General features: G+C 42.6%; 4 protein-coding genes and 1 long non-coding RNA gene across 12 annotated transcripts in view; 3 read left to right on the plus strand and 2 right to left on the minus strand.

Moving 5' to 3' along the window:
* The window catches only part of LOC134759878 (group 10 secretory phospholipase A2-like), an 18253-nt gene extending 13260 nt beyond the window's left edge, over positions 1 to 4993 (plus strand). Inside the window, exon 4 of the mRNA XM_063714841.1 lies at positions 4800 to 4993. Coding sequence (XP_063570911.1) covers positions 4800 to 4810 — 11 coding nt within the window. The 3' untranslated portion in view covers positions 4811 to 4993. The remainder of the gene's footprint in view (positions 1 to 4799) is intronic.
* A 6720-nt stretch (positions 4994 to 11713) lies between these two features.
* LOC129049441 (steroid hormone receptor ERR1-like) lies at positions 11714 to 12978 on the plus strand. The gene has a single exon (XM_054528804.2). It carries the CDS (start codon positions 11893 to 11895, stop codon positions 12574 to 12576), a length of 684 nt encoding a protein of 227 aa, XP_054384779.1. The 5' UTR covers positions 11714 to 11892; the 3' UTR covers positions 12577 to 12978.
* Positions 12979 to 50510: 37532 nt separating this feature from the next.
* On the minus strand, positions 50511 to 58214 carry LOC129049443 (uncharacterized). Its single transcript, XR_008512526.2, has 3 exons — positions 58081 to 58214; positions 53818 to 54027; positions 50511 to 53705 (listed from the first exon to the last, which is right to left on the minus strand). It is a non-coding gene; the product is annotated as an uncharacterized LOC129049443 (long non-coding RNA).
* LOC129054402 (uncharacterized) lies at positions 58115 to 120983 on the plus strand. 3 transcript variants are annotated; one of them, XM_063714839.1, is made up of 9 exons: positions 58115 to 58264; positions 58845 to 58964; positions 59501 to 59631; positions 67526 to 67807; positions 68503 to 68706; positions 69518 to 70018; positions 70386 to 70432; positions 72953 to 73126; positions 118745 to 120983. In XM_063714839.1, exons 6-9 carry the CDS (start codon positions 69532 to 69534, stop codon positions 118937 to 118939), a joined length of 903 nt encoding a protein of 300 aa, XP_063570909.1. In that variant the 5' UTR covers positions 58115 to 58264; positions 58845 to 58964; positions 59501 to 59631; positions 67526 to 67807; positions 68503 to 68706; positions 69518 to 69531; the 3' UTR covers positions 118940 to 120983. The 3 variants fall into 3 exon arrangements, with proteins under 3 accessions (XP_063570909.1, XP_063570908.1, XP_063570910.1); XM_063714838.1 differs by having other exon boundaries at positions 68503 to 70018; XM_063714840.1 differs by lacking the exon at positions 118745 to 120983 and adding an exon at positions 77727 to 79862 and having other exon boundaries at positions 68503 to 70018.
* On the minus strand, positions 89311 to 103275 carry LOC129054401 (nuclear pore complex-interacting protein family member B12-like). Of its 6 annotated transcripts, XM_054546087.2 has the most exons (9): positions 102988 to 103275; positions 99506 to 99605; positions 99204 to 99342; positions 95073 to 95133; positions 94928 to 94963; positions 94791 to 94852; positions 94579 to 94673; positions 93346 to 93419; positions 89311 to 91588 (listed from the first exon to the last, which is right to left on the minus strand). In XM_054546087.2, exons 3-9 carry the CDS (start codon positions 99296 to 99298, stop codon positions 89360 to 89362), a joined length of 2652 nt encoding a protein of 883 aa, XP_054402062.1. In that variant the 5' UTR covers positions 99299 to 99342; positions 99506 to 99605; positions 102988 to 103275; the 3' UTR covers positions 89311 to 89359. The 6 variants fall into 6 exon arrangements, with proteins under 6 accessions (XP_054402062.1, XP_054402060.1, XP_054402059.1 ...); XM_054546085.2 differs by having other exon boundaries at positions 94791 to 94963; XM_054546084.1 differs by lacking the exons at positions 99506 to 99605; positions 102988 to 103275 and having other exon boundaries at positions 93346 to 93416; positions 99204 to 99499.
* Positions 120984 to 122703: the final 1720 nt, after the last annotated feature.

The following is a 122703-nucleotide window of genomic DNA, read 5'->3' on the forward strand; positions in this document are numbered from 1 at the left end:
TGCTGACTTGGTCTGCTCTGGTGGCAAAGAGGCTATTGTAAGCGTTATTAGAAGTATGTTTTTATTTTTATTTATTTTTTGAGACAGAGTCTTACTCTGTAGCCCAGGCAGGAGTACAGTGGAATGATCTCAACTCACTGCAACCTCTGCCTCCCGGGTTCAAGTGATTCTCATGCCTCAGTCTCCTGAGTAGCTGGGACTAGAGGTGCGCGCCACCATGCCGGGCTAATTTTTTTGTATTTTTAGTAGAGACAGGGTTTCAGCATGTTAGCCAGGCTGGTCTTGAACTCCTGATCCATCCTCCTCGGCCTCCCAAAGTTTTGGGATTACAGGCATGAGCCACCATGCCCGGCCTACTTGAAGTATGTTTTTTAAGATCTTCAGCTATATCTTCTTACTACGGATTAGAACTTGGCATAAGATCAAATCTGAATTAATATGATGATATAATCAGTTTTTAGGCCTGAACATGCCCCAGGTATCATCTCATCCAACCCTCTCATTTAGAGTTGGGGAAAACTTGTAATTATGGGTTGAGCAATGTGGATTTTCTAAGCCAAATCAATTATTTGCAAACCTTATATTTTTGGAAATGGTACTTCAGGTATAGAAAATTATTAGCTTATGATCCCACCTTTTCCTCACTAACCTAAAATCTCAATTAAAATAAATCCTGTTGTTATGATTCTATTAATCTGAAATTCTATTAACTGTCACTCTAAAACTTTAACCATAGCAAGATAACAAAAAATAACCCCATATATGTATAGGATATTTTGACATTTACTGTTTTACATATTCCTTAATATAACCTTTATGAACTAGAAATGATTTTGTTTCCATTTTATAGATGAAGAAAATTAGGCCCAAAGAGGTTAAATGAATTGACAAAGGTCAAAGAGCAACTCAGTAAGTGACAGTACATCTTTAAGTGTTGCCAGATATTAATGTACTGACTAAATACTAATACAGTTTTTAATAATAAAAGCATTTAGTTGTCTTATCAGGAGATGATTCATATTATTAAGTCATATAGCTTCCATTAGCCACACATTTTGATAATTCCATTCCTCAACCTTGGTAGTTTATAGAGAATATATTATAAGTCTTCTAAGTAATGTGGCTTAGCATATCAGGATTACAAGGACTTTAACACATGAAAAAGCCAATCCTAAGTGCCAATACTCTTTAAAACAGAAACATGGCTACCAAGAATTTAAGGAAGAATCAACAACAACCCTTCCCAAACTATCCCAAACATTTAAAGAGGAAGGAGCACTTCCAAACTCATTTTATGAGACAAGCATTATCTCATTCCTAAGTTAGATAAGGGTACTACAAAAAAAGAAAGAAAATTACAAACCAGTATTTTTTTTTCCCATCTTACAATATATTCTGATCATCTTTCCAGGTAATCAAATATCCTGCAACATCATTTTAATGGTTGTTTGGCATCATTAGGGCATGAATTAATTGCCAGGCATATACACAGTGCCATTCAATTCATTAGAAAGAGAAGTGTCTCTATTTTTTTAAAAATTTTATTATTATTATACTTTAAGTTTTAGGGTACATGTGCACAATGTGCAGGCTAGTTACATATGTATACATGAGACATGTTGGTGTGCTGCACCCATTAACTCCTCATTTAACATTAGGTAAATCTCCTAATGCTATCCCTCCCCCCTCCCCCCACCCCACAACAGTCCCCAGAGTGTGATGTTCCCCTTCCTGTGTCCATGTGTTCTCATTGTTCAATTCCCATCTGTGAGTGAGAACATGCGGTGTTTGGTTTTTTGTCCTTGCGATAGTTTGCTGAGAATGATGGTTTCCAGTTTCATCCATGTCCCTACAAAGGACATGAACTCATCATTTTTTATGGCTGCATAGTATTCCATGGTGTCTATGTGCCACATTTTCTTAATCCAGTCTATCATTGTTGGACATTTGGGTTGGTTCCAAGTCTTTGCTATTGTGAATAGTGCCGCAATAAACATACGTGTTCATGTGTCTTTATAGCAGCATGATTTATAGTCCTTTGGGTATATACCCAGTAATGGGATGGCTGGGTCAAATGGTATTTCTAGTTCTAGATCCCTGAGGAATCGCCACACTGACTTTCACAATGGTTGAACTAGTTTACAGTCCCACCAACAGTGTAGAAGTGTTCCTATTTCTCTACATCCTCTCCAGCACCTGTTTCCTGACTTTTTAATGATTGCTATTCTAACTGGTGTGAGACGGTATCTCATTGTGGTTTTGATTTGCATTTCTCTGATGGCCAGTGATGATGAGCATTTTTTTCATGTGTTTTTTGGCTGCATAAATGTCTTCTTTTGAGAAGTGTCTGTTCATATCCTTCACCCACTTTTTGATGGGGTTGTTTGTTTTTTTCTTGTAAATTTGTTTGTGTTCATTGTAGATTCTGGATATTAGCCATTTGCCCTTTATCAGATGAGTAGGTTGCAAAAATTTTCCCCCATTTTGTAGGTTGCCTGTTCACTCTGATGGTAGTTTCTTTTGCTGTGCAGAAGCTCTTTAGTTTAATTAGATCCCATTTGTCAATTTTGGCTTTTGTTGCCATTGCTTTTGGTGTTTTAGACATGAAGTCCTTGCCCATGCCTATGTCCTGAATGGTAATGCCTAGGTTTTCTTCTAGGGTTTTTATGGTTTTAGGTCTAATGTTTAAGTCTTTAATCCATCTTGAATTAATTTTTGTATAAGGTGTAAGGAAGGGATCCAGTTCCAGCTGTCTACATATGGCTAGCCAGTTTTCCCAGCACCATTGATTAAATAGGGAATCCTTTCCCCATTTCTTGTTTTTGTCAGGTTTGTCAAAGATCAGATGGTTGTAGATATGTGGCATTACTTCTGAGGGCTCTGTTCTGTTCCATTGATCTATATCTCTGTTTTGGTAAGAGTACCATGCTGTTTTGTAAAGTATAAGGCTTTAGCCTTGTAGTATAGTTTGAAGTCAGGTAGTGTGATGCCTCCAGCTTTGTTCTTTTGGCTTACGATTGACTTGGTGATGTGGGCTCTTTTTTGGGTCCATATGAACTTTAAAGTAGTTTTTTCCAATACAGGCCAGTATTTCTAATGAACATGATGCCAAAATTCTCAGCAAAATACTAGTAAACTGAATTCAGTTGCACATTAAAAAGATCATACACCACGATGACGTGGAATTTCTCCCTGGGATGCAAGAATTGTTTAACATGCACAAATAATAAATAAATGTGATTCACCACATTAACAGAATGAAGAATAAAAATCATACGATCATCTCAAAAGATGTAGAAAAAGGATTTGACAAAATGCAACTCTTTCATGATAAAAACGCTGAATAAATTAAACACAATAAAAGCCATGTATGACAAGCCCATGGTAAACATCACACTCAAAGTTGAAAGGCTGAAAGCTTTTCTTCTAAGATTAAGGAAAAGATAAATTTGCCTACTCTTGCCACTTCTATCTGACGTAGTACTAGAGGGGCTAGCCAGAACAATTAAGCAGGAAAAAAGAAAAGAAGTAAAATGCATCGAAATATGGCAGGAAGATAAATTGTCTGTTTGAAGATAATATGATCTTACTTATAGAAAACTCTAAAGATCCCACCAAATATCTGTTAGAACTAATAGACTAATTCAGTATAGTTGCAGGAAACAAAAATCAACAAGCATCAGTTGTGTTTCTATACACTAATAGTAAACTACCTAAAAAAAATCACTATGGAAAATAGTATGGCGGTTCCTTTGTAAATTGAAAACAGAACTGCCATATGATCTAGCAATATCGCTTCTAGGTATGTATTCAAAGGAAATGAAATCAGTATTTAGAAGAGAGATCTCTACCCCATGTTCATTGCAGCATTAGTTATACTAGCTAATATATTGAAACAGCCTAAGTGTCATTGATGAACGAATAAAGAAATTGACATATATGTATGTGTATATAAGTGTGTGTATGTAAATATAAGTAAATATGGGTGTATATATTCTATATATAATGGATTATGATATTGAAATATTATATGTATAATGGAATATTATACATATAATATATTGGAATATTATTCAGCCACAAAAAGGAAGGAAATCCTTCCATTTGTGAAAACATAGATGAACTTGGAAGACATTATGCTAAGTGAAATAAGCCAGACATATAAAGACAAATACTACATGATCTCATTTATATGTGAAATCTTTAAAAAGTTGAACCAATTGAAGCAAAGAGTAGAAAGGTGGTTGCCAGGGGCTAGGGTTGGGGGAATGGGGAGGTGTTGGTCAAAGGGCACAAACTTCTAGTTATAGGATTAATAAGTTCTGGGGATCTAATATACAGTATGGTGACTATAGTTAATAATACCGTATTGTTTACTTGAAATTTGATGAGAGTACACTTTAATTGTCCTTACTATTACACACTCACACACACACAAAAATGATAACTGAGTGGTGATGGATATGTTAATTAATTTGATTGTAGTAATCATTACACAAGGTATGCAGACATTGCATCATCCCATTGTATACCTTGAATATATAAATGTTTGTCAATTAAATCTTTTAAAATAAAAACCCAGTAAAACAGAAATATGAAGATTTTTACTTTTAGTCTACAGAAAAGTAAATATTTACTTTCCCCACATAATTCTGCTTTCTTTTCATATATAGCTTACATATATGAATCTTAAAGACCTTTAGCACCATGTTTTGGTATGAAAAAGAATATGGGAAGAAGAATATTACAATAAGAAAAATAATGCATTTTTCTTCTCTATGCTACCTCTTGTCATTCAGTTTCAGTGTAACCTAATTCTTATTCTGATCAGAGAAGAAGGAACTGAAAATCAGGATTTTACTAACACCATCGATATCTCCCCACTCTCCGGCAAATGCACAAACACAGTCCTCTGGTTCCTAATGATGCATTTCACAGATGAGTTTCCCTGGCTGCTCTCCATGCAGATGATGAATAAAGTAGCTTTTGTTTTGAGAGATTTATTTGGAAGACCTCTTAATTAAACGCTATTTGGAGGCGGATACGTATCTTTGGAAGGTGAAGAAAAACATGCTGATAAAATAGCCATCAAGGAAATGTGCCACTGACAAAATCTAACATGGTCTGTCTTCAAAGAACACATTTAAAATACAGAAACACACACACATGCACAGGCACACACGGGAAGGAGAGAGGGAAGGGGGAGAGAAAAAGACAGAGGAAGGCTGGAAAGAGGAATTAATTTTAAAAAGACCTTTGAAACCACATTTAAAATATATGAAATTCCTAACCAGAGTAATCATCACTTCAAATATGGCTGAGTGTTGAAAAGTCAAACCAAGAGGTCTGCCTGTTTGTTCTGATGGTGGGATGCTGGGGTGGGGAAGAGATGATGATGTTGCAAAAATTACCCAATTCTTTAAGGGGGTCTAGTAATTTTGCTTTTTTTAATCTTACAGCTTGGATGAATGGGTTTATAAAATGAAAAGGAAGAAAGTAGAATTCTGACAGGCAGTGGGAAGGGGCTGACTCTACTCCAACTTCTTATGTTGTCAGGCAGGAACTCACAGCCCACAGGGTCCTCATCGGAACACTCAAGGGGTGTGTGTGTGTGCGTGAGAGAGAGAGAGAATGTCGGGGGGAGCTAGCTAATGGGAGAAACTAGAACTAATGGCTATTCCATTACAGAAACAGAGATACCTCCTGGAAAAATCCTTCCTTCTGTTTTTGAATCCATCACAAATTGGATAAAAAAGGCTATTGAACCTTTAAGAAACAGCAATAGTCTCCTCAGGAAATAAGTGAAAAATGCATCATATTTAGGGACACAAAGAAGGAGTCTTCCAAAACAGACTTCCACAGTGAGAATAGCCACTTGCCTGTGCCCGGGATGGAACAGACTGCAGGGTTATCACATTCAGGAAGGGTATGAACCAGACTGCCTGGGTTTAACCTGGCTTCCTCACTTACTTTCAGAGTCCTGTGGCCTTAGGACTGTTATCTAACCTTTCTAGGTCTCAGCTTCCTCACCTGTAAAATGTGAACAGTAACAATATCTATGTAACAGGATTTTTAAAAATACGTAAAATGCTTAAAACAGTACCTGGAAGTAAGGCTTAAGGATCTGTTAAACAAACAAACCACTCTAATTGTAAACATAGACAGGTTGACTGAGCTGGTTTCTGTTACGGAACAATTTGATTTATTAATAATGTAAATGGCAGCCATGTTTCTCTGGAAGATTTTAAGCTGCCATACAAATGAAATCTCTTGGAAGTAGAGCTGTCTTTATTCATTTTATAAATAGGGAGACTGGGACACAGTAGGGAACACTTATGTACGAATCTTCCACAAATTCTGCAGAATGCTTCTCACCTGGCTGCAGGTGCTCAATAAACACTGGTGGACTGAGCTGAATTTCCAGAGGTCCAAGACCTAGCTGCCCGTGCAACCAAGATAGAAATGTTCTTCTTTATTCTAATTTCACTCATTTTACAGATTCTAATTGCTAAGGAAGAACAGTGATGTATTAGGCATACTGACCATTTTGTTTTTACAATTACTTTTTAAGGATGAGAATTATGTATTGGACACAGAGAGCACTCGTCCATCGACTGGTAAGATGTTTGTTTAGAGAATGTCACTGGTCTAACAATGAATGAATGAGGGCTGGAAATCACCAGACACACCGCCACAGCACATTTATTTCTTACAGCCCATTAGGCCTTGGCTCCATTTTAATACAACTCAGATGTCTCTATGTGAGCGTCACAGCTCACCCTGCGGGCAGGGCAACACACTCAAGCAGTCAAAAATCAACCGTCATGGAATCTGCAAGTTCAACACTGTTGCAACCACAATGATATCATAAACTTTAGTATTCCATGTCTCAGAGTTTAACATAAAGAGCTATTTTGCTGAAAGTGCGAACAAAATTTTTTTAACTTTGTAGAAGGTCAGTTTTTTAATTTGGTGAAATCTGACTAAAAGTTACTCCAGCCATGGAGAGTTTTACATTGATATTTACACACAAACTTAGAGTTATCTGGTAGCAATGGCTCTGCCAGAAATTGTCAGCATAAAGTACATGAAATTTTTAATAAGTGACTGGTTTTTGATACCTAAAAAAGCAATTTCATATGGGCCACCTGATAGTTGTGTAACATAGGACAGATTTCAAAATTCTCTAAACATCAGTTTCCTCACCCGCAAAATGGGACACTCTTAGTACTTTCTTTATGGTGTTATTGTAAAGATTCTAAGAAATACGTGAAAAGTTTAGCATAGTCACTTTGGGTCCATAAGTACTAAGTCATTATTTTTAGTCATAATATTAGCATCTGGTTCTGATGCTAAAGTGAAAGTATGTTAATGTGACCATTTTTAAAAGTGCATCAGGAATTAAGGGCCTGGCTCCTAAGAAAGAACCACTCCATGCCCCAACCTGCAGAGGCAGGACACCTCACGATGCCCTTCTTTCTTTTCACTCCCTCTTCAGCATTTACAGTAGTTTCAACAAAGCAGCTGCCAGCTGGAGGGGTGTGCCAGGGCTCAGAGCAAACAAGCATATGCAGCAACTGGCACACACCTGGCTGGAAACTGCCTGTGTGAGATGCTGAGGGTTCTGCTGCCCTCTGGGATGATGTTCAGCTTCTTCAGCAGCAGCACTAGCTGACATATGACAGATTTTGTTTTTTTAAGAAAAAGCAAAATATAACTCATCTAAAGGCTTTCTGAAATCCCCTTTCTGCCCAGTATGGCCGACCCTCATTTCTCTATGTGTGTGCGTGGGTTTTGTTTTTAACTTCTTTTTGTATTCCTAGTCAAGAGAGCACTAAATGTTCTGAAACTTTCTTAGGCGTTGCTTTTCTCTCCTCAGCTGCACTTGGTGCTAAGGCAGGAGCCATCCCCAGTGCTGGGCACATACCAGGCTCTCAGTAAACAGATGCTGCAAATCCAGTTGTGAAAATGGCTTCCTGCCCTCTGTAATTTTGCATGCCTTTAAGGCTGCAAGCCTTCAAAACAACAATCATGGGCCTTTTCAGCTTCCTGTAAACTCTGTCATGCTGCTGTGAATTCCAAATTCTTAATTTTATGCACACAGAGGGAAAACTTTCCAAAACCAATGAATAGACAACTTTCCCAAAGGTTCTGTTTATCTTTCATACTGAACAAATATGGTTTTTGGCAACCTATGTCTTCCACTAATTGTACATATTGACAGATAGATATTCATATCCACAGATAGTAACAGAGGACAGGAATCAGTATCCAATATGGATGTGAAGAGGGCTGCCTGGACTGGGAAGGGTGAGGCCTCTGCCTGAGAATGGTTTCCCAACTTTCATCTCATGAATGGCGGTGTCCAGAGCATGATGATCAATCACATCTTCCTAGCACTGTCTAGCACTACCCCTTCACACAAAGCCATCTCTCAGGCAAGGTCTCAGTCACCCTTGTGATATGAGGGAGGCATTATACCCACTTTACAGAGAGAAACTGAGGCAAATGTGGCTGCAGAGACATATGGGGGCTACTGCTGCTGGCCATGTGGGTATCTGGGTTTTAGGTGGGTGCAGCTGTTAGGACAGGGGCACCTTGTTTCTGTGTGGTTGTTTTTCTGGTTGACCAGACTACAGTATAATAAATATGCCCCAGAGTGCCTCCATTTCTTCAAATGAAAAATGAGAGTAACACAATCTAGAGAATCAAACCATCTTAAACTCTACCCTTTCTTTCTTTCCTTTTTTTTTTTTCTTGAGATGGAGTCTTGCTCTGTTGCCCAGGCTGGAGTGCAGTGGCATGCTCTCGGCTCACTGCAACCTCCACCTCCCGGGTTCAAATGATTCTCCTGCCTCAGTCTCCTGAGTAGCTGGTATTACAGGCACATGCCACCATGCCTGGCTAATTTTCGTATTTTTAGTAGAGACGGGGTTTCACCATGTTGATCAGGCTGCTCTCGAACTCTTGACCTTGTGATCCACCTGCCTAGGCCTCCCAAAGTGCTGGGATTACAGGCCCAAGCCACCGCACCTGGCCTACGCTTTCTTTCTATAGGCCCTATGTTCTGACAAAGCAAAAGCAGGCAAAACTAAAGGCAGAAAACAACAACAACAAACAAACAAACAAAACACAAGATAGGATGAGTAATTGATACAAATGTGAGGGCATTATTTTTTTTAAAGCTATTTTATTTTTAAGTAGATTTGCAGAGATGCATAAAGTCTTAATTGCATCATTAATAAGTGACAGCATTGCCATGGTGATTACTTATTTTCAGAAAAGAAATAACCATAGAGAAATCATTAATAACTCAACAAGATACAAGGCACTGGTCAGGGACTGTCAGGCTCACACATCCCTCCACATGCAGTATAAAGCATGTTCTAATGGACAAAGAAAAATACTGGTTTTGGGGGAAAATAACTTGGTCCTTCTGCTAAACCCAGAGAATAGGCATTACAACCTCGTAACAGTCTGGGCACGGTGGCTCATGCCTATAATCCCAGCGCTTTGGGAGGCTGAGGCAGGCAGATCACCTGAGGTCAAGAGGTCAAGACCAGCCTGGCCAACACGGTGAACTCCCATCTCTACTAAAAATACAAAAATTAGCTGGGCGTGGTGGTGTGCACCTGTAATCCCAGCTAGCTGGTGTGGTGGTGGGTGCCTGTAATCCCAGCTACTTGGGAGGCTGAGGCAGGAGAATTGCTTAAACCCAGGAGGCAGAGGTTGCAGTGAGCCGAGATCGCACCACTGCACTCCAGCCTGGGTGACAGAGCAAGACTCCAACTAAAAAAAAAAAAAAGAAAAAGAAAAAGATAGGCAAAGTCATTGGTAAAATGTAAGAGCAGTGAAAAACATGTTTTGAACATTTATTTACACCTTTAAGTACATACAGCAACTCCTAGCAAGGCAAGAAGAAGTTTATACACAAGCCCTAATATACTCATTTAAATACAAGTAAAGCATTTATTTAATACACTAACATGGACATTTATAGCTATAATAGTTAAGGCAATGTTTTGTTTCTTTTTTTTTTTTTTAACGGAGTTTCGCTTTTGTTGCCCAGGCTGGAGTGCAATGGCACAATCTCGGCTCACCACAACCTTCGCCTCCCAGGTTCAAGCGATTCTCCTGCCTCAGCCTCGGGCATGTGCCACCATGCCCGGCTAATTTTTGTATTTTTCAGTAGAGACAGGGTTTCTCCATGTTGGCCAGGCTGATCTTGAACTCTTGACCTCAGGTGATCCGCCCACCTTAGCCTCTCAAAGTGCTGGGATTACAGGCGTGAGCCACCGCGCCCGGCTTAAGGCAATGTTTTCTATATGTCAGGTACTGTGCTAAGAATTTTGTGTGTACTGAAACTCACTAATCTTCACAAAACCTTATCCTCCACATAAGCATTAATATTATTCCATTTTACAAATGAGAAAACAGGCCAGAGAAATATCATAAGGCAGTGGAGTTGGGACGTGAATTCAGGCAGTCTGGCTCTAGAGCTCATGTCTTGCCACTATTTTCTTTTTGCTTAGTTGTCTTTTTATTGGAAAATAACTTTCTAATACAAATTGAAAAGGTACTAATTCCACCTTCCAGCCCCCACCCCATGAATCCAGGCTTTTTAATGGCCAGTCACACATGGAGCGAGACACAAGCTGGGTACCGTGAAGAGGAGTTTGGTTGAGCATAACCTCAGCGCAGCCCAGAGTTCACTCCCTGCCCAGTGAGAAGGAGCCACTGTCTGAGCTGCTATGGGGGGTGGTTAGGGAGCAGTGGCTGGGGGCCCTGGCTGATAACTCCCTTTTGGACACCAGCACCAAACAGGTGCTGAGGAAGAAGGTATTGGGGCAGACCCAAGAGGACTTAACTATTATTCATTATTATCCAAATGAAATGGAAGTATTATCATATTTCAGGAAACATTAAGATTAATATTTGCAAGAGAACACAATAAAAGATACAACGGCAATCTAATTACTTTTTGCTCCAAAGCTACTGTTAGATATTGGTATATCCTGCTTTCCGCCACCGCGCCCGGCCACTTAGTTCTTGAAATTGCCGAATGCGGTGGCAGGGAGGCGGGCGGGGCGGGCTGCAGGCGGGGTCCGGCCCTGGGGCCAGTCTGGGCCACGGTCCGGACCCAGTCGAGGGCCGGACTGGTCAGGGTTCAGGCGGGATCCGGCGTCCGAGTCCTGGTGGGCCGGCCTGGGGCAGGATCTGGCTCTGGCTGCGGGTCCTGGCCCGGGTCAGGGTTGGGCCTCCGATCCAGCCCGCCCCCGGGCAGGGTTCAATCCCACCCTTGCCGAAGTCCCTGGGGCTGGCCTTGGTGGAAGACGCCGAGGGCTCTATGTCGGGGAAGGGGCTCTGAAGACCACGTGGGGGCGCTCGAAGGGGCCTGGGGCCACCCTCCTCTCTGGGTCAAAGGTCATCGCAACGGCGGGGAGAACTTCCTCTTCCTTGCCTCCCCACTCACTTCCTGATAACCTGGTAGCGTCTCCCGCTGGCGTCGGGGTGGGGGGAGGCGCAGCAACTTTAGGCAACTTCCCAAAGATGTGCGCCGGTTCGGCGCGGGGTGCGGCGCCCCGGAGGTGGCGGTCTCTGCGACAGCGGAAGTGTAAGAGTGGACCTGCAGGCCGGTCGCGAGGAGGTGGAGCGGGCGGCCCCCGCCGTGTGCCTGGGATCGGCGTGCTGTGGCAGGAGGGCAGCCGCGTGTCAGGTGACCAGCGCCATGTCCAGCCAGGTTTTGGGCATTGAGCCTCTGTACGTCATGGCAGAGCCGGCCAGGCCTGACAGTCCAGAGGGTTCCTCGGAGACGGAGACCCGAGCCTCCTGTGGCCCTGGCCCCTGGTCCAGCTCCCACCCACTGCCTCCCAGGCCACAAGGAAGAGGAGGATGGGGAGGGGGCTGGGCCTGGCGAGCAGGGCGGTGGGAAGCTGGTGCTCAGCTCCCTGCCCAAGCGCCTCTGCCTGGTCTGTGGGGATGTGGCCTCCGGCTACCACTACGGTGTGTCATCCTGTGAGGACTGCAAAGCCTTCTTCAAGAGGACCATCCAGGGGAGCATCAAGTACAGCTGTCCGGCCTCCAACGAGTGTGAGATCACCAAGCGGAGACGCAAGGCCTGTCAGGCCTGCCGCTTCACCAAGTGCCTGCGGGGATGCGCCTGGACTGCGCCCAGGGTGCGCGGCAGAAGTACAAGCGGCGCCAGAGGTGGACCCGCTGCCCTTCCCGTGCCCCTTCCCTGCTGGGCCCCTGGCAGTCGCTGGAGGCCCCCGGAAGACAGGCCCAGTGAATGCACTGGTGTCTCGTCTGCTGGTGGTTGAGCCTGAGAAGCTCTATGCCATGCCCGACCTCGTGGGCCCTGATGGGCACCTTCCATCCGTGGCTACCCTCTGTGACCTCTTTGACCGAGAGATCGTGGTCACCATCAGCTGGGCCAAGAGCATCCCAGGCTTCTCATCGCTGTCGCTGTCTGACCAGATGTCAGTACTGCAGAGCGTGTGGATGGAGGTGCTGGTGCCGGGCGTGGCCCAGCGCTCACTGCCACTGCAGGATGAGCTGGCCTTCGCTGAGGACTGAGTCCTGGATGAAGAGGGGGCACGGGCAGCTGGCCTAGGGGAACGGGGGTTTGCCCTGCTGCAACTGGTGCGGCGGCTGCAGGCCCTGCGGCTGGAGCGAGGGGAGTACGTTCTACTGAAGGCCCTGGTCCTTGCCGATTCAGACTCTGTGCACATCGAAGATGCCGAGGCTGTGGAGCAGCTGCCAGAAGCTCCGCACGAGGCCCTGCTGGAGTACGAAGCCGGCTGGGCTGGCACCGGAGGGGGTACTGAGCGGCGGCGACCAGGAGGCTGCTGCTCACGCTACCGCTCCTCCGCCAGACAGCGGGCAAAGTGCTGGCCCATTTCTATGGGGTGAAGCTGGAGGGCAAGGTGCCCATGCACAAGCTGTTCTTGGAGATGCTCGAGGCCATGATGGACTGAGGCAAGGGGTGGGACTGGTGGGGGTTCTGGCAGGACCTGCCTAGCATGGGGTCAGCCCCAAGGGCTGGGGCGGATTTGGGGTCTGGGCAGTGCCACAGCCTGCTGGCAGGGCCAGGGCAATGCCATCAGCCCCTGGGAGCAGGCCTCATACCCTCCCCTCCCCCCTCCTAGGGGGTGTCAGAAGCTGGGAACGTGTGTCCAGGCTCTGGGCACAGTGCTGCCCCTTGCAAGCCATAGCATGCCCCCAGAGTGTAGGGGGCCTTGCGGAAGCCATAGGGGGCTGCAGGGGATGTGTGGGAGGCAGAAACCTATCTCAGGGAGGGAAGGAGATGCAGGCCACAGTCTCCCAGTGGGTGATGCTTTTGCTGCTGCTTAATCCTACCCCCTCTTCAGAGCAGAGTGGGACTTGGAGAGCAAAGGCCCATGCCCCCTTTGCTCCTCCTCTCATCATTTGCATTGGGCATTAGTGCCCCCCTTTGAAGCAATAACTCCAAGCAGGCTCCAGCTCCTGGACCCCTGGGGTGGCCAGGGCTTCCCCATCAGCTCCCACCCAGCCTCCTCGGGGGTAGGAGAGCACTGCCTCTATGCCCTGCAGAGCAGTAACACTATATTTTTGGGTTTGGCCAGGGAGGTGCAGGGACATGGGGCAAGCCAGAGCCCAGAGCCCTTGGCTGTACAGAGACTCTATTTTAATGTATATTTGCTGCAAAGAGAAACCGCTTTTGGTTTTGAACCTTTAATGAGAAAAAATATATATACTATCAAGCTCAAAAAAAAAATAACTGTGGAATGCATAATTGACAATATATTTTTTATTTTTATTTTTTCAAGTAATACCAGTATTGTTTAACTATAGCCAGCACTGACTAAAATTTTTATATTTTCAGAGTTGAAGTCGGTGAAGACATTCATGATTTAAACACCAGATCCTGAAAGGCATTAAATCTACTTTGAAATGAATCTGCAATCAGTATTTCAAAGCTTTTCTGGTAATTTTAGTGATCTTATTTGACTAGACTTTTTCAGAAGTACGAAATAAGGAATTTTAACAGGTTTTTATTAATGCACAGATAAATAGAAGTATAGTGAGGTCTTTAGCCATTTTATTAAAATAGCTTAAAAGTTTGTAAAAAAAATGAATCTTTGTAATTACTTAATATGTTAGTTAAGAACCCATCAAGCTTATATTTGTTGGACTGACAACTTATTTTAAATGCGTTTATCTTTTTTGACACTATTCAGTGGGAATGTGTAAGCTAGCTAATTCTTGTTTTCTGATTTAAAGCACTTTTAAATCTTATCCTGCTCCCTAAAAACAAAAGGTTTTGATCACAAGGGGAAATGTAAGAATGTTAACCCTGTTTTTCAGAAGGGCTACTGTTAATTGCACATAAACACGAAACGTGTTTTCCCACTGTCTCACAGAATGCAATATTTCATGGGAGAAACCTGACCAAAATTAGCACTATCGACAACTCTAACAGATTCCAGACAAAATTCAAACTTAATAGTGGTAAAGAAACAGGTTGTTCACTTGTCGTGGTGCAACAATTCTTAAGACTTCTGTTTGAAATTGCTCAATGACTAGAAAAAGACGTAGTAGTTTACCAAAATTGTTCTCCCACCATATGAAAGTAAACAATTCATGCCTTTATAGGGTCAGGCCCACAGTGAATAGGTATGGCGGCTCACAGAATTTTAAAATAGAGTGAAAGGGAAGTGGTGTACATTCTGGGGGCATTAGGGTAGGGAGATGAATCAAAAAATGCCCTTAGTAATACTTTATATTTAATACTGCAGAAGCTTTACAAATAGAAACCATGTAGTTACCTACCCTAGTTCTTTTGTCATAAAAACAGTCACTTGGTTGGTTGGATTGTAGCTATTACTTATACAGCAACACTTCTTCAATTAGCAGTCTAGACATTTTATAAACAGAAATCTTGGACCAACTGAAAATATTTCTGACTGTATTAATATTTTAGTGCTATAAAATACTATGTGAATCTCTTAAAAATCTGACATTTTACAGTCTGTATTAGACACACTGTTTTTATAGTGTTTTACTTCTGCCTTAAGATTTAGGTTTTTTAAGTGTATTTTTGCCCTGAATTAAGTGTTAATTTGGTAGAAACTCTGCTTTTAAAAATCATCATTTACTGGGTTCTAATAAATTAAAAATTAAACTTGAAAAAAGAAAGAATAACACTATTTCTCAGGTGGAGAAACATTCCATCTTTCCAAGATGTCCTTCCTTAGTGTTCTGACGGTATAATAGTTGAATATTTTAATATTCCAGCCTGTCATTGGCCTGGATCCTGCTTACGAATGTGGTGGTTGGGACTGTAACATCCCCCCAAACTGGGAAGGCGTCGAGAGACCAAAGAATAATTTGGGCAAGTCCAGCTTGATGAATGTATGAGTTTACTAGGACTTACATACTGGACATTCCTGAGCAGCTCTAGAGTCACCCTGCCTCCCATCTCTAAGCTGCCTTTCAGCTAATGTTCTGACTGTTTGCCTACTCTGTGTGCATGATGACAGTGTTTTCTTTGACATGTTCTCAGGTATGCCCTGGGATGTTTGGGTTCTCAGGGATCCCTGCTCCTCAGCTGGGCACCAGGGCCTTGGCTCCCTGCCCAGCCTTCAGGATCCAAGCAACACACATACACTCTTAAGTAACCTGGTGGGGGACACATCACACTACAGTTGTCGATATTGCTAGTTTTGGTCAGGTTTCCCCCATGAAATGTTGCATTCTGTGAGACAGTGGGAGGTAAGTACTACCAATTACCGAATCCAGAGGTTCAGATTAGCTACTAATTTGGGTTAGAACATTAATAATCAACTACCATTTACAGTGTATCTCTATGCTATTACATAAAGATATACTGGTTCCTGCCCTTAGGCAGCTTACTGCCTAGAAGAGGAGATAGCATTTATTAAAAAACTTACTGAAGTGACTTAGTGATTGTTCAGAAGATGGGAAGAACATTCAAGGAATATATTTAACAGACTTGTAGTGCTTTCTTTGGGTAAGTAATTTGCCATTTTAAGTCTAAAAGAGAAATAAGAGTGTCCTCTTGCTTGACATTAAATTTGGTTTACTAGTAAAATCAATGAAGAAACTCAATACAAATGGTCTCCAGCATATAAGTGATGAGCATTTCTAAAGAATAGAAGTAAGTTTTTTGGATCTTGGTAGAATAATGTTGTATATGGACTTGGGAGGCTGAGATAACAGGATGGCTTGCGACTAGGAGTTCAAGACTAGCCTGGGCAACATAGTGAGCCCCTTTCTCTAAAAAATAGAAAAAAATTATCCAGGCATGGTGGTACATGCCTGTAATCCTAGCGACTTGGGAGGTTGAGGTGGCAGGATCACTGGAGCCCAGAATTTGAGGCTGCAGTGAGCCACGATTATGCCATAACACTCCATCCTAAGCAACAGAGTGAGATTCCAACTCAAAGTGGGGGGGAAAAGAATGTTGTACATGATAGATAAGTTCTAGGCTGGCGTCTAAGGGCTCATTTAATCTTTCTACCAGTTACTTATACAAACTTTTGATTTTCCCCCTATTTAATATACTATTAGGGGCTATATCTCACTCATGTAGCACCTACTCATGTGGCTTACAGATCATAGAAACTAGTTATCTTAAATCGTAAATTCTTTTTTTGAACAAATTGTACTATAAAATATACACCTATAGAGGAAAGAAGTTAATTCAGTGTTTGTTCATTTGAACTGAAAGTAAAGCTAAAAAAACAACCCCCTTCTTGTATTGCGAAAACTGCATTCTCTTGTGTATGATAAAAAGGAAGTGCAAAATGCATAGGGACAATGACTCGCCTCTCCCCAGCTCAAATGGTTAAGTGTGCTTCGGAAAGGAATTTGTTAGCCGGGCGCATGGCTCATGCCTATAATCTCAGCACTTTGGGAGGCCGAGGTGGGTGGATCACCTGAGGTCAGGAGTTCAAGACCAGCCTGGCCAACATGGTGAAACCCCATCTCTATTAAAAATACAAAAATTGGCTGGGCATGGTGGCGGCCACCTGTAATCCCAGCTACTCTGGAGGCTGAGGCAGGAGAATCACTTGAACCCAGGAGGTGGAAGTTGCAATGAGCCAAAGTTGCACCATTACACTCCAGCCTGGGCAATGAGCAAAACTCCATCTCAAAAAAGACAGAAAGAAAGAAAGAAATTTGTTGTTGTCAGGGCAGGGCGGCTGCTATTGTCCAGCCAATAGAGACACTTGAAGATTCTTGAGATTCTTGAAGGAGCCAGCTTACTTTTTAAAATAAAAAAATCTTATTTCTAAAACTGAAGTTAGTTGGCAAGGAAGCATTGAAGTTTTATGTATTCTGTCAAACAGTATCAGATGATTATACTCTAGTGAGGAAAATAGCACACAAATTTATGTAATAATTTACTCTAATGAAGGTACTGTTTGAATATGCTACCTTTGCATAAGTCTAAAGAATGATTTTTGTTCCCAGTTAAGTACAAGAATAGCAAAATGTGGAAACGTAAATTTAGCAATTGTTCACTGTTGTTTTCCCACCACCTCACATAATGCTGGAAATATAGTTGGCATTCAGTAATTTTTTTTTTATTGACCAATTGAATGAGTTATTCTGTTCCATGATTCCCACGTCTTTTTCCACACTAAGTTCTTACCACTGCTACAGAGGATATAGTCATAGGGCCTACTGGTTATCCTAGAGTTGACAGGCAATATAGCTTAACAGAAAGAGTGTTGGTGTTGTGTAGAACTGGATTCAAATTCAGATTCTGCCACACTAACCTTTCCCCACCTATAAAATGAGGGCTAGTACATACATCTCAAGGATTAAATGAGGTAATGTGAGAAAGCGTCAGGCATGGTGCCTGGAACATAGTACATATTTAATAAATGCTTGAGGTGCCTGGAACATAGTACATATTTAATAAACGCTTGCAACTATTAGCAAGTGTAAAAATATAGTGATGATCCTAATGATGGTGGAAAAGACATAGGTCAATCAGTGACCACCAAGTAAAAGATAACTGAGACAATTAAGTTTTTTTAGTGGTGTGATTGCTCTGTAAATGTGGCTAGCTAAGGCTAACAACTGATTGTTTCCCAGTATCAGATGATCTAGGCCAAAATACTTAATATCTAGCAGTGTGGTTAGACACATTTCTGCACATAAAGGCTCAGAAACAGATTCAGAAAAAGCAAAACAGAAAAAATAAGGCTTACACAGAAGAGTAAATGAGCTACTTGTTGATATGCTTTAGTGGGCTTGGCAAGAGTGAGTAAAGAGGTAAGCTGGAGGATAGATCATATGCAATCTATGCCTCTAACCCAGAAATCGTGTTTCTAGGAATTTGTTCTAAGGAAATATAGATATGCACAAAAGTGTAACTACAAGAGTATTTGTCATTATAGTATTTAAAAGAGAAAATATATAAATGATGAAAATATTCAACTGTAGGGGATTGTGATACATCCCCTACATTTTATATATATATAAAATGAGATATAAAATGAGATATATATATATATATAAAATGAGATACTGATGCAAGCATTCAGTGAAAAAAAGTAGATTACCAAACCATACGATCCTCATTTATTTTATTTTATTTTTTCTTTTTTTTTTTTAAATTTTTTTACTTTTTGAGATGGAGTCTCGCTCTGTCGCCCAGGCTGGAGTGCAGTGGCACGATGTCGGCTCACTGAAAGCTCTGCCTCCCAGGTTCACGCCATTCTCCTGCCTCAGCCTCCTGAGTAGCTGGGACTACAGGCACCCGCCACCACACCCGGCTAATTTTTCGTATTTTTAGTAGAGACGAGGTTTCACTGCATTAGCCAGGATGGTCTCGATCTTCTGACCTCATGATCCACCCGCCTCGGCCTCCCAAAGTGCTCGGATTACAGGCATGAGCCACTGCACCTGGCCGATCCTCATTTATTTTAAAAAGCAAGATCACACATAAAAAAATAAGAAAGATAAAAAATGTTGGTAAAAATAACTAAAGAGTAAAAATGTAGGGAAAAAGGTAGCCAAGGGATAGATATTGTTGTTCATTTTCTTTTCACAACTTTATTAAGGTATAATTTGTGTGCAATAAACTGCACATATTTAAAGTATATAACTTGACTAGTTTTGACAAATATATACACCTATGAAACTGCCAGTTGTAATTTTGAACATTTTCATGACCCTCCAAAGTTTCCTTGTGTCCATTTGCAATACACACACACACACACACACACACACACACACAGTATGCAGGCAACCATTGATCTACTGTTACAGTAGATTAGTTTGTATCTTTTAGAATTGCATGTAACTGAAATCACACAGTATGTACTACTCCTTTGCATCTGGCTTCTTTCACTCAGCATAATGATTTGAGATTCATCCATGCTGTTACATGTACTAGTAACACATTTTATTACTGAGTAGTATACAATTGTATGAATGTATCACATTTTTGTACCTATTCACCTGTTAGTGGACATTTGGGTTGTTTGCCAAATTACAACCCACATTTGGCTATTACAAAGAAAGCTGCCATTAACGTTTGTGTACAAATCTTTGTGTGGACATGTATTATCTCTTGGGTGAATATCCAGGAATGAAATGGCTATGTTGAGTAATAGATATATTTTTAACTTTTTAAGAAGCCATCAAACTGTCTTCCAAGGTGGTTGTACCATTTTATGTTCCCAGCAGCAGTAACTGGTGGGAATATGGCTCATTCTCCACAGATGATCTGAAGTTTCAAAAGTAAATAAGTTATTGAAGCATGTAATATGATGGTGGTAATTAGCCAACATGTTAATACGTTACTCATAGTGTTGGTTGTGAGGATGACATGCACTAATGCATAAAAAGCATTTAAGCACAGAGGAAGTACGCAATATTCATTGGCAGTTTTATCATCATTCTGTTAATTTAACTTCTTTGGTTGTTAACAGTAGTACATTAGTGACTAATTTTGATAGACTAAAAATAAACAGGCTAGACTTTAAAAACCAGAGTCACATATTGTACAGAAAACATTCACATTCATAAAAATACCCTGAAACAAAATTTATTTTTTTCTTTCCAGTAGAGGGGGCAGTGATTATCTGGCATTGTTGTAAAACAAAAGTTAAGCTTGCCATTATTGTAGTTATAATTTTTAATATAATTTTTGCAGTTATCTCTCAGTAAGTTTTTACTATATACTGTCAAGGTCTGAAAAATACATGATCAATTCAGGATTGATTATAACTTTTTTAAGAAAGATATTTACATTGACTTGTTCTTACTTAAAATGTCTTTGTTATACAGACACATCACCTTCACTTTGGGATGTGGAATTTGCTAAGCAGTTAGCCACAGTCAATGAACAACCCCTTCAGAATGGGTTTGAAGAGCTGATCCCGTGGACAAAAGAGGGGAAACTGTGGGAGTCCCCAGTTAACAATGAAGCAGGTAAGTGTTAATTTCAGTGGGTTATAAAATTTATTGACTGAAATTATTTCTGCCAGATATTCACTTTCAGAGTGTAGATACTTACATGAATTTCAAAACACTTTGTAGATATCTTCATTGTGTCCTAAAAGAAATCTGACAAGGTTTTTTAAAAAGATGTTAGAATTTCACTTATTTTTAGATGCTTGATAAGGAAAATGAAGAAGTAAAACTATATGGCAAAAATGCGTCATGAATTTCTATGACATAAAAGGACTGAGAACTGCAAATGATTGCAGTTTTCTAATTGCTCAACAGGATATTACTTGGTGAATCTTCTATATATTAAATAAGGGGTATGAGATTATACTTCAATTTTGGAGAACATTACAACTCCTAAAGTCTCATGCTGGTGTCCTTTAGTCATAAAACCATTGCAATAATGAGGTGCAGGGAACTTGTATGAGCCACTCAAAGCAAAAACATTAGTAGGCTTTGGAAATCTTTGCCAGCATAATATAGATGCTTTGAACTGGCAACAGAATAGCATCTACTTCACTGGGTAGTTTTTGGAGATATTGCCTCTTCCTAAATCAAAAGGAAAACAGTATTACTATGCTATTTATTTTTTATGATACCCATGTTGTCATCAATTAAACATTTTAATTGAATTTATAGAAGTATTTTGAATTAGAAAAGATTGATTTACTTTTAGGGTAAGATTAGCTAGAAGTTGGAAAAGACTGAATAAATCTTAGGAAAATGTAGTCCATATTTTAACCTTTATAATGTTGTGGTTTCATTGTAACATCTTAATTTTTGATAATCTTTTATTTGTTGGATTAATAGGTGGAACAGAAGCTTAAATATCAGAAATATTTAGTCTTATATGTAAATAATATAATTAATATAAAGTGTTGCTTTTTATAGGAAAACTTTAGAGACTTACAGATTCTTTTAGCAAATTCTTAATATTTTGTATATTCATATTTTTGTTTTTGTTTTTTGAGACGGATTCTCTCTCTGTCTCCCAGGCTGGAGTGCAGTGGTGCGATCTCAGCTCACTGCAACCTCCGCCTCCCGGGTTCAAGGAATTCTCATCCCCCAGCCGAGTAGCTGGGATCACAGGTGTGCATCACCACACCCAGCTAATTTTTGTATTTTTAGTAGAGACGGGGTTTCGCAGTGTCGGCCAGGCTGGTCTCAAACTCCTGACCTCAGGTAATCCGCCTGCCTTGGCCTCCCAAAGTGCTGGGATTACAGGCCTGAACCACCATACCCGGCCTGTATATTCACATTGTACCTGCAATAATACAGCATACTGTGTTTCATGTATTACATAACGTATGTATTGCTTAAAGTATGGTTCTGTGTTCTGGAAGGTACCAGGGTAAGGTAAAAAGACCAACGCCTTTTTAAGTTGTACCAACCTGAGTACCAGCTCTGTCCATTATTGGCCGTTTGCCTTTGAGGAAATTATTTAAGCACCTGGGCCTTAGTTTCCTCTTCTGTAAAATAATATCTGATATTAAGGAAAGATTTGGTCTACTCTTACAACATGTTTGGATTTCATTATTTGAAGAAACTTGGATGTTCCAAGTCCTCATGGTTAAAAACCTGATTTGAAAACCCAGTATTAGGCCGGGCACGGTGGCTCATGCCTGTAATCGTAGTTACTTGGGAGGCTGAGGCAGGAGAATCACTTGAACCCAGGAGGCAGAGGTTGCAGCCAAGATTGCGCCATTGCACTCCAGCCAGGGCAACAGAGTGACACTCCGTCTCAAGAAAAAAATAAATAAATAAATAAAAAAGGAAGAAAGAAAAAAAAACAGTATTGAGGTATAATAATGTGACTTTACTCAGGAGAGTCAGTGAAGCATAGTGGTTAGAAGTTCAAGATCCTGAGTGAGTTACAGAATTGATCTCTCCAAGCCTCACTTCCTTCATCTCTAAAATGATGGGAATAATAATAATAGTACTCATTATATGAGATTGGTGTGAGGAGTAAGTGAGGTTAACCAGTAAAGCATCATCACCATCATCATCCCTGTTTCTACAGCAACAACATTGTGAGGGAGTTTGCTTCTGTAACTATTTTCCGTTGTATACTGTAACATTTTATTTTTCAAAATTTTACTTTATACTGGAACATTTTAAATCTTAGAATATTAGCAAGGATAGTATGTATTATCTGGGAACCACCAAACAGGGTGCTAGGAAAGCACGAACTCGTGGTATATTGTCATCAGCAGTGAAACACTTAAGAGCATCAAAATCATGAGTGATCAAACTCCAACAGAATTTATCTTAAATTTGACCTGGTTTCTGAATAATTTAATTTCTAAAAAAGGAGAGAAACATGGTTTTTTGGTCAGGTTGAGGAGATAAATGTGACAATTGTCCACATGTCACTGTGCATATTATCGATATTTCAGGGTTGGAAAAGGAGGTGGTGGGTAACTCGTTTCCAGCTCCCTAAGGCAATTGTTATCTGAAGTAAAAACAGGAAAGGACTGTGGAAACTCTCACTTTGATCACTGCCCTGGGTACACACTTAGAAACTTGTACTTTGAGAAACTGGCATTGTAACCCGGAGCCTCAACAATTCAATAACTTTCTTTTATATTTCTTATATTTAAATGTTGAGATTACTGAAATACATTTCTTTCCCTACTAATATTTAGCTTTATGAAGATTTACTTGGATGTTTTTGGGGAAAGATGTTTTGTTTTGTTTTTAGTAGCTCACTGGGTCAGTGTTGGAACATAATATTGAAAATGACAAAATGACGTCATGTATTTACAATTTAATGTGCACTATGGTGTTTTTCCATTATATAAAAATTAAGGTTTATTGTTTTGCCACTTAATGTGTATAAATTATTTTTCCAATTTAGAATAGCTTTTTGTTTCTATTTTAAGAACTTGTTAGTCCCTTCTCTTGTGCTTTGCCTGCATAGAGATTTACAAGAACTATTAGGTGGAATTGTTCTTACTTAGATTTGGTACTAGTTTTATACGTTGGATTGTTAATGACATCGTTTTTATTTTAGCTTCTACTTTGATTTTAACTAAATTTAATCACATTTATGCCTACCCAGTAACAGAGTGTTTCTAAGGCTGGTTTTTATGGGGGAGGGGAGATTTGTGGGGGGGGCTTCTTTAATACAACATAAAAGCATGATCCATGAAAGAAGAAAGTGGTAAGTTGAACTATATTTAAAATAAGACGTCTGCACTGTGAGAGATACTGTTAAAAAATAAAAAGATGCCGGGCGCGGTGACTCATGCCTGTAATCCCAGCACTTTGGGAGGCTGAGGCGGGTGGATCACCTGAGGTCAGGAGTTCGAGACCAGCCTCAACATGGAGAAACCCCATCTCTACTAAAAATACAAAATTAGCCAGGCGTGGTGGTGCATGCCTGTAATCCCAGCTACTTGGGAGGCTGAGGCAGGAGAATTGCTTGAACCTGGGAGGTGGAGGTTGTGGTGAGCTGAGATCACGCCATTGCACTCCAGCCTGGGCAACAAGAGTGAAACTCTGTCTCAAAAATAAATAAATAAATAAATAAATAAATAAATAAATAAATAAAAATAAAAAGACAAGCCACAGAGTAGAAGAAAATATTTGCAAAAGACATATCTGTGATAAAGGACAGGTATACAAAATACATATTAAAAATTATTGGCCAGGTGTGGTGGCTCACGCCTGTAATTGCAGCACTTTGGGAGGCCAAGGCAGGTGGATCACCTGAGGTCAGGAGTTCAAGACTAGCCTATCAACACAGTGAAACCTCGTCTCTACTAAAAGTATAAAAATTAGCCAGGCATGGTGGTGGACACCTGTAATCCTAGCTACTTGGGAGGTTAAGGCAAGAGAATCGCTTGAACCCGGGAGGTGGAGGTTGCAGTGAGCCAAGATTGTGCCATTGCACTCCAGCCTGGGCAACAAGAGTGAAACTCTGTCTCAAAATAAATAAATAAATAAATAAATAAATAAATAAATAAATAAATAAAAAAATCTTAAAACTCAACAATGAGAAATGAAAAACCCCATTATAAAATGGCAAAATATGGCTGGGTGCAGTGGCTCACACTTATAATCCCAACCCTTTGGGAGGCTGAGGCAGGCAGATCACTTGAGGTTAGGAGTTTAAGACCAGCCTGGCCAACACAGTGAAACCCTGTCTCCGCTAAAAATACAAAAATTAGCCAGGCGTGGTTGTACACTCTTGTAATTCCAGCTACTGAGGAGGCTGAGGCACAAGAATATCTTGAACTGAGGACAGGGAGGTTGCAGTGAGCTGAGATCTTGTCACTGCACTCCAGCCTGGGTGATGGAGCAAGACTGTCTCAATAAAATAAAATAAAATAAAATGGGCTAGTATGGTGGCTCATGCCTGTAATCCCAGCACTTTGGAAGCCCGAGGTGGGCGGATCACCTGAGGTCAGGAGTTTGAGACCAGCCTGGCCAACATGGTGAAACCCCATCTCTACTAAAAACACAAAAATTAGCTGGGCAGAGTGTCACATGTCTGTAATCCCAGCTACATGGGAGGCTAAGGCAGGAGAATCGCTTGAACCTGGGAGGCGGAGTTTGCATTGACTGAGATTGTGCCGCACACTCCAGCCTGGGTGACAGAGCGAGACTTCGTCTCAAAAAAAAAAAAAATAAATAAAATAAAAATAAAAATAAATAAAAATAAAATGGTAAACTATCTGTTCAGTTACCTTACCAAAGAACATATAAGGATGGCATATGAAAACATCATATGTTGTTAGGGAATTGGAAATTATTTTTTTTCAAATAGCTAAATTTTCACTTTTTAATTTATGTCTTCTTTTTAAAACTCTCATTTATTTGTGTCTCTAATTTTTGTTTTCCTCCTTTTTTTTTTTAATTTCCAACTTTTAGGTTCAGGGGTACATGTGCAAGTTTGTTACATGGGTAACTTGAGTGTCATGGGGGTTTGGTGTACAGATAATTTTGTCACCCAGGTAATCAGCATAATACCTGATAGGTAGTTTCCCAATATTCATTCTCCTCCACCCTCCACCCTCCACCCTCCAGCCCCAGTGTCTGTTGTTCCCTTCTTTGTGCCTGTTGTTCCCTTCTTTGTGCCTGTATGTACTTGGTGTTTAGCTCCCACTTATAAGTGAGGAATGCAGTATTTGGTTTTCTGTTTCTGCATTAATTCACTTAGGATAATGGCCTCCAGCTCCATCCATGTTGCAGCAAAGGCCATGTTCTCATTATTTTTGTCGCTGCATAGTATTCCATGGTGTATATGTCCCCCATTTTCTTTATCCAGTCCACCACTCATGGGCACCTAGGTTGATTTCATGTCTTTGTTGTTATTGTGAATAGTGCTGCAATGAACATACATATGCATGTGTCTTTATGATAGAATAATTTATATTCATGTGGGCATATACCCAGTAATGGGATTGCTGGGTGGAATGGTAGTCCTGTTTTAAGTTCTTTGAGAAATCTCCAGACTGCTTTCCACAGTGGCTGAACTAATTTACATTTCCACCAACAGTGTATAAGCATTCCCCTTCCTCTGCAACCTCACCAACATCTGTTGTTTTTGATTTTTTAATAATAGTCATTCAGACTGGTGTGAGGTGGTATCTCGTTGTGGTTTTGATTTGCATTTCCCGGATGATTCATGACATTGAGCATTTTTCATATGTTTGCTGGCCATGTGTATGTCTTTTTTTGAGAAGCGTCTGTTCATGTCCTTTGCCCATTTTTTAATAGTATTGATTATTTTTTGCTTCTTCAGTTGTTTGAGTTATAGATTCTGGATATTAGACCTTTGTTGGATGCATAGTTTGCAGATATTTTCTCTCATTCTGCAGGTTGTCTGTCTACTGAAATTTCTTTTGTTGTGCAGAAGCTCATTAGTTTTATTAGATCACACTTGTCAATTTTTATTTCTGTTACAGCTGCTTTTTTTTGTTTGTTTTTTGAGACAGAGTTTTTGCTCTTGTTGTGGAGGGGAGTGCAGTGGGGTGATCTCAGCTCACTGCAACCTCTGCCTCCCAGCCTCAAGTGATTCTCCTGCCTCAGCCTCCCAAGTAGCTGGGATACAGGTGCCCGCCAGCATGCCCAGCTAATTTTTTTGTATTTTTCATAGAGATGGGGTTTTGCCATGTTGGCCAGGCTGGTCTTGAACTCCTGATCTCAGGTGATCTGCCCGCCTCAGCCTCCCAAAGTGCTGGGATTACAGGAGTGAGTCACTGCGCCTGGCCTACAGTTGCTTTTTGACTTTGTCATGAAGTCCTTGCCTGGGCTGTTGTCTAGAATGGTATTTCCTAGATCTTCTTCTAGGGTTTTTATAGTTTTAGGTTTCACATTTAAGCCTTTAATCCACCTTGAGTTGATTTTTGTATATGGTCAAAGGTGGGGGTCCAATTTCAGTCTTCTGCATATGGCTAGTCTAAGGCTATTTTTGATATGCTTTCCTAGAGTAACTCTCAATTTAGAGGCTTCAGTGGCAAAAGAAGGTCAGGATGGATGTTGATCACACTTTTGTTTCTATTCTTTAGTTGGTTTAAACCTTTTCACTTCTTACATATCCTCTATGATATCTGGAATATATGCTGTAATATGAGGCAAGAAGAACAGTGAGATAAGTTCAAATTACCATAAAACCCTAAAGAAGGTCTCTGTTATTTGAGCAAGTATAGTGTGGAGAAAATTAGGGGAAGTGTAAAGATTATTAGGTAGGTGCTAACTGAAAGGTAGCAGGGTCTGTTTGTTGTTTTAGATGAGATTATGGCCTGTGAACAAGAGCCTTAAAGTACTGACAGAAAAAGAAATAATAGTTTTGATACTACATAGAAGTGGAAAACAACAATTCAAAGTGAAAATGACTGAATTTGGTTCAGTGCTCTACTATGTCCTTCTCAGAAAGAATTGATCATTGCTACTAACTGCAATTCACCCTTTATTTGTTGTACCATATTTTTAAAGTCTATTCAATATTTAAAGCAGAATTAGACAAAATTAACCTGTCACCTTATTTGATTGTGCATCATACAGAATTTCCTTCTTATATTTAATGTTTCACTGTCTCTTATGTTTTCTTTACTGTATTGTGCTTCTTTGGTTTATTAAAAATATTTTAAATTACATAATAATGAAAGTTTACCTGCAAAAAAGTCAAATGGTGTAAAAAAATTATACTTTACCTGTCATTTCTCTTCTTTTTTTCTGAAATAAGCATTTTCGATAGTTTGATATGTGTTCTCTCAATCCACATTAAATGGCAGTTACACATTTATCTGCTGTTTTATTTGACTTGTGTGGGAACCTACTATACATATATTGTCCTGCAGTGTGCATATATATATGTATATTTATTACTTAGCAGTATGTCTTGAAAGCATTTCCTTGTCAGTACATACAGATAGACCTTATTTATTTCACAGTTCTATATGTCCCATTGTTATGAACGCAGACCATAATTTTTTTTTACCATTTTCCTTTTGAATAATGGAGCTATAGTAGATCCTTTTACACATGTTCTTGAGTACATGTTTGAATACTTTCAATTCCTAGAAGGGTCAAAGAATAGGTGTATTTTAAATTGCAATAAATACTTACAAATTATCTTCTGAAATGATAGCCAGTTGACCCACTCCAACCAGTTATGTAAAAATCCTGTTTTTCCACAGTCTAACTAATACTGAATATTGTTAATCTTTCAAATGTTCTGATTAAAAACTGATTATCAATGGTGTTTTCTTTTGCATTTCGCTGATTGATAACCAGATTACACGTCTTTTCATATGTTTATTGGCTATTTGTACTTCCTCTGTGACTTACCTTTTTACATCCTTTGACTGTTTCTGTTGGGCTCTTTGTTAGTTGTGTTTGTAGGAACTCAATATATTATGGGCTTTAATTCTTAAACTCTTACATGTGTTGGAAATATGTTTCCCAGTCTGTCTCTTTGCCTTCTTTTAAAATAATTTGACTTTAAAAATCATAGTAAGCATTTGGTTTAATATAAAAGGTGATAATATAAAGCACAAGGCTTACGAAGCAGTTCTTTTTATCACCTATTAGGCCTGTTCTCAGAGTCAACATCTTTTAATCTTTTAGATGTAGTTTACTTTTTATATTTCTAAATTATATGCTTCTATCTATTTTAGATGTCATCTAGTGTATATATCTTATCCTCATCCTTCCAATATAGATACATCACAATTTTTTGTTAGATCTGTATTCATTGTTTACACTAATATGACTATGCAGTGGCAGGATCTTGGCTCACTGTAGCCTTGAATTCCTGGGCTCAAGTGAGCTTCCTATCTCATCCTTTATTTATTTATTTATTTATTTTATTTTATTATTATTATACTTTAAGTTTTAGGGTACATGTGCACAGTGTGCAGGTTAGTTACATATGTATACATGTGCCATGCTGGTGTGCTGCACCCATTAACTCGTCATTTAGCATTAGGTATATCTCCTAATGCTATCCCTCCCTGCTCCCCCCACCCCACAACAGTCCCCAGAGTGTGATGTTCCCCTTCCTGTGTCCATGTGTTCTCATTGTTCAATTCCCACCTATGAGTGAGAACATGCGGTGTTTGTTTTTTTGTCCTTGCGATAGTTTACTGAGAATGATGATTTCCAATTTCATCCATGTCCCTACAAAGGACATGAACTCATCCTTTTTTATGGCTGCATAGTATTCCATGGTGTATATGTGCCACATTTTCTTAATCCAGTCTATCATGGTTGGACATTTGGGTTGGTTCCAAGTCTTTGCTATTGTGAATAATGCCGCAATAAACATACGTGTGCATGTGTCTTTATGGCAGCATGATTTATAGTCCTTTGGGTATATACCCAGTAATGGGATGGCTGGGTCAAATGGTATTTCTAGTTCTAGATCCCTGAGGAATTGCCACACTGACTTCCACAAGGGTTGAACTAGTTTACAGTCCCACCAACAGTGTAAAAGTGTTCCTATTTCTCCACATCCTCTCCAGCACCTGTTGTTTCCTGACTTTTGAATGATTGCCATTCTAACTGGTGTGAGATGGTATCTCACTGTGGTTTTGATTTGCATCTCTCTGATGGCCGGTGATGATGAGCAATTTTCATGTGTTTTTTGGCTGCATAAATGTCTTCTTTTGAGAAGTGTCTGTTCATGTCCTTCGCCCACTTTTTGATGGGGTTGTTTGTTTTTTTCTTGTAAATTTGTTTCAGTTCATTGTAGATTCTGGATATTAGCCCTTTGTCAGATGAGTAGGTTGTGAAAATTTTCTCCCATTTTGTAGGTTGCCTGTTCACTCTAATGGTAGTTTCTTTTGCTATGCAGAAGCTCTTCAGTTTAATTAGATCCCATTTGTCAATTTTGGCTTTTGTTGCCATTGCTTTTGGTGTTTTAGACATGAAGTCCTTGCCCATGCCTGTGTACTGAATGGTAATGCCTAGGTTTTCTTCTAGGGTTTTTATGGTTTTAGGTCTAATGTTTAAGTCTTTAATCCATCTTGAATTGATTTTTGTATAAGGTGTAAGGAAGGGATCCAGTTTCAGCTTTCTACATACGGCTAGCCAGTTTTCCCAGAACCGTTTATTAAATAGGGAATCCTTTCCCCATTTCTTGTTTTTCTTAGGTTTGTCAAAGATCAGATAGTTGTAGATATGCGGCGTTATTTCTGAGGGCTCTGTTCTGTTCCATTGATCTACGTCTCTGTTTTGGTACCAGTACCATGCTGTTTTGGTTACTGTAGCCTTGTAGTAGAGTTTGAAGTCATGTAGCGTGATGCCTCCAGCTTTGTTCTTTTGTCTTAGGATTAACTTGGCGATGCGGGCTGTTTTTTGGTTCCATATGAACTTTAAAGTAGTTTCTTCCAATTCTGTGAAGAAAGTCATTGGTAGCTTGATGGGGATGGCATTGAATCTATAAATTACCTTGGGCAGTATGGCCATTTTCACGATATTGATTCTTCCTACCCATGAGCATGGAATGTTCTTCCATTTGTTTGTATCCTCTTTTATTTCCTTGAGCAGTGGTTCGTAGTTCTCCTTGAAGAGGTCCTTCATGTCCCTTGTAAGTTGGATTCCTAGGTATTTTATTCTCTTTGAAGCAATTGTGAATGGGAGTTCACTCATGATTTGGCTCTCTGTTTGTGTGTTATTGGTATATAAGAATGCTTGTGATTTTTGTACATTGATTTTGTATCCTGAGACTTTGCTGAAGTTGCTTATCAGCTTAAGGAGATTTTGGGCTGAGACAATGGGGTTTTCTAGATATACAATCATGTCATCTGCAAACAGGGACAATTTGACTTCCTCTTTTCCTAATTGAATACACTTTATTTCCTTCTCCTGCCTAATTACCCTGGCCAGAACTTCCAACACTATGTTGAATAGGAGTGGTGAGAGAGGGCATGCCTGTCTTGTGCCAGTTTTCAAAGGGAATGCTTCCAGTTTTTGCCCATTCAGTATGATATTGGCTGTGGGTTTGTCATAGATAGCTCTTATTATTTTGAGATACATCCCATCAATACCTAATTTATTGAGAGTTTTTAGCATGAAAAGTTGTTGAATTTTTTCAAAGGCCTTTTCTGCATCTATTGAGATAATCATGTGGTTTTTGTTTTGTGGTTCTGTTTATATGCTGGATTACATTTATTGATTTGCGTATATTGAACCAGCCTTGCATTCCAGGGATGAAGCACACTTGATCATGGTGGATAAGCTTTTTGATGTGCTGCTGGATTCTGTTTGCCAGTATTTTATTGAGGATTTTTGCATCAATGTTCATCAAGGATATTGGTCTAAAATCCTCTTTTTTGGTTGTGTTGCTTCCCGGCTTTGGTATCAGGATGATGCTGGCCACATAAAATGAGTTAGGGAGGATTCCCTCTTTTTCTATTGATTGGAATAGTTTCAGAAGGAATGGTATCAGCTCCCCCTTGTACCTCTGGTAGAATTCGGCTGTGAATCCATCTGGTCCTGGACTCTTTTTGGTTGGTAAGCTATTGATTATTGCCACAATTTCAGAGGCTGTTATTGGTCTACTGAGAGATTCAACTTCTTCCTGGTTTAGTCTTGGGAGGATGTATGTGTCAAGGAATTTATCCATTTCTTCTAGATTTTCTAGTTTATTTGCATAGAGGTGTTTACAGTATTCTCTGATGGTAGTTTGTATTTCTGTGGGATCAGTGGTGATATCCCCTTTGTCATTTTTTATTGCGCCTATTTGATTCTTCTCTCTTTTCTTCTCTATTAGTCTTGCTAGAGGTCTATCAATTTTGTTGATCTTTTCAAAAAACAAGCTCCTGGATTCATTGAATTTTTGAAGGGCTTTTTTTGTCTCTATCTCCTTCAGTTCTGCTCTGATCTTAGTTATTTCTTGCCTTCTGCTAGCTTTTGAATGTGTTTGCTCTTGCTTCTCTAGTTCTTTTAATTGTGATGTTAGGGTGTCAATTTTGGATCTTTCCTGCTTTCTCTTGTGGGCATTTAGTGCTATAAATTTCCCTCTACACACTGCTTTGAATGTGTCCCAGAGATTCTGGTGTGTTGTGTCTTTGTTCTCATTGGTTTCAAAGAACATCTTTATTTCTGCCTTCATTTTGTTATGTACCCAGTAGTCATTCAGGAGCAGGTTGTTCAGTTTCCATGTGGTTGAACGGTTTTGAGTGAGTTTCTTAATCCTGAGTTCTAGTTTGATTGCACTGTGGTCTGAAAGACAGTTTGTTACAATTTCAGTTCTTTTACATTTGCTGAGGAGTGCTTTACTTCCAACTGTGTTGTCAATTTTGGAATAGGTGTGGTGTGGTGCTGAAAAGAATGTATATTCTGTTGATTTGGGGTGGAGAGTTTTGTAGATGTCTATTAAGTCTGCTTGGTGCAGAGCTGAGTTCAATTCCTGGATATCCTTGTTAACTTTCTGTCTCATTGATCTGTCTAATGTCGACAGGGGGGTGTTAAAGTCTTGCATTATTATTGTGTGGGAGTCTAAGTCTCTTTGTAGGTCACTCAGGACTTGCTTTATGAATCTGGGTGCTCCTGTATTGGGTGCATATATATTTAGGATAGTTAGCTCTTCTTGTTGAATTGATCCCTTTACCATTATGTAATGGCCTTCTTTGTCTCTTTTGATCTTTGTTGGTTTAAAGTCTGTTTTATCAGAGACTAGGATTGCAACCCCTTCCTTTTTTTGTTTTCCATTTGTTTGGTAGATCTTCCTCCATCCCTTTATTTTGAGCCTATGTGTGTCTCTGTAAGTGAGATGGGTTTCCTGAATACAGCACACTGATGGGTCTTGACTCTTTATCCAATTTGCCAGTCTGTGCCTTTTAATTGGAGCATTGAGCCTATTTACATTTAAGGTTAGTATTGTTATGTGTGAATTTGATCCTGTCATTATGATGTTAGCTGGTTATTTTGCTCATTAGTTGATGCAGTTTCTTCCTAGCCTTGATGGTCTTTACAATTTGGCATGTTTTTGCAGTGGCTGGTACCGGTTGTTCCTTTCCATGTTTAGTGCTTCCTTCAGGAGCTCTTTTAGGGCAGGCCTGGTGGTGACAAAATCTCTCAGCATTTGCTTGTCTGTAAAGTATTTTATTTCTCCTTCACTTATGAAGCTTAGTTTGGCTGGATATGAAATTCTGGGTTGAAAATTCTTTTCTTTAAGAATGTTGAATATTGGCCCCCACTCTCTTCTGGCTTGTAGAGTTTCTGCTGAGAGATCCGCTGTTAGTCTGATGGGCTTCCCTTTGAGGGTAACCCGACCTTTCTCTCTGGCTGCCCTTAACATTTTTTCCTTCATTTCAACTTTGGTGAATCTGACAATTATGTGTCTTGGAGTTGCTCTTCTTGAGGAGTATCTTTGTGGTGTTCTCTGTATTTTCTGAATCTGAATGTTGGCCTGCCTTGCTAGATTGGGGAAGTTCTCCTGGATAATATCCTGCAGAGTGTTTTCCAACTTGGTTCCATTCTCCCCGTCACTTTCAGGTACACCAATCAGACGTAGATTTGGTCTTTTCACATAGTCCCATATTTCTTGGAGGCTTTGTTCATTTCTTTTTATTCCTTTTTCTCTAAACTTCTCTTCACTCTTCATTGCATTCATTTCATCTTCCATCACTGATACCCTTTCTTCCAGTTGATCGCCTCGGTTACTGAGGCTTGTGCATTCGTCACATAGTTCTCATGCCTTGGTTTTCAGCTCCATCAGGTCCTTTAAGGACTTCTCTGCATTGATTATTCTAGTTATCCATTTGTCTAATTTTTTTTCAAAGTTTTTAACTTCTTTGCCATTGGTTTGAGCTTCCTCCTTTAGCTCAGAGTAGGTTGATCTTCTGAACCCTTCCTCTCTCAACTCGTCAAAGTTATTCTCCATCCAGCTTTGTTCCGTTGCTGGTGAGGAGCTGCATTCCTTTGGAGGAGGAGAGGTGCTCTGATTTTTAGAGTTTCCGGTTTTTCTGCTCTGTTTTTTCCCCATCTTTGTGGTTTTATCTACCTTTGGTCTTTGATGATGGTGACGTACAGATGGGTTTTTGGTGTGGATGTCCTTTCTGTTTGTTAGTTTTCCTTCTAACAGTCAGGACCCTCAGCTGCAGGTCTGTTGGAGTTTACTGGAGGTCCGCTCCAGACACCGTTTGCCTGGGTATCAGCAGCAGTGGCTGCAGAACAGCAGATATTGGTGAACCGCAAATGCTGCTGCCTGATCATTCCTCTGGAAGTTTTGTCTGAGAGGAATACCTGGCCATGTGAGGTGTCAGTCCGCCCCTACTGGGTTTGCCTCCCAGTTAGGCTACTCAGGGGTCAGGGACCCACTTGAGGAGGCAGTCTGCCCATTCTCAGACCTCAAGCTGCGTGCTAGGAGAACCACTACCCTCTTCAAAGCTGTCAGACAGGGACATTTAAGACTGCAGAGGTTATTGCTGTCTTTTGTTTGTCTGTGCCCTGCCCCCAGAGGTGGAGCCTACAGAGGCAGGCAGGCCTCTTTGAGCTGTGGTGGGTTCCACCCAGTTTGAGCTTCCTGGCCACTTTGTTTACCTACTCAAGCCTCAGCCATGGCGGGCACCCCTCCCCCAGCCTCACTGCCACCTTGCAGTTTGATCTCAGACTGCTGTGCTAGCAATGAGCGAAGCTCCGTGGGTGTAGGACCCTCCGAGCCAGGTGTGGGATATAATCTCCTGGTGTGCCATTTGTTAAGCCCGTTGGAAGAGCGCAGTATTAGGGTGGGAGTGACCCGATTTTCCAGGTGCCATCTGTCACCCCTTTCTTTGACTAGGAAAGGGAATTCCCTGACCCCTTGCACTTCCTGGGTGATGCAATGCCTCGCCCTGCTTTGGCTCACGCATGGTGCACTGCACCCACTGTCCTGCACCCACTGTCCGGCACTCCACCATGAGATGAACCCAGTACCTCAGTTGGAAATGCAGAAATCACCCATCTTCTGCATTGCTCATGCTGGGAGCTGTAGACTGGAGCTGTTCATATTCGGCCATCTTGGCTCCACCCCACCACAGTTTCTTTAGCCATTCATTGATTGATGGGCATTTCGGTTGGTTCCATATTTTTGCGATTGCAAATTGTGCTGCTATAAACATGTGTGTGCAAAATCTTTTTCATAAATGACTTCTTTTCCTCTAGGTAGATATCCAGTAGTGAGATTGCTGCATCAAATGATAGTTCTACTTTTAGTTCTTTGAGAAATCTCCACACTGTTTTCCATAGTGGTTGTGCTAGTTTAGATTCCCACCAGTAGTATAGAAGTGTTCCCTTTTCACTGCATCCATGCCAACATCTATTATTATTTAATTTTTCTATTATGGTCATTCTTGCAGGAGTAAGTTGGTATCACATTGTGGTTTTGATTTGCATTTCCCTGATCATTAGTGATGTTGAGCATTTTTTCATATGTTTGTTGCCATTCATATATCTTCTTTTGAGAATTATCTGTTCATATCCTTAGCCCACTATTTGATGGGACTGTTTGGTTTTATCTTGCTAATTTCTTTGAGTTCATTGTAGATTCTGGATATTAGTCCTTTGTCAGATGGGTAGATTGTGAAGATTTTCTCCCACTATGTGTGTTGTCTGTTTACTCTGCTGACTGTTCCTTTTGCTGGGCAAATACTCTAGTTTAATTAAGTCCTAGCTATTTATCTTTGTTTTTATTGCATTTGATTTTGGGTTCTTGGTCATGAAATCCTTGCCTAAGCCAATGTCTAGGAAGGGTTTTCTGATGTTATTTCTAGAATTTTTACAGTTTCAGGTCTTAGAGTTAAGTCCTTAATCCATCTTGAGTTGATTTTTGTATAAGGTGAGAGATGGGGATCCAGGTTCATTCTCCTATATGTGGCTTGTCAATTATCCCAGCACCATTTGTTGAATAGGGTACCTTTCACCACTTTATGTTTTTGTTTGCTTTGTCAAAGATCAGTTGGCAGTAAGTATTTTGCTTTATTTCTGGGTTCTCTATTTGTTCCATTGTTCTATGTGCCTATTTTTATATGAATACCATGCTGTTTTGGTGACTATGGCCTTATAGTATAGTTTGAAATCAGGTAATGTGATGCCTCCCAATTTGTTCTTTTGGTTCTTTTGGCTTAGTCTTGCTCTGGCTGTGCAGGCTTTTTTTTTTTTTTTTTTTTTTTTTTTTGTCCCATATGAACTTTAAGATTATTTTTTCTAGTTCTCTGAAAAGTGATGGCAGTATTTTGAAGGGAATTACATCAAATGTATAGATGGCTTTTGGCAGTATGGTCATTTTCACAATATTGATTCTACCCATCCATGCACATGGGATGTGTTTCCATTTGTTTGTGTCGTCTATGATTTATTTCAGCAGTGTTTTGTAGTTTTCCTTGTAGAGGTCTTTCACCCCTCAGTTAGGTATATTTCTAAGTGTTGGTTTTTTTGCAGCTGTTGTAAAAGGGGTTGAGTTCTTTATTTGATTCTCAGCTTGGTCACTGTTGGTGTATAATAGAGCTACTGATTTGTGTACATTGATTTTATATCCTGAAGGTTTGCTGAATTTGCCATGTCTAAGGTCGACCATATGGCTCTCGCCTTCACATGTCTAAGGTTGACCAGATGGCTATTACCTTGCCATGTCTAAGGCAACCAGATGACTCTTGCCTTCCTATGTCTAAGGTCAACCAGATGATGTTGCCTTGTTCTGAGTAAGGTCAATCAGATGGCTCTTGCCTTTCTAAGTCTAAGGTTGACCAGATGGCTCTCCCCTTGCCATGTCTAAGGTTGACAAGATGGCTGTTACATTCCCATGTCTAAGATCGATGAGATGGCTCTCGCCTTCCCATGTCTATGGTAGACCAGATGGCTGTCACCTTCCCATATCTAAGGTCGACAAAATGGCTCTTGCCTTGCCATGTCTAAGGTCAACCAGATGGCTGTCACCTTCCCATGTCTAAGGTCGACCAGATGGCTCTTGTCTTCCCATGTCTAAGGTTGACCAGATGACTCTCGCCTTGCCTTGTCTAAGGTCGACCAGATCACCCTTGCCTTGCCATGTCTAGGTTGACCAGATAGCTCTTGCCTTGCCATGTCTAAGGTCAACCAGATGGTTCTCACCTTCCCATGTCGAATGTTAACCAGATGGCTCTCACCTTGCCATGTCTAAGGTCAACAAGATGGCTCTCACTTTGCCATGTCTAAGGTCGACCAGAAGGCTCTCACCTTGCCATGTCTAAAGTCAACCAGAGGGCTCTCGCCTTCCCATGTCTAGGGTCGACCAGATGGCACTCTCCTTGCCATGATGATATGATCGTATACCTAGAAAACCCTAAAGACTCCTCCAAAAAGCTCCTAGAACTGATAAATGAACTCAGCAAAGTTTGTACTGATCTGTGTACATTGATTTTGTGTCCTGAAACTTTGCTGAATTCATTTACCAGTTCTGGGAGCTTTTTGGAGGAGTCTTCAGGGTTTTCTAGGTATACAATTATATCTTTGGCAAGCAACGACACTTTGGCTTCCTCTTTACTGATATGGATGCTCTTTGCTTCTTTCTTTTATCTGATTGCTCTGGATAGGACTTCCAGTACTATGCTGAATAGAAATGGTAAGAGTGGGCATCCATGTCTTGTTCCAGTTCTCAGAGGGAATGCTTTCAGCTTTTCCCCATTCAGTATAGTTTTGGATGTGGCTTTGTCATAGATCGCTTTTATTACATTGAGGTATGTCCCTTGGATGCCAATTTTGCTGAGGGTTTAAATAATAAAGATATGCTGGATTTTGTCCAATGCTTTTTCTGCATCTATTGAGATGATCATGTGATTATTGTTTTAAATTATCTTTATGTGGTGTATCACATTTATTGATTTGTGTATGTTAAGCCATCCCTGCATCTCTGGTATGAAACCCACTTGATCATGGTAGATTGTCTTTTTGATATGTTGTTGGATATGGTTAGCTAGTATTTTGTTAAGGATTTTTGCATCTATGTTCATCAGAGATAATGGTCTGTAGTTTTCTTTTTTTGTTATGTTCTTTCCTGGTTTGGGTACTAGGATGATACTGGCTTCATAGAATGATTTAGGGAGGATTCCTTCTTTCTCTATTTTGTGGAAGAGTGTCAATAGGATTGGTACCAATTCTTCTTTGAATGTCTGGTAGAATTCAACTGTAAATCTATCTGGTCCTGGACATTTTTGTTGGTAATTTTTTTATTACTATTTTAATATTGCTGCTTGTTATTGGCCTGTTCAGGTTATCTATTTCTTTTTTATTTAAGCTAGGAGGGTTGTGTCTATCCAGGAATATATCCATCTTCTCTATTTTCTAGTTTATCTGCATAAAGGTGTTCATAGTAGCCTTGAATGATCTTTTGTATTTCTGTAGTGTTGTTTGTAATATCTCCCATTTCTTTTCTAATTGAGCTTATTTGGAATTTCTCTCTTCTTTATTAATCTTGCTAATGGTCTATCAATTTTGTTTATCTTTTCAAACAGCCAGCTTTCTGTTTCATTTATCTTTCTGATATTTTGTTTGTTTGTTTCAATTTCATTTAGTTCTGCTCTGATCTTGGTTATTTCCTTTCTTCTACTGGGTTTGGCTTTGATTTGTTCTTATTTCTCTTGTTCCTTGAGGTGTGACCTTAGATTGTATATTTGTGCTTTTTCAGACTTTCTGATGTAGGCATTTAGGGCTATAAACTTTCCTCTTAGCACCACCTTTGCTATATCCCAGAGGTTTTGATAGATTGTGTCACTATTATCATTCAGTTTGAAGAAATTTTTAATTTCCTATTTGATTTCAGTGTTGACCCAGTGATCATTCAGGAGCAGACTATTTAATTTCCCTGTATTTGCATGGTTTGAAGATTCCTTTTGGAGTTGATTTCCAATTATATTCCACTGTGGTCTGAGAGAGTACTTAGTATAGTTTTAGTTTTCTTAAATTTATTGAGACTTCTTTTGTGGCCTATCATATAGTCTATCTTGGAGAAAGTTCCATGCATTGATGAAAAGAATGTATATTCTGCACTTGTTGGGTAGAATGTTCTGTAAATATCTGTTAAGTGCATTTGTTCCAGGATATGGTTATATCCACTGTTTCTTCATCAACTTTCTTTCTTGATGACCTGTCTAGTGCTGTCAGTGGAGTATTGAAGTCCCCAACTATTACTGTGTTGCTGTCTATCTCATTTCTTAGGTCTAGTAGTAATTGTTTTATAACTTTGGGAGTTCCAGTGTTAGGTGCATATATATTTAGGATTGTGATATTTTTCTGTTGGACAAAGCTTTTTATCATTATATAAGTTCTTCATCTTTTTTAACTGGTGTTGCTTTAAAGTTTTTTTCTGTCTGAGGTAAGAATAGCTACTCCTGGTTACTTTTGGTGTCCATTTGCATGGAATGTTTTTTTTCCACCCCTTTACCTTAAGTTATGTGACTCCTTATGTGTTAGGTGAGTTTCTTGAAGGCAGCAGATAGTTGGTTGGTGAATTCTTATCCATTCTACAATTCTATATCTTTTAAGCAGAGCATTTAGACCATTAACATTCAACATTAATATTGAGATGTGAGGTACTATTCCATTCATGCTATTTGTTGATTGTATACCATGTTTTTTTTTTCACTGTGTTATTGTTTTATAGGTCCTGTGAGACATGGAAAAGTGAAAGCCATCTAGTTGACCTTACATAGAACAAGGCGAGAGCCATCTGGTCGACCTTAGACATAGGCACACAAAAGCCATCTGGTCGACCTTAGACATGGCAAGGCAAGAGCCGTCTGGTCCACCTTAGACATGGCGAGGCAAGAGCCATCTGTTCAACCTCAGACATGGCAAGGCAAGAGCCATCTGGTCGACCTTAGACATGGCAAGGCGAGAGACATCTGGTGGACCTTAGACATGGCAAGGCGAGAGCCATCTGGTCAACCTTAGACATGGCAAGGCAAGAGTCATCTGGTTGAACTTAGACAATGGGCTATTGCCTTGCCATGTCTAAGGTCGATCAGATGGCTCTTGCCTTGCCATGTCTATGGTTGTCCTGGGAGATTTATGCTTTACACAGTTTCTGTTTTTATGTGTTCCAGGATTTGTTTCAAGATTTAGAGCTCCTTTTACAGTTCTTGTAGCGCTGGGTTGGTAGTGACAAATTTTCTCAGCATTTGTTTGTCTGAAAAAGACTACATCTTTCATTCATTTATGAAGCTACAAGGCAAGAACCATCTGATCCAACTTAGACATGGCAAGGTAATAGCCATCTGGTCCACCTTAGACATGGGAAGGCGAGGGCCATCTGGTGACCTTATATAAAATTATTGGCTGATAATTGTTTTGTTTAAGGAAGCTGAAGATAGGGCCCCAATCACTTCTAGCTTATAGGGTTTCTTCTGAGAAATCTGTTAATCTGATAGATTTTTCTTTTTAGGTTACCTGGTGCTTTTGCCTCACAGCTCTTAGGAGTATTTCCTTCATCTTGACTTTAGATAACCTGATGACAATGTGCCTAGGTGATGATCTTTTTGTGACGAATTTCCCAGATGTCCTTTTAGCTTATTTTATTTGAATATCTAGGTCTCTAGCAAGGCTGGGGAAGTGTTCCTTGATTATTTCCCAAAATACGTTTTCCAAACTTGTAGATTTCTCTTCTTCCTCAGGAACACCAATCATTCTTAGGTTTGGTCACTTAACATGATCCCAAACTTCTTGGAGGCTTTGTTCATTTTTTCTTATTCTTTTTTCATTGTCTTTGGTGGATTGGGTTAATTCAATAACTTTGTCTTTGAGCTGAAATTGTTTCTTCTGCTTGTTTGATTCTATTGCTGAGAGTTTCCAGAGCGTTTTGCATTTCTCTAAGTGCATCCTTTGTTTCCTGAAGCTGTGGTTGTTTTTTATTTATGCTATCTATTTCACTGAAGATATCTCCCCTCATTTCTTGTATCATTTTTTGGATATCCTTAAATTGGACTTCACCATTCTCTGGTGCCTCCTTAATTAGCTTAATAACTGAACTTCTGAATTATTTTTCAGGTAAATCAGGGATTTCTTCTTGGTTTGGATCCATTGCTGGTGAGCTAGTGTGATTTTTTTGGAGGTGTTAAAGAACCTTGTTTTGTCATATTACCAGAATTGTTTATCTGTTTCCTTCTCATTTGGGTAGGCTGTGTCAGAGGGAAGATCTAGGGCTCAAGGCTGCTGTTCAGATTCTTTTGTCCCACAGGCTATTCCTGTGATGTAGTACTCTCCCTTTTTTCCTAGGGATGTGGCTTCCTGAGAGCCGAGCTGTAGTGATTATTATCTCTCTTCAGGATCTAGCCACCCAACAGGGCTGCCAGGCTCCAGGCTAGTACTGGAGGGTGTCTGCACAGAGTCCTGTGATGTAGACTCTCTGCAGGTCTCTCAGCCATGGATACTAGCACCTGCTGTGGTGAAAGTGGCAGGGGAGTGAAATGGACTCTGTGAGGGTCCTTAGTTTTGTTTGTTTAATGCACTATTTTTATGCTGGTTGGCCTCTTGCCAGGAGGTGATGCTTTCAAGAAAGCATGAGCTGTGGTAGTATAAGGAGAATAGACAGTGGAGAGTACATGTCCTTTGTCTTCAGCTACCAAGGACCATCAGGTGGGGGCAGGGCTAGGCATGTCTGAGCTCAGACTCTCCTTGGGCAGGTCTTGCCCCAACTGCTGTGGGAGATGACGGTGTGGTTCCCAGGTCAATGGAGTTATATTCCTAGGAGGACTATGGTTGCCTCTGATGTGTCATGCAGGTTGTCAGGAAAGTTGGGGAAAGCTGCCAGTCACAGGCCTCACCCAGCTCCCACGCAACCCAAAAGGCTGGTCTCACTCCCACTGTGCACCCCCACCAACAGCTCTAAGTCTGTTTCCAGGCAGTGGGTGAGCAAGACTGAGAACTTGCCCCAGGCTAACAGCCTCCCAGGTGCAAAAGCAAGCAGGGCTTTCGTGCTTCCCCACCTGTTGAGTCTGCATACAGGATTCATGCCCTGTTTTGGCCAGGAGACTTCGCATTCAGTTGGAATTGTTACAACGTTCAGCTGGAGGTCTCCTTCTCACTGTGGTCTTTCCATAACTCTGGCAGCTCTCCCCAAGGACCCCTGTGAGACAGGTATGAAAGAGCTTCCCAGGGGACCCAGAGAGCCCACAGGGCTTTTTCTGCTGCTTCATCTACCTCTGTGTTTTGCTTGGATCTCTAAATTGACTCAGCTCCAGGTAAGATCAGATCCTTCTCCTGTGATCTAGACCTTCAGGTTTCCCAGTGAGGGTATGTGTTCAGGGGCAGATGCTCCCCCTTTCTCACTTTCACAGCTTGGGCACTCACAGTATTTGGGCTGTTTTCCTGGTCCTGCAGGAGCAATCCACTTTCTTCAGAAGGCCCGTGGGTTTTCTTGACTTTCATGAATTATTACTGCAGTAGTTCTGGAGCAAAAATTCATGATGCAAGTCTCCACACACTGCTCTCCCTGTCTGAGTAGGAGCTGGAATCTAGCCTTGCTTCCCGTCTGCCATTTTTCCCTCAGAGCTTGTTTTTTAAATTTCTTTAAGTTGGTTTTTACCTTTCTCTGGTGCCTCCTTGAGTAGCTTAATAATTAATTTTCTGAATTCTTTATCTGGCAATTCAGAGATTTCTTCTTGGTTTGCATCCATTGTTGGAGAGGTAATGTTGGGATATTATAGAACCTTGATTTGTCATGTTACCAGAATTACTTTTCTGATTTCTTTTTATTTGGATAGACTGTTTCAGTGAAAAGATCTGGAACTCAAGGGCGGTTGTTCAGATTTTTTTCCCCACAGGGTGATCCCTTGATGTGGTATTCTCCTCCTTTTTCTAGGGATGGAGCTTCCTGAGAGCCAGACTTCAGTGATTGTTATTGCTCTTCGGGGTCTAGCTACCCAGCAATGCTACCAGCCTCCAGGGTGGTACTGGGGATGTCTGCAAAGAGTCCTTTGATGTGATTTGTCTTCGGGTCTCCCACCCATGGATACCAGCACCTGCTTTAGTGGAGGTGGCAGGGGAGTGAAGTGGACTCTGTGAGAGTCCTTGTTTGTAGTTTTGTTTAGTGCACTGGCTTTCTTGAATGCTGGTTATGCTAGGAATGAAGCTGATTGGGGACACAGCTCTGGTTAGCTTCTTTGGAGAAGGATTGTTCTGGTATGAGTTGCTGTAATAGTTTCAGTTGGTTGGCCTTCAGCCGGCAGGTGGCACTTGCAAGAGAGCACCAGCTGCGGTAGGAGAAGGGGGATGTAACCTTGCCCTAGATTGGCCAGGATAAGTACTTGGGTTTCTCAGATGATGGGTGGGGCCATAAGAGCTCCCAAGAGTTTATGCCATTTGTCTTTGGCTATTGGGATGGGTAGGGAAAAACCATCAGGTGAGGGCACAGTTAGGTGGGTCTGAGCTCAGACTCTCCTTGGATGGTGCTTGCTGCAGCCACTGTGGCGGATGGGGGTGTGGTTCCCAGGCCAGTGGAGTTATGTTCTTAGGGGGATTATGGCTGCCTCTTCTACATCATAAAGGTTGCCTGGAAGTGGAGGAAAGCTGGCAGTGACAGGCTTCACCCAGCTCCCACACAGCCAGCAAGGCCATCTCACTCTCGCTGTGCCCCACTCACAGCACTGAGTTTACATCCAGGCAGCTGGCAAGCAGGGCTGAAATCTTGCCCAGGCTACAAGCCTCCCCATTGAGAAAGCAAGCATGGCTCCCAGGCCTCACCTCTCCCCACCTGCCTGCACCTTTGGCTGCAACTTCTATGCTGGTATCTGCACTTCCCATTTGCTCCCCCACCCCAATTCTGCTCAAGAAAATTTTTGCTCAGTGGAAATTATTATCAGGTTCAACTAGGAGCGTCCTTCACTCTGTGCCCCTCCCTAGTTTTGCTGCCTGCCTTCCCCAAGGACCCCTGTGAGACATGGCCAGGAATGGCTTCCCTGGTCTTAAGCTGGGAACAGGGAGTGCCTACACGGCTCTCCCTGCTGCTTCTTCTACTTGTATATTTTACTTAGCTACCTAAATCCGTTTCAGCTATAGGTAAGGTCAGATCCTTCTTTCATGACCTGGATTTTCAGATTCCCCAGTGAGGATGTGTGTTCAGAGCTCCTTTGGGAGCTCACAGGTTTTCAGCCATCTCATGGGGTTTGCAGCAGCAAGATGCTGCTTTCAAAGGGTCACTGAATTCTTTTTTCTTTTCTTTTTTACCTTTTTGTATGCTAATTGTTTTTTATTACAAAATAGCTGTTCATTGCAGAGAAATGTAGAAAACGGAGAAACTTACAAAGGAGAAAATAGTAATCCAGAGACAACAATGTTAACATTTTGATGTATATCTTCCTGGCTTTTAAATACATATATTGTGTTTCTCTTATTATGTAATTCGTACTATACTTTACATAAAATTTTATACTCTGCTTTCTCCCATTCACCACAGATCATAAACATTTTTACATTTTTTTAGATTCACATATTTTTAATATTTTCTCCATTTTTGTGGCCACTTAATAGCTTGTGTGCTGTCACTTGCTTTTGTTCGTTTTTATTATTATTATTATTATACTTTAAGTTTTAGGGTACATGTGCACAATGTGCAGGTTAGTTACATATGTATACATGTGCCATGCTGGTGTGCTGCACCCATTAACTCATCATTTAGCATTAGGTGTATCTCCTAATGCTATCCCTCCCCCCTCCCCCCCCGCCCCACAACAGTCCCCAGAGTGTGATGTTCCCCTTCCTGTGTCCATGTGTTCTCATTGTTCAATTCCCATCTATGAGTGAGAACATGTGGCATTTGGTTTTTTGTCCTTGTGATAGTTTACTGAGAATGATGATTTCCAATTTCATCCATGTCCCTACAAAGGACATGAACTCATATTTTTATGGCTGCATAGTATTCCATGGTGTATATATGCCACATTTTCTTAACCTGGTCTATCGTTGTTGGACATTTGGGTTGGTTCCAAGTCTTTGCTATTGTGAATAGTGCCACAATAAACATACGTGTGCATGTGTCTTTATAGCAGCATGATTTATAGTCCTTTGGGTATATACCCAGTAATGGGATGGCTGGGTCAAATGGTATTTCTAGTTCTAGATCCCTGAGGAATTGCCACACTGACTTCCACAATGGTTGAGCTAGTTTACAGTCCCACCAACAGTGTAAAAGTGTTCCTATTTCTCTACATCCTCTCCAGCACCTGTTGTTTCCTGACTTTTTAATGATTGCCATTCTAACTGGTGTGAGACGGTATCTCATTGTGGTTTTGATCTGCATTTCTCTGATGGCCAGTGATGATGAGCATTTTTTCATGTGTCTTTTGGCTATATAACTGTCTTCTTTTTAGAAGTTTCTGTTCATATCCTTTGCCCACTTTTTGATGGGGTTGTTTGTTTTTTTCTTGCAAATTTGCTGGAGTTCATTGTAGATTCTAGATATTAGCCCTTTGTCAGATGAGTAGATTGCAAAAATTTTCTCCCATTCTGTAGGTTGCCTGTTCACTCTGATGGTAATTTCTTTTGCTGTGCAGAAGCTCTTTAGTTTAATTAGGTCCCATTTGTCAATTTTGGCTTTTGTTGCCATTGCTTTTGGTGTTTTAGACATGAAGTCCTTGCCCATGCCTATGTCCTGAATGGTAATGCCTAGGTTTTTTTCTAGGGTTTTTATGGTTTTAGGTCTAACATGTAAGTCTTTAATCCATCTTGAATTGATTTTTGTATAAGGTGTAAGGAAGGGATCCAGTTTCAGCTTTCTACATATGGCTAGCCAGTTTTCCCAGCACCATTTATTAAATAGGGAATCGTTTCCCCATTTCTTGTTTTTGTCAGGTTTGTCAAAGATCAGATGGTTGTAGATATGCAGCATTATTTCTGAGGGCTCTGTTCTGTTCCATTGATCTATATCTCTGTTTTGGTACCAGTACCATGCTGTTTTGTTTACTGTAGCCTTGTAGTATAGTTTGAAGTTAGGTAATGTGATGCCTCCAGCTTTGTTTTTTTGGCTTAGGATTGACTTGGCAATATGGGCTCTTTTTTGGTTCCATATGAACTTTAAAGTAGTTTTTTCCAATTTAGTGAAGAAAGTTATTGGTAGTTTGATGGGGATGGCATTGAATCTATAAATTACCTTGGGCAGTATGGCCATTTTCATGATATTGATTCTCCCTACCCGTGAGCATGGAATGTTCTTCCATTTGATTCTATCCTGTTTTATTTCATGGAGCAGTGGTTTGTAGTTCTCCTTGAAGAGATCCTTCACGTCCATTGTAAGTTGGATTCCTAGGTATTTTATTCTCTTTGAAGCAATTGTGAATGGGAGTTCACTCATGATTTGGTTCTCTGTTTGTCTTTTATTGGTGTATAAGAATGCTTGTGATTTTTGCACATTGATTTTGTATCCTGAGACTTTGCTGAAGTTGCTTATCAGCTTAAGGAGGTTTGTGGCTGAGACGATGGGGTTTTCTAGATACACATTCATGTCATCTGCAAACAGGGACAATTTGACTTCCTCTTTTCCTAATTGAATACCCTTTATTTCCTTTTCCTGCCTGATTGCCCTGGCCAGAACTTCCAACACTATGTTGAATAGGAGTGGTGAGAGAGGGCATCCCTGACATGGGTAAGTCTTTATTGATGGAAAATATTTTTGTATCATGCATGTCTCGTGAGAACTTACATAGTGTTTAAAATGATGTTTCTTGGCCTCCTTAACTAATTTTCAAGCAGATCTTGCAAATGAAACCTAGTATTTTTGAGTTTTACATACTCAAACTACCAAAATGTCAGCTGTTTAAACAGTCAAATAACTAGTTGTCATTAATGCTTTAGTGAAGTTGTGATGATTTATTCTTATTTTATATTTTTGATCACTATATATATAGTGATAGATTTTGATTTAGACAGACATCATTTTGGTATACTGATACTGTGGCCATTGCAATGTTTCAGTGTATTTCAATAGTTACAGTGCCATCAAACTTAGATAATGTCAGCTTTAAGCACTGATTTATACAGATCTTTTCTTCAGGAAAAATAAAGTTTCCCTAAGGCTTTTCACTCTCTCTCTCTCTCTCTCTCTCTCTATCTTTATATTTATGAACTTTTTGGAAGTACTGTTGAAATTATAGAAAAGTTCCAAGTTTTAATACAAATAACTCTTTCCCCTGAAGCATGTGAGAGTAAATTGTTGACATTAGGCCAGCACTCCTGATTACTTTAGTAGGTATTCCCACAAGTCAGGACACTCTACATAACTACAATGCAAACTTGATAATCAGAAAGTTAACATCAAAGCATCATATCATCCAGTCCTCAGCTTCTGTTGAGCTTTTATTAATTGTGTGCCATGTCTTTTATAGCACAAGGATCCCATTTAAATCCATGGGTTGCATATAGTTGTTGTGTCTCTTAGACTCCTTCTGTCTGAACAGTTCCTCAGGTTTCCTTGACTTTCATGACTTTGAATCTTTTGAAGAGTAAAGTTCAAAATAAAGAATATCTCTCAGTTGTTTTTTCTGATGTTTCATTATGAATAGGCTTAGATTGTATTATTTTTCACAAGAGTATCTCAGAGGCGATCCTCTGATCTTCTCATTGCATCCTGTCATTTGACCTTGATTTTGATGTGTCTTATTACTAGTGATATTAGCATTGATCATTAATGGCGGTATCTGCTGGGTTTCTTTTCTGCAGTGTTGCTTTTTAATCTTGTAATCAGTTAGTATATTGTGAGGAGGTAATTTAAGACTAGGTAAATATCTCTGTTCCTCTTGAAATCTTCAATTTATTCATTTACTTAGATCAATATGGATGCATGGTTTATTTCATACAATGGGATATAATTTGTTAATATTTCTAAAAATTTGTTTTTCTTTTTGGACATATTCTGTTTTGGCAATTTCAGACTTAAAGAAAAATTAAAAGAATAGGACCAAAAAGTCTTGGGTTCCATTCCCCAAATTTTAATATTTTACTGCATTTGCTTTACTCTTTCTCCTTCTTTTCCTCTTCTCTTTCTAGATAAATATAAATATAGGTACATAATATAGATTTTTCTTCCTGAACCATTTGTGAGTCACAGACATGATGCCTCTTTATTTCTAAATACTTTACTATATATTTCCTAAAAAGAAGGAATTTTCTTACATAACTATGGTGATCATTATCAAAAGCAAGAAACTGAAATTGATTCAATGTTAGTATATAATCGACAGATCTTATTAAGATGTTGCCAGTTTTCCCCATAATATCCTTTATAGCCAAAGAAAATCCAAGATGGGAAATTTTTACAATTCATGATGTGTTGAGTCCAATTGTCTTCTTTCTTTATTCTCCTTTAATCTGGGACAGTTTTGTACCCTTTCTTTGATTTTCATAACATCCATGTTTTTGAAGAGTATGGGTCACTTATTTTACCGATTTTTCTCTCAGTTTGGGTTCATATGATGTTTTCTCATGATTAGATTCAGATTATGTCACTGAGGCAGGAATGTCACACAGGTAATGCTGACTTCTTCCAAATGCAGCATATCTGTAGGCTGTCACTTGGTTTCATTGCTGGCCAGTGTTGACTTTGATTCTTTGGTTAAGGAGTATCGTCAGTCAGATTTGTCCATAATAAAGTTACTGTTTACCTTTTGTATTTCACCAATATCCTGTGTGGCAATACTTTGTGGCTCTATAAATCTCCAGTTGCTCCTCAAAATTTCACCCACTCGATTTAGCATTGCATTGATTTTTTCCTTTTATTTATTCATTTATTTATTTATTTATTTTTGGAGATCATGGTCTTGCTCTATTTGCCTTGGCTGGAGTGCACTTGCACAATCTTGGCTCACTGCAGCCTCAATCTTCCAGGCTCAAGCAATCCTCCCACCTCAGCCTCCCAAGTAGCTAGGACTATAGGCATGCACCATCATGCCTGGCTAATTTTTGTATTTTTTGTAGAGATGGGGTTTTGCCATGTAGCCCAGGCTTGTATCTCTAACTCCTGGGCTCAAGGATCAGCTCCCCTCAGTCTCCCAAAGTGCCAGAATTATAGGCATGAGCCACTGGGCCTGGCTGCTTGATGATTCTTACTTGAATTAATTATGATGATGGTGGCCACATGATGATTTTCTTATTCTTTCATGCCATCTACATGGATTAAAAAATGAAACAAAGCAAAAGCAATAAACAGGGGAGAAGGGAAAATATTCTTTTGGTGTTCAAATACTCCCAGACTCAGCCAGTGGTCACCATTTCAAGCTGATTTCATGTCTTTTGGACATTAATTCATTGCCATAATTGTTTAAGCATTTCTTTATGGCACACGATGTTCCAAGCTTATCATCTATTTCTCTGCCCCAGATCTGAAATCAGCTATTTTCCTAGAAGACTAGATTTCTTCTGGGGGAAAATGGTATTTAGAAACCAAATTCTGGCCACTAGTTGAGGCAGGTGTGGATATTTGCATTGGGATTGTCATTGCTCACAGACCTACTCCATGAACAAAGCAGAGAAATATATGGATATACATAAATACGCAGGCATACATGCTTACATTAATCCACATTTCAGTGTCAAAATATATTCAAAACCATGAGTTTTTGTTGATACTTTCTATTTCAATTCAATCCCACATGGTTCATTCTAATTTTTTTTTAAGTACAGTTGACCCTTGGACAATCTGGGGAGTAGGGACATCATAGAAATTCACATATAACTTTTGACTTCCCAAAACTTAACTACTAATAGCTTACTGTGGATAAGAAGCCTTACCCATAACATAAACAGTCAAGGAACACATATTTTGTATGTTTTATGTATTATATACCATATTTGTACAAAAGTAAGCTAGAGAAAAGGAAATGTTAAGAAAATTACAAGGAAGATAAAGTATATTTACAGTACTGTACTGAATTTATCAATACCATAAGTTTACTTCATGTGTTTCTGAGATGAACCATCTTTCTGAAAATGCAGACAAAGATACAGACCTCAAACTATGGTACATATCAAGCAAATCAGCTTTTTCTTATATTGTTATGTTATTTCTCTGCTTCTTGGAAGCACTTTATGCAACACTAGTGGTACTTTCTTTGGGTTCTATGATTTACACTATTAAATTAAACATGATGAAAAAAACAAGAAGTCCTAGCTAGAGCATTGAGACAAGAGAAAGAAACAAAGGGGATCTATTTGGAAAGGAAAAAGTAAAATTACCCTTGTTTGAAGATGATATAATTTTATATTTGGGAAACCTAAAGACTCCCCCTAAGAACTGATAAACAAATTCAGTAAAGTTGCAGGATAAAAAATAAACATACAAAATCAGTAGCCCTTGTATATACCAACATTGAACAATCTGAAAAAGAAATCAGAAACTAATGTCATTTGCAATAGCTAAAACAAAATAAGATATGTAGGAATACACTTCACCTAAGAAGGGAAAGACCTCTACAGTAAGAACTATAAAACATTGATTCAAGAAATGGAAGAGGAGACAAAATTGAAAAAATATTCCATTTTCATGGATTGGAAAAATCCATATCGTTAAAATGTCCATCCTATGCAAAGCAATCTACAGAGTCAATGAAGTCCCTATCAACATACCAGTGATATTCTTCACAGAAATAGAAACAATAATCCTAAAATTTTCTGATGGAATCAGAAAATACCCAGAATAGCCAAAGCCATTCTGAGCAGAACAAAACTGAAGGAATTACATAACCTGACTTAAAATTATACTACAGAGCTATGGTAACCAAAGCAGCATGGTAACTGGCATAAAGAAAGACACATGGACCAGTGCAACAGAATAGAGAGGCCAGAAATAAATGCATACCTCTATAGGGAACTCACTTCAACAAAAATACCAAGAACATGCATTGGTGAAAAGACAGTGTCTTCAATTAATGGTGCTGTGAAAATTGGATATCCATATTTAGAAGAATGAAACTAGATCCCTGTCTCTCATCACACACAAAAATCGAATGCATTAAAGACCTAAATCTAAGATGTCAAACTATGAATCTACTGAAAGAGAACATTTAGGAAACTTCAGAACATTGGTCTGGGCAAAGATTTATTGAGTAATACCCCTGAAGCACAAACAACCAGAAGAAAAATAGACAAATAGGATCATGTCAAACTCCAAAGCTTCTACACAGCAAAGGAGACAATCAACAAAGTGAGGAGATAACCCACAGAATGGGAGAAAATATTTGCAAACTATCCATCTGACAAGAGATTAATAACCAGAATATATAAGGAGATCAAACCACTCAATAGGAAAAAAAATCTAATAATCTGATTTTAAAATGGGCAAAATATCTCAATAGACATTTCTCAAAAGAAGAAATGGCAAACAGGCACACAGTGGCATACAAATGGCAAACAGGTATATAGAAAGGTGCTCAACATCATTGATCATCAAGGAAATGCAAATCAAAACTACAATGAGATAACATCTCACCCCACTAGAAAAGGCTTTGATACAAAAGACAAGCAACAACAAATGCTGGCAAGGATATAGAGAAAAGGGAACCCTCATACACTGTTGTTGGGAATGTAGATCAGTACAATCACTATGGAGAACAGCATGGAGCTTCCTCAGAAAACTAAAAAAAGAACTGCCGTATGATCCAGCAATCCCTCTTTAACAGTCTTTGCTCCTGTACCCCATCAGGAGAGGCAGATGCTATAGCCAAGTATCATGAAGAGGTGGCTCAGCAGTTTGAGAAAAGCAGCATATTTCTATATCCTCTCAGTTCCAGCTGCTATTATGCACAATTATATGATGGATCCAGTGTGAAAAGATGTTAAAGAGAGCATTTGGGTATTTATCCAAAGGAATGGAAATCAGTATGTCCAAGAGAGATTGGTACTTCCAAGTTTACTGCAGCACTATTCACAACAGCCAATATTTGGAAGCAAGCTATGTGACCATCAACAGGAAAATAGATAAAGAAGATGTGAGATATATATATACGCGCACACACACACACACACACACACAATGGAGCACTATTCAACCATAGAAAAGAATGAGATACTGGCATTTGCAATAACATTGAAGGAACTAGAGGTCATTATGTCAAGGGAAATAAGCCAGGCACAGAAAGACTTCTCACTCACTTGTGGGAGCTAAAAATTAAAACAATGAAACTCATGAACATAGAGAATTGAATGAAGGTTACCAGAGGTTGGGAAGGGTAGTGGGGGTTGGAGATAAGTGAGGATGGTTAATGGGTAAAAAATATATAGTTAGATAAAATGAATAAGATCTACTACTTGACAGCAGAACAGGGTGACTACAGTCAACAATATTTTATTGTGCATTTAAAAATAGTATAATCAGAATGTAACTCAAAGAAATGATAAATGTTTGAGATGATGAATACCTATTTACCCTGATGTAATTATTATACATTGATTGTATGCCTCTACCAAAATATCTCATGTATTTTATAAATATATACCTACTATGCCTCATACAAATAATTTTAAAAAGAAAACTACATGAGTACCACGAGAGGTCACTTTCACTATGAAACATGATTTGCTGGCAAGACGAACTGCATCTGTGAAGATGATGAGCATCACTTGGCGTTTTAAGTGGGTACCTGCAACACTTGAGTTCACTGCAATAGCAACAGGAGGTGGCTATGAGATCATTACAATAGTGCAGTATGTACTAGATCTAATTGTATGCAGTTATGATTTATTTATTTTTTATTTGTAAAAGATATATACTTCATTTTTTAGAGCCTTTATAGATTCTGAGAACAGAAACCTCGAAGGCTCTAGTGTCCTTCTCCAGAAGAATGTGCATGGCAGCCTTTAACAGTCCTTGCTCCTGTATCCTGTCAGGAGAGGTAGAAGCTACAGCCAAGTGTCATGAAGAGGTGGCTCAGCAGTTTGAGAAAAGCAGGATATTTTCATATATCCTGTCAGTTCCAGCTGCTAATCACAATTATATGATGGATCCAGTGTGCAAAGACATTAAAGAGAACATTGGAAATTTGGGGAGGATGGAGCCAGAAATGGAACTGATTTCAATAACAACAGGAAAAACAGCTTGTGAAGATTTGACTACTGGCAAATATTGATACAGGAACATTCCAGAGCCAGTTGGTTTCATCGAGGCTGTCACAACTGCAGCCAAAGGAAGGGAAAATGTCATATTTGTTGAAATAGTCCCTAAGAGAGCCCTCCAGAGAAACATTAGAGAAGTCATAGGTAAAGAAACTTAATTTTCTCTTCTCTACAACCAAATAAAGAGTATGAGACTCTTTTCGACTTGGTACAAACTCTACTTGAATTTGGACACAACCTTAACTGGCCGTGCTTTTATGAAGGCTTGAAAATAACTCCAACAGTTTACCTGAGGTATCAATTTGATCACAAGGGTCTTCTGCTGCAGAACAAAATAGCTTTCTCCAGTCATCCTCTCATTAGTATTGCAAGTGACAACATTAATTTTAGTTGCTTCAGAACTTGGGATAGAGCACCCCATGTTTTTGAGCACAAAAACAATGGAACTACTTAGGTTCCTGTTTCCTGTTTTGTGGAACCTGGTTTGGCTTGTGTGATGGACAGTTTAAAACCCAGTGCACCTCTGAGTACATATCAGGTAAGAGTTGCTTTTTTAGCTCCCCGTGTGGTAAGCCAAAAATTTTTAGATATAAAGATGCAGTTGGAATCCGGAGAAAGAGGGAAATCAGGAGAAATAGGGAAATCATGGCTGCGTGTGGTTTTCGTTTTGGGGCTCATGAAGAGGCCTGGGCCCTGACTCCTCCAAGGCTTCCACATCCCAGGTGCTGCGGGGCCTGCAGAGGCGAGAAAGCTGGGCCAGTGACAGGAGGGCGCACCCCACCCCATCCCCCAGGGAAAGGGCTTCTCCCAGTTCCCCACCCTCCCAGCCCCCGCCCGGCCCGTTACCTCTTCTTCTTGTCTCTCTTGTCCAAGCCAGGGTTCCTGAGCATGAGAATGAGCTCCACTCTGGGAACTGTGCCCCTCCAGGCAGCTCTGTGGAGATCGCCAAGATCTTCCAGGCAGACGTCATACCCAGGCTCCAGGAAGGCGCTGTCATTGTGCTCCGCTCCACAGCCCACGCCGTCCTCGCTGCTCCTCCTTATTCACTTATTAAAACTAGTGAATAAATTCAGCAAAGTTACAGCACAAAATGTCAACACATGGTAATCTGTTGTATTTCTAGACACTAGCAACAAACATGAGAATGTAATTATGAAAACAATTCCAGGCTGGAGGTGGTGGCTCATGCCTATAATCCCAGCACTTTGAGACACTGAGGTTGAAGGCTTGCTTGAACCCAGGAGTTTGAGGCCAGTCTGGGCAACTCAAGGAAACTCTGTCTCTACAAATAATTTAAAAATTAGCTGAGTGTGGTGGCTCATGTCTGTAGTCCTAGTTACTCGGCAGACAAAGGAGGGAGGATTGCTTGAGCCTGGGAGGTTGAGGCTGCAGTAAGCCGTGTTCACACAACTGCACTCCAACCTGGGCAACAGAGTGAATCCCTGCCTCAAAAAGAAAGACAGAAAAAAAAAATCCATTTTTAAAAATCAACAGGCCAGACGTGGTGGCATACGCCCATCATCTCAATGCTCTGGTAGGCCAAGAGCGGAGTATCACTTGAGACCAGGAGTTCCAGGCCAGCCTGGGCAAGATAGCAAGACTCCACCTCTACAAAAAAATAAAAAAATTAGCCAGGTGTGGTGGTGCATACCTGTAGTCCCAGCTACTTGGTAGGCTGAGGCAGGAGGATCACTTGAGCCCAGGAGTTAGAGGCTGCAGTGAGCCATAATCGTGCCACTGTACTCCAGCCTGGGAGACAGAGTGAGTCTCCCTGCCTCAAAAAAAAAAAAAAAAAAAAAAATCATAAGAAGTATGGGTTTATTTCTGGATTCAACATTCGGTTCTATTGATCTATACATGTGTCCTCACGCCAGCATCATGCTGTTTTTATTGTTGTTGCTTTGTAGTAAGATTTGAAATTTGGAAATGTGAGCCTCTGAGTTGGTCATTTTTTTGACATTATTTTGGCTATTCTGGATCCCATGGAATTTCATATAAATGTTAGGATCAGCTTGTGGATTTCTGCCAAAAGGACTTTGGGATTTTAACAGGAATTGCAATAAATTTGTAGATGGCTTTGTGTAGTACTGCCATCTTAAAAATTAGTGTCTTCTAGTTTATGAATATGAGGTGTCTTTCCATTTATTCATGCTTTCTTGAATTTATTTCAGCAATGTTTTGACATTTTCCATGTTCAAGTCTGGTACCTTGGTTAAATTTATTCCTAAGAATATTAGTACTGCTGATTGTTTTCTGAGAGAGCTTCACACTGTTGCCCAGGCTGGAATGCAGTGGCACGATCCTAGCTCTGCAGCCTCAATCTCCTGGGCTCAAAAGATCCACCCACCTCAGCCTCCAGAGTAACTGGAACTACACATGTGTGCCACCATGACCAGCTAATTGTTAAAAATACTTTTGTAGGGACAGTGTCTGGCTATGTTGCCCAGCTTTCATTATACAATTTTTAAAAATTCTAAAATTTTTGCCATGAATTACTGTGATAGTTAAGTCTAGGTGTCAACATGACTGGATTAAGGGATACACAGAGAGCTGTTAAAGCACTATGTCTAGGTATGTCTGTGAGGGTTTTCGGAAGAGGTGTCATACTGGTGTGGCATATCATGACATGTTGTAATACTGATATGACACCCGTAAGACTGAGATGATGCCCACAATACTGATATGACATCCATAGACTGATATAACACCTGCAATACAGATGTGACACCCCAATACAAATGTGATACCATAATACAGAGGTGACACCAAGACTGCTGTGACACCCATAAGACTGATGTGACACCCACAATACTGATGTGACACCCACAATACAGATGACACCTGCAAGAGGGCTGTGACGCCCATAAGACTCATGTGATGCCCAAAATACAGATATGACACCCATAAGACTGATATGACACCCACAAGATTCATATGACACTCCTAAGACTCATATGACACCCGTAATACTGATATGATGCCCATAAGACTCATCTGATGCCTGCAATACTGATGACACCTGTAAGACTGATATGACACCTGCAATACGGATATGACACCCACAATACTGATATGACACCCACAATACAGATATGACACCTGCAATACTGATATGACACCCACAATACTGATATGACACCCACAATACAGATATGACACCCGCAATACTGGTATCATACCCACAATACAGATATGACACCCGCAATACTGATATGACATCTACAATACTGCTATGACACTTGCAAGACTGCTGTGACACCCCTAAGACTCATATGACACCTGTAATACTGACACCCCCAAGACTGACATGACACCTACGATACTAGTATGTCAGCCGCAATACTGATACAGCATCCAGACTCTCACCAGGGCGCTTGGTACACAGCTTCCACTGACCTTGATTTGGGTCGGGCTTGGCTTCTGTAATGAAGTTTGATGTCGTCTCTCCTTTACTGACATGGAATTGATGTGGTTGTTTACAATTTACTTTCCAGTCATTTCAGTTTAGGGAGGGTCAGAATCTTGTAGCCTCCAGTTGCATGACTCCTAAATCACAATTTCTAATCTTGTGGCTAATGTTAGTCCTAGAAAGGCAATCTAGTTCCCAGGCAAGAAAGAGGTCTGCTTTGGGAAAGGGCTGTTACCGTCTTTGTTTAAACTATAAGCTAAGTTTCTCCTAACATTAGTTCAGCCTACACCCAGGAATGAACAAGGAGGTTACAAGCAAGGCGGAGTCTGGTTAGATCTCTTTCACTCTCTCAGTCATAATTTTGCAAAGGCAGTTTCAATCCCTCCCTTTGGGTTTTATAACACCTTAACCTTGAGGTGTAGGCTGTGAAGATGGGAAAAGGCCATCGATCGCTCTGGCTTCTTCCTGCTGACAGGGGACACAGTGGGAATGGGAGTGAACCCCAAGGTGAGAGTGGAACCGCTTTGCAACTGTCTGAGCGTACTCATGCCGGCCTGGCTTTTCAGTAGGCTTACATAGAAAATGTGAATATCTGGCCCTGAAAGGTAAGCATGAGCTTTGTGCCAAAATCCTAGATGTGGTGGTCTTTTCTTTCACTGAATTCAACATATTTTGATATTGATTGCTTTTTAAAAACACATTTTGCACAAGCTCAGAATAAAGTATTTCAAACCTCAGTTAGTACTTTCAGGAATATATGCACATAAAGCCCTAAATGCTAAAAGAAAGATATGGCACAAAAATAATTTATTATTTGCCGTGATCTTTCACTGAATTCAACATGTATTAATTAAGGGCAGTTTTCAAAGACTCATCCTGTCAAACCTCAGAAAACACAATTCTGAGCATAGTAGGCCTATACAGAAAATGTATCTAGTCTTAAAAGGTAAATGCAAGCTTTGTGCCAAAAACCCAGATGGTGTCCTGTTTTCTTTCACTGAATTCAAGATGTTGACATTGATCACTTTTCAAAACCACATTTTGTACAGGCTCAGGAAAAATTTTTTCGAAGCCACGTTAGTGCTTCCAAGATGATATGCATATGCAGCCCTAAAGGCTATAAGCAACACATGGCACACAAAGAATGTATGATGTGCGGCTTTCTTTCACTGAATTACACATGTATTAACTAAGAGCAGTTTTTAAAGACACATCTTGTCAAATCTCCAGAGACACAATTCGGAGCACAGTAGGCCCACACAGAAAACACTGTGCTGGGAATTAAACGTAAGGCAGGGTTCTTAGTGCAATGATTTGTTTACTAAGTCAAAAGTTAATAATACTAGAAACTAGTATTGAGGTCAAATTAACAATGACCAACCAGCGCAAGGCTACTAATCTTGCTTTCTGAATGTAATGCTAGAAATTCATAAACAAAATTGGCATTTGCTTTTTTTCCTTTATTTTCTAAGATGAACGTCAGAGCTTAAAGACAGATATTAAATAAATTCCCCATACAGATAAGGGCTGGTCATTGCACATATTCAAACATTTGTTTACTTATTTGGCAAATATCTACTGAAGGTTTATTACATGCCAAACTCTATTTCTTCCAGTGATATGGAAGGAAAAATCAACATCCTTGCCCTTATGGTGCTCACATTCTAGTTGTAGATATATCCCCATGGGATGTGACTGACCTGCTGACGTTATTCTTCCAGGTGAGACTGAAAAGCCCTGCGTCCTTGAGCTCATGGACGATGTGCTCTATGAGGAGGTAGAGGAGCTCTGCCTGGTACTCGACACTCCACAGAGCAATTCTCCCTTTGGGGCTGCAGTTGGTGAACAAAAAGAAACTCTCAAGGATCCAAGATGATGTTAATAGTAAGAAGTCATTTTTTGTGCTTTAATTGTAAATTGGGAACTGAAATCCATCCAAATCCAGGTTTTAAGTGACTCAGAAAAACCTCCCCACCTCCCCTGCTTTCTGACTAGGGTTTTTAAGCAATTGAGAAATAGGAAAAAGACAAAGCAAATGGGAAACAGAATAAATCATTAAAACTGATAAAGCTGATGTTGGAGAATATGGCTTATATCTGAATACTGAATCCCAAACATCCATACCCGCCCTCTCCTCTATACACACCTTGGGTACAGGGGTACCAACAGTTTCCTCCCTCCCCACCCACCTTCAGTGGCCTGTTCACATGTACTTTATGGCACATAGGGACAGCCGGGAGCACATGCTCTCTGGGGGCTGGTTAAGTCCCAGGAAGAAGCTGGGCAACACATGCCAGCTTTTCCTTCCACACACACCCTAATTTTGAGTGAGGTGACAGAAGCCAGGAGTGTAATAGTCGCTAAGCCCCTCCCACATGGAAACAAACATAGAAAAGGAGGGAAAAGGAGGAAAAGCATTCCCCTTACTAACAATTTCATTTGTCTGTGTTTTCCACAATTTTAGAGACTGTTATTAAGTTTGGAGAAACCAAATTTAACGTCACTGAACCCGAAGAACCTGTGAGAGTCAGTGGTTATAATAATTCCAGTGATTCACCAAGGAGACATTTCCAAGGTTTCCATCGTGAGTCTACACCAAGGATGGCTCGGCTACCTGTCGAGAAGGTGCAGGGCTCCCAGGGCGTGTCTCCCGATGGATCATGCCAACTGTGTGTGCCAGTGCCCTAAGTGCCCTTGAGGAAAAGAAGAGAAACATCCAACTGAAAAAAAATAGGCACACTCTTTGTTGGGGGGTATAAGTTTAAGGGGTACAAGTGCAATTTTGTTACATGGTTATATTGTGTAGTGGTGAAGTCTAGTGTTTTAGTACATCCATCAACTGAGTAACGTACATTGTACCCATTAAGAAATTTCTCAGTACCCACCCCCTGCCACTCTCACAGCCTCCCAAGTCTTCAGTGTTTATCATTCCACACTCGAAGTTCATGTGTACACATTATTTAGCTATCACTTGTAAGTGAGAACAAGCGGGATTTGACCTTCTGTTTCTGAGAAGCTTCAATTAAAATACAGACATATTCTTTTAAATTTATCTTCTTCTTTAGTAAAACAAAAAGAATGCAATTTATTTCCAAGAATTTTTTTATTTTTGACTTACAGGGTATATGTGTTAGGACTTAGAGAAATTGTGAGTGAGGAGGAGCCAAGATGGCCGAATGGGAACAGCTCCGGTCTACATCTCCCAGCGTGAGCGACGCAGAAGATGGGTGATTTCTGCATTTCCATCTGAGGTACCGGGTTCATCTCACTAGGGAGTACCAGACAGTGGGCGCAGGTCAGTGGGTGCGTGCACTGTGCGTGAGCCGAAGAAGGGCGAGGCATTGCCTCACTCGGGAAGCACAAGGGGTCAGGGAGTTCCCTTTCCTAGTCAAAGAAAGAGGTGGCAGACGGCACCTGGAAAATCGGGTCACTCCCACCCGAATACTGCGCTTTTCCGATGGGCTTAAAAAACAGCGCACCAGGAGATTGTGTCCTGCACCTGGCTCAGAGGGTCCTACGCCCACAGAGTCTCGCTGATTGCTAGCACAGCAGTCTGAGATCAAACTGCAAGGTGGCAGCTAGGCTGGGGGAGGGGCGCCTGCCATTGCCCAGGCTTGCTTAGGTAAACAAAGCAGCTGGGAAGCTCGAACTGGGTGGAGCCCACCACAGCTCAAGGAGGCCTGCCTGCCTCTGTAGGTTCCACCTCTGGGGGCAGGGCACAGACAAACAAAAAGACAGCAGTAACCTCTGCAGACTTAAATGTCCCTGTCTGACAGCTTTGAAGAGAGCAGTGGTTCTCCCAGCACGCAGCTGGAGATCTGAGAACGGGCAGACTGCCTCCTCAAGTGGGTCCCTGACCCCTGACCCCTGAGCAGCCTAACTGGGAGGCACCCCCCAGCAGGGGCAGACTGACTCCTCACATGGCTGGCCGGGTACTCCAACAGACCTGCAGCTGAGGGTCCTGTCTGTTAGAAGGAAAACTAACAGAAAGGACATCCACACCAAAAACCCATCTGTACATCACCATCATCAAAGACCAAAAGTAGATAAAACCACAAAGATGGGGAAAAAACAGAGCAGAAAAACTGAAAACTCTAAAAAGCAGACCACCTCTCCTCCTCCAAAGGAATGCAGTTCCTCACCAGCAACGGATCAAAGCTGGATGGAGAATGACTTTGATGAGCTGAGAGAAGAAGGCTTCAGATGATCAAATTACTCCGAGCTACGGGAGGATATTCAAACCAAAGGCAAAGAAGTTGAAAACTTTGAAAAAAATTTAGAAGAATGTATAACTAGAACAACCAATACAGAGAAGTGCTTAAAGGAGCTGATGGAGCTGAAAACCAAGCCTCGAGAACTACATGAAGAATACAGAAGCCTCAGGAACTGATGTGATCAAATGGAAGAAAGGGTATCAGTGATGGAAGATGAAATGAATGAAATGAAGCGAGAAGGGAAGTTTAGAGAAAAAAGAATAAAAAGAAATGAGCAAAGCCTCAAGAAATATGGGACTATGTGAAAAGACCAAATCTACGTCTGATTGGTGTACCTGAAAGTGACGGGGAGAATGGAACCAAGTTGGAAAACACTCTGCAGGATATTATCCAGGAGAACTTCCCCACTCTAGCAAGGCAGGCCAACATTCAGATTCAGGAAATACAGAGAACACCACAAAGATACTCCTCGAGAAGAGCAACTCCAAGACACATAATTGTCAGATTCACCAAAGTTGAAATGAAGGAAAAAATGTTAAGGGCAGCCAGAGAGAAAGGTCGGGTTACCCTCAAAGGGAAGCCCATCAGACTAACAGCGGATCTCTCAGCAGAAACTCTACAAGCCAGAAGAGAGTGGGGGCCAATATTCAACATTCTTAAAGAAAAGAATTTTCAACCCAGAATTTCATATCCTGCCAAACTAAGCTTCATAAGTGAAGGAGAAATAAAATACTTTACAGACAAGCAAATGTTGAGAGATTTTGTCACCACCAGGACTGCCCTAAAAGAGCTCCTGAAGGAAGCACTAAACATGGAAAGGCACAACCAGTACCAGCCGCTGCAAAATCATGCCAAAACGTAAAGACTATCGAGACTAGGAAGAGACTGCATCAACTAACGAGCAAAATAACCAGCTAACATCATAATGACAGGATCAAATTCACACATAACAATATTAACTTTAAATGTAAATGGACTAAATGCTCCAATTAAAAGACACAGACTGGCAAACTGGATCAAGAGTCAAGACCCATCAGTGTGCTGTATTCAGGAAACCCATCTCATGTGCAGAGACACACATAGGCTCAAAATAAAGGGATGGAGGAAGATCTACCAAGCAAATGGAAAACAAAAAAAGGAAGGGGTTGCAATCCTAGTCTCTGATAAAACAGACTTTAAACCAACAAAGATCAAAAGAGACAAAGAAGGCCATTACGTAATGGTAAAGGGCTCAATTCAACAAGAAGAGCTAACTATCCTAAATATATATGCACCCAATACAGGAGCACCCAGATTCATAAAGCAAGTCCTGAGTGACCTACAAAGAGACTTAGACTCCCACACATTAATAATGGGAGACTTTAACACCCCACAGTCAACGTTAGACAGATCAACGAGACAGAAAGTCAACAAGGATACCCAGGAATTGAACTCAGCTCTGCACCAAGCGGACCTAATAGACATCTACAGAACTCTCCACCCCAAATCAACAGAATATACATTCTTTTCAGCACCACACCACACCTATTCCAAAATTGACCACATACTTGGAAGTAAAGCTCTCCTCAGCAAATGTAAAAGAACAGAACTTATAACAAACTATCTCTCAGATCACAGTGCAATCAAGCTAGAACTCAGGATTAAGAATCTCACTCAAAACTGCTCAACCACATGGAAACTGAACAACCTGCTCCTGAATGACTACTGGATACATAATGAAATGAAGGCAGAAATAAAGATGTTCTTTGAAACCAATGAGAACCAAGACAAAACATACCAGAATCTCTGGGATGCATTCAAAGCAGTGTGTAGAGGGAAACTTATAGCACTAAATGCCCACAAGAGAAAGCAGGAAAGATCCAAAATTGACACCCTAACATCACAATTAAAAGAACTAGAAAAGCAAGAGCAAACACATTCAAAAGCTAGCAGAAGGCAAGAAATAACTAAAATCAGAGCAGAACTGAAGGAAATAGAGACACAAAAAACCCTTCAAAAAATTAATGAATCCAGGAGCTGGTTTTTTGAAAGGATCAACAAAATTGATAGACTGCTGGCAAGATTAATAAAGAAAAAAAGAAGAATCAAATAGATGCAATAAAAAATGATAAAGAGGATATCACCACCGATCCCACAGAAATACAAACTACCATCAGAGAATACTACAAACACCTCTACGCAAATAAACTAGAAAATCTAGAAGAAATGGATAAATTCCTTGACACATACATCCTCCCAAGACTAAACCAGGAAGAAGTTGAATCTCTCAATAGACCAATAACAGGAGCTGAAATTTTGGCAATAATCAATAGCTTACCAACCAAAAAAAGTCCAGGACCAGATGGATTCACAGTCGAATTCTACCAGAGGTACAAGGAGGAGCTGGTACCATTCCTTCTGAAACTATTCCAATCAATAGAAAAAGAAGGAATCCTCCCTAACTCATTTTACGAGGCCAGCATCATCCTGATACCAAAGCCAGGCAGAGACACAACCAAAAAAGAGAATTTTAGACCAATATCCTTGATGAACATTGATGCAAAAATCCTCAATAAAATACTGGCAAATCGAATCCAGCAGCACATCAAAAAGCTTATCCACCATGATCAAGTGGGCTTCATCCCAGGGATGCAAGGCTGGTTCAATATACGCAAATCAATAAATGTAATCCAGCATATAAAGAGAACCACAGAACAAAAACCACGATTATCTCAATAGATGCAGAAAAGGCCTTTGACAAAATTCAACAACGCTTCATGCTAAAAATGCTCAATAAATTAGGTATTGATGGGATGTATCTCAAAATAATAAGAGCTATCTATGACAAACCCACAGCCAATATCATACTGAATGGGCAAAAACTGGAAGCATTCCCTTTGAAAACTGGCACAAGACAGGGATGCCCTCTCTCACCACTCCTATTCAACATAGTGTTGGAAGTTCTGGCCAGGGCAATTAGGCAGGAGAAGGAAATAAGTTGTATTCAATTAGGAAAAGAGGAAGTCAAATTGTCCCTGTTTGCAGATGACATGATTGTATATCTAGAAAGCCCCATTGTCTCAGCCCAAAATCTCCTTAAGCTGATAAGCAACTTCAGCAAAGTCTCAGGATACAAAATCAATGTACAAAAATCACAAGCATTCTTATACACCAACAACAGACAAACAGAGAGCCAAATCATGAGTGAACTCCCATTCACAATTGCTTCAAAGAGAATAAAATACCTAGGAATCCAACTTACAAGGGATATGAAGGACCTCTTCAAGGAAAACTACAAACCACTGCTCAAGGAAATAAAAGAGGATACAAACAAATGGAAGTACATTCCATGCTCATGGGTAGGAAGAATCAATATCGTGAAAATGGCCATACTGCCCAAGGTAATTTATAGATTCAATGCCATCCCCATCAAGCTACCAATGACTTTCTTCACAGACTTGGAAAAAACTACTTCAAAGTTCATATGGAACCAAAAAAGAGCCCGCATCGCCAAGTCAATCCTAAGCCAAAAGAACAAAGCTGGAGGCATCACGCTACCTGACTTCAAACTATACTACAAGGCTACAGTAACCAAAACAACATGGTACTGCTACCAAAACAGAGATATAGATCAATGGAACAGAACAGAGCCCTCAGAAATAACGCCACATATCTACAACTATCTGATCTTTGACAAACCTGAGAAAAACAAGCAATGGGGAAAGGATTCCCTATTTAATAAATGGTGCTGGGAAAACTGGCTAGCCATAGGTAGAAAGCTGAAACTGGATCCCTTCCTTACACCTTATACAAAAATCAATTCAAGATGGATTAAAGACTTACATGTTAGACCTAAAACCATAAAAACCCTAGAAGAAAACCTAGGCATTACCATTCAGGACATAGGCATGGGCAAGGACTTCATGTCTAAAACACCAAAAGCAATGGCAACAAAAGCCAAAATTGACAAATGGGATCCAATTAAACTAAAGAGCTTCTGCACAGCAAAAGAAACTACCATCAGAGTGAACAGGCAACCTACAAAATGGGAGAAAGTTTTTGCAACCTACTCATCTGACAAAGGGCTAATATCCAGAATCTACAATGAACTCAAACAAATTTACAAGAAAAAAACAAACAACCCCATCAAAAAGTGGGTGAAGGAGATGAACAGACACTTCTCAAAAGAAGACATTTATGCAGCCAAAAGACACATGAAAAAATGCTCACCATCACTGGCCATCAGAGAAATGCAAATCAAAACCACAATGAGATACCATCTCACACCAGTTAGAATGGCGATCATTAAAAAGTCAGAAAACAATAGGTGCTGGAGAGGATGTGGAGAAATAGGAACAATTTTACACTGTTGGTGGGACTGTAAACTAGTTCAACCATTGTGGAATTCAGTGTGGCGATTCCTCAGGGATCTAGAACTAGAAATACCATTTGGCCCGGCCATCCCATTACTGGGTGTATACCCAAAGGACTATAAATCATGCTGCTATAAAGACACATGCACACGTATGTTTATTGCGGCATTATTCACAATAGCAAAGACTTGGAACCAACCCAAATGTCCAACAATGATAGACTGGATTAAGAAAATGTGGCACATAGACACCATGGAATACTATGCAGTCATAAAAAATGATGAGTTCATGTCCTTTGTAAGGACATGGATGAAATTGGAAATCATCATTCTCAGTAAACTATCGCAAGAACAAAAAACCAAACACCGCATATTCTCACTCATAGGTGGGAATTAAACAATGAGAACACATGGACACAGGAAGGGGATCATCACACTCTGGGGACTGTTGTGGGGTGGGGGAAGGGGGAGGGATAGCATTGGGAGATATACCTAATGCTAGATGACGAGTTAGTGGGTGCAGTGCACCAGCATGGCACATGTATACATATGTAACTAACCTGCACATTGCGCACATGTACCCTAAAACCTAAAGTATAATAATAATAAATAAATAAATTAATTAATTAAAAAAAAAAGAAATGTAGGCATAGCTCACTTTCCTCAAAAAAAAAAAAAAAAAGAAATTGTGAGTAAATGTGCTATATGACCTTCTGTTTTGAGTTGACTTTCTATTGGTTTTATCTTCATTGTAGTTATGAGATTAAATAATAATTTCCTATATTTTTCTATGTCATTGCAATATGCGTGATAACTGAGATAACAATTATTTTAGTTTAGACAATACCAGCAATCTAAATCTAAACCTAGGAAATGTTGTGGTAACAAAGGACAGTAAAAGTATGGCAAAATATTAACTGCAGAGACCATGAATTCTCTGGGATTTAAGAGCTACTTATAGATGTCCTTCATCCCTCTCTTTTTGCAAATCTTGGTTCATTTCACCATTTCCTTTTTTTTTTGAGACAGTCTTGCTCTGTTGGCCAGGCCAGCGTGCAGTGGTACAATCTCGGCTCACTGCAATCTCCTCATCCTGGATTCAAGCAATCTTCCCACCTCAGCCTCCCAAGAAGCTGGGACTACAGGCACGTGCCATCATGCCCAGCTAATTTTTTGTATTTTGTTAGTCACAGGATTTCACCATGTTAGCCAGGCTGGTCTGAAACTCCTAGCCTCAAGTGATCTGCCCACCTTGGCCTCCCGAAGTGCTGGGATTACAGGCATGAACCACCAAACTTGGCCTACCATTTAACTGTTATCAGAAATTAAAACAAGTCAATTCTTCTCTCTCACTTGCTGTCTCTCTGAATTATTTGCTTACAGAATAAACATAACTTTGTGTCCAAAATTACATTTATGAATTATTTCAAGTCTAATTATTCACTGTGTTTCTACTTTCCTACCTCTCACTATCAAGAGTCATTAGTTGTTGACGATCTTAGTACTTCAGGCATTCACCTTTATCTAATTTACAAACAAAGCTGAGAAAACAACTGACAGGTATCACTGAATCGGTAACAAAGTTAGTGAGGCAATATACAAAATAGCATCTTCTACAAAGGAGCTTGTATTTTCTTCCATATAATGGTTCCAATTTGATGAACTACTCTAGCGCTTCAAAGTTGTCCCCAGATTATTCTCTATGTAAAGCATAATATATATTTGAAATAAATCACATATAATCCAAGAGAAGAGAAAACAAAACTGATTAGCTACTTAATTGTAAAATATTAAATGTCTTTCTATAATGAGCAGATTTTACATGAAACAAGAATCTTCTAAATATTGTAACATGACTTTTAGCAAAAAAATGTTTTTCTTGGAAGTAAAATGATTCTTTTTGCTAGAACAGAAACAAAATTATAACTATGTAGTAAACTGAAAAATAAAGTCAGAAAAAACTTAAAATGTTAAATAAACCTGTTGGTCTCTTTTATCCCACAAATGTCAACATGCTTTTTATAATGTTTATACTGAAAAAATTAAATTTTTTTCTAAAACATTTTCTAATTTCTTCTTTTAAGGTTCAAACTGAATTCAGTTCTTTGAAAAAAAAACAACAAAATTAAATATATAAAAAAGTTGAACTTTTTTTGCATGCTAAGAAAGTCTAAAGTGACAGGAAAAGATAAAATGTGAATGAGAAAACTTGACCACCATCCAGCAAGTATACTATGAGAAAACAATAACTAAAATATTTAAGATAAATGTTTGATTTTTTAAATTCTAAGAAATTTGGTTTGTATTACTCAAGGCATTACAAAACCTTGAATATTTACAGGTCTAAGACAAGCAATGAAAATGAGTGAAGCAAGGAAATATAAAAGAAAATGGAGTGATTGTAATGTCGTTAAGCCAGCAAGCCCATTCCTTGCTGAGAAAAGCCTGTATTATCATGGCCTAGTGCCATAGACTACTGCTATGCAGGAAGGTGAAAAGAACTAAAAAATCTGTATTTTTCTATGAAATTCCCAGATTTTTAAGGGTTAGTAACCAATTTTTCAATGTCACATCATACAGGTCAAATCAAACAAATGATTAGCTATTTTCTTCTACTGGAACAAGAACCGTAAGTTCTCTCAGGGTCTGAGAAGTCTGGGACTGATGGGCTCAACTAACATGCGAAGGCTAAGAGGAAAAACTGCTGCACCTGAAAACACAGAGAACGAATTTTGAAAAGAAAAAGAGAACATCTTTAAAGATAAAGAGAAAAAAATCCTCTTTGTACCTGATAATTTAAAAATTGAAGCAGAAAAAGGAAAATGCAGTGGCAATTCATTTTCTTCTGCCAGACTCGAAAGGGTTCGTAATTTAGAATTAGAATGATTGAACTGTACCTGCATCAGAAAGCAGCACTTGTTGACTCTTCTAATTGGGATTATGCTTATGTTCTTTATATTTTCTCTTTTGAAACAGTATCTCAAAAGGTATAGTAAAACCAGCAAAATAGTTTATCCAAGGTTTACCAAATGATCAGCTGCTTAATTATGAGTTCAATAAAATCTGATATTTTAATGTTTTTAGTAATTTTGAAATGAGTGGTTAAAAAAGAATTCTGATTTTTTTTTAGGATTCTAGATTTAATTTTCATGACAATGAAACAATTCTTTTTTAGTGAGAAGGGAGTGGGTGAAGAGAAAAAAATCACTAGGATTTTTCTAAAATAACTTGTCTAAGTTTCCAAGAAACACAAAAAGAAGTCTCTCTGAAATATAATTTGGTATTACATAAAAACGAAACAATTATATATCCAGCTCTTCTACGTATATACATAATGTAAATTTCATTCACACTCTAACCTATGATCACATTCATTTGTCTTGAGTCCTATTGGTTTAGAAATTCTGGGGAATAAGAGGTTAATTTTTCTGATTATATCCGAACATTAGAACTACTGATTGTCCTTCCCGTAATTCAGCATCTTTTCAAACTGTGGGCCAACAAATCAATATCTTATTATTAAAATAATAAGACTTGAATCTCTATTTGTTTTCTAGGATTTCCCTAATAAAGTACACAAACTGGGAGGCTTTAAACAACAGAAATGGACTTTCTCACAGTTCTGTAGGCTGGAAGTTTGAGATCACCGCAGCAGCTGAGCCGTGCTCCCTCCAAAGGGGCTACGGGAGGATCCGGCCTTGCTGCTTCCAGCTTCTGGCAGCTGGTGGCAGCATCACTCCAGTCCCCGCCTCCATCTTCAGGTGGCTGTCCTCTTCCTGTATCAGCCAAATTTTCCTCTTCTTACAAGGACGCTTCCTTAATCTAGTATGACCCATCTTAATCATATCTGCAAACTCCCTATTTTCAAATAAGGTCACATTTACAGGTACCGAGGGTTAGGACTTCATCACCTTTTTGGGGAGACACAGCTCAACCTGTAACAATCTGCCCTCTGATTCCCAAAGTTGATTTCCTTCGCTTGTGCAAAATACATTTTCACCCCATGTCAACATTTCCAAAAGTTTTAACACTTTCCACATCAACTCTTCTCACCATCTACATCATTTAAGTTACAGAGGAGGCCTACTGTGATTCATCCTGTGGCAAAATTTCTCTCCATGTGTGATCCTGTGAAACCAGACAAGTTAATTCGCTTTTAAAAGACAGTGGGGGCCAGGGGCAGGCATAGGACAGACAGTCCATTCCAAAAGACAGAAAGGGGAAGGAAGAAAGGGACCATGGGTCTCACGCAAGTCTGAAACCCTGCAGGGAAAATCCCATTAGACTGCCTTCACTATTTCCCATCTAAAATTTTTAAATGAGCTATGCAAGAGTAAAAACAGACAGAGAAACCAGAGTTAGAAGTGCAGGATGAATTTACCAAGAGGGTAGGTTAAAAGGGAAACTTCTCCTTCAGGCCTATGGTGGGCATTTCTTGTTTACTCAAGTACCTACCTACCATCTCTCAAAAAATAATGTCCACTGGAATTCGATTATGTCATGATATTGCCTGCCCCCGCGCCCCCAGTCACGGCAGGAGGGAAGCGCAACCCTAGCCTTTCTTTACTCTAGAGACAGGAGGCGCTATGCCGCGATGGTGGCGGAGAAGGCATGGGAGCGACGCTCTTGCTCTCTGGACGTCCACGTGCCCAAGTCGAGGCCGCGCCCAGACCCGGAAGCAGGGCCATCACGTGGGGCAGCGTGGGCCGCTGCCTTGGAAACGCAGAACGCGCGCTCCAGGTAAAAGTTGCTGCGCCCAGGACAGGGTTCTCACCGTGGAGGAAAGGACTGCTCCGGGACACCACGCTGTGCGCCGGAAAGCTGGGCGGAAAGCTGGGCGGAAAGCTGGGCGGAAAGCTGGGCGGCTTCGGAGCCAGAGCAGCGGCTCTGCGGCGCAGGCGGCGGGCCGGGGCAGCCTTGAAGCCGGGATCCGGCCTGAAGGGTCAGCACCAGCTCGCCTCCGGTGGGCGCCGCCTTCGATGTCATTCAATGTCAAGTTCCAGGGCAGTAGCTTGGACCCGTTTGGCGAGCGCGGAGTGAGTGGCGCAGGAGGAGCTCCCCTAGGTCCCCGAAGTAAGCCGGCCCCTGCTCCGCGCGGCCAGCGACACTCAGAGCGAGATTGTTTGGGCCTGGGAGGAGGCGGGCAGCGAACCCAGCTTGTATAGTGGGGTCTTGTGTGCGCTCTCAGTGACAGGCAAGGTCACCTCTGCTATGAGGGGCCGGGTTTAGTGGTCTCCTCCCCAGAGTGTTGGATCTAGGAAATGCCTGCGTTAGCCCCTTGCTCCACGTGAATCTGAATAGTTCGTCCTGGCAGTGGCGGTGAATTCGGCCTGCCAGGACCCGCCCTCTGCCTACACTCAGCGGCACCCCGGCTAAAGCCCTTTAGCTCCACCGCTACAGGCCTGTCTTAAGAGGCCTCTTTATCCCTGTGCCTTCACAGGCGTCATCACGTGGTCTTTTTCCAAGGACAAGGCTGCCTGCAGTCAGGTAATGGTAATTTAATTGATACCTGAAATTCTATCACCTATTAATTTATTTCAAAGCTTTGGGCTTTCTTGTTTTGAAACACAAAACTCTGTTGAGACGAGTCTGACTTCGTATAGTGCCATGGAATTGGCCACTTTGATTTCTTACCCCAGGAAGTCACTAGATTGCATTGTTTGCTTCTTATTTATATGTACCATGCCTAGTGTCGTACCTGGCATTCAGTAGGCCTCAGTAATTGTTCAGTGAGCAAATGAAAGGTGAGAGGAAGGCAAGGTTGGAAAGGACTTACTGATGCCTGTTCTACTTGGAGTTTGTACATTTTGTCCATTTTAGTTAAGGGTTACTTTTATTTTTGCCTTTCATTATACTGTATTGCCTTATAAAGAGGAGTCTGGGGTATTGTTGCACTGAGCTAAAGGGTGTATAATTCTTGTTTTATCTCCGTTATCAGCTTTGTCGATTTTAAAATTATTTTGTGTGAAATTTGCTACACCACCTTCCTTAAGGGTATGTAGTGTTGATATTAACATAGTTGGTGTGAGAACTACTTGTAGGCGCTGAGCAGAAAGACGTGAGGGGAAGCCTGATTTTGGGTAGATGAGATATAACTAATTTTAGCTTTATTTTTCTCTTTTGTATCATGATATTCGGCACTGATTTTCAAATTTTAGAGTTGGTTTTTGCCTTGGAAAGAAAGGTTTATTCAGTTTTTTAGCATTATGGTCACTAGTAATCCGAGAGTTAGAATTCCGGAGAGCAATATGGGCAGGTTGTACTGGGAAGTGGAAGTAGTCTGTGCTTGAATCAAATTAAATCAGTATAAAGATGACGTTTGTGTTTGGTCCTGATTCTGCTTTGTCCCCCACTGACTTTCTTTTTTTTTTTTTTTTTAATTTGTAATATATTTTGAAGAGCGATTACTAGCTTAACTTCATCCATCCCTTCTTGTAGCAACAGTAGGGCTTGTCAGGCCTGAAGTTTTACCTGTTGGTATTTCTGAAAATCTATGTGTTAAGCACCTACAAAGTGAATTAACAAAGCCTAGCATCTGCTCCGGTCATTTGTTTCTTCCGTTGAGTTCCCCCCGTGTGTTAGACGGTCTATTGGATAGCTAGTTAAAGAAATGAAGGGCAGGGCTCTTGGGTCTGGAAGCTCACCTTTTCAGGAGAGAAGACTTTCAAACAGATAAGTTGTAATAGAAAAGTATGGAAAAGTGTGGGCTTTACAGATGTACAGAGCGGGTTCGAGTTCTGTCTTTCCCAATATTAATTTGTGACCTCAAACAAGTTTTTTCTAACCTCTTAAAGCATGTATCCTGATCTATAAAAGAATGATACTCTGTTGTGTAGGATTGTGTGATTTAAATGAGAACCTACGTAAAGTAGCAGGCACACTTCATGGTATGCGGTAGGTGCATATTAAATGCTTTCTTTCCCTGCCTTCCAGAGTGTGCTAACAAGTGTGATTGAATAGGTAACAAGAGAATGGTCATTCCCATTAGATCAGTGATTTTTGTTTTTATCAAGATATTGAAATGTCTTTGGAACGTATACAATTTGCTCCCAGTTTCAGCCTATGATTTTATGTTCATTAAATTTTTCTAAAATATCTGTTGCTTGATAGTCAACTCGTCCTCTCTATTTGGTAGTTGTAGAATAATTGGTACTATGTACTGAGATCTCACTCTGTCAGATGCTGTTGTTAGTACTTTACATATACTTAGTACCTGTGTCCATGCTGTAAGGTATGTATCGTCATTCCCATTGTACATGATGAAAAAAATATGAGGCCTAGGAGGAGAAATAACATGACCAGGGTTATAAGCTAATAATAATTATGGCTAACATCTGTAAATGCTCTGTGCCAAACACTGCTTTATATCTATCTATCTATCTATATATAATTTCATTTAATCCTTGTGGCCACTCTTAGGTTCTGTAGAAGTGACAGAGCTGATTTTGAACCCATACCATTCAGTTTTTGTTTTTTGGAAAATAATTAAAAATTGAAAAAAAATTGGCCAGGCGCAGTGGCTCAAGCCTGTAATCCCAGCACTTTGGGAGGCTGAGGCGGGCGGATCACCTGAGGTCAGGAGTTCGAGACCAGTCTGACCAACATGGTGAAACCCCGTCTCTACTAAAAATACAAAAATTAGCCGGGCGTGGTGGTGCATACCTATAATCCCAGCTACTCAGGAGGCTGAGGCAGGAGAATCGCTTGAACTCGGGAGGCGGAGGTTGCAGTGAGCTGAAATCACACCACTGCACTCCAGCCTGGGTGACAGTGTGGGACTCTGTCTCAAAAAAAAAATGGAAGAAAAATGATGTTCTGAAATCATTTTTGGTGTAATTTATGTGGGGTGATATGAGGAGTATGATAGTGCTATCCGTGATCACAGGTATAACATGATACACCAATGAAAGCCAAGATCTCCTTTATGATAAAAGTAATTTTAGTAAATATAAAAAAAGCACAATTTTGAATTTTGGTTATAAATGAGACGTATTCTTTGGTTCTAAGGGTCTTTTTGGAGTTCCTGAGCTGAGTGCCCCGGAAGGATTTCATGCTGCACAAGAAAAAGCCTTCAGAAAGACAGAATTGCTTGTGGGCCGTGCGTGTTCCACCCCACCTGGGCCCCAGACCGTGCTGATCTTCGATGAGCTCTCGGATTCCTTGTGCAGAGTGGCCGACTTGGTAAGATGCTTTGCCTCAGACTTGAAGCTACCTCTCTTTCAACCTGTTAAAATTTAAGTGAATTTATCCTTTGTTGTTTACTATTAATATTAGATTATAAAGTTAAAAATGTCTGAAACTATTTGAGATCCATTGGGTATAATTTTTTGTGATGAAATACGTCATTAGGAATGGGAAAATGTTATAGGAAAAGGTGACATTTAGAACTTGTACTTTAATATGTATATTTAATAAAATATACCTGTAATATATAATGAATGAATGGTTACTAATATGGCAAATATTTGCTACATTTGGGTAATACATATTTACATATATATTCGTTTGACAGAGATTCTTTATTTATGAAAGCTTCTGCCAAAATTCTAAGAACACTTTATGTGTGCATTTACAACAAAATTCCTCTTTATCTTTTTTTTTTTTTTTTTAATAGAGACAGCATCTCCCTGTGTTGCCCGGGCTGGTCTTGAACTCCTAGCCCCAAGTGAACCTCCTGCCTTGGCCTCCCAAAGTGCTGGGATTAGAAGTGTGAGCCACTTCTTTTTCAGAAGAGGTGTGGAAACCAGTTTTAATAAACCTTTTCAGGAATGCTTTTTTTTTTTTTTAATTAAAAACCAAGTTTTCACATCAAAATGATTATAAAGTCTTTTTTTTTTAACATTTTAAATTTGAAATAGAAGTGTATACCTAGATCTCTTCACCAACTAGGAAATCCATTGCTGAGATAGCAAAATTTTCTTTTTCTTTTTATTTTATTTTTAATTTTTGTGGGTACATGTATATATTCATGAGGTACATGAGATGTTTTGATAGAGGCATGCAATGCATACTAATGACATCAGGGAAAATGGGGTATCCATCCCCTCAAGCATTTATCCCTTGTGTTACAAACAATCCAATTGTACTCTTTGTTATTTTAAAATCTACAATTAAATTATTATTGACTGTAGTCACCCTGTTGTGCTATCAAATAGTAGGTCTTAGTCATTCTTCCTGTTTTTTTGTACCCATTAGCCATCCCCACCTCCCCCATACCACCCTGCTACCCTACCCAGCCTCTGGTAACCATCCTTCTACTCTTTATTTCCATGATTCAATTGTATCTATTTTTAGGTCCCACAAATGAGTGAGAACATGTGATGTTTGTCTTTCTGTGCCTGACTTATTTCACTTAACATAATGACCATCCATGTTGTTGCAAATGACACAATCTCATTCTTTTTTTTTTTTTTTTTTTTGAGATGGAGTTTTATTCTTGTTGCCCAGGCTAGAGTACCATGGTGCAGTCCAAGCTCAACCTCCACCTCCTGAGTTCCAAGCAGTTCCCCTCTCTCAGCCTCCCAAGTAGCTGGGATTACAGACATGCGCCACCATGCCCAACTAAATTTTTTGTATTTTTAGTAGAGACAGGGTTTCACCATGTTGGCCAGGATGGATGGTCTCGATCTCCTGACCTCGTGATCCACCCGCCTCTGCCTCCCAAAGTGCTGGGATTACAGGTGTGAGCCACCACGCCTGGCAATAATCTCATTCTTTTTTATAGCTGAATAGCACTCTATTGTAAGTACCACATTTTCTTTGTCCATTCATCTGTTCATGGACACGTGGGTTGCTTCCTCATCTTGGATGTTGTGAACAGAGCTGCAACAAACATGGAAGTGCAGATATCTCTTCGATTTGCTCATTTCCAGGAAGCAAGATTTTCTGTCAGCCTGAAGGAGCCGACTCTTGGTTACTCATGTCAAGGAAAGCGGCACACACAATTTAAATAGTGATCATTTATGATCTTGTCTACATAGTATTAAACTACATAGGTTTTTCCCTCACAGTCAGTCAATGTTGAGCACCTACTGTGTGCCAGACACTGTCTAGGCACCAGGGATACATGCAGGAATGAAACAGACACAATCTCTGACTTAATGGAGTTTATACTCTGGCATTAACTTGTTTTTGAAAATTTAGGCTGTAGTCCATTTCTATAGCCTAGTTAGCTGAAGAAGGTTTACCTGGATGAGCTGAGGTAACCTTCTCAGCATATCTCCATTTTCACAAGAGGGAAGAAAGGCACTGGGTGATGAAGGGATGTGCCCCACTGTCACCTGGCCAGCATGTGGTGCAGTTGGGCTGCCAGCCCAGGTCGAGCTCCTCTTCTTTCTCCTGTTCCAACCATTTCAGGGCTGGCTGGCTGCTCAGGTCTCATGGACCCTTACCTGGAAAGGTTGCAAAGTTTGTTAGCCTCTCCATCTTTAAAAAAAATGTACTTGTTTTTAAAATTATTATACAGTAAAATTGACTTCTGTTGGAGGATGATACAGTTCTATGCATTTTAACTCGTGTAAATTTGTGCAGCCCTCACCACAATCAGGATACAAAGCTATTCCATCAACATCCAAAAATCTCCCTGTATAGTCACACCCACCCCTCCCCACTAACCTCTGGCAACCACTGATCTGTTCTCTCTCCCTATAGTTTTGCCTTTTCTAGAATGTCACATAAGTGGAATCCTGTATACCTTTGACTGACTTCTTTCACCCAGCATAACTCCTCCCCATCTTTTTTTTTTTTCCTTTTTTGGAAAATTTCCTTCCACCCATACACCTGACTTGAGCATTAACACCTTTCAGATGATTATATGTTCACCACAAGCTTCCCGCTCTTAAGGAAGCTGATAAAGTATCTTATTGTAAAGGGTTTTTCTCTGGAGTGAAGTTGCAGGTTCTGGGTAGTTCTGTTGTACTGGGTTTTTGTTCTGTGCCTCCAGTATGTGCATAGGAAATGCGTCTTCGAATGATGGAGGAGCCGTGGAAATGCACTGCTCCAAAGGAGGTTTCATACCCTGTTCACCTAATTGTGTCACTGAAATCAGAAAAGGAAAATCTGTGTCAGTGAATTTCACTATTCAAGTGCAGTCAACCCTCCAGATTTGGGCATCTGTGGAGTCAACCAATCTTGGATCAAAAATATTTGGAAAAAAAAATTGCATTGATGCTGAACATGTACAGACTTTTTTCCTTGTCACTGTTCCATGAAACAATACAATGTAACAGCTATTTACATATTATTTACATTCACTAGGTATTACAAGTAATCTAGAGACGATTCAATGTATGGGTTGTGCTGTGTGTCGGTTATATGATTCGATGTATGGGGTGTGCTGTGTGTCGGTTATATGCAAGTACTACACCATTTTATATCAGAGACTTGAGCATCTGTGGATTTGGGTATCTGTGGGAAGATCTAACCATTGCCCACTGATACTGAGGGGTGACTGTTGGCGTGGCTGTCACAAATCCCAGAATTTACTGTGTATTTGTTGTCTTAGTCTTCATCTTAATCAGTATTCTAGGATTTTTTTCTACATTTTTGCTTTTGGTCTTCACTAAAATATTTTAACTTCTCTGCCCTATATTTTGTCTTATTTTGACATTTTTAATATTATGTATAATATCTCATTTTGAAAACTTAAAAAACTATGTAATTTATATATGTAGTTCTCTGGGTAAAAAAGAACCTTTCTCCTTTTTGAATTTTTAAGATATTACCTACCAGTAGTGTTAGTACTATTATAAGGCAATCGTTTTGTAAACTTTTTCACCAAATAGTCATTTTGTTTTCTTTGTTTTCAACACAGTTTTTGTGTAACAGAACTGTTTTCCTCATCACTATTACAAATTTTTAATATGTATGCTAGTGTTTTGAATTTTAATATTATTATAAATTCACAACATGTAGATTAGTAATTTGTAAAAAAAAAAAATGTAAATTTACATAACTCATTTTTCAGATACTTTGGTACTAATGTTATTTTATCGTTACCAATTCTTACAACAAATATACCAAACTATGGATTTAAATGTTTTGGCATTAAAAACTATTTGATAATAAAATTAGGAAATTTTACCTTGTGGTGATTTTATTTCATGTTATAGTCACACATCTTCTTGGCAAATAAAATATGTAGTGTTTTGTAGTTTCTCTGCTTGTTGTTACAATTGACATGAAAACAAAAAGTTAGTTTTACATCATTTTATCTTTTAAAAAAGTTGTTGCTCATTTAATTTCTAATGATTTAAGTAGCAGCAGCAGTAGTAGTTGTACACTGTATTACATGGAGACTGAACTCATATTTTATTAAAAGAACTATAAAGAGACTGTGCCTTTGTTTTCTGCACAAAGACTAGAACGTAGTTAAAGACTAAAGTGTAGTTAAATGAGTTTTGAAACTATACTATGTGTCAGTTAAAGAAAACAAGCCTTTAAGAGTTGTTTTCTGGAGGTTGGTTAACCTGTGAGAACCATACTGCAAAGAATTTTAGCCAGAAAGTTGTAGAATATTTGAAACCAATGTCTGCTCTTTTGATTTAATAAAGAGTTAGGAAGAATTTGCTTGGTGTTTATATTTGAAGGAGAAAAACTTTTCTGAAACAAAGTTAATAAAATTTTTTTTTTGGAATGAAACAAACTTGGTTTCAAGGAATAACAATTAAATGTTCAGAAAGAAGCTGCTTTGCTTTACTCGCTTAGGAAAAAGTCAATAATGGAAATGCATAGGCCAAGCCAATGGCACCTCTTAAAACCCAGTTTTCATTTTCGCCCCCAGATCCTGGAAGAAAGCTTCCCATCAAATTCCCTTTTGGTTTCGTCTTTCCCCTTTATTAGGCTGATTTTGTGAAAATCACTCACCCTGAGCCAGCATTCAGAGAAGCTGCGGAAGAAGCTTGTAGAAGTATTGGCATCATGGTGGAGAAGTACGTGCTGTTCCCCTCCCCACCTCCACGCCAAGTCCTGGGTGATCCGGTTGCATGGACTTGAGCCGTAGGCAGTTTTGTCCATAGCGCTTGTCCCCCGCCCAGCAGGGTGGGAGGTGTGTGTGACCAGGGGTGGCCGGAGGGAGGGCTCAGGACAGGCCATTGGCTCACCTCGCAGGCGGGCACTGGGCCTCAGGGCTGGTCGTCTGTTCTCTCAGTCATTTCCTTGTCTGTAAACGGGGTCATAAAGTTAACCCTGCCTCAGGGTCCTTGTGAGGGTTAAATGAGATCAATGTAAAGGTGTCACTTGATAATCTGAGATGACAGACACCCAGGATTCTTGTCATCACCATTATCACTTACCTTAAATAAGGGCTTTTTAGTGTCCTAGTGGCAAATTGGACTTACTAGATTATCGCTTGATGAAATTGCTGTTGCATCGATGGCTGTGGGCCACAGGGCGAGAAGCCAAAATGCTCTATAAACAGTGTCCTTGTAGCCCCCGTGGAGTTGGAATTAGGGGAGGCCTCTTGTAAAAGTCTGTGGGAGAGCTGGAGCAGGCTCTGGCTGAGGCTGTGATGGAGTGAATTATTTTAAAGTGATTTTGGGGTAAATGTAAATGTTTTTAAGCCACTTACGAGAGCTCCATAGTGCTTGTTAAAATAACTGAATGGTGGACAGCGCTGTATTCCAACACACTTAGCTGCATGGCACCATGCCAGGCAGTGTATAGAGCGAGGCCTGGGCTCGCCAGCATGGATTTACAACAGGGAAAAGGGGGTAACATGATAAGACGATTTCCTATATCAGAAATTGTTGGAGGAGGAGAGTGATGGCTTTTCTGGTTAGACGAGGCTTCCTTGGAAGACCCAATGCTTCAGGATGTGCAGCTGCTGCTTTTCCCCAGGTCGCCAACATTTGTTCACCTTGGCACAATCGTGTGTGACTTTCCCATAGCCGCTGAAAACCAACTTGCATAATGGGATAGAACTGGGCCCTGCAGAGTGCAGGCACTGGGCATGCTGACAGGGCTGAAAGTGAGGACTCCCTGGGAGAAAGCTTTGCCCCTCGGGGAAAGGCCCCTGGAAAGGAGTCAGCAGTGGGCTGCCTGCTCGAGGCGCTCTGCACGCTGTGTCCTGCCGAATTAGACATGGGCTGGTCTCATGGACAAGCACTCTTCATTTTGTGGGAGGACAAATACAGACTGAAATATGGGCTTTATCTCAGGGTCTTCCAACATGAAACATACTGGGAGATTTCCTTAAACCTCTGCAGTGGGGGCAGTGCGGGCAGCCTCTGAGCTGCTATTCCTTTGCCATGGAATGGTTCCGTGGGTGAGCAGGTTAGGAGGAGGTAGGCCTCCACACTCACTCTCTCCCTGACTTCTGGGATCCATGTGTGGGAGTCTGGCCCTTCTTGCTGAGTGTTTTTTGATGAGTAATGACTACCTCTGTTTCACTAGCATTTGGGAAGGCCCATGTGAATGGTAACAGAAACCCTTCGATTGATGTGAATCTTCAGTGTTTTTATTGTGAACCAGCTGAGGAACAGGAGTATCCTTGAGTCTCTGAGTAGGAACTGGTGGGTGGTTCTTATAAGAAAGAGATGAACCTGAACTATAAGGAAGCTTATAATAGAGTTATTTTCTATTACTTTTTCCTCATCTAGTTTTCTTTTGACATTTTAGACCATTAGGACACCTTGACCAAGCTCTAGGGGAAAGCGGGGAGAGAGGAAAAAGAAAATAATAAAGCCTCTTGATACAGACTATGTTTGAAGTTTCATTCCTCAAACATGTGAACTTGTGCAGGCAATACAGCAAGAGAGACACGGGAATGATACAGAAGGATAAGATGTGAAAGATACAGTCTAACTGCTAATATTGTTTCATGTGTGTACCTTTTAATAAGAGTAAAGCTTCCCGGCTAAGTTGGGTTGGGGCTCTTGATGGTGGAATCTCAGATATCAGCTCGTACAAGAGAAAGTGGAGCCAGGGGTGGGTGGGCTGGGAATGGCATTCAACCAGGCTGGGGACTTGCTGGAAAGGCAAATTCTCAGGCTGTATTCCAGGACTACTCGGGATTGGTCCCAGTGCTGTTTTAACCAACCCTCCAGGTGATTCTGAGCACTCGCTAGTTGGAGAACCACTGGGTTAGGGAGCTAAGGTCTCTCAAGTCTGCTTGAGAAGGGCTGCCACAACCACCAGTGAAGGAGATGGGTTGAGTGATTGCCCAGGGGCACTTGGCTGGTACCAGGAAGGGTGTGGATTTGAGTCCAAGCCTTCCAATTCTAAGTCCAGGGACTTTTATACTCTGCCAAATAATACTAGAAACAAACAAAATCTCCTGTCTCCCCCGACCTTTTAAATTTAACATGTGAATTCACTTAACTCCATAAAAACAATAAACTACACTTGGGTCTTTAATATATAAAACAGAACAAACTGTTTAACACCGTGAGAAGATTCAGCTCCCTCACTTGAGCTAATATTGTTAATTTAGTTTTGTTGAGGGAATTAGCCACCTCTTGCTTTGATGGATTCTCTTCTTTCTACCCTACCCTGCCCAGCATGAGGAATAATCTCTAGTCCTGCAGTGGTGTATAGCTCTGTCTGTTCTGTGCTCTTCTGTCTATTCTGGGATGAGACTGGACTTTCTTGTCTTTTGTTCAGGCAGGAGCAATGGCATTGAAAAGTTGAAAGAAAAATAAAGTCAGCAGGGGATAGACTTTTGAGATTCTAGCTTTTGAAGCCAAACAGATTGATCTAAGGAATTCAGTCTTTTTCTGATTCTTTGTATTGTTAACATCGTCTTTGCCTGCATGTTGAGTGACTTCTGGCCACCGAGGGGCAGCACTTCAGCCTATGGCCATGTGGGAGGCATTTTCTTCCTTTTGGCTGAAGCTTTGGGTAGGATGGGAGGTAGGGAAGGTGGGGAGTGGGTGGCACAACCCTCTGTCTGTAGCATTTAACCCACACAGTGGGCTTGGTGACATCCTAGTGACTTGATGTATTCCACCCCTAGAATCCAACCTTTCGTGTCATTATGGCCAGACATTATACACTCAGGGCATAAATATGCTGCACATAGAAGCTATAGGGAAACGATACTGGGGAGATCCATTCCGTAATAATTGTGACTTGACCAGTTAGAAATATTACCCAGGGACAAGCATTCTTAGAAATGTTTGACCATTAAGGTTCTTAAACCATTAAGAACCACCACTTTTTCTTAAAGTTCTTTCCCACCAGTATATATTTTAACACATCTTTTAAATTCCCATAGTAAGTGCTAATTCCCTAGTTACCAACTTACTTTAGAATCTAGTTATTCTGCCTGTCTAGGCTCATGCCCATCTAGAGCTGCATGCTTTCATGTGGTAGCCACTAGCCACATGTGGCTATTTAAGTTTGAATTAATTAAAATTAAGTACAATTTAAAGTTCAGTTCTTGGGCCACACTAGCCACATTTCAAGTACTCAGTAGTTCGATGTGGCTAGTGGCTGGACAGTGCAGGTGTGTAATATTCCCATCATTTGAACACACCGCCCTAGAACTCTGAAGACTACATAATGTAGAAATAAATATTTAATATAGGTGCTGGTTAGGATAGGTTTGATAGGAGCAAAGGACACGAGAAGACACTATAAATTGTAAGAGAGGTATACGTAGTGGGTGGGAATAGCTGAAATTTGCCAAATTTATCAAATTTGCTGACCCATTTGAAAGGTGTGGCTTAAAGATGTACTTTTCACTCATGACCAGCTCAGTTGAGTTGGGGAGGTTCTGCCTTTCACCATGGACTCCAAGTTCTTCATTTGGGCTGGGCATGGTGGCTCATGCCTGTAATCCAGCACTTTGGGAGGCCAAGACAGGCAGATCACTTGAGCCCAGGAGTTCAAGGCCAGCTTAGGCAACATGGTGAAACCTCCTCTTTACAAAAAATACAAACATTAGCCGGGAGTGGTGGCATGCGACTGTAGTGTCAGCTACTTGGGAGGCTGAGGTGGGAGGATAGCTTGAACCTGGGAGGTCAAGGTTGCAGTGAGCTGTGATCACGCTACAGCATTCCAGCCTGGGTGACAAAGTGATACTTCGTCTCGAAAAATAAATAAATAAGTTAAAGTCCTTTTTTGATACTCTGCATCCTGACAGCTAATGATAACAGACATAGAGTGTGGATGATAATTCTGTAGGACATCAATTTTGCCCACATTTTATTGGGCAGAACTCCTTACATAGCCTCACTTAGATTAGAAAAAGTGAAAAAAAAAAAAAAAAAAAAAAAAAAAAAAAAGTTTTCCTGGTGCCCAGAGGGAAAATGAAATGTTTTGATGAACATGTAGAATGGTTTCTGCCATAGGTTTTATGACTCATGAATGGTTAGGAAACATTGCCGTGGGCATCCATGTGTGAAAGGGTATGTTTTGCAGAGTATCATGATTTAGTTTGTCAGGCCAGCTGGGTCACAGGGGAATTTTTAGAATGGAGTCAGAGTGATAGCATATTTCTCTAAAACAATCTTGAAAGATTCTGATTTCTCTAGGAGATCTCTCTAGCAAGATTTGTGGGGCTTAGCATTCTGTGTTCTCCCAACATCTTTCATCACTAAAACTCTGGAGGAGAAAAAAATATCAGGAAGATTCCAAGTACTTGCCACTCTCTGAGTGAGAATAACTACCTTGAGGAACATGAAGAAGACATCTTTCGCAGTATTTTTTCTACAGTTTTGGAGGACAGGGTGTGGGTCTAGAGTTACCTCAAACTTGAAAGTGAGAATTGAACCATGCTTCTGACAGCACAGCCTAAAGGAAGTGAGGTGTTTTAACTTGGTTACTTGGCATTTGGTATTTGTCTGTTTGTTCCATAAAAACTTTTGGAAGTGTTGGTAGATGTAGCTAACATTTGGTCTACTGCTATAAAGGATGTCAAGACCTCCAGTCAGATTTGTGGTTTTCCATTACCTGGGTACCACAGGAAGTCCTCACCTGAGGGGACTACTCATAAGATGACTTTTGTCCTTCACAAGATGCATCCTTACATCCCCTCATTGCCTCCAGGCCACTAGTTAAGGTCCATTATCTGCAAAACCCCAGAGAAGGACATGAAGTCCCATTGCAAAGACAGTTGATGGAAGCTCTTCACCAAGTATTTGATGGCTGGTTTACTCATCAGGAGTTGAAGGGCCTAATTCTTACCAGGAGAAGTCAGAGAAACACATATGGGAGTGGATCTTGAGATTGTTGGGTCAGGAGGTGTGGATATTATACATAAGAGTGACTAGGGAAGGTCTACTGACTCTATCCTATAATTCGCTGTCCTCAAAAGGACAATTGTGCCTATCCTAATAATGCTGGTCAGAGGTTTCTTGAAGCTTGGATAAGATGACAGCCTATAGTCAATGAGGGAAAGATGCCATATTTGCCATGGCATGGTATTGAGGAAGGAGTCAGACAGTCCAGGGAGGATTTATTATGCAAGACCAGAGACCCTGATCTTGTTCCCTATGAGGCCAAGAGGACATGCCCTTTGTACAAAAACAAGAAACTCACTGGTGAGGGGCCACCAGCATTGTTGGGAATCTCACTAGTGATTGTCTTCCATGGTCTATGGTTCACAGTAGGAAATGCTGCCACAGAACTGACCTCTCTAATATTACTGAAGATGAAGATATTTTGGAGTAGCAGAGGCCAAGTCGCAGCATTTGGCCATCAAAGTGAATATGACCACCACAAAGTGAATATGACTACCATATGGCAGCAAGGCCAAGGTGCCAGCCAGCGTGCTGTACACATAGGGTATTTCTAGAGGAAAGATAGATGAGTACCCACTGTGAATATTTCTTGACTTGTGTAACCAGAAAAAATATTAAAAAGAAGGTAAGCTGAAATCTGATGTCTGCTGCCAAAAAGAAAAATGATAATCCCTCACCTAGCTCCCAGATTTGAGTCAGTTCTCGGGCCCCTGGCCTAGTGATTGAAGGGGAGGCTGGGCCGCCTTGAAAAAGAACCCTGCAGTGCCACAAACCTTCCCCCAAAGGGACCTGTGTAACTTTACACTAAGAAAATGTAAATACACAGAGTTTTCAGGGTATACAGGGTCTAACCTTACAATGACATCAGCAGAACCTGAAATGCCATGATGACAGCTAGTTAGGATGGGAAATCATGGAGGCAGGTGATAAATGGAGTTCTTGTCAAGGCAGGCTCAGCAGTGATGATGAGGGTGTTAGGGCTCACCCTGTCATTGCTTCCTCAGTTCCAGTGTGCTTAATTGGAAAGGATAGACTGAGCAGCTGGTAGAGCCCTCACGTTTTGCTTCCTGACCTGTGAAATAAGAACCAGGAAGGAAGAAACAAATGGAAACGCAGAAAGTGCCCATTCCCACCTAAGACAGCAAATCAAAGCAATACCCTATTCCAGTGGAATGGCTGAGATCGATGCCACGCTCAAGAACTTAGCAAATGCAGGGGTGGTCATCCTCATCATATCCCCATTCAGTTCGTCTACATGGTCTCTGCAAAAAACAGGTGGATTTTCATGAATAACAGCAGACTACCGGAACGTTATCTAAGTTGCAGTCCCAATTGTATGTAGCTACCGAATTGGATGTGGTATCTTTACTGGAACAGAGCAGCACAGCCTTTGGTTCCTGGGTTGTGGCTATCCATCTGGCAAACAAGTCATCTTCGAACCTCCTCAGCAAGGATGGTCAAGATCAGTTCTGTCTCATTAAGAAAGGATATGAGTACACATTCACTGTCTTTCCCCAAGGCTATATGTATTCTCTTTCTCTCTGTCACCTTGACATATCATGTTGGTATACTATGTTGTTGACATTATGCTAATTGGACTTGGTGAACAGAAAGTGGCCGGTACTCTGGATGTCATAGTAAAACACATGAAGGTAAAACATAAATCATTTACAGTATCGAAGTCCTGCCATATTGGTGAAGATTTTAGGAGTCCCATGGTTTGCAGCATCCTAAGGTAAACAATTACCCCTATGAAAAGGTATATTGTTTGGTGGGCCACTTTGAATTTTAGGAGGCAGCCAATATTGCACTTGAGATTATTTCTTTGACTCATTTCTTGGGTCATTAAAAGTCTACCAGTTTTGAGTGGAACCCAAAGCAGAAGAAAACTGCAGAAATTCTAGACCTCAGGACAACATACTCTGCTGTTGAGGCCATATAATTCAACAGATCCAACAGTGCTCGGGGTATCCATGGTAGAAAAGGATGGTATAGGAAATCTTGGACAAACCCTAATAGATTTGGGGTACAGAATGGGTAGGGTTCTGGAGAAAGGCATGTCTACTGCATTCAAAAGACTATTTATTGTTTAATTACTCACCACTCAAAAAAACAGCTTCTGATGTGATAAGGGGTCAAGAGAGATCAAGCACCTGAAAGTGGTACATCCAGTGATTATATGATATGAGTTTACTGTTACGAGCTGGACATTGTCAGATCCAACAAGGTGATAAGGCATGATGGAAATGGTATATTCAGGACCAGATCTGAGCAAGTCCAGAAGGTATAGGGTGGCCCAGAGCTCCATGTCACCTACTTCTGCTGTCCTGACATATCTCTCAGCTCACATCTATAAATATGGGGGCAGGAGTAAGGGAACTCTATGATTCACTGATGAAGGAGGAACAACACAGCTTATTCCTGGTTCGTGGATGGATTGGTTTGGATAATCAATGCTGCCTGAGAGTGGATAGCTGTCAACACTACCACTCAACTCAGTGGTGGCCCTGAAGGACAATGATGAGGAGAAACCCTCCTAGAGGGTAGAGCTGTGAGCAGCATGCTTGTTTGTCCACTTTGTATGCCAGAAGTGGTATGAGGTAAGGGTATATATGGACTTCCATGTAGTGGCAAATAACTTGGCTGGTCTTGGTCTGGGGTTTAGAAGGGGCGAGTTTAGATGATCAGAGACAAAGTGGTCTGGGAAGAAGCATGTAGATGAATTGTTGGAAGTGGCCGCAAAATGTGCAGATCTTTGTGTCTCACATCATTGCCACTAGAGAAGATTTGGCATAGACAGGACACTCACTAAGCAGGTAGACGGAGGAACCGGCTGACTGGCTGGTAGATGTCAGTCATCTCTGCCCCCAGCCACCCCAATGCTTGTACAATAGATCCTTGAGTGGAGAGTGGCCATAGTGGCAGGGAAGGCCATTATTCAAGGCCTCATCCATCATCCAGCATGAGCTCCTTTTCACCAAGACAGTTGGTAAATTTATTATTTATTTATTACCAAGTAAATAAATGTATTAGATCTAAAAAATCTATTAGATAGATAAATGTATTACATACAGGATTTTAGAGCTGACAATGTGAGGTATAATATATAAAAGCTTAGAAAGGCGTAGGGAGACATCTGTCTTTTTCCTTTGCATTGACAGCATGTGCTTGCATCAGCGCTGTGTGTGTGTGTGTGTGTGTGTGTGTGTGTGTGTCTGTGTGTGTGTGTGTGGACTGCAGAAAGAAATCACTACATCCAGACTGTGCTCTAATATTTTTTCTCTTATTGGTAGGGGCTAAATCAGTCTCCCCTCCCCGTGCAAGAAAGAGATGTTGAAATCTTAACTCTCGGTACCTCAGAACTGATTTCATTGGGAAACAGGATTGTTGCAAATGTATACTAAAATTAAGATGAGGTCATACTGGGGTAGGGTGGGCCCTGGTCTGACATGACTGATGTCCTTACAGAAAGACAGCCACAGGCTGGGCATGGTGGCTCACGCCTGTAATCCCAACACTTTGGGAGGCCAAGGCGAGTGAATCACGAGGTCAGGAGTTTGAGACCAGCCTGGCCAAGATGGTGAAACCCAGTCTCTACTAAAAATACAAAAAAATTAGTTGGGCGTGGTGGCAGGCACTTGTAATCCCAGCTACTCGGGAGGCTGAGGCAAGAGAATCACCTGAACCTGGGAGGCAGAGGTTGCAGTGAGCTGAGATTGCACCACTGCACTCTAGCCAGGGCAACAGAGCAAGACTCTGTCTCAAGGTGCTGAGATTGCAGACGGAGTCTCGCTCACTCAGTGCTCAATGTTGCTCAGGCTGGAGTGCAGTGGCATGATCTCAGCTCACTACAACCTCCACCTCCCAGCCGCCTGCCTTGGCCTCCTAAAGTGCTAAGATTACAGCCTCTGCCCCGCCGCCACCCAGTCTAGGAAGTGAGGAGCGTCTCTGCCTGGCCGCCCATCGTCTGGGATGTGAGGAGCCCCTCTGCCTGGCCGCCCCATCGGGGAAGTGAGGAGCGCCTCTGCCCAGCCGCCATCCCATATAGGAAGTGAGGAGCGTCTCTGCCTGGCTGCCCATCGTCTGGGATGTGAGGAGCGCCTCTGCCCAGCCACCCTGTCTGGGAAGTGAGGAGCACCTCTGCCCGGCCGCCCCGTCTGGGAGGTGAGGAGCGCCTCTGCCTGGCCACCACCTCATCTGGGAGGAAGTGAGGAGCACCTCTGCCCGGCCGCCCCATCTGGGAGGTGAGGAGCGCCTCTGCCTGGCTGCCACCCCGTCTGGGAGGAAGTGAGGAGCGCCTCTGCCCGGCCACCCCATCTGGGAGGTGAGGAGCGTCTCTGCCCGGCCGCCCCATCTGGGAAGTGAGGAGCGCCTCTGCCTGGCTGCCATCCCGTCTGGGAGGAAGTGAGGAGTGCCTCTGCCCGGCCGCCCCATCTGGGAAGTGAGGAGCGCCTCTGCCCAGCCACCCCGTCTGGGAAGTGAGGAGCGCCTCTGCCCGGCAGCCCCGTCTGGGAGGTGAGGAGCGCCTCTGCCTGGCTGCCACCCCGTCTGGGAGGAAGTGAGGAGCGCCTCTGCCTGGCCACCCCGTCTGGGAAGTGAGGAGCGCCTCTGCCCGGCCACCCCATCTGGGAGGTGAGGAGCGCCTCTGCCTGGCTGCCACCCCGTCTGGGAGGAAGTGAGGAGTGCCTCTGCCCGGCCACCCCGTCTGGGAAGTGAGGAGTGTCTCTGCCCGGCTGCCCCGTCTGGGAAGTGAGGAGCACCTCTGCCCGGCCGCCCCGTCTGGGAGGTGAGGAGCGCCTCTGCCCGGCTGCCCCGTCTGGGATGTGAGGAGCGCCTCTACCCGGCCACCCATCGTCTGGGATGTGAGGAGCACCTCTGCCCGGCCGCCCCATCTGGGAGGTGAGGAGCGCCTCTACCCGGCCACCCATTGGGATGTGAGGAGCGCCTCTGCCCGGCCTCCCCGTCTGGGAAGTGAGGAGCCCCTCTTCCCGGCCGCCCTGTCTGGGAGGTGAGGAGCGCCTCTGCCCGGCCACCCTGTCTGGGAGGTGTACCCAACAGCTCCGAAGAGACAGCGACCATCGGGAGCGGGCCATGAGGATGATGGCGGTTTTGTTGAAGAGAAGGGGGGGAAGTGTGGGGAAAGGAAGGAGAGATCAGATTGTTGCTGTATCTGTGTAGAAAGAGGTGGGCATAGGAGACTCCATTTTGTTCTGACTAGGAGAAATTCTTCTGCCTTGGGATGCTGTTGATCTATGGCCTTGCCCCCAGCCCCGTGCTCTCTGAAACATGTGCTGTGTCAACTCAGGGTTAAATGGATTAAGGGCGGTGCAAGATGTGCTTTGTTAAACAGATGCTTGAAGGCAGCATGCTCTTTAAGAGTCATCACCACTCCCTAATCTCAAGTACCCAGGGACACAAACACTGCAGAAGGCCGCAGAGACCTCTGCCTAGGAAAACCAGAGACCTTTGTTCATGTGTTTATCTCCTGACCTTCTCTCCACTATCATCCTCTGACCCTGCCACATCCCCCTCTCCGAGAAACACCCAAGAATGATCAATAAATACTTCATAAAAAAAAAATTTTTTTCTGGAATTCACATTTTAAAAGTAAAAAACCAAACAGGTGAAATTAACTTTTATTTAACTCAATATATCTAAAATACCAAATATCATTTCAATATATAATAAATATAAAATTACTAGACTATTTTACAGTTTTTGGCCTTATGGCTTTGAAACGTGGTGTGTAATTTAAGCTTATAGCACATCTCAATTTGGACTATCGCATTTCAAGGCTCGGTAGTCACCTGTCATTAATGGCTACTGTATTGGGCATTAAAAATCTAAGAACTTGTCTTCTGTAGTTTTCCTACATAGGGAGATAATTTCTAGGCAGTCTGTTGTCAGTATATGGCCCTTTGAAAATGATGCCTAGTTGTTATTGAAACAGAATAAATTGGCCATTGGGCATTTGGTACAAAAAGAGAGAAAAAAAAAAAGAGCTTACTCTATACAGGCATTGGGGGCTAAGCAGTGAAAAAAATCTAAGCACCTACACTCAAGGAGTTTATAGTCAAAGTGACTGAAATACAAATAAACTAGCAGTTCTAACAGTGAGAAAAGCTTAGGGTTCTGGGAGTGGGGGAGTGATGAAAAAATGCGTATCATATGATAGGTGCACAATCAATACTTAAATGAATTTATGTGTTGTAAAAATGATCAATAAATTGAATCAACAACACACCAGGCCCCTTCCTGCCACAGAATAAAACAAAAAACAAAAAACAAAAAAACCCAAAACAAAACAAAACAAAAAACAGTCAAAACAGTCAAGAGGTTTCTTGAGTCTCCTGATATCATCAGCTCGATGAAATGGTACAGGTCTCAGGTGACACTGGACGGGAGGTGTTTGTGGTCTCAGAAAATCATCAACTGGAGAAGGTGGAACAGGTACCAGAAGACACTCGGGAAGTGTCTTGAGGCTCAGAGAATCATCAACTGGAGAAAGTGGAAGGGGTGTGAAAAAACACTCGGGAGGTTCCTTGGGTCTCCTAAAATCATCAGCTTGAGGAAATGCTACAGGTCCCAGGTGACGCTCGATGGGAGGTGCCTGTGGTGTGAGAAAATCATCAACTGGAGAAGGTGGAAGGGGTACCAGAAGACACTCGGGAGATGTCTTCAGCCTCAGAGAATCATCAACTGGAGAAGGTGGAAGGGGTGCGAAAAAACACTCGGGAGGTTCCTTGGGTCTCCTAAAATCATCAGCTCGAGGAAATGCTACAGGTCCCAGGCGACGCTCGATGGGAGGTGCCTGTGGTGTGAGAAAATCATCAACTGGAGAAGGTGGAAGGGGTACCAGAAGACACTCAGGAGGTGTCTTCAGGCTCAGGGAATCATCAACTGCAGAAGATGGAAGGGGTGCAAAAAAACACTCGGGAGGTTCCTTGGGTCTCCTAAAATCATCAGCTCGAGGAAATGCTACAGGTCCCAGACGACGACGCTTGATGGGAGGTGCCTCTGGTGTGAGAAAATCATCAACTGGAGGTGGAAGGGGTACCAGAAGACACTCGGGAGGTGTCTTCAGGCTCAGAGAATCATCAACTGGAGAAGGTGGAAGGGGTGCAAAAAAACAGTCAGGAGGTTTCTTGAGTCTCCTGATATCATCAGCTCGATGAAATGGTACAGGTCTCAGGTGACACTGGACGGGAGGTGTTTGTGGTCTCAGAAAATCATCAACTAGAGAAGGTGGAAGGGGTACCAGAAGACACTTGGGAGGTGTCTTCAGGCTCAGAGAATCATCAACTGGAGAAGGTGGAAGTGGTACGAAAAAACAGTCGGGAGGTTCCTTGGGTCTCCTAAAATCATCAGCTCGAGGAAATGCTACAGGTCCCAGGCAACGACGCTTGATGGGAGGTGCCTGTGGTGTGAGAAAATCATCAACTGGAGAAGGTGAAAGGGGTACCAGAAGACACTCGGGAGGTGTCTTCAGGCTCAGAGAATCATCAACTGGAGAAGGTGGAAGGGGTGCGAAAAAACACTCGGGAGGTTCCTTGGGTCTCCTAAAATCATCAGCTCGAGGAAATGCTACAGGTCCCAGGCGACGCTCGATGGGAGGTGCCTGTGGTGTGAGAAAATCATCAACTGGAGAAGGTGGAAGGGGTACCAGAAGACACTCGGGAGGTGTCTTCAGGCTCAGAGAATCATCAACTGGAGAAGGTGGAAGGGGTGCAAAAAAACACTCGGGAGGTTCCTTGGGTCTCCTAAAATCATCAGCTCGAGGAAATGCTACAGGTCCCAGGCGACGACGTTCGATGGGAGGTTCCTGTGGTGTGAGAAAATCATCAACTGGAGGTGGAAGGGGTACCAGAAGACACTCGGGAGGTGTCTTCAGCCTCAGAGAATCATCAACTGGAGAAGGTGGAAGGGGTGCGAAAAAACAGTCAGGAGGTTTCTTGAGTCTCCTGATATCATCAGCTCGATGAAATGGTACAGGTCTCAGGTGACACTGGATGGGAGGTGTTTGTGGTCTCAGAAAATCATCAACTGGAGAAGGTGGAAGGGGTACCAGAAGACACTCGGGAGGTGTCTTCAGGCTCAGAGAATCATCAACTGGAGAAGGGGAAATTGGTATGAAAAGACCCTCGGGAGGTGTCTTGAGTCTCGGAAAATCATCAGCTCGAGGAAGTGGTTCAGGTCCCAGGGCACAGTCGTCTTGAGGTGTCTCTCTTTTCAGAAAATCATCAGTTGTAGAATGTGGTTGAGGTCCTAGTGGACACTGTAGTCGAGAAAGAGTCAGCGGTCTCAGACACCCTTTAACTGATGGACGTGGTTGACCTCTCAGATCACACTGAAGAGGAGGAGGTGGCTTGCAGCCCATCCTTTTTCTTAAAGTTTCAGCCAGGAGGTAGGGCCAGTAGGGCAATCCTGAGGAATGATGGTGCTCCACTGCTGCCATCCTGACCTGTAGGACCAAAGGAGGAAATGTTTTCACACATATTCATTTGATGGACAAAATTACCGCCACCAACACAGGCTGCACCTTCTGTTGCTGGTGATAGATTTTTGCACCTTTCCACCCTCCAGGTTTCAAAATAGCAGTATCAGTGTCATAATATCACCCTTCCACTGAGTACTGCCCACAGCTGGGGAGTAAAAAAAGTCATTGGGACACACTGTTGTCTCCACATGCCACTGTGTCTGTTTGCAAATGTAGGCAGACTGGGGTCCTGCCCCAGGGAAGACAGAGTCATAACAGAGTAATAAAGAAGCATGTTTGAGACACAGGAGTGTCTATGTCTATCCTCATTCCTCCCTCACAGCCATCACCAGAGCATGTTTCTTGCACCAGGTCAACAGAGAGTAAGAGAGGCATGAAAAGCCCATTGTCCACACATGTTGCAGCTTCTTTTTGGAGAATGTTTTCCAGGCCTTTTATGTTCTGTCTCTGATTCTCAGAACTCTGCAAGGTCAGTGTGACCACCCTGCTCCAAATCTAAGAAAACAGAGGTTTCCAGAGGAAGGAGAAATTGTGCCCAGGGTCCCACAGCTTGCAAGAGGCAGAGTGGAAGTAGATTCCAGCTCTGCCTGCGGGACCCTCTCATTTCCCCTCTGTTTCCCTTCTTGACAAAGGATCTTCTTCACTCTGGAGGTGCCACCCATGAGAACAAAGAGCTCTGGAGAGATGTGGATTCCTGAAGAGCTTCAGGGGAACTGGGAGAGGGATTTCTGACAGAACAATCTTACCTCAAGAAGTCAGTTAGACATGGCTGTAATATTTCTTTTCACTCCCAGGTAATACCAAATTGTAAGTGCACTAGGACATAAAGAATACTTTTGTCCATGGAAAAATGAGGTGAGAATTCTAAACAAAGCAAGTTTGAAAACTGTGTTTCACTTCAAGTGTACAAGTCCCATCATGTGTAATCATAGGACTCGGCAGCTTTTCAAGGTACAGAGGCCACAGAAGAACCAGCTTAGCTGAGCATCATTTAAGGCCTTCATTTGGAATTGTCCCTGTAGGTAATAAGTTACATTCACTCTTCACTAATTTACAGTCAGGGCCTATTTGCTATTACAAATATGGAACCTCTGACACTTAGAATATTAGATCAGGGGCCCCATTGGGTGGGTATGAAGGTGTTTTTGCACAACACGGTTACCAACAGGGATGGGACTGTGATGAACTATGGAATTGGCCTTGTCAAAGAGCATTCAAAATTGCACAAAGCACAAATTAATGCTAGATTAATGCGTTTTCACTATTTTCACTTCTGGGAATACAGCAGATATTTCAAACGTTAATCACCTACATTATAGCAGAATGCAAACAAAATCACAGCAAAAGAAAATCCCACATATTTCAGAAATGAGACCCCACAACATCTTGGGTAAGGTGGATCAGTCAGAGTTCACCGCGCCATGAGACCTACAGTACTGGAGGTCAGTGGTGCCTCCTCGTGTTGTTTCTGGAAACAGAACAGTAAAAGCCCTTCAGCCCTCAGTCCCTGAGCTTTTATGGATTCTGGAGGTGCCACCAACGATGATCAGCTGGGAATGGAGAAGCCTGAAAGCTCATGGAGAAGATTTTGCTTCTCAAGAAGTCGAGACAGAAAAGACACCACAGAACCCACAGAGCAGAGGCCAGGCCAGGAGAGGGCGTTGTCGGAAAAGACCAAAGTGTCCTGATATAAGAAGAGTGAAAACGTCCCCAGCATTTACCTTTGTCTTCTCTGTGTTTTCAGCTGGGACGCCGTTGCTGTTCCTCATGGGAACCGAATGAGGTCCTGAATCTGCTAAGGGCCAGAGAAGGGAATGGGGCTAAATCTGGCTTGCATGTTCTGTGCAGAATAAGAAACCCTCCACACCCTCCGCTGCCATCTCACTCTCTGCCACACAGGTCCCTTACCAGAGGCACAGGGTTTATTGACCACATGCCTCAGAGGACTCTGGAGCCCTCTGGAGCCTCATCCTTGAGGAAGATACCACAGAGCCCTGGTCCAGGGGTATTCTTAACTCTCAACAGGCTGTGAACAGGTCGGGCTCTAACCAGCTGGAAATGAGCTCTAAATCAGTACATATCAGAGGAAATCACTCATCATGTGAGCACAGACTCAAAATTAAAATAGGAACAGCCATGGTTGGAAGAATATCAATAAACCCTGGACAGGAACAGCACTACTCCTCTTCTTCAAGCCATAGGGACATTTAAAATTCTGTGGATTCATAGTTAATCTAACTTTCATACCTGGCCAGGTATTATCAATACTTATGAACAGAAATGGACATAAAGAGATGAACAGTCATGAGAAAAGGTAAGAGCTGCAGAAATTAACTGGAAAGTTTTAGGGTTACACTTCAAATGTTAGAGGAGTAGGATTACATAGAAATTTACTAATGGAGTTATATAGTTGACAATAAACAACTTAAACAAAAAGAATGAAGGAAGTTCCAAAAAGTGTAAATAAATGCTTCTTTTCTTAAAGCAGATCTCAAGCTACAATATTGATCCATGAAGACACGGCCAGAAAATCTCTGCTCTCATCAGCACATGTGTCTCCCATTCTAAAGTGCTATTGTTGTTTTCTCAAGTGAAAGAAAAATAAATCCTTCACACTGAGTCAAGGTGGAAACGGGAGCTGGCCCATCTGCCTTCTAGGTTCATCTCCTCAGTTAAAAGTAACCAAGACATCAGGGTGGGGCAACGTCCACAGTCAGTGGAGCGGCCTGAGCTCCACCATTCACAGGGGACTAGCCAAGAGCCATTTAGCTCGGGCACCTGAGAAAAATAGGGTCCTGCCACCCAGCGAGACAACTGTTCTCTTTATAAGTGCTTGGAATTGTTTCCAGGAAACATAACAATCACCCCACCCGAGCCCTCATCCCTAAAAGGAGAAGCAGGGTGTGTGGATTGTGCAGCAGAAATTAAGCGGCTGCCTCACAGCAAGCTCCTACCCCTCCAGAAAGGGTTCTCTAGGCCCGGTCGTCCCTGGACTGGCTCCTGACTCATGTGTCTCTCTGGCACTCTCTGCTTTTGCCTCATTTGACACCTAGAAGACAGAGAAAGAATTGACTTGAAGAATTAAAACACCAAGTTCTTTACTAGATGCTCAAAGCTTTATCTCAAAACAAAAACATCCTTTAAAATGTCCATCACAATGACCTACCTGTGCTGCTTGTAGGCAGCCTTCCTCTCTGCCTTCCCCCTTTGCAAGGCTTGAGCACAGAGCTGTGGGGAGAAAAATACATCCATGTCCTGACCTGGCAGACTATGTCCAAAAGCAAGGAAAACAAACAAACTTACTGAGTTGGCAAGAGGCTTTCTTGCAGAAGGGGTGATCTGAAAAAGCCAACACATGAGAAATTGAATGTTGAGAGAGTCTAAGGGCCGTGGCATCATCTGCATCAGCACTGAACTATCGTGCAACTGCGGGGAGGAAGCTCCTTACTTTGCATCTGTAGTAGTCCTCTGCCCGCCGCCGCCACTCTTGCATGCGTTGAAACAGTTTCCTATGGATTACAATCACTTTCATCAGATAAAGCACCACTTTCAGGATGATTTTAAATAATCTGCCATGTTTCTGTTATCCTCACAACTGTACCCTTACACAATCTATCTATACCTAGAAAACGTATTTCGGATGGCTATAAGAGTACAGTCTGAGCCGGTCGCGGTGGCTGACGCCTGTAATCCCAGCACTCTGGGAGGCCGAGGCGGGTGGATCACGAGGTCAGGAGATTGAGAACATCGTGGCTAATACGGTGAAACCCCATGTCTACTAAAAATACAAAAAATTAGCCGGGTGTGGTGGCAGGCACCTGTCATCCCAGCTACTCGGGAGGCTGAGGCAGGGGAATCACTTGAACCTGGGAGGCAGAGGTTGCAGTGAGCCAAGATCACGTCATTGCACTCCAGGCTGGGTGACAGAGCGAGACTCCACCTCAGAAAAAATAACAAAAACAAAAAAACAGTACAGTCTGATCCAAACTGTTGCTGTATTGATTCCTCCTCTTTTGCTTACTGCCTGCTGACTTCTGAGTTGACAATTTCCTTCCCCATTCTCAGTATATCCCTAATTCATCCTTCATTGAGCATCTTTTATCATAAAGCTCTATTCTCTTTGTATTAATATCCTTGCCATGTTTCACAGGGCAGAAACAGCTGGGCTTATAAACAGGCATAGTCCTTTTGAAGGATGTGGTTGATCCTACAACAACACACTTTCCTAAGGATGACAACAACTCACTCCACCCCTAGAATGGCTGGTAACCGAGTTTCCACACAGTCTAGCTGGCAATGGGGTCAGGAGATGTTTTGCTACTTCACATCTTTTGGTCACTGGTAAATCTTAAGGTACTTTGTTTTCTGTTTTGTCAACTCTCTCTCTCTGGATATGTCTTCTGACCATTTGTTTCTATTTCTGCATTTACTGGGTCTAAACATTGTACAAAGGTTAAAAACAACATTCCAATGGGGGTTTCCCAAGAGGGGGGGTTTCCCAAGAGGGTGGGGTTCAGTTTCTGAACTCAAGGTAGGTATGTATTTCTTTCATATCCAATTTCCCATTCTCCTCTGCCTCTGATAGCTGCCTCTCGTTTTCTGCTTGCTCACATTCTTTCATGTTTTGTTTCCTGAGATTAGAAGGGAGGGAAATGCACACACAAGATCCAGCAGCCCATGTGGGATTCCCTCTGCCCCTCTGGCATCCGAAGGCTGTGATTCAAAGATCTCCCCTGCAACCTTCCCATAAATGAACCAACTGATTCTCACAACCAAAGGGAGAATTGACACCTCCCATTGAGGGACAAAGAAAAATCACACTCTGGCCTGCTGGCAAGTCACCTGTCATTTCCAGCTTATCTTCATAGTTCTATAGTTAGTCCTATTCTTTAGTAAATAAAGACTATTAAAAGCTTCTATGAGGTGCACTATGTGTGTCTCTGGGGTCAGTCTTGTGCTTGACACAGCGAAAGCTCATTTTAGTTCAGTGTGAAAAACCAGACCTCACCAACTCATCACAACTAACTCCATCAGAAGCAGAGGATTGCTCCTCATCTGACTCCTCCTGTGGGAGACCTGATTCTCAGTCAGAGGCTGATGCTGGAACTGAGACCATCAGCCATAGAGAGATCCTTCCAGAATATGGTGTCATTAACCCTGCAGTTCACTACTGCACTTTGCCATGATTCAGGACTGGAACTCTTGTCATCGACTTTAAAGATCCTGGTTGAGAGAAAAGGCAATCTGAATGCTGGGTGCATCTATTGAACTAGAAATGATCGGAATGGCTCCTAAGTCAGGGTGTTATGTCCTGAAAATAGATGACAACTGCAAACCATCCACCCTGGTGTTGACTGATTTTAACAAGGTTCAGTTCACAGAGAGTGAGGGCAGAAAAAGGAAATGGCCTAAAAAGTTAAGTTTGCTGTGTTGCCCTCACACCACTTGATTCATGGTCCTGATCCTAAGGACCTCACCTGATACTTGGTTTTATAGGAAGGAGTGTAAAATTCCCAGAACGCTAGGAAACAGGGACAAAAACACTTCAAAGAGAAAGTTAATGAACTTGTTTCTGACCACAGGGCATCCTTCAGCACATGCTGTCTGGAGTGGCCTCAAACAAGGAGTGTGTGGTGAGGTGCTGAGAATGCAATGGGAGCAGGGTCCTGTCCCCACACTAAATGAGCTCACAGATTAATGCAAATGAGAAGCCAGTGAGGACCTCACTACTCCTGCTGTGCACTTGGGAACTACAAACACAAAACCTGACTCTGGAGGGAAGCTAAGGAAGCATTCTAATCTTGAGTTGGCATAAGTGCATCTGAAACTTCCGATCTCCGATGAGAACAATGGGGGACACCAAACAGAATATAAAACCCATGATTGAATACATCAAATTGCTAACATGGCAGTAAACAGACATGAGGTCAAGATGGAGAAGAAGGAAACCCGGGACGAAAGACATCCTCGCATTTGGAACCCATTTCCCTGAGTTTCATTGCTGAATTCCAGAAGGGACTACTGAGATGCAAAGAAGCAGAGCAGCTTTTGCACACATGCATGCGATTAGATGAAAAACAAGTGGATTGAGGGTCTGCCAATGAAAGCGACCCGTACTGAAGTCCACTGGCTCTGGTTGAGACCCAGAAGAGTCACACATCAGAACAGAGGTGGATAGGAAATACCTGGCCTTTGTAGGGACTGAGCCTGCACTGATGACCTCAATTGCAGCCTGTATGGAGGACCCCTGACCATCCCCCAGAAGTAGACTCCCATCTCTTCTGCAGCAAGATAACATGCTACTAGGCCTCAATTCATTGCTAAATATTTTTTAACAAGTATCTTACATTTAACAAAAAAAAGATCAGTCATACGGCAGCAAAATACAATGTAATATGACCAAAACGTGAAAGACTGTGAAAATGAATCTGGAGGTGACCCAAGCATTGAATTCAACAATCCAGGCTGGGTGCGGTGGCTCACGCTGGGAGGCTGAGGCAGGCGGATCACCTGAGGTCCGGAGTTCAACACTAGCCCGGCCAACATGGTGAACCCCTGTCTCTACTAAAAATACAAAAATTGGGCTGGGCACAGTGGCTCACGCCTGTAATCCCAGCACATTGGGAGGCCAAGGTGTGTGCATCATGACGTCAGGAGTTCTAGACCAGCCTGGCCAATATGGTGAAACCCCGCCTCTACTAAAAATACAAAAATTATCCAGGCATGGTGGCCTATGCCTGTAGTCCCAGCTACTCAAGAGGGTGAGGGATAAGAATCGCTTGAACCTGGGAGGCGGAGGTTGCAGTGAGCCAAGATCACCCCACTGCACTCTAGCCTGGTGACAGAGTGAGACTCTGTCTCAAAAACAAAAAAAAAATTGGCTGAGTGTGGTGGCACAGACCTGTAATCCAAGCTACTTGGGAGGCTGAGGCAGAATTGCTTCAACCTGAGAGGCAGAGGTTGCAGTGAGCCAAGATTGCGCCATAGCACTCCAGCCTGGGCAACAGAGCGAGACTCTATCTCAAAATTAAAAAAAAAAAAAAAAAAGGCTGGGTGTGGTGGCTCACACCTCTAATCCCAGCACTTTGGGAGGCTGAGGCAGGTGGATCACCTGAGGTCAGAAGTTCGAGACCAGCCTGAACAACATGGCGAAACCCCATCTCTAGTAAAAATACAAAAATTAGCTGGGTGTGGTGGTGGGCTCCTGTAATCCCAGCTACTTGGGAGGCTGAGGCAGGAGAATTGCTTGAACCCAAAAGGGAGTGAGCTGAGATTGTGCCATTGCACTACAGCCTGGGCAACAAGAGCAAAGCTCCGTCTCAGGAAAAAAAAAAAAAGAGAAAGGAAAACCAATGCCAGTACTAGCACCTCCTCTTCCCCCGAAAAAATTACAAACAAGAATGTAGGAAGGGAAAGGAATTATACAGATTAAACTAATCAAGCAGAAAGGACAAAATGAATTTTGAACCCACTGAATTTGCCACAAATATTGTAGAAAATATTCTCAAGGACTTTACAGTTGTCTACTTTGATTGGCACATTGTTCATACAACAGTATTTGTGTCAAGGCACATCTTACTTTTTTTTGGCAGTCTTCCTATGTCCATTGATTTTGTAATGACTGTTGACCTTCCTTGTCACCTTATGGACTTTAGCTCGAACTTTGGCTTCCATATGTCTCTGTGAAGTAAAGAGGTCTTCCAGGCCAATTTTAATTCCTGGAAAGGAAGAAACCCTTTTCTTTGTGTGCATACAAATGGACCTCAGCCCTTGGTGAGAGTGAGGAGAGGAGAAGGTGAGAAACCTGAGGGCAAGAAGCTGTTCTTTCCCTTTCCAGGGCAAACTCATTTCCACACTATGGGGACTCCAACAGAGCCATACCTTCCTGGCTACGGCTATTGGACCTCCAGGCTTTCCGCTGTACATCCGTGGATCCGTCATGTACATTTTGTGACTTTAAGACAGTCTTGAGGAAAGACACCTAGGAAATAATAATTTAAGAATGATGGCTGGGCACGCTGGCTCATGCCTATAATCCCAGCACTTTGGGAGGCCGAAGCGGGTGGATCACGGGGTCAGGAGTTCAAGACCAGCCTGGCCAAGATGGTGAAACCCCGTCTCTACTAAAAATACCAAAATTAGCCGGGCATGGCAGCGGGCGCCTGTAATCCGAGCTACTCGGGAGGCTGAGGCAGAGAACCATTTGAAGCCGGGAGGCGGAGGTTGCAGTGAGCCGAGATCACCAAGAGGTGGTGCATGCCTGTAATCCCAACTAGTTGGGAGGCTAAGGCAGGAGAATCACTTGAACCCAGGAGGAAAATGTTGTAGTGAGCTGAGATTGTGCCATTGCACTCCAACCTGGGCAACAAGATTGAAACTCTGTCTCAAAAAAAAAAAAAAAAAAAAAAAATAGGCCAGGTGCAGTAGCTCACACCTGTAATCCCAGCACTTTGGGAGGCCGAGGCAGGTGAATCACAAGGTCAAGAGATGGTGACCATCCTGGCCAACATGGTGAAACCCCGTCTCTACTAAAAATGCAAAAATTTGCTGAGCATGGTGGTGCATGCCTGTAGTCCCAGCTACTCGGGAGGCTGAGGAAGGAGAACTGCTTGAACCCAGGAGGCAGAGGTTGCAGTGAGCCGAGATCACACCACTGCACTCCAGCCTGGTGACAGAGTGAGACTCCGTCTCAAAAAAAAAAAAAAAAGACATGAATATACTTCACACAACTGAACTGTACACTTCAACACGGTTAGATGGTAATTATCATGTTATAAGTATTTTACCACAGGTTAACATGTTTCACAACTTGAAAAGCAAGTAATTACCTTCAGCTCTCCGAGTTCTAGAATTTGTAACATTTCACCCCCTGCTCCTTCCTGATCTGCACTGGAGCATCTTCCTTCTATCCCTGCTCTACTCAGAGTCCACTTTCCCTTCCCTCACATCAGCTTCATTGAGGCTGGTTTGAACCTAACGCAAAACATTCTCACTAATGACTGAATTCCCACCAAGATTTCCATATTATCACAGTATGCTTTTAATCTTCTAAGATATTAAATATTTGTTCTCATCATAGCTAAAATGCAATGCAAATCTCATCTCAGATGTGGGTCAGATACCTATGAATCTCCTGAGGTAGTCATTGAAATAACTTTTTTTTTTTTTGAGACGGAGTGTCACTCTCACCCATGCTGAAGTGCAGTGGCGCTACCTTGGCTCACGGCAAGCTCCACCTCCCAGATTCAAGCGGTTCTTGTGCCTCAGCCTCCCAAGTAGCTGGGATTACGGGTGCCCGCTACCATGCCTGGCTAATTTTTGTCTTTTTAGTAGAGATGGGGTTTCACCATGTTGGCCCATCTGGTCTTGAACTCCTGACCTCAAGTGATCCACCTGCCTCAGCCTCCCAAAGTGCTGGGATTACAGGCATGAGCCACCACACCTGGCCTGAAATAATATCTTTCAAATTCTTTGCAGAATTTGTTCTTTTCTGATTTCCGCACATAGGATAAAAAACAAAACATGTACTAGGATTTCGAGAGAAGCATGGGTAATCTAAAAAGATGAAAAAGCAACCACATCTATCCCACAGCTACTGCTAGATTTCATAGGAAAGGTAGCTGGCCCAGTTTGGAGCTAGGAGGAATGTCAAACACATGAAGAAATGAGAAGCAAGGAAATGCCATCATGCATGAACGCTTCATGGCACCCATGATGTCCCTGCTTAGGAGGTAGTGGTATAGATGACTAGATGATAAGGACAAAGATGAGAAGGTGTGAAGTTGTCCAAGTCCAACAGCTCAACTGAACTTTCCTCAATGGAATTTTTAAAAAGTGGTATATTTAAAAACTTCCCCCGGCTCACGTGGTGGCTGACGCTTGTAATCCCAGCACTTTGGGAGGCTGAGGCGGGCGGATCATTTGAGGTCGGGTTTTGAGACTAGCCTGGCCAACACGGTAAAACCCCGACTCTACTAAAAATACAAAAATTAGCTGGGCATGGTGGTGGGCACCTGTAATCCCAGCTACTTGAGAGGCTGAGGCAGGGGAATCACTTGAAGCCAGGAGGTGGGGTTGCAGTGAGCCAAGATCACACCATTATACTCCAGCCTGGGCAACACACGGAGACTCGTCTCAGGGCTGGGGGAAAAAAAAATCTTCCTCCAATTTATACCAAAAATTCTCTCTTCAGGACTAAGTGGCATAGAGAATGTTAAATGTTCCTTGATATCTTCGTAACTCATATATTTTCTGTTTTCTACATATCTTGAAAGGCAGTGCCAAATGACGTGTAATTATCTAGGTGGTAAAACTGAAACATACTTCCTCTTCCCTTGAATATAAAAAAGCATTGTGGTATTAGTACTTTTATCTTGGATCATTGTTCAGAAGGAGGTTCAGCCCCCAGACAACCACATTTTTACTGCCATGAATGGCAAGAGAAAATGTAGAGCTCAACTTACCCAATGGAAAAAAGGCTCAAAAGACAAATTATGGCACAACTTAGCAGCCAAATTCTTACCAAGTACAGACTTTTGACATACTGATCTCTCTCCAGTTGCAACTGGGAACATGCACTTTGAATGATGTCATTCAAAATTACCCTGCCCAGACACACTTTTCATTGATTCTCTGGAGGGCAGTTCTAAGAGATTCTCTGGGGCCTTCTCTGCATCATGAGACGCAGTGCAGTTCTGCCCTTCACCTTCTGGTTGTTTGTCACCTCATCCCTATGACCTCAGAGGAACTTTGTCTCAGGCCAATTGTTTGTTCCTTGAGCTCTTCCATTTCCCCTAAAAATCATTTGCTGCCCCTCTAAATGGCCTACATCTCCATCTATCTCCCTCTTCCCTCAGAAGAGGGTGCTCTTTAAGCATCAACCATCCAGCCCTTCTAGCAGTCTCATTTTTCAGCTGGTTCCCATGTTTATGCCTGTTCTATGTTTTTCTTCTCCTGTTAAGCTGTCTGTTGTCAGCTCATTTCTGCAGTGAATCTTCAGAGAGGAGACTGGAAGCTTTCCTTCCACCCATATGCTAGAACTATAAAGCAGAAGAGTTTAGAAAGAATTTCCTATTTAAGTGATGAAACCTCATACTCCATTTCTGATAAATAACACTAAGGTTAAAAAAAGTTATTTTTGACCAAAAGCTCTGTTGACATTTTATTAAACAAACACCAACCTATTTAATTTTCATAATGTAAGTGGCAGATATTTTCATAATTCTTATGCTAATAAATCATTTCCCTGATTTTTTGGGTAAAACCACATATTCATAATGAAGTCCAGAAACGTGAATTGTTTTAAATAATTTCTTCTTATTTGTGATTACAAGTATACCTCTACAGAAAGTTAGTATACTCACACAAAGGCTAGTTTTCCAGAGGAAAATAGCAAGTGTAGAAATTCCCAGAAACACAATAATGATAACTATCCAAGGAATTCCACAAAAGTCAGTCCCAGGATGAAAATGATCAGGTGGAGAATTGATAACCTGGAATAATAATAGTTGAAATAATGAAAAGGTCAATGACACTGACAATATTTCACTCAGAAAGAATCATCCTTAGAAACCGTCAACCTCCTCCAAAAGGTAACCACATCCCTCAGATATCACCATGGGATTCCATTGCTACAAAAAAGAACAGAAGTTAGAAGTCTCGTGTTTTTCAGATGGCTGGTAGTGTTTTTAGGCATTGCAAATGCGGGGTGTCATCTTTCTTGGTATAAAGCAGGGATATCCAATCTTTTGGCTTCCCTGGCTATATTAAAAGAAGCAAAGTTGTCTTGAGCCACACATAACATACACTAACACTAACACTAACAATAGCTGATGATCTAAAAAAAAGCTCCTTTTTTTTTTTTTTTTTTTTGGAGACAGTGTTCCGGTCCGCTCAGTCGTCCAGGCTGGAGTGCAGTGGTGCAATCTCGGCTCACTGCAACCTCCAGCTCCTGGGCTCAAGCCATTCTCCTCCCTCAGCCTCCCGAGTAGCTGAGATTACAGGTCTCTGCCACCATGCCCGACTAATTTTTGTATTTTTAGTAGAGATGAGGTTTCACCATGTTGGCCAGGCTGGTCTCAAACTCCTGACAGGCGATCTGCCTGCCTCAGCCTCCCAAAGTGCTGGGATTACAGGTGTGAGCCACTGTGCCTGGCCATTGTTTTGCTTTTGTTTTTGTTTGTTGTTTTTGAGATGGAGTCTCACTCTGTCACCCAGGCTGGAGTGCAGTGGCGTGCTCTCGGCTCATTGCAACCTCTGCCTCTCAGGTTCAAGTGATTCTCCTGCCTCAGCCTCCTGAGTAGCTGGGAGTACAGGTGCCTGACAGTGCACTCAGCAAATTTTTGTACTTTTTGTGGAGATGGGGTTTTGCCATGTTGGCCAGGGTGGTCTCAAACTCCTGACCTCAGGTAATCTGCCCGCCTCAGCCTCCCAAAGTGCTGGGATTACAGGCAAGAGCCACTGCACCTGGCCAAAATCTCATAATGTTTTAAGAAAGTTTACAAATTTGTGTTGAACTGCATTCAAAACTGTTCTGGGCCACATGCAGCCCATCACTCATGGGTAAGACAAGCTAAGTATAAAGTAATTATCTTATCTTTTCTTTTCTGTTTTGAGACAAAGTCTTGCTCTGTTACCCAGGCTAGATTGCAGTGGCATGATCTCAGGTCACTGCAACCTCCGCCTCCCGGGTTCAAGCGATTCTCCTGCCTCAGCCTACTGAGTAACTGGGATTATGGGTGCCTGCCACCGTGCTTGGCTAATTTTTGTATTTTTAGTAGAGACAGGGTTTCACCATCTTGGCCAGGCTGGTCTCCAACTCCTGACCTCATGATCTACCTGCCTCAGCCTCCCAAAGTGCTGGGAATACAGGTGTGAGCCACTGGGCCTGGCCAGTAGTTATCTCTTCTTTAAAGTTATTTACTTGTTTTTTAAATTGATGTGTAACATTGGATGCATTTATTATATATCACATGATAAAAGAATCCCTCTAAATAATACTTCTCTCTTGGATTATGTGAATCTTTGTCATTTAAAGCTCAGCATAAGTAAAAAAAAAAAAAAAAAAAAAATACAATGAAGAGATTACTTCATTCACAAATAAGTATCAAATTTTAGTGCTTAAAAATTAACAAGGTGGGCCGGGCGCGGTGGCTCATGCTTGTAATCCCAGCAATTTGGGAAGCCGAGGTGGATGGATCATGAGATCAGGAGATTGAGACCATCCTGGCTAACACGGTGAAACCCCATCTCTACTAAAAATACAAAAAATTAGCAGGGCCTGGTGGCACGTGCCTATAGTTCTAGCTATTTGGGAGGCTGAGGCAGAAGAATCACTTGAACCGGGGAGTCAGAGGTTGCAGTGAGCCGAGATTGCACCACTGCACTTCAGCCTGGGTGACAGAGTGAGACTCCATCTCAAAAAAAAAAAATAAATAAAAATAAAATTACCAAGGTGGAGATAATGAAAATGGCATGAATAGTGTGGGATTTCTCTAAGACTGTTGATATTAATTCCATTAGACTCTTATGTGAGTGAAGACGAAGACTTCCCCTGAGTAAGTTCAGACAGTTTGTGATAGCATTTCTACATCGATTCCTCAGGATTTAACTATATATTTTTGAAAACATCTCAATTTTAAATGTTTCTTTCAAGATGGTGAATTAAACAGAGATAGCCCTTCAACAGGTTGAACTCAGCATATGCTGAGTCTGAAATGCAAATGATGGAGTTAGAGAACCATACAACAATGTTAATGATTCAGAAACATGGTGTTGAGCAGAATAAGGCAGACACAAAAGAGTACCTATGGCATGGCATGCATCTGTATACGCGAAATTCCAGAATAAACAAGGTAACCCATGATAAGAAAGAGACTGGCTGGGAAGAGTGAGAGTTCACTTTCTGGGGTGACATAATAGTTAGATCTTGGCTGGGCACGGTGGTTTACGCCTGTAATCCCAACGCTTTGGGAGGCCGAGGCGGGCAGATCACCTGAGGTCAGGAGTCCAAAGCCAGCCTGACCAACATGGAGAAACCCTATCTCTACTAAAAATACAAAATTAGCTGGGCGTGGTGGCACACGGCTGTAATCCCAGCCACTCGGGAGGCTGAGGCAGGAGAATTGCTCGAACCTGGGAAGCAGAGGTTGCGGTGACTTGATATTATGCCACTGCACTCCAATGGGCAACAAGGGATATTGTGCCATTGCACTCCAGCCTGGGCAACAAGGGAGAAACTCTGTCTCAAAAATAATAATAATAAAATAAAAATAAAAATAAAAATAATAAAAATAAAATAATGTAGATCTTGAACGGGGGTTGGGTTATGCTGGGGTACGTACTTTCCAAAGTTAGTAAACTTACACTTAAGGTTATATATTTTGGCCGGGCGCGGTGGCTCACGCCTGTAATCCCAGCACTTTGGGAGGCTGAGGCAGGCGGATCACGAGGTCGAGAGATGGAGACTATCCTGGCAAACATGGTGAAACCCTGTCTATACTAAAAATACAAAAATTAGCCAGGCGTGGTGGTCTGCGCTTGTAATCCCAGCTACTCAGGAGGCTGAGGCAGGACAATTTCTTGAACCCCGGAAGCAGAGGTTGCAGTGGGCCGAGATCTTGCCACTGCACTCCAGCCTGGGTGACAGAGTGAGACTCTGTCTTAAAAAAAAAAAAAAGTCGTCAAACCAGATGACACAAATCAAATGATATTTCACTTTGTTTTGGTCCATTTTGTTTTTTTGAGACAAGAGTTCAGCGGGGCCATCTCGGCTAACTGCAACTTCCAGCTCTTAGGCCCGAGCGATCCTCCCACCTCAGCCTCTCCGGTAACTGGGATAACAGGTACGCACCACCAGGCCTGACTAATCTTTTTTGGAATTTTTTGTAGAGATGGGGTTTCGCTATGATGCCCTGGCTAGTCTTCAACTCCTGGACTCAAGTGATCTGCCCACCTCGGCCCCCTAAAGTGCTGGGATTACAGGCCTGAGCTGTGTAATTTCATGCCACGTGACACAGCCCGGTAACAAGGAAGAAACCCCGCGGGTCCAGCGTCTACTCACATAGGTGGGGTGATGGCTGATAAATCCCAGCAGGAGGAGCCAAAAGAGCAGCCACCACACCGGCATGTCCTGGTCCTCTCAGGGCACCCTGAGGCGGCCAGGACAGAGGCGGGGGTGGCTTAGGGCGGGGGGAGGGAAGGGGATGGGGACGGGGAGGCGGAGGGAAGGGGGAGGGGAGGGGAGGGAAGGGAAGGGAAAGGAGGAGAAGGGGGCTGTTGGGCACCTGGAGGTGGAAGAGGAGGAGGAGGAGGAGGAGAAAGGGGTCTGGGAAAGGATCCGGTTCAAATTAAGTTCTCAAGCGCTGGTGGAAGGTTTAGTTACAGGTCACGGAGAAAGTCAATCAGGGAAGCAACAGGATGCGCAGGGCAAGGGAGCATGAGGCTTAGGAGCAGTTAGATGGAGACCAAGGTTCTGCTTTCCACCAAACCTTCTTCGGTCTGGGCCCTCTCTTAGCAACCCCGGGATTTTATACTCCCTCTCCACCAATCCCTGACGCTGGTGGTGCTGCCTCACAATGGACATCCCATGAGTGCCCCACCATGCCAATGCCCCCTCCCCCATCTCAGCCCCCCACCTCCTCCCAAGGACAGGTCCTCTCTGGAACCTTCACAAACCTGATTTCTGGTCCTCCCCAACCAGCTCCCTGTCCCTGCTTCTGGGCACTCCTTCCTTCCTGAGCTCACAGGGTTCCTCAAGGTCAAACATGGAGAAACCCTATCTCTACTAAAAATACAAAATTAACTGGGTGTGGTGGCACATGGCTGTAATCCCAGCCACTCAGGAGGCTGAGGCAGGAGAATTGCTCGAACCTGGGAAGCAGAGGTTGCGGTGACCTGATATTGTGCCACTGCACTCCAATGGGCAACAACGGATATTGTGCCATTGCACTCCAGCCTGGGCAACAAGGGAGAAACTCTGTCTCAAAAATAATAATAATAAAATAAAAATAATAAAATAATAATAATAAAATAAAAATAATAAAAATAAAATAATGTAGATTTTGAACGGGGGTTGGGTTATGCTGGGGTACATACTTTCCAAAGTTAGTAAACTTACACTTAAGGTTATATATTTTGGCCGGGCGCGGTGGCTCACGCCTGTAATCCCAGCACTTTGGGAGACTGAGGCAGGTGGATCACGAGGTCTAGAGATGGAGACTATCCTGGCGAACATGGTGAAACCCCGTCTATACTAAAAATACAAAAATTAGCCAGGCGCTAATTAGGTGGTCTGCGCTTGTAATCCCAGCTACTCAGGAGGCTGAGGCAGGACAATTGCTTGAACCCCGGAAGCGGAGGTTGCAGTGAGCCGAGATCTTGCCACTGCACTCCAGCCTGGGCGACAGAGTGAGACTCTGTCTTAAAAAAAAAAAAAAAAAAAAGTCGTCAAACCAGATGACACAAATCAAATGATATTTCACTTTGTTTTGGTCCATTTTGTTTTTTTGAGACAAGAGTTCAGCGGGGCCATCTCGGCTAACTGCAACTTCCAGCTCTTAGGCCCAAGCGATCCTCCCACCTCTGCCTCTCCGGTAACTGGGATAACAGGTACGCACCACCAGGCCCGACTAATCTTTTTTGGAATTTTTTGTAGAGATGGGGTTTCGCTATGATGCCCTGGCTAGTCTTCAACTCCTGGACTCAAGTGATCTGCCCACCTCGGCCCCCTAAAGTGCTGGGATTACAGGCCTGAGCTGTGTAATTTCATGCCGCGTGACACAGCCCGGTAACAAGGAAGAAACCCCGCGGGTCCAGCGTCTACTCACATAGGTGGGGTGATGGCTGATAAATCCCAGCAGGAGGAGCCAAAAGAGCAGCCACCACACCGGCATGTCCTGGTCCTCTCAGGGCGCCCTGAGGCGGCCAGGACAGAGGCGGGGGTGGCTTAGGGCGGGGGGGAGGGAAGGGGATGGGGACGGGGAGGCGGAGGGAAGGGGGAGGGGAGGGAAGGGAAGGGAAAGGAGGAGAAGGGGGCTGTTGGGCACCTGGAGGTGGAAGAGGAGGAGGAGGAGGAGGAGGAGAAAGGGGTCTGGGAAAGGATCCGGTTCAAATTAAGTTCTCAAGCGCTGGTGGAAGGTTTAGCTACAGGTCACGGAGAAGGTCAATCAGGGAAGCAACAGGACATGCAGGGCAAGGGAGCGTGAGGCTTAGGAGCAGTTAGATGGAGACCAAGGTTCTGCTTTCCACCAAACCTTCTTCGGTCTGGGCCCTCTCTTAGCAACCCCGGGATTTTATACTCCCTCTCCACCAATCCCTGATGCCGGTGGTGCGGCCTCACAATGGACATCCTATGAGTGCCCCACCAATGCCAATGCCCCCTCCCCCATCTCAGCCCCCCATGCTCCTCCCAAGGACAGGTCCTCTCTGGAACCTTCACAAACCTGATTTCTGGTCCTCCTCAACCAGCTCCCTGTCCCTGCTTCTGGGCACTCCTTCCTTCCTGAGCTCCCAGGATTCCTCAAGGTCACTCTTGGTGACAAAACATAAAAAACAAATGATGGCAGGATGGCAGGAAGAACCTCATACCCAAGCAGAGTGCTAGGTTTTATGGCCCCCGCTCAGCCATTCATATCCTAAGCAACAAAACATCAGCAGGATGCGGAAGGTCCCAATAGTAAACCATCTCCATCACATCCATGTAGCCATCAGGCCATCAACCTGTATCTCAGGGACAAATGTAGATACGCTCATTTTAAGCATGCATGGTACATTTACAAAAATTAACCTGACTTTTTTTTTCCAGCAAATCTCGATATATTTTAGAGCAATCAAATCACACAGCATGTTTCTGATCATATAACTGTGCTAGAAGTCAATGATTAAAAGCTGACTCAAAATTATTATTTGCTTGGAAATTCAAAGTGCCCTTATAAGATATAAACATAAGAAAGAATCCAAAATGAAACAAGATTGCCTTTAAACTCAATGATAAGATCATAACATGGCAAGAAAATGTCTCCCTCTGGCCTGGGAATTCCACTTTGTGGCACAAGGTTGTGTGATCTCACATCACCCGTAACCCACCTAGACATGTTAACATCTGAAACAGAGTGATGATGTCACTTATCTATATCATCTTACTGCCTGTGTGCGTGGACTTTAAATTCTGAACCCAAATGAGGGGGAGAAAACCAAGTTGACTTTCATGATTGACCTTTCAGGGATGTCCAAGAAATCTGCATTTCAAGAAACAAAGATCATCAGCTTCTCTCCTAGGGTATTTGGCCACAATACCCAGAGGGCTTGTCAGCATCATGAGTGATGGGTGGGGAGCACCAAGCAGGTGGGCAGGACCCAGGGCCTGGTGACCAGGACAGACCCCCACTATCCATCACCTTTGCAGGCCCTGTCCTCAGCTAAACTTCCCAAAGGCCTTCTTCTGCCCGATCACACAGAGTGTGCCCAAACTCACTCAGGCCTCTAGCAGTTGGACACAATGGCTCATGCCTGTAATCACAGCACTTTGAGAGGCTGAGGCGGGTGGATTATGAGGTCAGGAGTTCAAGACCAGCCTGGCCAAGATGGTGAAACCCCATCTCTACTAAAAATGCAAAATTAGCCAGCGTAGTGGTGGACGCCTGTAATTCCAGCTACTCAGGAGGCTGAGACAGAGAATTGCTTGAACCCAGAAGGCAAAGGTTTCAGTGAGCTGAGATCGTGCCACTACAATCCAGTCTGGGTGACAGAGCAAAACTCAAAAAAATAAATAAATAAAATAAGGGGCCGGGCACCATGACTCATGCCTATAATCCCAGCAATTTGGGAAGCTGAAGTAGGTGGATCATCTGAGGTCAGGAGTTGGAGACCAGCCTGAGCAACAGGGTGAAACCCTGTCTTTACTAAAAAGGCAAAAAATAAATCAGGCATGGTGGTGCACACCTGTAATCCCAGCTACTCGTGAGGCTGAGGCAGGAGAAGCGCTTGAACGTGGGAGGCGGAGGTTGCAGTGAGCTGAGATCGCACCATTGCACTTCAGCCTGGGCAACAAAAGCGATCACTTTGGGATTGTGATTTTTGAGATTTTAGATGTGAGGGATTTTGATCTTTCAGGATTTAACCTATTTTACAGTTGAGCAGACTGAGCCACAGAGAGGGGATGTGAACTGCCCAAGGTCTCACAGGTGGTGAATGTTTGTAGCTGGAACCTGAACTAAGGAAGGAGACCACTACTACTGCTGCCCTCCTTCCACCATCTTGCCTAGTTCACAAGACAGGAGGAAAGAGAGAAAGCAAAAATTTAGAAACAAAAGTGAGATAAACAGCCAGACAACCTTGGCACCACCACCTGCCATAGGAGTTAAAAATAATAATAATGACATCAACCCCTGACCTAAACTACTTGTGTTATCTGTAAATTCCAGACATTGTATGAAAAAGCATTGCAAAACTTTCTGTTCTGTTAGCTGATGCATGTAGCCCCCAGTCACATTCCCCATGCTTGCTCGATTTATCATGACCCTTTCACGTGGATCCTTTAAAGTTGTAAGCCTTTAAAAAGGCCAAGAATTTCTTTTTCGGGGAGCTCGGCTCTTAAGACACAAATCTGCTGGTGCTCCCGGCCAAATAAACCTTTTCCTTCTTTAATCTGGTGTCTGAGGAGATTTGTCTGTGGCTCGTCCTGCTACAGAACCAGGGTCTACCTTGGCAAGGGATTCCACACTGAGTCTCCTCCTGAGAAGCCTGCTCTCAGGGGTTTTGAGGAAATTCATGGTCAGTAAACTGTGTCTCAGGAAATTGTTCCTCTCATGCCATTAGTACCTCTAATGCATCAGTCAGGATAAACAAGATTATGATGCAATAACAAGCAACCTCCATTCTCCCTCTCTTTGTTCTGTTTTGTTTTTTGGAGATAAGAATCTTGCTCTGTTGCCCAGGCAGGAGGGCAGTGGTGTGACCTTGGCTCACTACAACCTCTACCTCTTGGTTCAAGCAATTTTCCTGCCTCAGCCTCCTGAGTAGCTGGGATTACAGGCATGCCCCACCACACCTGGCTAATTTTTGTATTTTTAGTAGAGACGGGGTTTCACTGTGTTAGCCAGGCTGGTCTTGAACTCCTGGCCTGAAGTGATCCACCAGCCTTGGGCTCCCAAAGTGCTGGAATTACAGGCATGAGTCATTCTGCCTGGTGCACCCCCCATTCTCCATAGAGAAATCAACACAACACATCCACAACAGCCTTGGATTAGTCTGCACTGGAAACATCCAGAGTCCTGTGGCACAAAGAAAAGAGACATGCCCGGCCACTTACTGACTCTGAAAGTTTCTGCTAAATAATGACACGGGTTCAGGCCGGTCGTGGTGGCTCACGCCTGTAATCCCAGCACTTTGGGAGGCCGAGGTGGACAGATCACGAGGTCAGGAGATCGAGATCATCCTGGCTAACACAGTGAAACCCCGTCTCTACTAAAAATACAAAAAATTAGCCAGGCGCGGTAGCAGATGCCTGTAGTCCCAGCTACTCAGGAGGCTGAGGCAGGAGAATGGCATGAACCCGGGAGGTAGAGCTTGCAGTGAACTGAGATCGCGCCACTGCACTCCAGCCTGGGTGACAGAGCAAGACTCCCGTCTCCGAAAAAACAAAAACAAAAATTAGCCGGGCGTGTTGGCATGTGCTGTAGTCCCAGCTACTCGAGAGGCTGAGGCAAGAGAATCGCTTGAACCAGGGGGACGGAGGTTGCAGTGAGCTGAGACTGCGCTACTGCACTTCAGCCGGGGAGACAGAGTGAGACTCCGTCTCAGAAAAAATGCTTTCTTCCAACTTACACAAGCCGGAAGAAGAAAATGTCATTTATTTTCATGGTAGGAGATTCATGCCAAGATTTTACACCAGGTGGAGACCTGTACCAGCTCCCTCTGCTCCCATCTCCCAGAGTTCTAGGAATTTACTCTTGCACACTGGCTCTTTCATGTCTCTTGGACTTTGCCTACGGAGGTCTCTCTGCCTAGCACGCCTTCTCTCCATGTCTCACCGTTATCCTCCCGCTTTATTTATTTATTTATTTATATTTATTTTTATTGTTTGAGAAAGTGTCTGACTTTGCCACCCAGGCTGGAGTGCAGTGGCGTGGTCACTGTTGACTGCAGCCTCAAATTCCTGGGCTCAAGAAATCCTCCTGTCTCAGCCTCCCAAGTAGGTACGCGTCGCCACACCCAACTAGTTTTTTATTTGTGTGTGTGTGTTTGGTAGAGATGGTAGAGATGTTGCCCAGGCTGGTCTCAAACTCCTGGGCTCCACTGATCCTCCCACCTAAGCCTCCCAAAGTGCAGAGATTACAGGTATGAGCCACCACACACACCCAGCCTCTCCATCTATTTTATTTATTTATTTATTTATTTATTTCTGAGACATAGTCTCCCTCTGTGCCCCACACTGGTGTGCAGTGGTGCAATCTTGGGTTCACCGCAACCTTTGACTCCCAGGTTCAAGTGATTCTCCTGCCTCAGCTTCCAGAGTAGCTGGGATTACAGGCGTGCACCATCATGCCCAGCTAATTTTTGTATTTTTAGTAGAGATGGGGTTTTGCCATATTGGCCAGGCTGGTCTCAAACTCCTGACCTCAAGAGATGCACCTGCCTCAGCCTCCCAAAGTGCTGAGATTACAGGCCTGAGCCAGCATGCCCTGCTACTGCACCCAGCTACTCAAGGCAAATATGGAGCCAACATACTTGACTATCTGCAGGGGTCCACCCCGGGTAGGGGAGATGTGAGCACTGGCGTCGGAGGGAGCCCAGCTTATTGGCCCAACTCAGAGATAGACCCATTTCCTGGTGGGCATAGCACTCCAAGGCTTGTCACTCACAGCCTCTGCAACTCCAAGTCTTGGTATGCCTGAAACCCATACTCCACAAGAGCAAGCCTTCACTGAGCACCTAGGGTGGGACAGATAGGCCAGAGCTGAGCATGCAAGAGGAAGGAGACCCAGACTTTGCCTTGAGGAGATCACATTCAGCCAGGGACAGAATTACTCCAGAGTGTCGCAGACAAAGGGACCAAAGCCTCTGATTTTCTTTTCTTTTTTTTTTCTAATTTTTTTGAGGTGGAGTTTCACTCTTGTTTCCCAGGCTGGAGTGCAATGGCATGATCTCGGCTCACTGCAACCTCTGCTCCTGGAGTCAAGTGATTCTCCTGCCTCAGCCTCCCATGTAACTGGGATTACAGGCACCCACCACCACACTCAGCTAATTTTTTGTATTTTGAGTAGAGACAGGGTTTCACCATATTGGCCAGGCTGGTCTCAAATTCCTGACCTCAGGTGATCCATCCACCTAGGCCTCCTAAAGTGCTGGGATCACAGGTGTGAGCCACCGTGCCTAGCCATCTCCAATAGAAGGAGGCAGAGAGAGGTTTGGCACCCAACAGAAATGAGTTTAAATCTTGGTTCCCCTGGTTCTTGGCTCAAGCTTCTTTGGTGCCCAGTGTCTTCCTATGAAAGGAAATGAGAGGGGTCTGGGGTTGTGACAAAATCATGTTTCTAGTGCTGGGCAAGGTGATATGCACCTGTAATATCAGCAACTCAGGAGCCTGAGGAGGGAGGATTGCTTGAGGTCAGAAATTCCAGCCCAGGCCGGGTGCAGTGGCACACAACTGTAATCCTAGCACTTTGGGAGGCCGAGGTGGGCAGATCACCTAAGGTCAGGAGTTTGAGACCAGCCTGGCCAACGTGGTGAAATTCCGGCTCTACTAAACATACAAAAAGTAGCTGGGCATAGTGGCGGACAGCTGTAGTCCCAGCTACTCCCAACCTGGGAGGCAGAGGTTGCAGTGAGCCGAGATCGTGCCACTGCACTGCAGCCTGGGTGACAAGAGCAAAACTCCATCTCAAAAAATAAAAATAAATAAATAAAATAAATGAAAAAATAAAATAAAAATAAAAATAAATTCAAGTTTAGCCTGGGCAACATAGGGAGACCCCATCTCAAAAAAAATAAAAGGCCAGGCACGGTGGCTCACACCTGTAATCCCAGCACTTTGGGAGGCCAAGGCGGGTGGATCACCTGAGGTCAGGAGTTCAAGACGAGCCTGGCCAACATGGTAAAATCCTATCTCTACTAAAAATACAAAAACTAGCTGGGCGTGGTGGCACATGCCTGTAGTCCCTAGCTACTTGGGAGGCTGAGGCAGGAGAATCGCTTGAACCTGGAGGCAGAGGTTGCAATGAGCTGAGATCACACCACTGCACTCCAGCCTGGGCATCAGAGTGAGATTCTATCTCCAAAAAAAAAAAAAAATCATAATAATAAGTAAAAGTAGTCAGGAAGAGACATCAACAAAAATTGGTGATGAATGGGGTAGCAGTGGCACTGGGGAACAAAAGGGAACAGATATTTTGCACTGCAATTGTCATCTCGTTTCTTTTCTTTTTTTTTTGAGATGGAGTCTCCTTCTGTTGCCAGGCTGGAATACAGTGGTGTGATCTCGGCTCACTGCAACCTCCGCCTCCTGGGTTCAAGCGATTCTCCTGCCTTAGCCTCCCAAATAGCTGAAACTACAAGCACATGCCACCATGCCCAGCTAATTTTTTTATTTTTAGTAGACACAGGGTTTCAACATTTTGGTTAAGATTGTCTTGATCTCTTGACCTTCTGATCTGCCCACTTCATCCTCCCAAAGTGCTGGGATTACAGGTGTGAGCCATCATGCCTGGCCAATTGTCATCTCTTTTCAATATTGAGCACATATGGGTACGCTGTAAAGGAAATTTTAAAATCTCAGGATCCCAGCCCCCCATCTTCTTATGCAAAAGAGAAAGTCATTGCAACACCCTTTTCCAAATGAATAGCTGTTCCTAAGATCATGTAACAGCCAGATAGATGTCTACTCAGCAAGAAAAGGCCTCAGGCATCTGGGAAGGGCTGCACCCCATAGATCATTCATAAGTAAATTATTTGCTGGCCTCCTATAATCAAGGACATGACAATGTTAATGTTAGGTCTACAAACTTTTTTTTTCTTTGAGATGGAGTCTCTCTCTGTCTTCCAGGCTGGAGTGTAGTTGCACAATCTGGGCTCACTGCAACCTCTGCCTCTCAGGCTCAAGCAATTCTCTTGCCTCAGCCACCCGAGTAGCTGGGATTATGGGCGTGTGCCTCCACACTGGGCTAATTTTTGTATTTTTAGTACAGATGGGGTTTCGCCATGTTGGCCAGGCTGTTTTCGAACTCCTGACCTCAGGTGATCCACCCGCCTTGGCCTCCCAAAGTGCTGGAATTACAGGTGTGAGCCACTGCACCCAGCTGAGTAAATTTCTTGATTGCACAGAATGTATGGTGATATTGGTGGACTTAAGGACATTGAATTGTTTATCAGGAATAAAGTATTATGTGTGTTTTCTGGGGTCCTGGATAATGCTGTAGCATTCGGGGTAGATTGAGTAAAAAAAATGTAGAGATGGTTTCCTAGTTAGTTGTTTTTGCTTCTAATTTTCATTCATTTGCTATTTATTCTCTTCTGGCTTTGCTTGTGTATGCATATATATAAAGCCATTATTATTATCATTATTTTTAGTTTCTAGTGGAAGGCTTTTATTTGGTTCTGTGAATAGTCATTTTATTTCCTATGTATTTCTAGCAAGTTGTATTCATTCCATTGATCCAGAATTCCTAGGCTGCCTTTGTCGGGCCTGCAGGAATTAATGGAGCATACCACCTTTTTATTTTTTACCTTTATTTTTTGAGACACAGTCTCACTCTGTCGCCCAGGCTGGAGTGCAGCAGTGCGATCTCAGCTCATTGCAGCCTCTGCCTCAGAGGTTCAAGTGATTCTCCTGTCTCAGCCTCTGGAATAGCTGGGACTACAGGCGCCCACTACCACACCCGGCCAACTTTTTGTGTTTTTAGTGGAGATGGGGTTTCATCATGTTGGCCAAGCTGGTCTCAAACTCCTGACCTCAGGTGATCTGTCTGCCTCGGCCTCCCAAAGTGCTGGGAGTACAGGCATGAGCCACCCCGTCCAGCGAGTATACTTTCATAAATAGAATTTGAGTCATATTTCTGTCTCTGCCTAATTTCTCCAAAATTTGTAAACTATTTGTGAATATTTTTAATTCATGGCAATGTGTTTGTTGGCATACAGTTGAACAGGATCCCCAAGGCCGATCAGGGAGAGAGAGCCCAGAAACTTGACATGTTGGCACTACTGTAACTGCTCAAGGGGATGACGTTACCCACTGCCTAGACAGAGCTGATTTATGAAGACAGGTGAATTGTAATTGACCAACATGGTGAAATCCTGTCTCTACTAAAAAAATACAAAATTAGCTGAGCATGGTCGCGGGCACCTCTAATCCCAGCTACTTGGGAGCCTGAGGCAGGAGAACCAGTTGAACTCGGGAGGCGGAGATTGCAGTGAGCCAAGATCGTGCCATTGCACTTCAGCCTGGGTGACAGAAAAAAAGAAAGAAAGGAAGAAAAAAAGAAGGAAGGAAGGAAGGAAGGGGAGAAAGAGAGAGAGAAAGAAAGAAAGCTGCTAACCCAAGCGGGACAAAAAATTAATTGAATACCAAAAAAATACTTTGCTAAATTTTCATGTTAAAACAGCCGATACCGAAATTGTTTAGATAAACAGTTTGGTTTTTGTTGTTGTTGTTTGTTTTTGTTTTTGTTTTTTGTTTTTTTGAGACGGAGTCTCAATCTGTCACCCAGGCTGGAGTGCAATAGCATGATTTTGGCTCACTGCAACTTCTGCCTCCCAGGTTCAAGTGATTCTCATACCTCAGCCTTCTGAGTAGCTGGGATTACAGGCTCCCACCACTATGCCCGGCTAATTTTTTTGGATTTTTAGTAGAAACGGGGTTTCACCATGTTGGTAAGGCTGGTCTTGAACTCCCAACCTCAGGTGATCCACCCGCCTCGGCCTCCCAAAGCTCTGGGATTACAGGCATGAGCCACCATTCCCTGCTAATTTTGTATTTTTTAGTAGAGACAGGGTTTCTCCATGTTGGTCAAGCTGGTCTGGAAAGCCCCACCTCAGGTGATCTGCCAGCCTGGGCCTCCCAAAGTACTGGGATTATAGGCATGAGCCACCACGCCTTTTTTGTTGTTTTTGAAACAGGGTCTCACTCTGTTGCCCAGGCTGGAGTGCAGTGGAGCAATCTCCCCTCACTGCAACCTCCTCCTCCTGGGTTCAAGGGATTCTCCCATCTCCTCCCAAGTAGCTGGGATTACAGGCTTGTGCCACCATGCCCAGCTAATTTTTTATGTGCTGGCCCAGCCTAGACATACAATTTGAATGAACTGCAGGGTCTAAGTCAAATTACCTATGATAACCCATTAGGTATCAGTGCTATGCACGTAAACTGGAGAAACAACTGATATTCAAGAGCACGTAAGTCCGATGTTAACCATGGACTCATGGAGAATCAAGATGGTCACCTTGTCCTTCCTGACTCCTTAAAGTGTTTGTTATTAAAGGTTCTGCAGTTGGGCATGACGGCTCACACCTGTAATCCCAGCACTTTGGGAGGCCAAGGCGGGCGAATCACCTGAGGTCAGGAGTTCGATATCAGCCTCACCAACATGGAGAAACCCCATCTCTACTAAAAATACAAAAAATTAGCCGGGTGTGGTGGCTCATGCCTGTAATCCCAGCTACTCGGGAGCCTGAAGCAGGAGAGTCGCTTGAACCCAGGAGGCGGAGGTTGCGGTGAGCTGAGATAGCATCATTGCACTCCAACCTGGGCAACAAGAATGAAACTCTGTCTAAAAATGAAAAACAAAGGGCTCTGCCTTCCATGACTCATCATGGAAAAGATAAAATGATCTAAATTAAGTATGTATCAGTGTGCTGACTTATAAATTGCTAAAATAGTTCACAACCAATGTTTCGTTTGTCAAATCCATGTTCCTGTGAAGACAAAGCTTCAGGTGCATTTGGCTACCTCATGGGCCGTTTGAACATTTCAGTTGTCAATTGTCATTTTCGATGCATGTTTTCTGGTTGCTTTCCCATGCAGGAGGGCTGATATTACAACAGTAGATCATTATGGTACAGAGTGTTTTCACCAGGTACTGAAAGCTTTTTATGGCTCACTGACTGGGGACAATCAATTCCTTCACAATCTAGAACCTGAAGATTGGATCTTCTGAGAACATCAGAGAAAGAATGTCCTTGCCATCCACACTACAGCAAAACTTCAGGACCTTGAACTCTGGGTTCATAATCTCACAAGAGGGAAGTTTTTCGCCGGAAGAAGATGGCATCCTTGATGTGAACAGCTTTTCCCAAGATCACAGATCAAGACTTCTCGGTTTTTTTTGAGACAGAGTCTTTTTTTTTTTTTTTTTTTTGAGACAGAGTCTCGGTCTTGTCGCTCAGGTTGGAGTGGAATAGCGCAATCTTGGCTCACTGCAACCTCCGCCTCCTGGGTTCAAATAATTCTGCTGACTCAGCCTCCCAAGTAGCTGGGATTACAGGTGCCCACCACCATGCCTGGCTAATTTTTTTGTATTTTTACTGGAGACAGGGTTTCACCATGTTGGCCAGGCTGGTCTCAAACTCCTGACCTCAGGTGATCCGCCTACCTCGGCCTCCCAAAGCGCTAGGATTACAGGCATGAGTCACCGTGCCCAGCCTTGTGATAGTGTCTTACTCTGTCACCCAGGCTGGAGTGCAGTGGTGCAGTCTTGGCTCACTGCAACCTTCGCCTCCCAGATTCAAGCGATTCTTGTACCTCAGCCTCCCGAGCTGCTGAGACTACAGGCACGTGCCACCATGCCTGGTTAATTTTGTGTGTGTGTGTGTGTGTGTGTCTGTTTGTGTGTGATGGAGTTTTACTCTTGTTGCCCAGGCTGGAGTGCAGTGGTGCGATCTTCGCTCACTGCAACATCTGCCTCCTGGGTTCAAGCGATTCTCCTGCCTCGGGCTCCTGAGTAGTTGGGATTATAGGCGCCCAACACCATACCCGGGGAATTTTTTGTATTTTTAGTAGAGACGGGGTTTCATCATGTTGGCCAGGCTGGTCTCGAACTCCTGACCTCAGGTGATCCACCCGCCTCGGTGTCCCAAAGTGCTGGGATTACAGGCGTGAGCCCTGTGCCCAACCTCCGTCTCTCTCTCTCTCTCTGCCGACTAAAGAGACTGACCGGGGACAATCAACTCTCTCCAGACAGAGAGAGAGAGGGAGAGAGAGAGAGAGCGAGAAAGAGACAGAGTCTGGCTCTCACCCAGGCTGGAGTGCAGTGGTGTGATCTGGGCTCACTGCAACCTCCGCCTTCCGTGTTCAAGCGATTCCTGTGCCTCAGCGCCCCAAGTAGCTGGGATTATAGGTCCGCACCACCACGCCCAGCTAATTTTTGTATTTTTAGTAGAGACGGTTTTGCCATATTGGCCAGGCTGGTTTTGAACTCCTGACCTCGGGTGATCCACCAGCCTGCGCCTTCCAAAGTGCTGGGATTACAGGCGTGAGTCACCGCGCCCGGCCAAATAAAATAAAATGTTAAAGTAAATTCAGGACTACCCCTCCTCCAAGTCTTCTGTCCCCTTTGGGCGCCCACGTGAGCGGGGGAGGGGCTGGGGGAATAATAACATCAAAAGAGCGCCTTTTCCTCCCTTATTCCGAGACTTCTCTGGGCCTGACTCCCGGTCCTGTCCCCAGCGCCCCGCGGCCTCTCGAGCCCCTTCAGTGGCCAAGATGCAGAGATCAGGATGCCTTTGCGCCGCCCCAGGTGCCCGCCCCTAGCTGCCTCCGCCTGGGCCCCGACGGAAGGTGAAGTCGGGGGCCGAGCTGGGGCGTGGCAGCCGGGGTGTGTGTCCGCCGGGCTTGGTGCCTCAGGTGGCCCGGCAGCACCGTCCCACCTCTGCCACCCTCCGATGGGGCCGCTACCTGTGTGCCTGCCAATCATGCTGCTCCTGCTGCTGCCGTCGCTGCTGCTGCTGCTGCTTGGACCTGCAGAGCTGCACAGACACACGTATGTGCACATAGACCCAGGGGCTCACAGGATGCACAGACAACCCTGGCCCTCCCCGAGGAGGCTGCAGCGGGCAGACAGGGCAAACAGACCCTAGCGTGACCTGCCCCACCTATGTTGGCACAGAGGGAGTGTTTTGCTTGGTTATAAGCACAGTGCTGGATGCCCGCCCCATGCCTAGAACCCTCCCTCTATAGGGCTGTTGCTAGGGCTCTGAGATACCAGAGAGTGGTCAGGGAGGGTGGCAGGGGAACCTTTGGGGACAGCTTCAGGGTACGGTGTTGGGACTGGAACATTGTCAGGGTGCTCAGAGAGGGCATGTTCCCTGGGTCTTGATGGATTTAGAGGTCAAGGGACCATTTCTGGAAGCTCACTGTGTGCCAGGGCAGCTTATATCAGAGCTCAGCTTTTTTTTTTTTTGAGACAGAGTCTCACTGTTGCCCAAGCTGGAGTGCAGTGGCACGATTTCAGTTCACTGCAACCTCCACCTCCCGGGTTCAAGAGATTCTCCTGCCTCAGCCTCCTGAGTAGCTGGGACTACAGGCATGCGCCACCACACCTGGCTAATTTTTGTATTTTTAGTAGAGACAGGGTTTCACCATGTTAGCAAGGCTGGTCTCGAACTCCTGACCTCAGGTGATCCACCTGCCTTGGCCTCCGATTGTGCTGAGATTACAGGCATGAGCCACTGCGCTTGGCCAGAGATCTGCTCTGGAAGACCCCCCAGGCCGGAGGGCACTGCCACAAGCAGACAGTATGGCGAGGGTCCCTATGGCCACCTGACAGGCAAGGTGGATTCTGGAGGGAGGTGGCCTGGGAGCAGGCTGAGGATGGGTTGAGGGCATTTGAGCAGCAGAGTGTCTGCGTGAGGGGGCATAACTGGAGGAAGAGTAAATGACTCTTGTGTGAGAGGATGAGGGAGGGGTGAGAGGGGCTGACTACCCCCAGGACTTGGGGTGCATTGAGACTCCTTAGCTTTATCCAGACTCATGGGAGCCATGGAGGTTTGAGGCAGAGGCGTGGGCTTCTGGGAGAGTGACAATCCAGAGAGGAAGGCAAAGCTTTCAACTGCAAATGCCATTTTATTTTCGTGTGTTTTTTTTGTTTTTGTTTTTGTTTTTGTTTTTTGAGACGGAGTTTCACTCTTGTTGCCCAGGCTGGAGTGCAACGGCATGATCTCGGCTCACTGCAACCTCTGCCTCCCGGGTTCAAGTGAGTCTCCTGCCTCAGCCTCCCAAGTAGCTGGGATTACAGGCGTGCACCACCATGCCTGGCTAATTTTGTATTTTTAGTAGAAACAGGTTTCTCCATGTTGGTCAGGTTGGTCTGGAACTGCTCACTTCAGGTGATCTGCCTGCCTCGGCCCCCCAAAGTGCTGGGATTAGAGGCATGAGCCACTGCGCCTGGCCCCAAATGTGTTTTACATTTTCTTCCTCTATGATTCATCTTTGTCCTCCAACATATATATGCTACTTTTTCCACCGATAAAAAAACAAAATGGAATTTAAATCTGGCCTGGACTTCTCAAAAAAGTCAGTGTGATGAAAACTGTTCAAGATAAAACAGAAATGAGACTGGGCATGGTGGTTCATGCCTGGAATCCCAGCACTTTGGGAGGCCAAGGCAGGAGAATCACTTGAGGCCAGGAGTTTGTGAACAGCCTGGGCAACATAGTGAGATCCCGTATCTACTAAAAATTTAAAAATTAGCTGTGCATGGTGGTGCATGCCCGTATGTCTGGAGGCTGAGGCAGGAGGATCGCTTGAGCCCAGGATTTGGAGGCTGCAGTGAACTATGATTGTGCCACTGCCCTCCAGTGTTGGTGACAAAGTAAGACCCTGTCTCTAAAAAAAAAGAGAGACAAGATGATCAGGATGAGCGTAGAGGCTCATGCCTATAATCCTAGCACTTTGGGAGGCCAAAGCAGGTGGATCATATGAGGTCAGGAGTTTGAGACCAGCCTGGCCAAGATGGTGAAACCCCGTTTCTACTAAAAATACAAAAATTAGCTGGGCGTGGTGGTGCACGCCTGTGATCCCAGCTACTTGGGAGGCTAAGGCAGGAGAATTGCTTGAACCTGGGAGGCAGAAGTTGCTGCAAGCAAGATTACACCAC

The sequence above is a fragment of the Pongo abelii genome, chromosome 14 (assembly GCF_028885655.2).
Source record: "Pongo abelii isolate AG06213 chromosome 14, NHGRI_mPonAbe1-v2.0_pri, whole genome shotgun sequence".
In the NCBI taxonomy this organism is placed as follows: domain Eukaryota; kingdom Metazoa; phylum Chordata; class Mammalia; order Primates; family Hominidae; genus Pongo; species Pongo abelii.

Bases quoted from the DNA above. Each gene is read 5' to 3' on its own strand.
- LOC129049441 (XM_054528804.2), top strand. From the start codon at position 11,893: ATGGGGAGGGGGCTGGGCCTGGCGAGCAGGGCGGTGGGAAGCTGGTGC.
- LOC129054402 (XM_063714838.1), top strand. From the start codon at position 69,532: ATGCCGCGATGGTGGCGGAGAAGGCATGGGAGCGACGCTCTTGCTCTC. The intron at 70,433-72,952 runs GTAATGGTAATT...TTTGGTTCTAAG, and splicing joins ACAAGGCTGCCTGCAGTCAG to GGTCTTTTTGGAGTTCCTGA. The intron at 73,127-118,744 runs GTAAGATGCTTT...TTCACAATCTAG, and splicing joins TGTGCAGAGTGGCCGACTTG to AACCTGAAGATTGGATCTTC.
- LOC129054401 (XM_054546081.1), bottom strand. From the start codon at position 99,472: ATGAGTTTGCCCTGGAAAGGGAAAGAACAGCTTCTTGCCCTCAGGTTT. The intron at 94,674-94,790 runs GTAGGTCATTGT...TCTGTCTTCTAG, and splicing joins GCTGCCTACAAGCAGCACAG to GTGTCAAATGAGGCAAAAGC. The intron at 91,589-93,345 runs GTAAATGCTGGG...TTGGTCCTACAG, and splicing joins AAAACACAGAGAAGACAAAG to GTCAGGATGGCAGCAGTGGA.